General features: G+C 37.5%; 5 protein-coding genes across 6 annotated transcripts; 2 read left to right on the forward strand and 3 right to left on the reverse strand.

The window, feature by feature from the left end:
- Positions 1-12,954: 12,954 nt before the first annotated feature.
- On the forward strand, positions 12,955-32,971 carry fshr (follicle stimulating hormone receptor). Its single transcript, XM_073828987.1, has 10 exons — positions 12,955-13,130; positions 17,465-17,536; positions 20,387-20,461; positions 20,620-20,691; positions 20,981-21,052; positions 22,670-22,750; positions 22,932-23,000; positions 23,090-23,164; positions 23,353-23,538; positions 31,849-32,971. Exons 1-10 carry the CDS (start codon positions 12,955-12,957, stop codon positions 32,969-32,971), a joined length of 2,001 nt encoding a protein of 666 aa, XP_073685088.1.
- A 7,957-nt stretch (positions 32,972-40,928) lies between these two features.
- On the reverse strand, positions 40,929-79,013 carry foxn2b (forkhead box N2b). 2 transcript variants are annotated; one of them, XM_073828281.1, is made up of 6 exons: positions 78,735-79,010; positions 54,550-55,130; positions 53,185-53,309; positions 48,210-48,265; positions 47,778-47,846; positions 40,929-43,229 (listed from the first exon to the last, which is right to left on the reverse strand). In XM_073828281.1, exons 1-6 carry the CDS (start codon positions 78,742-78,744, stop codon positions 42,865-42,867), a joined length of 1,206 nt encoding a protein of 401 aa, XP_073684382.1. In that variant the 5' UTR covers positions 78,745-79,010; the 3' UTR covers positions 40,929-42,864. The 2 variants fall into 2 exon arrangements, with proteins under 2 accessions (XP_073684382.1, XP_073684383.1); XM_073828282.1 differs by lacking the exon at positions 47,778-47,846 and having other exon boundaries at positions 78,735-79,013.
- Positions 79,014-85,993: 6,980 nt separating this feature from the next.
- Positions 85,994-101,705, reverse strand: fbxo11b (F-box protein 11b). Its single transcript, XM_073828276.1, has 22 exons — positions 101,419-101,705; positions 99,332-99,459; positions 99,128-99,209; positions 98,845-98,989; positions 98,223-98,352; positions 97,926-98,009; positions 97,684-97,816; positions 97,488-97,594; positions 96,610-96,721; positions 96,005-96,111; positions 94,161-94,298; positions 93,850-94,067; positions 93,470-93,650; positions 93,230-93,352; positions 93,067-93,152; positions 92,842-92,918; positions 92,567-92,710; positions 92,186-92,296; positions 89,540-89,647; positions 89,331-89,439; positions 89,141-89,239; positions 85,994-87,812 (listed from the first exon to the last, which is right to left on the reverse strand). The coding sequence occupies exons 1-22, from the start codon at positions 101,504-101,506 to the stop codon at positions 87,683-87,685; spliced, it is 2,640 nt and encodes an 879-aa protein (XP_073684377.1). The 5' UTR covers positions 101,507-101,705; the 3' UTR covers positions 85,994-87,682.
- Positions 101,706-102,833: 1,128 nt separating this feature from the next.
- Positions 102,834-114,459, reverse strand: msh2 (mutS homolog 2 (E. coli)). The gene is made up of 16 exons (XM_073828031.1): positions 114,076-114,459; positions 113,687-113,835; positions 113,313-113,600; positions 110,843-110,989; positions 110,610-110,759; positions 110,385-110,518; positions 108,409-108,608; positions 107,944-108,053; positions 107,714-107,837; positions 107,486-107,636; positions 107,305-107,402; positions 105,257-105,502; positions 104,940-105,144; positions 103,601-103,848; positions 103,353-103,522; positions 102,834-103,262 (listed from the first exon to the last, which is right to left on the reverse strand). The coding sequence occupies exons 1-16, from the start codon at positions 114,281-114,283 to the stop codon at positions 103,080-103,082; spliced, it is 2,811 nt and encodes a 936-aa protein (XP_073684132.1). The 5' UTR covers positions 114,284-114,459; the 3' UTR covers positions 102,834-103,079.
- Positions 114,460-132,055: 17,596 nt separating this feature from the next.
- On the forward strand, positions 132,056-136,030 carry calm2b (calmodulin 2b, (phosphorylase kinase, delta)). The gene is made up of 6 exons (XM_073828014.1): positions 132,056-132,141; positions 133,239-133,269; positions 134,645-134,788; positions 134,955-135,061; positions 135,146-135,281; positions 135,366-136,030. The coding sequence occupies exons 1-6, from the start codon at positions 132,139-132,141 to the stop codon at positions 135,392-135,394; spliced, it is 450 nt and encodes a 149-aa protein (XP_073684115.1). The 5' UTR covers positions 132,056-132,138; the 3' UTR covers positions 135,395-136,030.
- Positions 136,031-144,179: the final 8,149 nt, after the last annotated feature.

Genomic DNA, 144,179 nt, shown 5'->3' on the forward strand with positions numbered 1-144,179 from the left:
TGAAGTCTTTCTTGACGACGTCAAAAGGCTTGAGCATACCGGCTCTGAAAGCGAAAGTCTGTTTGAGTGATGCGCGCCGCCATCTTATATACCCGTATGTACGGGGGAGTGGCCGGCGCGCACGTCCACTCGCCAATTTGCAATTGGCCTTTTTTATATAAGGCTCAGAGATGATCGGTCTCTCAGGTGAGATCCCATGTAACGTCGAAGTGATTCGACTGAAGGGGAACTGTTTTCAATATTGATAATAAATCAGCATATTAGGATCATTTCTGAAGGATAATGTGACATTAAAGACTGGAGTAGTGATGCTGAAAATGTAGCTTTATATCACAGGAATAAATTACATTTTAAAATATATTCACATAGAAAACAATATTACAGTTTTTTCAGTATTTTTAATCAAATAAATGCAGCCTTGATGAACATACGAAAAGTCTTTAAAAATCATCATTCAAATCTGGTGGAGTGGTAGTGGAGAGAGAGAATATTACAAAAATATAAAATATATATAAAAATGGAAATATTAAATTAACATTAATATTAAAAACATTTAACAAACTGCTTTATGATGTCATTAAAAAACTACAAATTATATTTGTAGTTTAAATACAAATATTACAAATTATAATATTATATTAGATTATTTTATACACATTGTATTTGTTATATTTAACTAAAAATTTTCTATGTAAATATAACAAATTATTATATTATATTATATTATATTTATTATATTATTATTAGACAAAAGTGTAGATGAATTTCATAATTGAAATATTTGGTATATATGTATATATGGACTAGTCTGGCATATATTGCATAACTTGCATTACATTATATTACAAAAATAAAATACAATTAAAAAACAAAATGTAATTAAAAATCTAATCAAAATTTGAAATAAAACATTTTAATAAACCTTTTTATTATTTAATTTAAAAACTACAAATTGTATTTACATTATATTATATTATATTATAATATATTATATTATATTATAGTACAGTATAGTAACACTACACAATAAAGTGTAATGGATTAGTTAATGTTTTAGCTAACATGACCAAACAATGAACAATACATTTATTTCATTACTTTCTAGTATATCTTTGTTTATGTTAGTTAATAAAAATACAGTTGTTCAAAATGTTAGTTCACAGTGCATTAACTAATGTTAACAAACACAACTTGTGACTTTTAATAATGTATTGCTAAATGTTGAAATTAACATTAACTAAGATGAATAAATGCCATTGAAGTGTTGTTGTTTTGTTGAAGTGTTCCCTATATTACATTATCTTATATTATATTTAAGCAATAAGGTACGAGAGGCCGTGCTGTTCCACAGAAGAGAGCTGCACCAACACTCTGACTTGACAAAATGTCAATGTGTTTTCCTCAGGAGAGCACGCTACTTTGTCCTCTCTTCTCAAAGCTGAACGCTTGGTTTGCTCCTGGATGTGGAATGTTAATGAGGTTGATGGGTTTGATTGAGGTGAGCTGGGAGAGAGAGGAAAAAGAGGGACAGAGAAAGAGAAGACTGCCAGAGCGTGAAGGAGTATGTCGCTCATAAGAATTTACCGCTCCCTCCTTTCATAATACAATAATAGACTCCAGGAAAAAAGAACTGGCTTTGTTTGACTTCACCAGTCCAAGACATAACATGTTTTGCTGCATGTCATCTGCTGATGTCAACAACTGCCGAAACAACCATTGTTAGAAAGTTTTATTCCACGGATCCAATTTTCCTGTGCTTCTTGACTGCTAGCGAATGCAAATACACACAACAGCATCCCTACCTGTTAAAGTACGACACTTTTAGATAAGCAACCTTGTGTTTTGAGTCACAGCCTGGATGACATCACAGTCACTATTTTTATTTTATTCATTTATTTTATAAAACAATATATACAAGCAAATTATTAATTATTATTAATCACCTCCAAATGGTGCTGTAATTTGTCCTCAGAACAGAAAATATTTGTATCAGCAGCAAAAAATGTCATTGATATAAATTGTAAACATTTCTGGACCTAGCCTGATCCCTGCGGTACACCACAAGTTATGTTCATATATGTGACCCTGAACCACAAAACGTACATCTGCACGTAAATCTAGTAAATCTAATTAAGTAAGCTTTTTATTGATGTATGGTTTGTTAGGATACAACAATATTTGGCAGAGATACAACTATTTGAAAATCTGGAATCTGAGGATTCAAAAAAACCTAAATACTGAAAAATGCATTATGCAATGCATATTACTACTCAAAAATTAAGTTTTGAGATATTTAAAGTAGAAAGTTTGCAAAATATCTTCATGGAACATGATCTTTAATTAATATCCTAATGATTTTTGGAATAAAAGAAAAAACGATCATTTTGACCCATACAATGTATTGTTGGCAATTGCTAAAAATATACCAGTGCCTTCATTTTTCCACATTTGTTGCTTTCTTATGTTAAACTGTTTTAAATTAGTTTTCCCCCTCATCAATCTACACCCCATACACCATAATGGCTTTTTAACATCTGTGCAAATTTATGTTTCCATTGCATAAGTATTCATACCCTTATCTGGGACAGTTGAAATTTAGCTCAAGAGCATTCATATTGCTTGTAAATGTTACAACACTTCGAGTGGAAATAGCCTTTGTTAAATTCAGTTGAATGGTTTGATTTGGAAAGATCTAACAGCTGAAAATGAAAATGCATATCAGAGCAAAAACCAAGCCTTGAGGAAAAAGCCCTAATTTAAAACAGTTTAACATAAGGCAGTAACAAAACATGAAAAAATGAAGGGGTGTGAATACTTTCGCAAAGCACTATACCCGTGTTATATAAGGTCCAGCTACACATATGAAGATTTATGTTCACCAATTTCTACAAATTGTAGAATTGTATTTCTTAAATAACTACTCACCCAGTTAAATCCAACCCCTCTAATACCATGCATCTCTGGAATGAAATGTTACGATTTATAGTGTCAAATGCTTTCTTTAAGCCTTTGATAATTCCCACTACATGTTTGTTCTATACCTATCTACACCATTTGTAATTTTCTCAGTAAGTTCCACTAGAGCCAAAGATTAGCCATTTATTAGTTCAAAAACCATAGAATGTTGTAAATTGTCAAGTCTTTCTGTAAAAAGTTTTCAAGGATTTGTGAAATGGTGTTTTTATTATTTTCATTTTAAAAAGATACTTCACTGAGCTAATTTCACATACTTGCAATGTCAAGTACCATTAAATTAAAGGAGCAGTTCACCCAAATATGACAGGCCTTTCAAGACATAGATGAATTTGTTTCTTTATTTGAACAGACTTGAAGAAGCATTACATCACTTATTCACCAATGGATCCTCTGCAGTGAATGGGTGCCGTCAGAATGAGAGTCCAAATGGCTGAATAAAACACCATGATAATCCACATGACTCCAGTCTTGGGCTGTCACTAATGATTATTTTGGTAATCAAGTAACCGGTCGATTATTATGATGATTAATCAAAGTAATCAGATAATTATATATAGTTATAATAATTATACATATTTTTAAATAAAGATAGACCAAAGCTAACAACAGCCTGTAAAATTACTCAAAATACATAGGCTATAAAAGCAATGAGGCAATCATAATTGGTTCAAAAAAAGTATCAAAAGCATGTAATCACATGGTTTTACTGAACAAAACCGATACATAAACAATAGAACTAATGTACATTACCTATTATAACAAATGACTTGCAGAGTGCGCCAATGGCCTGACGATTGTTTTTACACTTTACAGCATGATCTAATCCTTATTTAATATTGAGTAAACAACATTTAATTCAAATGTCCACCTAATGTTTAATATTTGGCAATTTCTTTATGACAGAAATGCTACAGCCACTGTCATTACTTGAATATGTGGACATCAAATTGTGTTAAACTTTTATTTTGAAATCGCGATGAACTGTTAGCATAATTAGGAATACATTGATGTAGCCTATGCTCATGTGTTTGCATAGGTTTACCTTACAAATCTGATGAAATGGCACACGTTGTGTTCTCAGATGAACATTATAATAAACCCAAACTCACAGCAATATGCAGAGATGGAGTTTGAGATGCTCCAGAAAACAGTTAGTGTGGAGCAGGATTGATTGTGAATGGAGCAGCACATATGTTACACACATGTAAATAATTAAAGCACATATAATAAACCTGCATATATTTATTTAATTAAATCATAGCGTTTGTGAATTTACAATAGCTTTATGCTTTATTATGGTTTTTAAATGGGTTTAATATATCATACAGCCTTAGAAAACAGTCTAATAATCCATTTCATGGATTCTCGTCCATGGAATGTGCCACTTCCAATATTTCGACACAGTCAATTTGCAGTCTTTTTTTTTTTTTTAAATCAAGTACTCGAATTGAACTGAGAAATTTTGACAAAACTACTCCAGTCCATCAAATAACATCTTGTGAAGTAAGAAGCTACATATGTGTAAACAAATCCATCATTATGACAATTTAACTTTAAACCATCACTTCTGGACAAAATATGAGTCCATAATATATAATAGTGCTTCTTCCAAATGAAAAAGTCAACCCCCCGTTGTCTTCTCACATCAAAATCCACCAACATATTTGTTTACAACTGTTTTGTTATGCATATTGCTTTCCTAATTCAAACAAGACAACTTTTTCACTTAAGAACCACACTGTAAAAAGTTTTCACCAGTTCCAACTTAAAAACTTAAGTTTAGCAGCTGCATTAAAGTTTTAGGTTGAATCAACTTTAAAGTACAAGTAATTTCAACTCATACGTTAATTCAACTTAAAAGTACAAGTCGTTTTAACTCATTTTATTGTCATGAGTTGAAATGAATTTTAAGGCAGCTGCTGAACTTACATTTTTAAGTTTAAGTTTAAGTAACTGGTAAAAACTTTTTACAGTGCAATAATATGGATAGAGGACTCTTATTTTATCAGGAAATGATCATTTTGGATAAAGTAGTTTAATCAGGGGGTTGTTTCTTACAAACATGCAGCTTTTCACTTCACAACATGTTAATTAATGGACTGGAGTCGCATGGTGTTTTTATTAGCTGTTTGCACTCTCATTCTGACGGCACCCATTCACTGCTGAAATCAATTGACCCTAAGCAAAAACCCGCCTTCCTTAGTTACTGTTGCTATGTCTGACAAACAATGCCACTCTCACACTACACATCATGTTCTCACACAGTAAAAAATACACTGCAGAACAAAAAGGAAACTGACAACACACCAGCAGACAAGAGCAAGATACTTCTGGTATGAAACAAGGTCTCAGCTTTAAAGAAATTCAAACAATAAATTCTGTTTTGTGGCTCTTTAATGTGGTGAGACCTTATTAGATCAAGTGGCACATGCACCAATCGTCTTTTACTTAAAGGGATAGTTCACCCAAAAATGAAAATTTGATGTTTATCTGCTTACCCCCATGGGCATCCAAGATGTAGGTGACTTTGTTTCATCAGAAGAACACAAACGAAGATTTTTAACAAAAACCGGTGCAGTCTGCCAGCCAAATAATGGAAGTGGACGTGCACCAGACCTTTAAAAGTAAACAAAAACATGCACAGACAAATCCATATTACACCCTGCGACTCGTGACGATACATTGATGTCCTAAGACACGAAACGATCGTTTTTTGCGAGAAAATGAACAGTATTTATATCATTTTTTACCTTTGATACACAGCCACGTCCATCTGTCCTGAGCACGAGTTTAGCATCCGGTTCGTTACATGTGCACGCGCTCTGGCGTAGTATACGCAAACGCCGTAAGGGGAAATCGGTGAAAAGTCCCGGATGAGTTTGCGCAAGCAAACGTAATCTTTTAGCTTTGAATCGGTTTGAACAATCAGGATAAGCGCAAGTAATTACCATTTTGAATAGCCGCTATACCCACAATCTCTGTGCACTGTGGAAACAATGAGTGTTGTATACATGCGACAGATCGCTTCCGGCGTTTGCGTATACTACGCCAGAGCGCGTACACATGTAACGTGCCTAATGCTAAACTCGTGCTCATGACAGATGGACGTGGCTGTGTATCAAAGGTAAAAATGATATAAATAGTGTTCAGTTTCTCACAAAAAAACGATCGTTTCATGTCTTAGGACATCAATGTATCGTCACAAGCTGCAGGGTGTAATTTGGATTTGTCTGTGCGTGTTTTTGTTTACTTTTAAAGGTCTGGTGCCCATCCACTTACATTATTTGGCTGACAGACTGCACCGGTTTTCGTTAAAAATCTTCGTTTGTGTTCTGCTGAGGAAACAAAGTCACCTACATCTTGGATGCCCTGGGGGTAAGCAGATAAACATCAAATTTTCATTTTTTGGGTGAACTATCCCTTTAAGTAAATGAAATAAACATTAATGAACATCAGAAAGTATTTTATTTTAACCATGGAAAGACGTCAATACGCACAATTTTTCAAGTTTAAGTCCACTAAAGTTAATGTACTCTCCTGCCTGATTTGTTTGTCAGACAAAATGGCGGATTCTGCATTATGGTCAGATCGCCTGTCAATCAAGCTGTTTGCGAAAGGGTCAATTGATGATGTAATGCTAAATTTCTTCAAATCTGTTGCCATGAAGAAACAAATTCATCATTTTCAACAATCCACACTAAGTGAACTATTTTTTTAATTAAAAATACAGATGACTCTGCAGTATACTGTTACTAACAGACCCCTCCTCCAAATTGAAAAAGCCAACAGATACAGCAGTACATTACCATGCTGCTTTTTGGACAAGATCCACTATGTTCAGACATGCTTGAGGGGGAAAAAGTTATAAAATCCTTCATTATTCCAAAGCCCCCGTACACCTGAGCCCTTGGCGCTTTTTTGCTCCTGCCAATGAAAGAGTGTGAAGAGAATCAGGTAGCTGTCAGAGCGTATCTTATCATGTCTCCACAGAAAGACACAATATGTCTCTGCTGATGGTCTTGAAAACAGAATGAGATCTGTGAGCTTTTTCTTCCTTCAACCACAGAGCAGTCCGGACGAGTTCAGAGGATGCATATGTGCGCTCATGAATTAAATCACTCCCATTTTTCTAATATACACTCATTAACATTTATCCCCTACACCGTTGCTCCAAGCAGATGTTTTTATGCCGAAATATGGTCTTTTTTCAACCCCATTATCAGATGCTACATCATTTGGGGCTACTGTATCCACGGAAGCGAGAACAAAATTGAAGATCTCATCAGCAAGGGAGCACATCACTAGGAATGCAGAATGCCGTAGCCTACGCTGTGTGTAGGCAGATAGCACAAGGCTTCAGGCGGACAGGCATCAGGCTATGAACATCCAGATCACAGCTTGCAGCTGGCTCAAAGCTAAACACAACATCCAGAGGTGACTGTCTGAGAGGGCAAACGCTCAAAGGTTGTTTCGTTTCAAAGATATAGATGGTTTAGAGTTCATTTCCCCACACTAAACATATATACTTAGCATAAACATAGCAAAATGAAATTTTACTCTGCTCAACAAAACACTACGCAGGGTTTGGATTGTAAGCAAACATGAACAGTTGCACAAATGTAGGTTGACGTGAATAGGTTACAACAGCATTGCCATGAGCTACTACACACAAGGGTGATGTTTTGGCCTGGTTAGACTCGTTTATGGCTCTCTCCTGCCCCCTGGTGACATTTTGTGTGTAATTACAATACAATGTCAAGTTCAATCTGCAGTGCTGATGATATGCAAATCATCATTTTTATTACTTTTTATTATTAATCAGTCTTTTCATCTTGTTTTTAGTAAAAATATAGTAATGTTTGTAAGATAATACAACTTTTCATTTCTTTTTTTCTAATTCTGTCTTTTTACATTTGTATGCAATCCAAGTAAATGTATCTTGCTTTAGGCTCTCTAAATAAATGCTAGGTTAAATACAACCTGGGAAACTGGGTTGTTTTGACCCAGATGTTGGGTTAAATGTTTTAAAAGAACCATTAAAATCAGACACATAATTACTAGAAACATCAGCAATAATCAAAAGGTGAGCATTTATTTATAAGCTATTTACAAAATGTGTATTATTTAATTATTCATTCATTTTGTTAATAAATATTCATTTTATTGAACATATTAATAAATAAATCACTCATTTAATCAAACATTTCATCCAACCGCTGGGCCAAAACAACCAAATCACTGGGTTTATCCATATTTCACCCAGCGCTGGGTTGTTTTTAACCCAGCATTTTTAGAAAGTGTTATATGTTATAAGATATTTATCAGGTATTTTTTAAAATACCTAAAAATACTTAATATTTGAAAAAAATGTTAAGTAGTTTACAGGGTTATTATCATTAACTAAAACTAGAACTAAAACCAAAACATTTTCGCTAATTAAAATAAATCTGAAATAAAATAAATATTAGATGATAAACTTAACGATTTTTCTTTTATGCCAAAAATCATTAGGATAATAAGATCATGTTTCATGAAGATATTTTGTAAATTTCCTACAGTAAATATATCAAAACTTAATTTTTGATTAGTATTATGCATTGCTAAGAACTTCATTTGGACAACTTTTGATTTTTGGGCACCCTCAGATTCCAAATTTTCAAATAGTTGCATCTCAGCCAAATATTGTCCTAAAACATCAATGGAAAACTTATTTATTCAGCTTTCAGATGATGTATAAATCTCAAAAAATTACCTTAGGATTGGTTTTGTGGTCCAGGGTCACATATTTCTAATTTCTCAATAGTTTAGCTAAAGCATTAAAATTACTCCCTGGAAATAAAATAAATAAAAATTAAGACTAAAATAAATAATACATAAAAAAATAGTAATATTTAGCAAAAAAAAAAAAAAAAAGTATGTAGCAAAACTATTAAATATGTAACTAAAATTAAAAATAAAATACAAATATGAATAATGTTGGTATTACTGTTATTATTATTATTATTATTATTATTATTATTATTATTATTATTATTATTATTACTCTAGCATAGGTATTCAAGTATGTCAGGTGTATCTGTTTGTGCCATTCATTTTCTGCTCACCTTCATTTTTATTACAGTAGCTGTTGTTTCCTGTGCACTGTGTTGTGTATTCACCTGGGCTTGATAAGACAGGAACAGTCCTCTGATTGCTTAACCCACCCAGCTATTTTTAGCATCTTCACCGTCCTTATCATCAAGGTAAAATAAGAATGTTGCTGAGAGGGCTTAATTACCTATTTCAAACAGATGCAGCGACACAAGTCTCATTTCCCCCGTTCCCTCATTCTTGCTTTTGGGACTCTGTTGTAATGAAACAGGAATTGACCTAAATATTCACTTTGCTTTACTATCGTTTCTAATTATTGCGGCATTACAAAACTCTATGCCTTCAAAAGCATCTAAAGCTTCAGTTGTATTGTGGGAATTACATCTTAAATTAAAATTTCATAGCCATAATTTAACTGGTGCTCAAAGGGAGCCGCATTCTAAAAAAAATCCAACATAAATGGCACAAACATGTTTTTCTTGAAGCCACTACAGTTGAATGCTACGCTCAGGTCAAAAGAATTTAACAATAATAGCAATAAAAACACTCTTCCTCTACTTACTACTCCTCAAGGTTATCCATTTATTCAGACTGTTTTATACAACCCACAGTTGAACAGCTCCCTGGCATGGCTGTATTCCAATCACAGCTCTCACAGCACTTTTTAACACAAGTACACACAGCTGCAGTGCACAGCAATTAAAACTCAAAATTGATTTTTTTTGTTTCCAATAGATTTTTTTAAATGGCAGCCAAGCAGGGGAAAAATCTATTGGAATTACCTATTAGACTTTTAGCAGAAAATACCAAGTAAAGATAATTATCACATTTACCACAATTTTAAATAGGAAAAGAGAGTGAAAGAGAGAGAGTAACACTATGTTAAAATTAGGGGTTTGTAGGTAGATATCATCTTTTCATTTACAGAGAAAATAAGTGTTTTTCTAAGTCTTTTTACTTACAACAATAAACCATAATTTCGATTTGGTTGGTATAATAACATTATATATTTTCAGTGTTATCGTAATGGTTACAAAATAGGAAGACATTCAAATCAGGCCAGGCTTCACAAAGGGCCTGTAAAACCCATCCTGAGCAAAAACATTAAACGTGACATATCATGAAAATCTAAGTTTTTCCATGTTTAAGTGCTATAATCCCCGGTGCATCTACCAACCCAGAAAACGTGAAAAAGAACAACCCAGTCATTTTTTTTTTTTTTGGTAAGCCTTTCTTTGCAAGCTTGTGCAAAAAGGAGCACCCACGTTTTCACCCAGGACACTGCAATTTTGTTTTCGCAAGCAACAATAGTGTACCAGTTTCAACGCCATGGTGAAAGTTTGAGCAAAGCAAGCAAGAACTGTTCTGTTGTTGACTGCACAGATGAGCACAGAACACTATTTAGAATCCCAGCCTCAGAGGAGACAAGAAAGCAGTGGATTTATTGATTTATTTACTGTATATTAAGCTGCTGCCACACAGATCTAACATAAACATGAGATTTCTTTCCCGGCTATTTACCTTCATAGACATAACCAACAATTTTAACATGAAATTGTGTGTATTTTGACAGTTTAAGCACAATAAGACATGAAAGAGAACTTAGTTTAGTACTAACATGTTGTGTGACAAGCACTTTTTGTATGCGTGTCTACGATGTGTGCACTCAGAAAGCCCTATATTAGAAGTTTAAACTAATATGGTTTAAAATGCATGATTTCAGTGCGATAGACATGATGATCAAAACCAAATAGATGTTTGTTTACCAGAATAGAATATCTGAGGTACAAGCTGGAAAAGGAGGTAGAGAGCAGCAGTTCATAAAGAGATATGCACGAAAACAGTAAGTTTCTGATTCCACTTAAAATAGGCATTTTCAAAATGCTAAAATGAATTATCTTAACATAAAATTGTGCGTATTTTGACAGTTTAAGTGCAATAAGACATAAAAGAGGGCTTAGTTTAGTACTCACATGCAGTGTGACAGCTGCTTTCTGTGTGTGTGCGCTCAGAAAACCCTATATTAGAAGTTTAAACTAATATGGTTTAAAACACACGGTTTCAGTGCGATACACATGATGATCAAAACCAAATAGATATTTCTTTTTACCAGAATATCTGAGGTACAAGCTGAAAAAGGGGGCAGCAAGCAGCAGTTAATTTGCATTTATAGAGGAATGCACGAAAACAGTGAGTTTCTGATTTCACTCAAAATAGGCATTTTCAAAATGATCAAATTAATGATCTTAACATAAAATTGTCAGTTTAAGTGCAATAAGACATAAAAGAGGGCTTAGTTTAGTAATCAAATGCAGTGTAACAGCTGCTTTCTGTGTGTGTGCGCTCAAAAAACCCTATATTAGAAGTGTAAACTAATATAGTTTAAAACGCATGATTTTAGTGCAATAGACATGATAATCAAAACTAAATAGATGTTTTTTACCAGAATATCTGAGGTACGAGCTGGAAAAGTAGGCATGAAGCAGCAGTTCATTTGCATTTAAAGAGTTATGCACAAAAACAGTGAGATTCTGATTTTATTCAAAATAGGCAATTTCTAAATGATAAAATCAATGATCTGTGGGGTATTTTGAGCTGAAATTTCTGGGGACACCTGAGACTTGTATTACATATTGTAAAAAGGGGCATAATAGGTCTCCTTTAATAGACACATACAGTGTAGCTGAAGCTAATTATACCTCTACTTACATTTTAAGATGTACTCTTGTAAACATGGTAGATAGTCTATGTTTCTGGCGAAGAACCGAACTAATCTTAATTTAATGCTTTATATTGAGCAGCAGGCGATGTTAAAGCCCCATAAGAGCGGCCACGGCCATTTGTACATTTTATGCTCATGGCTTCCAGTCTCATATGCGTCCAGGTATTTTTTATCTGTACAAAACAGCTTGTTTTGCTGCTTGATATTGCAAACTGGTGTGTTTTACAATATTATTTGAATGTAGTATCTTAATTATGAACACACTGGATTTTAGTGCAAACAGTTTTACCGTTTACTGCACGTTGTTATTCTTCTCATTATTTCCTGTAATGAACCAGAAATCTTGCCCATAGACTTTTGTGTGTTTATATGAGATATATACATGAGGAATAATGCATTGTTGGTCAGCCTATGTTGCTTTTTTCCACATCGTGCACAATTTGAAACAGACTTAAGAGTCCAATGACCCACCTGAATGTGTCCACTAATATTTTACAAGAGCTGTGACATTGTAACTTCACTAAAAATTGCTGAGAGTGAGCGCTAGTGTATCTGTTTGGTGTCAGTGTCTGAACACGTAGTACACTACTATCAAACTTACACATGTCAGACTCAAACAAAGTTTTTAAGACTAAACAGCTCAGGTCATTCCCTGAGTAAGACCAGCACTTACAAGCCAACTAGTGTCAAACTAAAGACACACATGACGACTTCAGAAAGGGAATTTGTACACAAGCACAATTGTGAAAAGGAAAACACATTTACCAAGTAGTTCACACTGTATGTAGTTTTTCTGGGACTTTCAGAGCTCAGTATAGATGGGGAGGATCGCATTCACTTTTTGAAGAAAGGATGAGGATTTGGAGGGGAGGAATGAACAAAACATTTGTTTGTTATCAGAGGACCTCTCTCCCAAGGTCTCCCTTGGCTGTAGAGCTTCTGACCAGAACGCCTCTTAGAAAGAGATCAGCCTCCTTGCGGCTTCACTAGGACAGACCACTACAAGCAGAAAACACAGCGCAAACAGACTCCTAACGAAGACTAACCTGAGCGGTCCAGCCCAGCCCTCACCTGAACATTGACAGAGCCCTGGAGCTGCTTCAGGACACTACATTAAAGGCCTCAGGTCACAAACACTGTAAAAACCCTTCCAACTGAAAGTGAAGATGATTAAGAGGATGGTCTTGTTGATGATGCTGTGCTTTAGTTTCGGCTGGTTTATGTCACACACAGAAGGCATGTCTCGTTTCTGCTCATTCAATGGTTCAAGTCGCTATTTGTTCTGCCGGGGAAACAAGGTCGATGAGATGCCAAGAGGTATACCGGAAAATACTACATTTGTGTGAGTATAAATACACACACATTAACTTTGCTATCTAAATGGGGACATTGCATAAACTTCTATTGTTTTTATTTACAGATAGTTATAGATTTTAGCTAATCCTAACCTAAATAAACCTACTCCTTACAGATAACTTTCGGCATTTTTACAAAAAACTTTGTTTACCTTATTTTTATACCAGTTTTACAAATGAGGATGTTTTGGAGATTTTGTCCGGTTTAGTTAAAATTTCATCAAAAAAGTACACACACACACACACATGTTGGGTTTACATGTTTTATGGGGACATTCCATAGGCGTAATGGTTTTTATACTGTACAAACCATATTTTCTATCGCCCTACACCTACCCTACACCTAAACCTAGCCCTCACAGGAGATTGTGCACACTTTTACTTCATCAAAAAAACTCATTGTGCATGATTTATAAGCCTGTTTCCTCATGGGGACATTTGGTCCCCACAACGTGATGAATACCAGTACACACACACACACACACACACACACACACACACACGCATATCTAGTTCAAGAATTAGAATCACATTAGAAACATCACTTAAAATATTTCGATGCTGCCTAGCTGTTGTGGATGTTGTAGCTACAGTATGTGTACTACCAGTCAAAAGTTTTTGAACAGTAAGATTTATTAATGTTTTTTTTTTTTTTTTTTTTTTAAAGTCTCCTCTGCTCACCAACCCTGCATCTAAAATGCAGCAAAACGTGAAATTTTGAAATATTTATACTATTTAGAGTAACTGTTTTCTATTTGAATATATTTTAAAATGTAATTTATTGCTGGGATCAAAGCTAATTTTTCAGCATCATTATTCTAGTGATATATATATATATATATATATAGAGAGAGAGAGAGAGAGAGAGAGAGAGAGAGAGAGAGAGAGAGAGAGAGAGAGAGAGAGAGAGAGAGAGAATTTATAGAAATTAATACTTTTATTTAGCAAGGATGCTTTAAATTGATCAAAAGTTGGGATAAAGACATTTATAATATTACAAAATAATTCTATTTCAGATAAATGCTGTTGTTCTGAACTTTCAATTCATCAAGAAACCTGACAAAATCCTACTCACCTGTTTTCAAAATAATAATAATTATTGTTTTATAAGTAGCTAATCAGCATATTAGAATGATTTCTGAAGGTCATGTGACACTGAAGACTGGAGTAATGATGCTAAAAATTCAGCTTTGAAATAGCTTTTTGTAAATAGTATAAATATTTCAACATTTGACTGTTTTTGCTGTACTCTGGATCAAATAAATGCAGGTTTGGTGAGCAGAAGAGACTTCTTTAAAAAAAACATAAGTCTGTGTTGTTATTATGAAGTAAAAAAATATTTTAAAAAAATTGTTTTCATTAATCGAAATTAAGCTGAAATAAAATCAAATAAATATTAGATGGAAATAGAAATGTTAGAAATTAGAAATACAAATAGAAATGTTGCTTTGGCAACTAACCAAAGTAAAACAAGAGCTAAAATTACTAAAATTACTAAACTACTAAAACTGTAATAAAATAAATAAAGCTAAATCAAATAAATAAAATTATAAAACCACAGAAACATAAAATCTTAAAATAACAGCTAATTCGAAATAATAATAAACACTATAATGTAAGTCAAATACATGGCAAAATACAAGCAGAAAATGAAGGTGCATAAATCAGTGAATTTTCATGAAAAATCTATGATTTGTAATACAAAACAACCTAAACTATATTATATTCTTTAATCATATTTTTAATGAAATTGATTATAGTGATTTATGTGCCACTTTTCCTACATTTATTTTCAATAAAATGAATTTGAATGAAACCTGTATAATAATGAAAGCAAACAACATTCAAAAAGCTTGACAGTCTAATTAAAAGACTGAGATTCTCAAAGACATTGTTATTGTTCCAGAGCTTGTTATTGTGGTTTCGAGAGAATGTAATTGACAAGAAATACATGTTTCTTTTGTGAGACCCAGAATATTTTTTGTAATCTCAAGGCTATCGTCCCTCAACTTCTCAAGCCTGACACGGGGGAGTGTGTTTTTTTCATATCATGTTTTTCATGTATTGCATGAAGTCATTTGTTATTTCAGCCAGTCAAAGAAAGTGAAGTAAACATGAAGATGAAATAAAACCATCTTTGACTCCTCAAGCAGGTGAATCGTAGATTCAATTTCTGTTTTGAACCGACCGCCAGTCAGTTTGGATAAGGTTTCCCAGCTCAATCTATCTGAAGATGCCCAGCTGGATCACACATTTCAACCTGACAGGGGCCTTTGTGCTCTGAGAGGTTCATTACTTTAGGCTTCTTTACTTTTCCATTTTAGAAAAAGCATCAAGAGCTTTTCAGCTTGTGTGTCCCAGCGTGTCAGACTTTCTACTCGGCACTGCAAGAACGAACAGTCCTGATAGGAAACGTTCATGCTGCAGATGTTTTCTGTCTTTATAACTGTAAATATTAAGGCTGCACCACTAACAACATCAAAAATAAAAATAAAGCTCGCTTTCAAACACTTCCTCCATCAGCCATTTAGATAACCCTACCCAAAACTCTTTACAAATAAGTAAAAATAACAAGGATATAGTGATTTTTCTAATCTTTAATATCTGTATTTTTTTGTTCCAGCATGATTTACTTTACCGCAAGCTTTACACGGATTTTTGTCCAGAGTGCTTTGTGTAATTGTGCTGTCTGCGTTTTTGAGGGATTACAGGAATGAATATCCACAGGGAGAACACACAGACACTAATGACAGCGTGCTATAAGAATTACACCAAAAATCTTGACAGTAAATAGATTATTTGCAGTCTGTAAATAGGCTACTGGTAATTGTGTTTCCATTTCTCATAACATTTCGCATCTTGAATGACCTAGTTTCTGCTATGACTCATTCTGCTCATACTAACTTTCATGAGAACCTATTAGATTCCTGAAGTGGAAGACTGGTGTAAGCTCACAAATATACTTGGAAAGAGTTTTTTAGAACGCGCACACACACACAGAGACAGAAGTACTCTAAATTTAAACCAGCCTGATCTCATGAGAAAATGACACTTGTATGTTTGAGAGGATGGATTTTTGAAATAAGATTTGTACGGAAACATAAGATTTTTACAAATCTGGATTCATTAGCCAACATGTGAAACACGATTGTTTTGAGGGACTCATATGCAACCATTACAGAAGATTAAAACGCTCACTGATGCTCCAGAAGGAAAAATGATGCATTAAGAGCTGGGGGTGTAAACTTTTGAACATAATGAAGATTTTGGGGTTTTTTTGCATTAAGTACTGCTCCTCAGAAGCTACAGAAGTTACTTATATGTTTCCCAGAAGACAAACTAAGTTAAATTTGCCCTGATCTTCAAATTTCAAAATTTTCACCCCCAGCATTTAATGCATTGCTTTCTTTCTTCTGGAGCATCAGTGAGCGTTTGAACCTTCTGTAATAGTTGCATATGAGTCCCTCAGTTGTCCTCAGTGTGAATAGATGGATCTCAAAATCATACAGTCATTGTTGGAAAATGGTTCAAATACACAAAAATGCTGAAAAACCTAAGAATTTGTGGGACCTAAAGGATTTTTCTGAAGAACAGCGGACAAACAAAGAATCCATGAACTATGACTAAAAAAACACACCTACAGCTGTGGATCATTCAGGAAACAGCACAGTATTAAGAATCAAGTGTATGTAAATGTTTGAACAGGGTCATTTTTATAAATTCAACTTTTTTTTTCTTTTGTGGACTATGTGTAAACGTCTTTATGTGAAATATCTTATTCAGGTCAGTAATAAAGACTAAATAACATGCATTTTCTATGATCCCGCTTATTTTGGTAAAAAAAAAAACAATTAACATTTTGTAGATTCTGCAAGGTGTAAACTTTTGACCTCAACTGTACATTATTTTAATAAAGTAACTGAAATAGTTACACTACTTATTACATTTTAATTAGGGTAACTTGTAATCTGTAACCTATTACATTTCCAAAGTAACCTTCCCAACACTGCGGACTACTCATTTAAAATTTAATAGGAGAATTTGTAGCATACTTGTCTTCATTCAAGTAAAGATTGGTTGTGTGCTTATTACCATAGAAAACAGCTGCCAAGAGGTCTGCCCAAAAGTGATTGGTGATCTGGTGAAAGCAAATAAATAAATAAATAAACCAAAATAGCTGAAATAGCCATGCCAGCTTTTATAGGATTGCTCATAATACCACATTCACCTCTGAATAAACTGTGCTATTTATAATTGTAACACACTGATGGTAATGAATTGTTGGATGGTGAATCACATCTTTCTCTCTCATTTTGAGCAGGGAGATCAAACTGACTCAGATCAGCGTGTTACACCGAGCAGCCCTGTCGGAACTACATGAGCTGAAGAGAATGTGAGTGCAAAGAGTGAAGGACACCATGATGTTTACTATTAAACCATGGAAGTGTATATTCAGCAAGAATCCACATTGAGATTAGAAAGCGTTTAATTAAACATTTAAAACCCAGAATTACTACTGAATGCTTACAACTCTTGTTTTGGCTTAGTTTTGACTTAATGCAAAACCGCATATAAACACATGATATTTAGTCTTGATTGAATATGTTTAGACTTTGATATGGAACATGATGTTTAACAGTGACCCAAACACTAGAGATATGTATCACAGTATTAAAATACTGCGAAAACCTAAGAGAGAAATTAACAAGTGTTTTTTCTCTCGTTTAAAGATAAAATAAAATTTTTTAATCTCAAAATGTATTTCATTTCTTAAATCAGTATTTGTATAGTGATTTGATTTCCCCAAATGCACTTAAAGAAATAGTTCATTATTGATGAATAAACAAAAACCAGGTCAGTAAATTCAATGCGTTTCTGTGAATAGTAACCCGCCAAAAAATACTATTTAAATATGGATCTACGTTCTGCGTGTCTCTGTGTGAATGAATGGCACAGACGCGAAATTTTGTTTATGACACACAAGCGCATGAGTCACACTTGCAGTGTTTTTAGGCTGCAGCCTCAATATGAGAAAATGGACACATAAACATAATCTCTAGAGTCACTTCATAAGAATTTTACCATTTCTTGTAAAAAAAAAAAAAAAAAAACTATCGTCATATCATATACAAACAGAAATCTTCACAGCAACCCATCAAAATAAAAGTTAGGTTTAACTTGAAGAAAGTGTGACAGAAATATATTACTTAATGTAATGATAGTACTATTACTAATAATACTATTATTATTAAAATGATTATTTTTAGGTAATATTTACCGGAATAGTTATTTACAAGGATTTATTTACCAGAAAAATGTAAATACATGAAACAGTATTTCTAAAAAAAAATAATAATAATAATAATAATAATAATAATAATAATAATATATAATAAATATAAAATAAATGAATAACAATAAATAGTTTTTCTAATAAAATCTATTAATTGGAGATTCTTTCGATTATTAAAATGTAATGAAAACATTAAAATACAATCCAAAACATTAAATGGAAAAGACAGAATTTGGTAATAATAAAACGTATTTCATTGGGCCTTAAAACTGTAAGTTTTGTTAAACTTTTAATAAATTGCTGTTAAATTGTGTATGTTTCATGATTTCAATTAATTAGACACTTTTTGATTAATATTTCTTAATTTAACTATTAAAACTGAGTCTAGAAAACTTAAAATGGGGAAAAAACAGAATCCAGAAAAATTAAAACTGTAAAAAACTATTGTCATATCATTTACAATCAGAAACTTTAAGGTCTTCAGAGCAATCCGTCAAAATAAAAGTTAGGTTTAACTTGAAGAAACTGTGACAGAAATATATTACTTAATGTAATGATAGCACTATTACTAATATTAAAATTATTATTAAAAATATTTTTAGGTAATATTTACCAGAATAGTTATTTACAAACATTTATTTACCAGAAAAATGTAAATACATAAAACTGTATTTTTTAAATAATAATAATAATAATAACAATAAAATAAATGAATAATAATAATAAAAATTATAAAACCTATTAATTGCTTACCTATTAATATGCTTTTGATTATTAAAATGTAAATTTAAACAGAAATATACTACTTAATGTAATGATAGTACTATTACTAATAATAAAATGATTATTAAAAAAAGTTTAAGTAATATTTACCAGAATAGTTATTTACAAGGATTTATTTACCAGAAAAATGTAAATACATAAAACAGTATTTCTAAAAAAAAAAAAATAATAATAATAAAATAAATGAATAATAATAAATATATATTTTTTAATAAAATCTATTAATTAGATATGCTTTTGATTATTAAAATGTAATTGTGACAAATATACTTAATGTAATGATAGTACTATTACTAATAATAAAATGATTATAAAAAAAATGTTTTTAAGTAATAAAAGGTTATTTACAAAAATGTATTTACCAGAAAATTGTAAATACATAAAACAGTATTTCTAAAAATAATAATAATAATAATAATAATAATAATAATAATAATAATGAATAAAAATAATATATTTTTTTTTAAAATAAAATATATTAATTAGATTATAAAAATTCAATGAAACCATTAAAATAAAAAAATTATTTCATAGGGCCTTAAAACAGTTTGTTTTGTTAAACTTTTAATAAAGTGCTGTTAAATTGTTTATGTTTCATGATTTCAATTAATTAGACAAATTTTTTGATTAATATTAATAACCATTAAAGTCTAGATAGTCTAGAAAACTTAAAAGGGGGGGGGGGGGTGTCCAGAAACATTAAAACGGTAAAAACAGGATTTGGATAAAAATTTGATTTCACAAGGCCCCAATTACTTCACTTGTTCACCAATGGATCCTCTGCAGTGAAATGGTGCTGATTCAGATAAGACAACTTTTCCTATGGAGAAGCAATATTATGGATAGAGGACTTGTATTTTAGCTGAAAGCAATGATTTGAAGTTCAAAATGCCTTAATAGTGGATTTGTTTCATGCCACTGTCTGCTTCACATCTGTCATGTGTGGTATGGATTACCTGTGAATTGTTGTAATGTTTTTATCAGCTGTTTGGTATCTCATTCTGACGGCACCCATTTACTGCAAAAGATCCATTGGTGAGCAAGTGATGTAATGCAAAATGTTTTCAATCCTGTTCTGATGAAGAAACAAGCTCATCTACATCTTGGATGACTTGAGAGTGAATACATTTTCAGCAAATTTTCATATATGATTATTGTCCTCCTCAGAGTGGTGTCCGAAAACGGTGTTCTTGAGCGAATTGAAGCCTTCGCATTCTCCAACCTGACAGAGCTACAGGAAATGTATGTTGCTGCACAACGCGTGAAAAATAACATCCAGATTCATGTCAAAACATTTTCATATAGCGGTTAAAAATTGTAGTTACAATTGGAATCAGATATTGTATTAAATATTATGTAAGACAATACAACTTTTTATCTTTCTATCATCTATCTGACAGAACTATTACAAAATCAAAAAACCTTGTGATGCACAAAGATGCCTTCTGGAGACTCCCAAAGCTACGGTATCTGTGAGTTCTTTTCTGTCTTCATTACTCTTGTCTAGTAAATTCTGAATCATCTCGGTCTCATGCTGCGGTTTAGCAATTTAAAGGGAGTATATTCCCACAAGAGTTTCAGTCTGTCATTGAATTATGTTAAAAGTCCTGAAAGACCTCAATAAAAGCAGAATGACCTAAATGCAGGTCAATATCCATTTCAAATGTTTCTCACAGGCTGGAGATACAAAGACAAAATACAAACATCTCCCTGATGTATTAGATTCATTAATCTTGTCTGTATGCGTGTGTGCTTCTTTAGGACTATATCAAACACTGGTCTTAAAGTCCTGCCTGATTTCTCCAAGATCAACTCTGCTCTTGATTTTCTATTGTAAGTCCCTACTCATGCTGACACTGTCTTAATCTATATTTTTACTTGGTTCGGATGGATTCCAATTGAAAAAACATACAGTTTGTAAATATATTGGTGTGAAAAAGTGTTGGCCCCCTTCCTGATTTTTTATTTTTTTTTTGCATGTTTGTCACACTTTAATGTTTCAGATCATCAAACAAATTTAAATATTAATCAAAGATAACACAAGCAAACACAACATGCAGTTTTTAAATGAAGGGTTTTTTTATATAAAGGGGAAAAAAATCCAAACCCACATGGCCCTGTGTGAAAAAGTGTTTGTGTGACGTAAGTGAAGTAGACCAAAAGATCCTCAAAAGCTACACATCATGCTGAGATCCAAAGAAATTCAGGAACAAATGAGAAAGAAAGTAATTGAGATCTGGAAAAGGTTATAAAGCCATTTCTAAAGCTTTGGGACTCCAGCGAACCACAGTGAGAGCCATTATCCACAAATAGTGAAAACATGGAACAGTGGTGAACCTTCCCAGGAGTGGCCGGCCGACCAAAATTACCCCAAGAGCACAGCGACGACTCATCCAAGAGGTCACAAAAGGCCCCACAACAACATCTAAAGAACTGCAGGCCTATCTTGCCTCAGTTAAGGTCAGTGTTCATGACTCCACCATAAGAAAGAGACTGAGCAAAAATGGCCTGCATGGCAGAGTTCCAAGACAAAAACCGCTGCTGAGCAAAAAGAACATAAAGGCTCATCTCAGTTTTTCCAGAAAACATCTTGATGATCCACAAGACTTTTGGGAAAATACTCTGTGGACTGACGAGACAAAAGTTGAACTTTTTGGAAGGTGTGTGTCCCATAACATCTGGCGTAAAGGTAACAAAGCATTTCGGAAAAAGAACATCATACCAACAGTAAAATATGATGGTGGTAGAGTGATGGTCTGGGGCTGTTTTGCTGCTTCTGGACCTGGAAGACTTGCTGTGATAAATGTAACCATGAATTCTGCATCCTGAAGGACAATGTTCGGCCATCTGTTCGTGACCTCAAGCTGAAGCGAACTTGGGTTCTGCAGCAGGACAATGATCCAAAACACACCAGCAAATCCACCTCTGAATGGCTGAAGAAAAACGATATGAAGACTTTGGAGTGGCCTAGTCAAAGTCCTGACCTGAATCCTATAGAGATGCTGTGGCATGACCTTAAAAAGGCGGTTCATGCTCGAAAACCCTCCAATTACAACATTTCTGCCAAGATGAGTGGGCCAAAATTCCTGCACAGTGCTGTAACAGACTTATTGCAAGTTATCGTAAATTGCAGTTGTTCCTGCTAAGGGTGGCCCAACAAGTTATTAAGTTTAGGGGGCAAACACTTTTTCACACAGGGCCATGTGGGTTTGGATTTTGTCTTCCATTCATAATAAAAAACTTCATTCAAAAACTGCATGTTGTGTTTACTTGTATTATCTTTGATTAATATTTAAATTTGTTTGATGATCTGAAACATTAAAGTGTGACAAACGTGCAAAAAAATAAAAAATCAGGAAGGAGGCCAACACTTTTTCACACCACTATATTTACAGAGAATTTATCAGCTGATCTATGTTAAATCTATGCTATATCAAACCTACGTTACAGTGATCTACAAGATAACATGCACATAGAAAGGATTCCTAGCAACGCTTTCCTTGGATTGACCAGTGCCACCATAACTGAACTGTAAGTGTGCAACTACACAAAATCAGCATATTAGAATGATTTCTGAAGGATCATGTGACACTAAAGACTAAAATAATGGCTGCTGAAAATTCATTGTAAAACATATTAAAAGTTATTTCATGACTTTTTAAAACAAACTTTTGAAAACTTTCGGAGTCTATAACTCAATGTACTCTTGCAGGAGATTAACAAAGAATGGAATCCGTGCGATAGACAGCTATGCATTCAATGGTACCAAAATTGAAAAACTGTGAGTTCAGTTACATCCTTTATATATATATTCATAAATTAGCATCTCACATAAAAACTCTAATCTTTCATCTAATCCCTTTCTCCCAGCTTTCTCATGGGAAACCAGCAGCTGAGTCATATCCACACATTCGCCTTTATAGGAGCTGAAGGCCCCATCGTTCTGTAAGCATGAACAGCTCTGACTTTCAACAACAATACAACTCACCAGCTGGAGCACCACACACCCACTCTAGTCTCTCACAGCAATGCCCGTTTCACTCACACTAACCTCTGTTACCTGGTTTAGTTCAACAACAAGCTAAGTACACTCCGTCCTGCGTTGGACACTGAAATGGCTGCTGTCATTGCAGGGACATCTCACGTACCGCTATCCACGCGCTGCCAGAAAGCATGCTGAGGACTCTTAAGCTTCTGACGGCCATCTCTGTCTACTCGCTAAGAAAGCTTCCCAGCCTGGAGCTGTTCACTGAGCTCACGCAAGCCAACCTGACCTACCCCAGCCACTGCTGTGCCTTCAAAAACTTCAAGAAGCACAAGTCAGTTACACAATTTATGACAAATGTCATAATTTACTCATCCTTATCCTATTCCAAACTGAATATTTAGTGAGAAATTTGATACGATAAACATTTTGATCTAAATGAGCAGCTGTTCCATCTGTTAAAGGGATAGTTCACCCAAAAATGAAAATTCTGACATTAATTATTCATTCTCATGTCATTCCAAACCCGTAAGACCTTTGTTCATCTTCAGAACATAATTTAAGATATTTTTGATGAAATCTGAGAGCTGTCTGACCCTGCATAGACAACAACACAACTGACACGTTCAAGGTCCAGAAAGGTAGTAAGAACATTGATAAAATAGTCCATGTGACATCAGTGGTTCAACCGTAATGTTATGAAGCTCTGAGAATATTTTTTGTGCGCAAAGAGAACAAAAAATTTAAATTTTATTTAATAATTTCTTAAATTCTGTGTCAGTCTGTGATGTGTGTTTGTGGTACTGATTCAGACTAATTTATATAAACACTAAATAGACTATTTTAACAGTGTCCTTGCTACATTTCTCGGCCTTGAACATGGTAGTTCCGTTGCTGTCTATAGACATCTATATTTGCAGGGTATGAAAGCTCTCAGATTTATTAAAAAATATATTAATATGTAGTAATTAAGTAATGACAGAATTTTCATTTTTGGGTGAACTGTCCCTTTAGGACACAAATATATGGCTTTATGGAGAAAGCTTCTAATTTTTTTCTGTCACACTCCAAATAAAGCTGGTTAACCAATAAGATTAGCACTTTTAGTCAGATGCCCTGAGCCACTGCTGTTACATAAAACTAAGATTTGGTGAAACTCACAAACTAAGTATTTTCCTAAGCAACTTTGAAACTGGAACCAGCTCTCTAGTCTCTGCACTCCTGTATTTGATAATGGAAAAATCTGAACAGCACTCTGCGTATCATACTAATTTCTGCTTTTATTAAGTGCCACCTACTGTCAAGGAGCGAATTTGCAGTTTCATTCATCCAGTCTCATGTTTTTATGCTTTTAAAAATTGGTGTAAAACATTCCAATTCAATCTCATGGCAATTCGTAAATATTTAACCTTTTGACAAATAGACAAGATAGATAAGGTAGATAATTCATACGAATTTGTTCAATCTACATACATTTTCATATGATCTGCTTTTGCACCACTTAGGGTTGGGGTGTACCTTCTAGTTTGTTTTTCTAAAAATCGTACATTTCCATACAAATCCTATTGTACAATTTCATACAAAATTGCAACCTTATAAAGTAGTAACGCTCTGAATTTTCAAAAATTATAAGAGACCAAAGGTTTGTACTGGATTGCTTTTATGATGGTTTTTTTTGGCATTTTAAAGGGAACCTTCGGTATTAAGACTGGATTTATATAATGTAAATAATGTAAATATGTAGTAGAACACCAAATGAAAGATTTACATTATTTAAAAAAAAAAACATAATTTTACTGCAACACAACTCGAAAAAAGCAACTATGATGCTACATTGTGTGCCTTTTGGTTGTAATTTTCATTTGAAGGGCAATAAGAGAAACTATGTAAATCTTCACTGCCTTTCTAGCGATAAGAAGAGGAGAAAACAATGGGAAAATGTCTGTGGATGAATAAAACTTCCTAAAGACCCACGTCTTTGTTCTCTCCACTTCAGCCTTGATACCTTTGAGGCTTTTAGTAGACCCCAGCTACTGAAAGAGCTTACAAATGGCAAAGACAAAATATGGTAGATGCCATCCTGGCAAGATGTTAAAATGCCAACCCTTGTCATGACACCACAGCCACTGAAGGAGTTTCTCAGTGCGGATTTCACTCAATATCCAGGGGCGTTTAGACTTCTTGTGGGAAAAAAAATCGATGGTACGACATTTGCACAGTTGTGTTGTGGTAAAAAAATAACAACAGGTTGCACCAGTAGCTCAGAGTGCAACTATTGTACATCATCGAAATAATGGTGCCCCCCATAGTCCAAAATATTTATAAAACGATGTGGAAAAAATAACATACACCTCTCATGTGTTTTCTATTACATATTTCAGTAAGAGACAACATTTAAGTTATATTAAGCCATATAAGTCTTAAAGGGATAGTTCACCCAAAAATGAAAATTTGATGTTTTTCTGCTTACCCCCAATGCATCCAAGATGTAGGTTACTTTGTTTCCTCAGAAAAACACAAACGAAGATTTTTAACGAAAACCGGTGCAGTCTGCCAGCCTTATCATGGTAGTGGATGGGCACCAGACCTTTAAAAGTAAACAAAAACATGCACAGACAAATCCAAATTACACCCTATGGCTCGTGATGATACATTGATGTCCTAAGACACGAAACGATCGGTTTTTGTGAGAAACTGAACAGTATTTATATCATTTTTTACCTTTGATACACAGCCACGTCCATCTGTCATGTGCATCAGTCACGTCACATTAGCACGCGCTCTAGCGTAGAATACGCAAACGTCGTAAGGGGAAATCAGTGAAAGTCCCGGATGAGTTTGCGCAAACTAACGTAATCTTTTAGCTTTAAATCGGTTTAAACAATCAGGATACGCGCAAGTAATTACCATTTTGAATAGCCGCTATACACACAATCTCTGTGCACTGTGTAAACAATTAGTGTCGTATACATGCGACAGATCGCTTCCGGCGTTTGCGTATTCTACGCTAGAGCGCCTGCTCATTTGACGTGACTGATGCCAAACTCGTGCACATGACAGATGGACGTGGTTGTGTATCAAAGGTAAAAAATGATATAAATACTGTTCAGTTTCTCACAAAAACCGATCGTTTCGTGTCTTAGGACATCAATGTATCATCACGAGCCGCGGGGTGTAATTTGGATTTGTCTGTGCATGTTTTTGTTTACTTTTAAAGGTCTGGTGCCCATCCAGGTCAATGATAAGGCTGGCAGACTGCACCGGTTTTCGTTAAAAATCTTCGTTTGTGTTTTTATGAGGTGTGGCCGGGCGGGGAACAGCACGACAAGACAAGACTTTTAGTTGAGCCCCGGAGGGTGAGTTTATTGAACAGACTTAAGTGAAACGGTGAAGTGGCAGGTGAATGTGCGTCGGTGCTCCGTGAGAGGTGAAGTCCTTGTCGTGCAGAATTCCCCAGGAAGGTGCAAGCAAACGGGTAGGTGCTTGAAGGTGAGTTCGCGGTGGTGGCGGTGTCCAGAAGTGACGGTGGCCAATCGTTCACGGCGAATCTGTAGGGGGAAATGAGAGCAGAGAGCAGGTAAGCTTCAACCTCATCGGAGATAGTTTCTCAGTGATCTGTGGTGAGCAACCGGCTTTTGTAGGGGCGGCGTCCGTGAACGATTGGTCCGTGGTGATGAGGTCCAGGTGTTTGGCGTGAGTTGCCAGGGCGACGCTGATTGTGCCTCGGGACTCCCGCCACACTCCCCCCCCCAAGCGACGTCCTGGTCCTGGTGGCAGAAACAAAAGGGGAGACAGGGGGTGGGAGGGGAATGACCCCTGACAGACCTGCATACGCTGCCCAAGACCGAGAGAGTCCGTCAGCGTTGGAGTTGCTGGATCCGGCCCGGTGGCGCACATCGAAGTGGAAGTCCTGGAGCGAGAGGAACCACCTCGTGACCCGGGCGTTAGTGTCTTTGGCCCGGGCCATCCACTGTAGCGGTGCATGATCTGTAAACAGTGTAAAATGTCGACCTAATAAATAGTACCTCAGCTCCAGGACTGCCCACTTGATGGCGAGAGCTTCTTTCTCTACCGCGGCGTAGTTGCGCTCGGCCTTGGACAGCTTCCGGCTGATGTACACAATCGGATGCTCCTCTCCCTCCTGGACCTGGGAGAGCACGGCCCCCAATCCCGTGTCGGAGGCATCCGTTTGGAGCAGGAAGGGACAGTTGAAGTCTGGGGCACGCAGGACGGGCTCGGTGGTCAGGGCCTCCTTGATGCGCCGGAAGGCCTCCTCGGTTTCCCCAGACCAACGGATCCGCTCTGGCTGTCCCTTCCTGGTCAGGTCTGTCAGAGGGGCGGCTATAGAGGAAAAGCCGGGGATAAAGCACCGATAATAACCCGCCAACCCCAAGAAGGCACGTACCTGCGACTTGGTGGATGGCTTAGGGGCATCCATAATGGCTTTGACCTTGTCCTCCTGAGGCCGGATGAGTCCTCTTCCCACTTTGAAGCCGAGGTACCTGCCTTCGTTCATGGCTAGGTGGCATTTGCGGGGGTTGGCGGTTAGTCCAGCCCGGCGAAGCTCCAACAGCACCCTGCGCAGCCGCTCCAGGTGGTCTTCCCACGCCTCCGAGTGGATGACCACGTCGTCGAGGTACGCTGCGGCATAGGCCTGATGGGGACGGAGGATTACATCCATTAGTCGTTGAAAGGTGGCGGGGGCCCCATGCAGGCCAAAGGGGAGAACCCGGTACTGCCAGTGCCCCGAGGGCGTCGAGAAGGCCGTTTTGGGCTTGGCGTCGGCCGAGAGGGGGACTTGCCAGTAGCCTTTGGTGAGGTCGAGTGTTGTGATGTACCGAGCCCTCCCCAACCGTTCCAGGAGCTCATCCACTCGGGGCATGGGGTAGCTGTCAAAGTCGGAGATGTCGTTTAGGCGTCGGTAGTCATTACAGAACCTCAGGGTGCCGTCGGGCTTCGGGACCAGGACAATCGGGCTGGACCACGGGCTCCGTGATGGTTCTATTACCCCCAGCTTGAGCATCTTTTGGACTTCCGCCTCTATAGCCTGCCGGCGGGCCTCTGGGACTCGGTAGGGCCGTTGCCGGACGAGGACGCCCGGAGGGGTGCAGATGTCGTGGCTTAGGACATTAGTCTGGCCGGGGCTGTCGGAGAAGACGTCCAGGAACTGACCGACCAGGTGCCGCAGCTCCGTCTTCTGTGTGGCTGACAGGTTGGGATTGACATCTACAACCGCGGGATCTTGGGAGGCGAGGGCGGCGAGCTGGTCCCGGTCCCCGATCCACTTCTTCAACAGGTTAACGTGATATAATTGGTTTACTCTTCTTCGGCCGGGTTGTCTTACCCGGTAGTTAACTGGGCCCACTCGCTCCTCAACCGTGTAGGGCCCCTGCCACTGGGCCAAGAACTTGCAGGCTGCGTTGGGGACCAGGACCATCACCCTATCTCCAGGTTGGAACTCCCGCGGTTGGGCCGCCCGGTTGTAGAGACGTTGCTGGGCCTGTTGGGATTTCACCAGGTGTTCCCGGACTAACGGCATGACCCGGTCGATCTTCTCCCGCATGTCTCGGACGTGCTCGACGACGGTCCGGTAGACTGCCGGCTGCTGCTCCCAGGCTTCTCGGGCTACGTCGAGGAGGCCACGGGGTTGCCGGCCGAAGAGGAGTTCGAAGGGAGTGAACCCTGTGGAGGCCTGTGGTACCTCCCGGATGCCGAACAGCACATAAGGCAAGAGCAGATCCCAGTCCTTTTTGTCTTCGGCGGCCACCCGTCGCAACATCTGTTTTAAGGTTTGGTTGAACCTCTCGACGAGCCCGTCGGTCTGGGGGTGGTAGACCGAGGTCCTCACTTGCTTTACCTTCAGCAGCCGGCAGAGGTCAGCCATTAGCCGGGACATAAAGGGGGTTCCCTGGTCGGTCAGTATCTCCGACGGTAGACCCACCCGGCTGGAGAGCAGGAATAGCTCGCGAGCGATGGCTTTGGCGGTGGCTTGGCGGAGGGGGACTGCTTCTGGGTACCGGGTGGCGTAGTCCACGATAACGAGGATGTGCTCGTGTCCCCGGCCAGACCTCGGCAACGGCCCCACGATGTCCATCCCGATTCGCTCAAAGGGCACCCCGATGATGGGTAATGGAATCAGCGGGCTGGGGGGAGGTTTTCTGGGTGACGTGCGCTGGCACGTAGGGCAGGCCTGGCAAAACCTCCTGACCTCGGCCTCCAGGCCGGGCCAGTGGAATCGATCCCGAATCCGTTGCGTCGTGTTTTGGGCTCCCAGGTGACCAGCCATGGGGTGCGAATGTGCCAACTCTAGGACCAGCTCCGTCTTGGTCTTTGGGACGACCAGCAGGTGTTTGACCTCCCCCCGTCGCTCCGCGACGCAGTATAGCAGACCGTTCTGGACGACGAAATATGGGAGAGGGTGAGGTGCCGGGAGGACTTCCTTTCCCTCCAGGATGCGGACCTGTCGCCAACAGTGCTTCAGCCGGTCGTCCTCCTTCTGGGCGCGGCCAAAGTCTCCCCCGCCCGTAACCTGCCGGAAGACATCATGGAAGAGGTTAGTATTACGGGAGGGGGACTCACCATCTCTCCCACTGTCGGTTGTCAACAGGTTGGTATGGCCTCGAGATCCCCGCGACGGCGGCCGATGCTGGTGGTGCCGAGGACGAGGGGACCGGGCAGCTTCGGCGAGGGCAGCCTCCAACCCCGGCCAGTCGCGCCCCAACAGCAATGGGACCGGCAGGTCGCTTACGACTCCGACTTCCAGGGTCCAGGCTTTTCCATCCCTACGAAAGGTAAGTAGACTTGTAGGTACCTGACGGGTGTCACCGTGGACACACGTGATAGGCATCGTTGACTTGGGGGCTGGCCGGGGTTCTAGGGGTCCGGGCCTGGCGAGGGAGACTGAACTTCCGGAGTCGAGGAGGGCCCGATACCGTCGTCCTCGAATCATGACGAAGGTCGTGGGGGCTCCTGGTGGCGTTTCCCGGTGCACCACGCAGCCGGTCATCCAGGCTTTGGGGGTCGGTGATGGTGGATCGGTGGGCATTGGCTCGTCGCGGGGACTGGGCGGTCTGTATACTGCGCGGGGGTGCGCCTCTGGCGTGCGTCGCTCCTGGTTCACCCTCCGGGGGAAAGGCGGCGCTCGCTCCCCGGCCTCCCGGTGGAAGGCTGCGTCCGCCAGCTCCACGGCGTCAACCAGCTCGGCTAGAGTTCTTGGACCCTTCATCCCGGCCGCCTGCTTCATTGAACGCGGTAGCGCTCTCAGCACCCGGTCGACTACTACTTTCTCGACTACCTGGGCCGGAGATGGCGAGTTCTCTAGTAACCAATGCTCTGCTAACCGCATCAGATCGGCTATTTGAGCGCGAATTGGCAACCGTGCTTTAAACTCCCAGTCATGAAAACGCTGTGCAGCCGCAACGGCTGAAAGCCCCAAACGCCCTAAAATTTCTCTCTTTAATTCACTATAGTTATTTTGTGCTGCTGCTGGCAATGAAAAATACGCCCGTTGGGCCTCACCAGAAAGCAGCGGTGCCAATATCTCCGCCCAAATTCCTCTCGCCCAACCCTCTGTGCGAGCGACAGACTCAAACATTTTGAGGTAAGCCTCAATATCATCATCTGCGGTCAGTTTAGGTAGTAGTCGAGCGGCGGCGGCGCGGGGGTCCGGCAGCGGGACGGTGTGAGCAGCCGGGGCACGTAGTTCTGCCAAATATCCTTGAATCTGTCCATGTTGCTCCGTCAACAGTTCAAAGCATTGCTGCTGGCGGACGCTAACCTCGGTGAGTTGTTTGACCAGTTCTTCCATGATCTCGGGGAGCGGCGCGCCCTGAAAAAAACAGAACCGGAAGTGAATGGGGGCAAGATGGCGGTGTAAACAAACAGTGAGTCTTGCTCGTCGGTGTTCTCAGGCCCGGAAACTTGCCCGCATTCTCCACCACCTTGTGGCCGGGCGGGGAACAGCACGACAAGACAAGACTTTTAGTTGAGCCCCGGAGGGTGAGTTTATTGAACAGACTTAAGTGAAACGGTGAAGTGGCAGGTGAATGTGCGTCGGTGCTCCGTGAGAGGTGAAGTCCTTGTCGTGCAGAATTCCCCAGGAAGGTGCAAGCAAACGGGTAGGTGCTTGAAGGTGAGTTCGCGGTGGTGGCGGTGTCCAGAAGTGACGGTGGCCAATCGTTCACGGCGAATCTGTAGGGGGAAATGAGAGCAGAGAGCAGGTAAGCTTCAACCTCATCGGAGATAGTTTCTCAGTGATCTGTGGTGAGCAACCGGCTTTTGTAGGGGCGGCGTCCGTGAACGATTGGTCCGTGGTGATGAGGTCCAGGTGTTTGGCGTGAGTTGCCAGGGCGACGCTGATTGTGCCTCGGGACTCCCGCCACAGAGGAAACAAAGTAACCTACATCTTGGATGCATTGGGGGTAAGCAGATAAACATCAAATTTTCATTTTTGGGTGAACTATCCCTTTAATACCCAGAATTCCCTTTAGAGAACTGGTCACCATTGACTTTTACTGTTTGGAAAGGAGCAGCTTGAACATTCCACTAAACATGTCCTCTATGGTTCCACAGAAGAAAAAGAAAAAAAAGAGGTTTAAAACAACATGAGGACATGTGCATTCATATATTATTTCTGTTCACACAGGTCTGTGAAGAATCAAATGTGTAACGATTCTGGTGCCCTCCTCCTGGAGCCGCAATTTTTTGAAGACCACTGTAAGGATGTGATAGAAGTGACCTGCTACCCCACACCAGATGCGTTCAACCCCTGTGAGGACATCATGGGTTTTACATTCCTCCGAGTTCTGATCTGGTTCATCAGCATACTGGCCATTGTGGGCAACTGCACTGTCCTCCTGGTGCTTCTTACGAGCCGCTACAAACTGACTGTTCCCAGGTTTTTAATGTGCCACCTGGCTTTTGCAGACCTTTGCATGGGCCTTTACCTGTTGATCATCGCTGGCAAGGACATTCAGACACAGTCCCACTACTACAACTATGGCATCGACTGGCAGACGGGAGCTGGGTGCCATGCGGCAGGCTTCCTTACTGTGTTTTCCAGCGAGCTGTCTGTTTATACTCTCACTGCCATTACCCTGGAGCGCTGGCACACCATCACTTACGCCATGCAGCGGGAACGCCAGTTGCGCCTGCGCCATGCCTGCGTAATAATGGTGGCTGGGTGGCTTTTCGCCCTGGTGATTGCTCTGATGCCCATTTGGGGAGTGAGCAGCTACAGGAAGACCAGCATCTGCCTGCCAATGGATGTAGAAACAGTGATTTCACAAGGTTACGTGGTCCTGTTGCTCATACTCAACGTAGCTGCTTTTCTAACCGTATGTGTTTGTTATATGCGCATCTACCTGACCGTTCGCAATCCCGCCTTCGTTCCTGCCAATGCGGACATGCGTATAGCAAAGCGCATGGCTGTGCTCATCTTCACTGACTTCCTGTGCATGGCTCCCATCTCGTTTTTTGCCATCTCCGCAGCCTTGAAACTACCGCTGATCACCGTCTCTCACGCCAAGGTCTTGCTGGTGCTTTTTTACCCTATAAATTCCTGCTCGAACCCATTTCTCTACGCCTTCTTCACCCAAACCTTCAAGAGGGACTTTTTCATTCTGACTAGCCACTTCGGCTGCTTTAAAACACGTGCGCACGTTTACCGCACAGAGATTTCTTCAGGGCAAAACGGAGCCATGGTGCCTTCACCAAAGACTAGTGATGAAACACTGTATTCCCTGAGTCACATCGCCCAAGTGCACTGACCACTAACTCAGTCCACCAAAATATGCAACCAGGTCTCATGACGAAAACGTACCTGTGGGAACGTTTTCACGAGACGTGAAATACGTAGCAATAAGTACATATCACTGCAGTTTCCAACAGAAATGTCTACTGAGTGGCGCTAAAAGAATGTTCGTTTGTTTTCCCCGGATGAACGTACATATGGTACTTGTCACCGCAGTTCTGAGTTGAAATCTCCATTGAGTGGCGCTATAATGCTCCGTGACGTTTTAAAATAACATACCATCTGCACTACACCTAAACCCACCCCATAGTATAAACAAAAGCGAATGTGATGTAAAAACGCAAATGCAAGCATGCCGTTTTACGATCTCTCGTTTTTCTGTCCTTTTATCGCGAGTCATTTTTTTCATGGGATTCGTACCTAAGGATTCCACATCCTAAGTCCAATTCCATGCTGACCGAGCTAAGAAAGCTTGTTACATCCAGGAAAGCGAAACATATGGAGCTGTGTACGAAAAGGATTACAAGTGCTCGCTGTTTTACCACCTCTAGTGGACATTTTTGTTGGAAACTGCAGTGATACATACTTATTGGGACGTATTTCGCATCTTGCAAAAATGTTCCTACAGGTACGTTTTCGTCATGGGATCAGGTAGAAAATATGCTGCTTGGATGCTGAAATGTTAATAAATAAGGAAAGACTTGGAATCTGGATATGAAATTCTGGAAGGTTTCGACGACATGAAATAGGGTAAAGACATCTCATTTTGACTGTGTACTTACATTGCTTGACCTCTCTGGTCAAATGATTCAGAATGTCTTTAGAAGTACATACTCCATTCACAAGATGCTGCTTGATTGAACTTTGACATACCTTGTATGCATTAGTGTACAAAAATTGAGATTAGGTGATATCTTTAGTATGAATCATGTCTGATTACATCTTTAAACCATTATGCAGCATTACATATTGTCAAATTAATTAATACTTCTGAAGTGTTTTAGTGGAAAGGTTGTCAAATTTAATTATGCATCCAATTTAATTATGCATCCAATTTATTTATTTATTTTTTCTGCAGAAAAGATGATGCTTTGATTGTTTTTATCTCATACAGTGAAAGTCACTGGGGTCCACTGTTGTTTTGGATCACACTGACTTTCATTATTTAATCGGACTAACTTTTGTGACCCTGGACCACAAAACCAGTCTTAAAGGGTTAGTTCACCCAAAAATGAAAATTAGACAATAATTTACTCACCCTTCAGGCATCCTAGATGTATATTACTTCCTTCTTTCAGACGAATCCAATCAGAGTTATTTTAAAATTATCCTGGCATTTCCAAGCTTTAGAATTGCATGGGCAGGTGTTTCTCTTCATCAGTCCAAAACAAGTCTAATAAAACACATCCATTCATAATAAAAAAGCGCATCACACAGCTCTGGGTGGTGAATATAGGCCTCCTGTAGCGAATCATTTATAAGAAAAATATCCATATTTAAAATGTAATAATCACTTTAATCAAACTTGCCCCAACTGGTCGTAAATGGAAGCAGTTCCGGGCGGATGATGTAGGACGTCAGCGGTGCGCATGAAGTGAGGAACGCACCACGAAGAGATCAAAACGAAACAACGGTCACAAATTAGATGTGCAAAACAAGGATTTGTAAAGAAAAATGTTGGAGGATTTCAATATAAGCCAAGACGAGACTGGTTTTATTGCTAAAGTAAGGAAACTTTTCTTCCTTTGCTCCTGTAAACAAATGTCGGTTTGTGCGAGACTCACATCCTTTGTCATCCGCCCAGAAGGGCTTCCGTGTACGCAAACTAGATTAAAGTTATTATTACATTTTAAATATGGATATTTTTCTCACAAAAATGCATCAATTCCCTACAGGAGGCCTTTATTCACACTCCAGAGCCATGCGAGACATTTTTTATTATGGATGGATGCACTTTATTTGACTTGTTTTGGACTGATGAAAAGAAACACCCACCCAAGCAATTCTAAAGCTTGGAAAGCTTGCATTCGTCTGAAAAAAGGAAGTTATAAACACCTAGGATGCCTGGAGGGTGAGTAAATTGTGGACTAATTTGAATTTTTGGGTGAACTAGCCCATTAAGTAGCAATATATTTGTATCAATATCCAAAAATAAATTTTTGTATGGATCAAAATTAAGGATAAAGATAATCAAAGTAAATATCATGTTCCATTAAGATATTTTGTAAATTTCCTACCATAAATATATCAAAAATTATTTTTTTAATTGGCACTATGCAATACTAAGAACTTTATTTAGACAACTAAATACTCTTTTGCACTCTCAGATTCCAGATTTTTTAATGGTTTTATCTCTGCTAAATTCATACATCAATGGAAAGCTTATTTATTCAGCTTTCAGATGATGTATAAATCTCAATTTAAAAAAAAAAACTGACCCTTATTGCTGGTTTTGTGGTCCAGGGTCACATTTGGATAAATTATGACACATTTATTTTTTTGAAACTGTCCCTTTAAGGCTTGCTAAAACTAGTGGCAAAGTTCACCATCCCAAAAAAAAAATATATATATATAATGATAATAATAAAATTAAAACAATTGTAAACCACGATGAGTGTGTTTTGTATAATTATTCATTTTTAATAACCAAAAATAAAATAATTACACTATATAAAAACCTCCAGTTTCATTCAGATAGTTTTGTTTTCTGTATCATTTAAGTTCCCATGAGTTCTAAAACTAAAAAGACATTTATAGCCCTTGCCATCACCCCTTCTTATCACAAATATTTCAGTCCTTTGGCACTGGAAGGATTTGTTCAAGGTCACTATAACCTCGCAGGCCAACCGCAGTATGAGAGAGGATGTCTGAGCTCTGAGAGACTGAGAGTTTTAAGTTGAATGGACTCATGGTATATCTAATAAATCCTTCACTGGACATCCACAACAAAGTACAGCAGATTCTGCATCTGCTTTACATGAACTGAGGCACAATATAAAATACAAGTTAGGAGTGAGTTTCTCTCTGTCCAAGTCTTGCCTCTGTTCTTATCTTTGCACCTGCAATAATGTTTAAGCTCTGAGACAGAGAGCTGTTGTTCTGCTTTTTTTTTTTGGCAGCAATGTTTGCCTCAGTGTTGCAGTGGAGTGATGGGAGTGTGTGGCAGTTACAGCAGCTGTGAAATACAGCACCCTGAATTCAAACCTCAAATGGGCTGAGGAAGTCCACAAAAAAAAAGAGGAATCTGTTATGAAGATACGGCTCATGTATCAAGGCCAGGGGTTCAATGCCGCAAGTCAAGGAAACAGTGGACAGCGAGAAAGCCACACACAGAGAAGGCAGAGAGCAGTTTTGCAAACTTTAAATCATTCTTTAAATCAGTTTTTTTATGTCTGTGGCCCACTTCACATTTTAATTCTTTCATCCACAGTGAGAACCAAGATGATTATATTAATGTACCACTATGAATTAATCAGTACAATAAGAACATAATTCAAAAGTTTTCTGTGAATATCAACAGTCTATTGCTACAGCTAACCACTGGATGGCGCAGTAACCCAAGCATAAAGTAAGTCATGAAAAAATACTGTATATTTGCATATTACTTTTACTACAGAATGCATTGTATGTATACTGTGCACGGTATGCAAAGGTTCTGTATGCATAGATTACCCAAGATGACCAAAACTTGTGGAAGAACATCCCACAAGGCAATGTGCTTGACATGACCTTCCTGTTACAGTGTGATGAATGATCCTGAAAGAATATCAGCTGTGATTATCACCTCTTTCTTCCCTCATCGTTTGACTGGACTAACAAATGTTGACATTGCTAAACAAACTGGATCAAAAATGCAAGCCGTTTTCATTTTTTAGATTTAACTGGATGGAATTTGATATTAGAACTAAATATCCAACTTAACAAGGTAATCTGACAACAGTGTTGCACAGAACAGTTTGAAACGTTATCCTAGACTTACTTTCACTTACCGTTTTTCCAAAAATAGTAGTCAGCATGCAGTGTGTATTTCCGCAGTGTTCATTAAGCTAGGATTCCATATGGAACATAGCCTAAAGTCTTGTTCACACCAAGGACGATAACTATGCAATTTGAATAATCATTCTAATTCTATGAGAATAGGGAAGTCCACAACACGGCTAGAACGATAACCATACTATGGAGAGGAATGGCATCATTAGAATTACTTTCAAAACGATTTAAACATTGACAGCGAATCAGAATCCACAATGTCATAAGAGCTAGAGCATAACGATGTATATCTAAACCCAAAAAACGTGTGGAAGCTGCTATATCATATGGAGAAGGTCTTAGTAAGCAGGAAAGGGGCAATATTTTGACAAACTAAAGTTAATAGGTGACAAATATACGTACGAGGAGTATCAATCAAGATATTAGCCTAATCCTACCTGACCGGAAATTATAAATACAGACACGGATGTTGTGAAGATTCCTGCCCTGGAAATCCTGGTTCAGTTTGGCCAACCACAAACGCCTTTTGTTCCTCAGACAGTTTTTTGCACTTTTCTCCTTAATTAACTAGTCTATAGTACTCCAAATGTTTTTTTTCTCGGTCCAGCCGATTAGTACAGCCCCAAACATGACAATAATTTACAATTTTCAGCAGCAATAATAAGTAAAATATGCGAGTTTTGTTCAGTTCAATGGCACTGTTTACATTCAGTGCTGGCAATGTGGCCGATAGACAATGTGTTGTGAAAACTATGGGATTATTTTTGTGCCAATAAGACTGAACGTAACTTTATAAAACTGAACGTAACTTTCCAAGAAACGATCAAAAATATGCCACTGCAAAAGAAGAAAAACACAATGAAAATGAAAAAATGAACTCAGTCGCACGAATTTAACATGCTCTTCAAATATGCTTCATTCTTTGTTAATGGATTCTGAATGCGTTCCCACAGCTTTCGCTTACGCTTCGCAAATTTTCGTTTGCCGTTTTGGCACAAACCTTAACAGCGATCTACTCTGATTGGCTGATGAGCTTTTGATGGACAGTTGCTCTCTGACCTGGAAGCACAGACTGTGACGTCAGTGGCGCGCATATTGGAAAGTTGTTGCGGTGTGCAATACGTCGTGCTTTGTTTATATTAAGTATTAAAGTATGGCGAGTTTTTAATGCCTTTTCAGAAGAAGATGAAGGCGCCTAGCCTAAAGTTGATTTATTCTTCATAACAAATTTTTAGAAGAAGTTAAAAATTAAGGAATTAGCCTGTATTCAATAGATGGGGCAGTACGTTTTTTTTTACTTGTGTTAGACTGCCGATCGAAATAAAATAATACTTGATCATCTTTAAAAATGAGAGAATCACTGACATAGTTTAGGCTATTGACTGTATAAAAAAGAAACTATTTAAATTTGCAGCATAAACTTATGAATTGAAAAAGCCAAGAAATAAATTACAACAATAGGGATTTTTCCTATCAAGAAAAACGTTTGATAAAATTACAAAATTAATGCTGAATGATATATGACAGGGAACACTAGCTGCACTTGGTGTCAGTGACAAATATTAAATATTTAAAAAAATCTTTGTGAAAACTAATGGCAATGACTGGTTCTTGGATTCTAAGATTAGTATCTTTAGACACAGTCTGACACTTTTTTTTGCCATGAACAGACCCAGACCTACTGGGCACGATCCGTCGTCAAGACCAAATTCCATTCATGACAGTCCTGTAGCGTGTCGGCTTTAGTTTCACAAATTTATCATGTTTAGACGCTAATCAGTCATTTTAACTGAAAGATGAAGGCGGTGATATTAATGTTGTCCACTAGATAGAGCCACATGATAAGGAATCTAGGCCTAATATTTTTGAGTTCCCTTCGATCATTGGGACTGACAGCTCGACATCAATTTTTCCAAGTGAACTCATCTGGCCACAGCACACATGTCCACTGTCTCTTTGACTATCTGAGATGAGCTCTGGCCCAGTGAACCAGCAGCATCACTTGATATATATATAGCTTTCTGATGAGCCAAACCTGATAACCTTACCTATTACTAATTTACCCTGCTTACAAACTGTTCCAAAACAGCTTATTTGGATATTCAATAACCCTTTTTTATTTTGCCTCTGTCCCACCTTTTTTTTTAGTGTGGTGTAGCCATCAAAATCAAAATTTGTTTATATTTACAAAATATATTTAAGTTGGTCAGTGAAACTTTGAAAATCTTTTCTTTGTACTTTTGTCAATTAAATAAAAGTTAAAGAGAATTATCAAATTTACAGATTCCTGATTTGTATTGCAATTTACAATTTGTTATTAAATGATTAAACATTTATCTGAAACATTATGTATTGTTCTTGTGATTTTTATTCATGCTGGAAAATGTATTAATTATTGAAAAAACATTGTATCTATTTTGTATTTTTTTAGTCATCAAAATAATTGGATAATAATATGAAAGTGTACTTTGATTTTTATTCTTAAGATTTTTTTCTATTGATCTAGTATTCTGACAATTCAAAACTTATGATTTCATTCTTAGCTTTATTCCATGTGCAAGGAGAGTATGAACAGTGCCTTCAGGTGATGAGATTTTAAAAACAAAAACAATAACTTTTTATTGTTTCACAGCAGAAAGAAAATAACAATAGGACTGAAATGAAATTAAAATGATTAGCCTATAGTGATTACTTGGTTTTGAAGTTCTTGATTTTCGTTAACTATCCCTTTAAGTAAAATGCAAATACATTCCTTTAAATAAAATAAAACACAAGGCTATATATTTAAGATATTGTTTTTATTACTTATGTTACTTGATTTTAAATAAACATGTTCATCTTTGATTTTTATTGTATGAAACTGGGGAAATTACAGCTGTGCTGACAATGTATTACAAATTCAACAAATCTAACAGAGACTTATCCTGTGCTTCCAGGCCAGAGAGCAACTGTCCATCAAAAGCTCATTAGCCAATCAGAGTAGATCGCTGTTAAGCCCGCCCCCACGAGAGGTTTGTGCCAAAACAGCAAACGAAAATTTGCGAAGCATAAGCGAAAGCTGTGGCAACGCATTCAGAATCCATGATTCGCGAAAACGATTCTTTGAAAATCTTTAACAAAGAATGAAGCATATTTGAAGAGCATGTTAAATTCGTGCGACTGAGTTCATTTTTTCATTTTCATTGTTTTTCTTCTTTTGCAGTGGCATATTTTTGATCGTTTCTTGGAAATTTACGTTCACTTTTATAGTTACGTTCAGTCTTACTGGCACAAAAATAATCCCATAGAAAACACCCTTTAGTTCTTAATTCACCAAAAAAATTTAAATTCTGTCATTAATGACTTACCCTCATGTCAGTCCAAACCTGTAAGAACATCTTCGGAACACAAGATATTTTTGAAGAAATCCGAGAGCTTTCTGGCCCTGTATAGACAGCAAAAGAAACTACCACACGAATGCGTCTTGCCTTACTCTTGTGAATGCGGGTCGAAGACTGACACGGAAGAGAAGAAATTGTTGAATAAAGTCGTTATTTTTGTTTTCTCTGCACACAAAAAGTATTCTTGTAGCTTCATAAAATTATGGTTGAACCATTGAACCACATGGACTGTTTTAACAGCCATTGGTCTCTGCATATTTACCACAGTAAAATAATTGAATAATAAATGTATGAATTCTGAACATAATGTTTAAAGAATGTTTTAGTCTAAAAATATTGATAGTTCTCATTTAGATACTTAAAAGGGTTCATTTTAACACAAAAATAGGTTTATTTAAATCATTTTAAGTAAAAGTTAAAATGTTAAATGCAACCAAAGCTCAAATTTGATTTGAAAATTATGCATATAGACATAAACAGTACTCCAGTACATATCTCCACTGAAAATGATTGACTTCATGTCTGTTGTTTGTCAGAGATGGTGAAAAAGTGGCTTTATGCTCTAATTGACTTACAATATAGTGAACAACACCACTAAGTCAGTAAAAGAAAAAACTCTTTTATTCTTTAATACCATATATAATGCAACAATTGCATATCTTTGGCAAAAATAAACTTTATAAACCTTTTATTAACAGAGGTTAGCTTACAAAATCAAAAATCAGGTTCAGACTGCCACATGTACGGCAGAAGAACATGACAAAACTGATGGGGAAGTGGCAACTCAGTTCAGTTAGTGGACCTTATCTTAATTATATTAACAATAATAATAATAGTAATATAATAATTAATAGGCAGCTGTTTTCAGAATTGGCCTCAAATTCTAAAACTACTGCTTGGCTCCCCTCCCTGCATTAATACTTGCATTTTGTATTAGCACTATGTACAGCTAGGAGGGGACGAATTGGCAGCCATGGTTAAAGTGACAGGCAAAGAGCTTCACAAGGATAGGCAGTTTTAAAGTAATCGACTCGAACAGAAACTTCTGGTTTGCCAGTGTAAAAGGGGCAAGTGGCAGTCATCGCTCACAATTTCACATGCTTGGGTATATAAAATCCTAATGTAGCCTCAAACAAACACTTAAAAACCCAATCAGAAACAAACAAACTAATGTATTGGGAACACACAGCCAGGCAAATTTCGTGAGCAGCAACTTTGGCGATCTCAAAGGGGTCTCAAAAAAACTGGGTTAAACATGGCCGGGAGTCCAGAGAGTTCTTAGTGGCACAGTTCTCAGTTCACATCCAGTTGGCTCTCCCATCACCATCAAGCTCTTCAAATACACTGTCCACTCTCACGTCCTGTGATCAGCACCATCCGTGAGCTGCAGTGATGGGAGAATGTCTTTGTCTCTGCTTGCAGGCGCATTTATTGTGCAGTTCACATTGTCTCTGGTTTCTTCTGAAGCCCTGGGAACTCTCTGGAGGTCTGGAGCAGGACAGCACCAGCTCAAAAGCAGCAATGGAGAGTGTTGTTTCACAGAGCTCCCCCTACTGGAGGCTTCGTCACACAGCTTAAACCAAGAAAGGCCTGATTTAGGGAGAAGTGACACTCACGCCAACAAAAAGTCAAGGAGGAGGAAAAGGGAGAGAGTGGTTTGAATCTTATAGCAGAGGTAAAGAGGTTCTTGTTTTGATTGGCCGCTCCAAAAGCAAGCAGAATGCGCATGGGCAATGATTTAATCAAGTCAATGCATGTGGAATAGCACAACACCTGATTATACAGATCGCTAGCGTCTGAGAAACACTGAGGCTGATGTGCATGCAACGAAAATGGTTTCCTTCAAGCTGTTCTCCAGTCATAGTGGTCAGAATGGGGATGCAAAACTGATCCAATCAGGACGCAGGGAGGAGTCACATGGCTTTGACATCATAACTGCACCAGCAAAAGGCTCCCAGGGGCATGCCGTCACCACCACACAAGATATAAACCAGCAGTACAAAAATAAAATAGCTACAGGTATTTAGGTCAACTAATTATTGCATTTCGTCTTTTGTATCATGTTTATATTATGATCCAAAAATCAATGGCACTTTCAAATTTCTTCTTTTTTTTTAAGCTTTTTTTTCCTCTTCATAGTTAAGAAGCGTGAGAGGTCTTGGGAGCTTGTAAAATCCATGCATTCATTTTCCATATAAATAAGTTTGTGTTGATTTAGAGGTGGAAGCATGCAAATCTTGAAGATTTTTTTTTTAACAGTGTCTCTTATCTTTTTTTTTTTTTTACGTCTTCAAACTCTCTTACAATTAAACTCAAATGATGTGGGAATTGGTTTCTTTTTCTGTATATAAAGCATGTCAGTATGGCTTTTCTCTCCTGTGTTTGTATTGCCATGTTTGATGAGTGGACCGGATGTGATCCCAGTTTAAAAAGACCAAAAGGAAAGAAAACACCCCAACATTTACAAACAAGACGGAAGATACACCAAACCAGAAGAGTGAGGTTGGGCAGGCCACGGGATGGAGTTCCAGAATTGGGTTCATTTCCTACTGAGTTTCCTGCTTTTGCGTCTTGAGGCGACTAAACTGGTGCGAATACCGGCCAGGTGTAGAAGTGAGCCGGCCGCCTCCTTGAGCTCCTCGTCCACGTCTGGACGAGAATCTCTTCTACTCCTCTTTGCTAAAAGTGGACTCTGCAGCGGGCTGCGTGGCCATCGGGACCGGCCTCCTCTTTCCTGATCATGGTGCAGAGCCAGGCTGAAGTTGACTGGCTGTGAAAGAGGCATCTGGCGTGGACAGGGCGGGACAGGGGTGCTGCTGTAGTTGTGATCCTGCTTTGGATCTCGACTCACAACCACCAAGTCCCTTCGGGAGAGATCTATGGGTCCTTCTTGGTCATCGGGGTCTGAGAAATCATAAGAAGTGACTATTATGAATAACTGTATGACCAAAATCGCTCATCAAGGCTGCAATTATTTGAATTTAGAGGTGGGCAATACGACCAGAATCTTTTTTTTATTTCACGGTAACGATATACACTACCAATTCAAACAGTAGAGTTGGGGTACTCGGACTTGTACTCGGACTTGAGTCCGGTCTCGAGTTCAATTTTTAGCGGACTCAGACTTGTCACGGACTCGGATGCATTTTGACTCGGACTCAAGCTTTTCGGACTTGGGAATAATTGCCGAGTCCAGGGACAGTTGACAGAAATTTTACTGACTCGATGCATTATTACGAAAGTGACATTCAGTATTCGCACATGTTTAAAAGTCTTGCCAGAACTTGAAAGCCTGCTGGTTTCTTTGCAATGCATACACAAACACCCAAAGCGTGCTCACCGAAAGCGCCTCTCAGTCAGCGTGCAAATGCTGAATAAAGTTTTTCTTTGCATGTTATTGCTACACACTTACATGAAAAGTTATGTCAAAATGCACCGTTTTGGAAAACATTAATGCAAATGCAGTCGGTTTCGTCTTGAGTGAATTTAAACAGTTGGGAGAAATACAGATGTGTCACAATGTATGATCTGTGCATCCGGTCTTAAAGCGACAGTAAACCTGCTGCAGCAGACGGCGTCATATTAAATTTGCCTATTTTATCTCACAAATCTGATTTTTTTTTTTATATGTTGTTTGTATTTTGGACTTTATTACTCAAATTAACTCAGAGTTTTCTGAGGGGAAAAATGTCAGAAGTGTGGGATTTAAACTCATGATTTTGAGCTGAGGGGGAAAGGGAGAATGTCATTTCTTATCAAAATTGTGAGATATAATCTCGGAATTGTGAAAATAAAGTCAGAATTTTGAAATATAAACTCAAATTTATTTATTTTTTACTCTTTTATTCCATGGCCTCCATAGACTGCTACTTAAAAACTCATTTTCACAGCCTCATTTTCATCCAAGAAAAAAAATCTAAATGCCATCTACCCCGTCTAAGGTCTTACCATTCGTCATATAAAACCCAAAATCAGAGATAAGAGGTGAATTTTCTGCTCCTCAGGTCTCATTCACTAATCTTCCTACCCACCCCGTTGAATTTATACATTGACTATATAACAGCAAATAAAGTCAAGTCCTGTCCTAGAATTTTTCACATTCTAAAAGCTGTTTCACTCTGAAATATGTCACAATACATAAGTTATAACTTCTGTTACATGACTTTAAAGTTTGTTGAGCAGGACACTAATTATGAGATGGTGTGAAATCAAAAATCCAAATTGCAATATGCAATAGCGGTTTGCTTTTTTATATTTAAATTGTCATTGCCTTATTCTAGTTGTAAAGGTTAAAACAAGGTTAAGATACTGAAAAACAGTAGTGTTTAGTTGGACTCGGACTCGCCCCATTTGGACTCGGACTCGACTCGGACTCGACTCGGACTCGACTTAGGTGGACTCGACCCAACACTATCAAACAGTAAGATTTTGATTGTTTTTTTAAAGAAGTCTCTTTTGCTCACAAAGCCTGCATTTATTTTATCCAAAGTACAGCAAAAACAGTAAAATGTTTAAATATTTTTACTATTTTAAATGTTTTCTATTTGAATATATTTTAAAATGTAGTTTATTCCTGTTATTTCAAAGCTGAATTTTAAGCATTATTACTCCAGTCTTCAGTGTCACATGATCCTTCAGAAATCATTTTAATATGCTGATTTGCTGTTTAAGAAACATTTTATATTATTATTATCAATATTTAAAACAGTTGAGTACATTTTAGGTTACATGCACATTTTTAGTTACATTTCACCAGAGGCGAACAGTAGAGAAGTATTTGTAGTCTGCTGTAAAAGTACTTTTCAAGTGTCTGTACTTTATCAGTTTTTCTTTAAAAGACTTTACTTCACAACATTCCAAAGCATAATATTGTACTTTTTACTACATTGTTTCATATTAAATATAATGTAATACTTAACTACATCAGAAATCTTTTACTTTCTTACTTTTACTCAAGTAAAAGTAATTCAAACATTTACCTGAGTACAAGAAAGTACTACATTTTTAATGTTCTTAAGTATTAAAGGTTAAACAAACAACTTTTATTTAGGAAATATAGTGCATTAAAAATTATGAAGTTATGCTTTGGAATGTAGTCAAGTAAAGTTTTCTAAAGAAAAACACTCTGATAAACTACAGATACTTTTTAAATTTACTTGATTAAATTAAAAATACTTCACTACTGCGGTCCGCCTCTGCATTTCAGGATTCTTTGGTGAATAGAAAGATCCAAAGACCAGCATTTATCTGAAATAAAAAGCTTTTGTAACATTATACACTATATCATTCAAAAGGCTTGAAGTCAGTATCTTTTTGGGTGGAGGGGAGAAAGAAATTATAGAAATGAATACTTTTTCTATTCTATTTTATTTTTTAGTGGCAAATCAGAATATTTGAATGATTTCTGAAGGATCATGTGACTGGAGTAATGACACTAAAATTCAGCTTTGAAATCACAGGAATAAATGACATTTAAAAAACATTTAAATTGAAAACAGTCATTTTAAATAGTAAAAATATTTCAACATTTTACTGTTTTTGCTCTTCTTGGATCAAATAAATGCAGGCTTAGTGAGCAGAAGAGACTTCTTAAAAAAAAAACATTTAAAATCATACTGTTCAAAAACTTTTGACTGGTAGTTTAATACGAAATAGTTATTTTTGCTTCAAATATGGTCCTTATGATATCAAAATGTAGTAAAAGTAGTAGTAAACAGTCTTTAAAACAGATTAAATAATAAACTAATTACAAGCAATAGAAAAAAAACTAAAGTAGAACAAATAAGAAATGTAAAAACACTGCATATTCTTTACTGTGTAAATTAAACATTTCTTCTTATTAAAGTTACAAAAGTGATTTAGTCAAGAGCAGTGAGAAACTGTCTCTTCTTTTGTTGTTTGATTAACATGAATAACAAACAGCAGGAATATCAGACTGCTGTCACTTTAAGAGCTGCACAGATCCAATATACTGTTACACATGTGTTTAATATCTCAGCAGTTTGCTTTCACTTAAGACCTAAATTACTGTGTTCACGAGGATACTTGCAAAGACGGGCATTTTGACACTTCTATGTGTGTGTATTTAACCATTCAATGCCAGTAAAGTGGCAAAAAATAAGTGTTCAATACTCCCACACTCTATGAACACCGCCTTCACATGTGCACGCCTCTTTAACAGCGCTCAGAAACCGTTTCTCAGACAGAACGCGCATATAGCAAAAGAGTTATTTTGCTGCTGACTGCGCTTCAAGGTTTAAAATAACTTGTTGCAAACAGTGTTGTTTTTGACAACCATCTTAGATTTAGTCTTAGTCTTAGTCTTTTGGACTAAAATGCTTCTTAGTTTTAGTCAAATTTTAGTCACTTCTATATGTGATAGTTTTAGTCCAATTTTAGTCGACGAAAAGTCAAAAAGGTTTTAGTCTAGTTTTAGTCAAAAAAAGGGAAAAAAGTAGTCTTTTAACAAATTAATGTAGGTCAGTAAGTATTTTGCTGTCGGGTAGTGTCACTTGTAAGTTCTGAAAATAGCAGATCTATAGTTCAACACAATGTGAGCTTCTGGATCGACTATTTTCACCAATAATTAAAATAATGAAGGAATGTTTTAGAACATAAAAGACAAACAAGGATGGAATGCTAAAACGGCTTGCCATACTAGTATAGCAAAGAGTATTTAATGCTAAAACGGCTTGCCATAGCGTCAGATACTTTTTAAGTTTTAATTGGCATGCACAATAAGCGGAAATGTCATGCATTTTAAACGTCTGACGGACCACCCACTAACATTTTCGTCTATTCTCGTCTCGTCAACGAAAACTGACACACGTCTCGTCATGTTTTAGTCATCAACGAGCCATTTTTATCTCGTCATTGTCTCGTTATCGTCATGAAAAAAAAGTGGCGTCAACGAAATGATTTCGTCATCGTCATCGTTGACGAAAACAACACTGGTTGCAAACCACAATGCTTAAAAACGCGTGTAAACGAGCGTGTAACCGCAATAGAGACATTAGTCCAAAATCTCTACCGGGCGACAAATTTCTACCAGGTAATCGTGTCTACTGGTAAATCACCCACCTTTAATTGTGAAATATTTTTCCATTTAAAATGGCTATTTTCTATTTAAATAAATTTTAAAATGTAATTTACTGAATTTGAACATATTTGATTTGTTACTATAAATGTAAAAAAATAGAAACAAAACAGTAGAAGAGGAAGTCAATACAAATATTTGTAACATTATAAATCAATTTTAAATGGATCCCTGATTAAAGCCATTTACAGAACAGCCAATATAGACATATGCATGATTGCTATGATTATATGAACAAGTACCTAGATGCATGTCTTGACTAAAATAAACCTGATGTAAAACATGAATAAAAAAAGAAACCAACAAAATAAAAGGGCAAAAATGAGGTGTTGGTGTATGTGATGGTGTTTTCTTACATGAGTCAATGTTCTGCTCAGAGGCAGACTTTAACAGCATCATGGCAGTGGCAGCATCAAAATCACATTCTGTAAAGAGAAAGAAATGTTTGATGCACACAAGTATTGACTATGTGATGTGTGTGTGTGTGTGTGTGTGTGTGTGTGTGTGTGTGTGTGTGTGTGTGTGTTTAAGTGAATGAGTCACTTCCACCCAGGAGCGAAACAGTCGCTCTCTAATTTCAAAGTACCAGTGCCTTGGTTGTCAAGGTTACCAAATACAGGAAAGAGATGGCATCTATGTGCAGCGTGTAGAAGCAGCAAGTACGGGGTGAGTGGAACAAAAAGAGTTGAGATGAGTGATAGGCTTCAATGTCTGATGATACGTCTGATAATGGTGTGTAAAACGTGAGCAGGTAATGAATTTTCTAAACAGACCTGAGGTCTACTAACCTTTTAGGGCACAGCCCTGCTCTGATGTGAAAAGGTGATGAGGAGGAGACGAGGCACTACAGAAAAGAGAGAAAGAGTAAGATGTTGTTAAACAAACCTGTTAGATGTTTTCTAGACCAAAGTCTTATATCATAATCTGTTATATAATAAGCGCCAGAAGCAACCATAGGTAATATCTGTCCTAGGGCTGGGCCAATAAACGATATCATATCGAATCGCGATAAAATTTATGTTAATAACGATGATAAGCTCTAGACATTTTTTCCTCGATATGGATTAATCTAAGAGCCAATCACACAGCAGAAATATGCGACAGCGGCCAATCAGCGTGCAGCGTGCGTGTGCACGTCAAAGTACAAAGTTCATTTCCTACAGCACTTTGCCAAGCAACCCTACACCAGGACGACAAAAAAAGAGAGAGTGGAAGCAGCGACGAAAGAGAAACTAACCTCGAGTTATTATCCAAAGATGTTGAAGTTGTCGACAAAAAAAAGGTAACACGAATTCCGTAAGTGGTTTGAATATCTGAAAAGTGACTCTCAGCTCAGCTGAGAGTTTGGCGCGATTGTTAAAACTGAAACCGAAAGCAAAAAACGCACGCGCATTCAAAAGCAATTTTAATCCCCTTTGTTTAGAGAGTGACTCCGCAATGCGCGCAAATTAGGCTACATGACATATCTAGGCTGTTATCAGAATGTAGACTATAATAGGTTGTGTATGTCTATAGCTCTGTATCATGCTTGAAATATTCCGTCTCTATTTGCACTTTGAATAATGAGAGAGTAGCCTACTTTGATTATGGCTGAATTGTCTGCACTTAATACGATTAAGAAAGAGCTGTGTCGTAATTTTTTGATATTTATACTGTAGATTGTTTCAAAATGCAGTGGTTGCCTCTAATTTAAATAGCTCAACCTATAATAGAGAAAATAAACAATTGTGTTTATAATAATAAATAATAAATAAATAAATAAATGTGTTACAAATTATGTTTTTACAATAATTTTATGTTTACATTTTGTACATTTACTCTCATTTACCATACTCTGTCACAACTTTTATTTATTTTTTTCATTTATTTTATTATTATTATTAATTTATTTTAAGTTAAGGCCAAATCTGTAATCTGCTTTTGTTAATAAACTATACTTAAAAATGTAATTTAATGAATCCTTTAATTTTTGTGGCTTTAGTCATTGTTGGGATACTATTTTAAAGCTGGCAACATTAACAGCTTATATCGAAATATATATCGTCATCGTTCCATATGGGAAAAAATTATCGAGATTACATTTTTGCCATATCGCCCAGCCCTAATCTGTCCCATAACATATAAGACAGATTGTCACTAAAGCTGTGGTCCTCGAATCTGATTGGCTCGGAGGAGTGCGATATTCTAGTGATAACAGCACTCCAAACATTTTCTCACAGTGAGTGTCACAGCGGACGCCCAAATATAATTTAAAAAATAAAAGTCATGGAATGTAGTTTTAAGAGGTTTTCAGGCAAGAATGTTCTTGCTTATAGTTCAAATATGCAGTATAATGTCTGTTTTTTTAAGATTTGTGTTGACGTATTCGGAGATGTGAGCTCCAGAGCGTCAGCGGCCATTCAGCGCACATTAACCCACTGAGAGCAGCCTCACCTCAACCAGATCTTCTGGAATTTTCAGCTGGTTCTAATGTCTCTATAGAGGTTAAACATGAGATATAATTCATTTTGGGTAAATCTAACAGGCAGACTTTGGTCTCATTAATCTATTATTTTGGTCTCATTAAACTATTATTTGTTCCAGAGCAGATAGTTTTGGCTGAGGACAACATTTCATCACATTATATTTTATGTATATTTAGTGCTGTATATCAGAGCGCTGCCTTTGTACTTTTGATTGAATTTCCTAGCAACTTTTATGATGGCTGTTCTTGTTGTTTATTTAATATTATTCAATAAATAATTAGCTACAAGTTTTAAAGTGATGTCTTCAAATTAGTAATGGAGGTTATTAAACTGTCAAACTGCTATTTAAATCTGTGGCGAAAGGATGTACTTCTGCACAAAAGAGGGTTTTTAAAGACACTCTATTGTTATTCTCTGTTGTTATACACTTATGCCGTCAAACTGTTGTACAAGCGCAATATCACACACTAGGGTTGGGTCGATAGACGATGCCATCGTCCATCACCAATGGCCGATAGACATCACAATGCTGAGCCAGCATCGCGAAACTCCGCCCCGCCCCCGCTGCGAAAAACACACTTAATCACACTATATAGCCAAATGAAATGCATGCTTTAAATTTCCGCATATTTACTTATTTTATTATTATTATTATTATGAGGAAATAATAACAAGGAAGTTGTTAGCGATCACAATACAAATTACAGTGAACTCCAAACGAATTACACGCATACAAAAACAGCAGAAAAAAATCTAAATAATTTTTATTAAATTAGATTAAATAAACTACACCAAATATGCCTTTTTCATGGTTTTACCATAACGAACAGAGCTTGGAACAAAAAAAACAAAAACAAGAGAATACATTTTTTTCCATCGAAATACGAACGTACAGTACAAAGCCTAGTATACATTATAAATAACAGTTTATCATTCAAATACATTGGGAATATGGAAACACTTGGATTTGTGCCGAATTACAGAGTTACGTGAGCCCAACGCCTGGTATTTTTAGTGTCGCTTTGTTTTGGTTTCTTAACTTTATATATTTTGTTTCATTCCTGTTCTGTTCTGAATACCGTTACATTTAAATGATTCATTTTGAAGTCAGGGTAACTAACTTATAGCCATGTTTATAGTGTTTATAATGTTAATACATAACAATATTTCGCTTGATTTGGTATTATTTCTGATATTACACTTTCTCTTTAAACATTCCGCTGCTCATTAAATGCATTTGGAGAGAGTGGGTTAAGCAGTAAGCAATCAATGAGAGCGATTTCGAACTTAAAAAAGCTGATTGGTCGAAAATATGTTAAGGACCAACATATATCCTCCAAATACATCTACATAAACCCGCGCTTGCTCTGTCTCGTATGCACGCACGCACCGTCACGATCTAATGCACTTGTTAATGCCGGATCTTTAAAAACAAATACCGCAACGCAAAAATCCAAAATCTGACATTTTCCGGAACAGGATCCAGCAGGATCCGTCTCAAATTAAGCACTGGTGGAAACGGTGGGCTACAATTAATTAATTCGTTATGAATTAATTATTTAACAACAACCATCCCTCACCCCCGCCCCCCGGCGACGATGCCATCGTCCATCGCGATGTTTCACATTAGACATCGTACGATGCCAAATTGGTCGACATCGCCCAACCCATCACACACGTAGCCATGCCATATGGCTGTATATCAGCATGCTGTGATTACGTATATCCGAATAACCGTATATATATATAAGCAATATCACACGAGCAGCACTTTCATATGCTAAGGATGATTTCTGATGACAGCACTGCTCAGTGCATTTGTTAGCTGCGTCACGCTGCTGTTGAAAGTAAAAATAATTTCTGTTTGTAACAGCGTTCATTTCTCAATCTAAAAGTCTTTACTGCTGTCTTGTAAAAACAGTCTCTTGTTGCCATCTAATGGCCAAACAATGTCTCTAAAATCATCATCACGAACACATGCAGCGTTTATCAATACTAAACACTATTATTAAATACTACTATTATATATATATATATATATATATATATATATATATAATTTATAATAATTTATTGAATAATAATAATAATAATAATAATACTTAATAAACAACACCAGTTTTCATAAAGGTTGCTGGGCAATTCAGTCAAAAGTACACAGGCAGCATTGAATTTAAATAAACATGAGATTTTGCCAAAACTATTTGCTTTGGAACAAATAATAGATTAACGAGACCAAAGACTGCCCGTTAGATTTACCCAAAACAAATTACATCTCATGTTTAAACACTATAGAGACACCAGAAATTCCAGATAATCTTGCAAAAATTAGGCTTCTCTCGACAGGTTCATGAGTGCCAAACAGTAACATATAATAATAAAACAGTAATATTTTTAAAAATGGCGTCATGGCATCCGCCATGACACTCGCTGTGAGAAGTACCGCAACCGGAGTGATACAGTTACAAACGTTATTTTGAATGCATTAAATTAAATAAATTGTGTATCAAATTGTTCTGAATCAGCAAAAAATTCACTTCCAGAACAAAAATGTACAAATAATGTAACCCCCCCCACACCCCCTTGTCATCCAAGATGTTCATGTCTTTCTTTCAAAGTGTTCAAAGTGAACATGCAAAGAAGATCAAACACTCTTAATAGGATGATTTTGAAGTTGAGGGAGAAAATGAGATTTTTTTTTTCAACATAACTATCTTGAACCGGAAATAACTGAGTTCAGGCAGAGCAAGACAAGATGAGCGTTTGAGGTTAAAAAGTATATAAATTCTTTTTTTTTTTTTTTAAATATCCAGTCATTTCGCTAGATAAGACACTTCTTCCTCGGCTGGGATCATTACAACTGCATTTGGGATCACCTGAAGCTGCATTTAAACTGCATTTGGGAAGTTCAAACTCGTGGGCACCAGAGAAGTCCTAAAATTGTTTCATTACAACTGAAGAAAGAAAGAAATGAACATCTTGGATGACAAGGGGGTGAGTAAATATTTGTTCTGAAAGTGAACTTCTCCTTTAATGCACCAAGCAGCACCATTTTTCATAACAACCTATATTAAACATAATGGTCTACACTAGACATTAGTGGAGCATCATGACACATCAAAACTAAATCACTCCCACAATATTCAACAAAGCTGTCTACACTGAAAGTGTTTGTCTATGACACAAAGTAAATCTCTGAAATCCTAATAAGCAGCATACAAGCCTTGTTTACACTGACTGAAGACTTCATAAATGTCAGAATTATCCATTTGTTATATAATTAGGCCAGTGTTGATACCTAGGAGGGGAGGCAGGAGGAGTGCAGAAGGCATGTGCATTCGGGAAGTGCTGTTTCTTCAGGGCTTGCATCAGCATGGGCCGGAACTCGGGGTGAACGCACCACAGAGAGCCTTTTCCATTGGTCTAGAAGGAACAGAGAGGGGAGGAGTCAAAACCATAAGAAGCGAGTATGATATCAGCATGCTGGTGTGAGGAGAAAGCTCAGGTTAAATGACAACAGGACCATCTGTCTCTCTGTACGTACACTGTACATTCATAAGCACATCATACTTTAGCTGCAGAATCATTTTAAACCATAATGACCACATGGGAAGCATGTGGAAGGGTGGCTCCTATTGTGTTTCCATGGGGGTATTTGTATGTGAGAATAAAGGACTCATCACCCTTTGTCTGAGGTGTGGTCCTGCAGGGGAATATGACCTTGACTCACTTCACTAGCCGTGTTCATAAACAGGAAAGAGGAAACATTGCCATGGCAACAGACACCAGGCTGAGACATATGAAACCCACAGATTCACACACACAATGTCACACGTTAATGAAACATACCGTCCTCACCGTTCCATAAATCATTTTGCCATCTACGGTTCACGCAGAAGAAATGAAAACATCTGCCTCACTTCATTTAACTGGCTGCGTGCCCTGCTTCGAACACATCGCTTTTCAAAAAGCCCTAAACCAATATCCCTCTTGACAACCCTGTTAGCACACTGCAGTCAGCCGTGCACTACTTTATACACTGACCCATTTAGTTAAGCGTCTGAGCGAGTGCTCTGCAGCAATGTTGTGTGAAGCGCTCCTCAGAAAAAGATGCTATTCTAATTTATTACAAGGCTCTCTGGAATGCTTGATTCTGATTGGTCAGTCGCAGCATTCTGAGGTCAAATGTTTTTTTCTGTAATGGCCACTAAACTGCATTTGAGCGTTGTCCCTGGCAACCAGTCTCACTGTGCTAGTTCCATGTCTCTTGTAGCACTATGCGGTCACACATAATAATAATAATAATTTCAAACCATCATTAATATTTCAAGTCCATTTATAGATTTTGGAGATAATGTACAATGAGATAATGTACAGCAAGTCATTAATGCAAAAAAAAAAAACCTTCATAATAGGGATGTACCAATATTAAACACCATTTTATCAATTATTGCCAAAACCATTTCAAATATTAAAATCATATACTGTTTTATCTAATATATATATATATATATATATATATATATATATATATATATATATATATATATATATACCATTACGTTTCTGATATATTGTGCATCCCAACATGATAATATACCATCTATATGTTAATTTCTGGCTGAATGTACATTATCAATGTCCATTTTTCTTGCATTCTTACCTTTCCTATGCTTCGCTCTACTTTGCGGAAGCACTTATTGAGAGACAGGTTGTGACGCACTGAGTTCTTCCAGCCAGTAGGGGCGCTGGAGAAATATGGAAAATGCTTGAGGATCCAGCCGTAGATGTCCTTTACTGGGAGAGATTTGCTGGGCGACTGTTCGATAGCCATGTATATCAGTAAGGAGAAAGAGAAAGGAGGCTTTGACTTGTATGGATCTCTTTCACTTCCCGCAGAGACAGAGGAGGTGGACGAGGCGGTGTTGCTGTGCGGCGACCCACCGCCTCCCTCGATGTCAAACAACGGACTGTTGATGGGTTGTGCCTCGCCTCCGAGCGTGAAGTTCTGCAGCAAGTTCTCATGAAGCCAGTTCAGGTTTGTTAGTTCATCATCTTCAGATTCACCTGCTACCACACTCAATGCTCCAGCCCGACCAATCTGGTCTAGACTGGTAGCCATGGGACTGGAAGCACTTTCTGCTTCAGGTAAAGTCCCAGCTCCACACACTCCCTGCGCTCCAGGAGATTCGGCTTTCTTATCTGGAGACATCCCGATTATCGGACCCATCAAACCAGGAGGGTCTGTGGAAGTGAAGAGTATTGGAGAGAACTGGTTATTACAACTATCAAATCACAAATAAATACAGGTGTATTTATTTACAGAAATGCAGAAACTGAAAATAATGTTTCGTAAATTCAATTTGGGTAATAGATCTCTTAGTGCTGTTTAGAAAGTCATGTTTTTAGTAGGGCTGCCCCTTAATCATTGACTAGTCTCAGCTCAGACGTCACGCCCACGGAACGTTAGCTGATCCACATGGTACACTTAACAGGAAACACTTCAGGAATGTCGAAGTCATCATCTGATTAGTTGAATTTGATCGGATTTCTGTGAGACGCAACTGTCGCGTTTATTTTCGGTCCGCCGGGAAACAAAGCTCCAACTGATTTACTCGGCGTTTTGCTAAAATGTGCTTATGCAGACACCATTGTTGTTATACACATTTGCGACGTTCGCGAACAAATTACTGACTTACTGCTTGTTCTCCCTCTTCTTATTTAACTTTCAATGCTGGTTATTTCAATGACTGACTTGTTGCACGCCAGTCTGTTGTTGTGGGGGCATTTCCACGCACCGAAACGTGACGCTGAACGAAACGAACTGTGATTGGTTTTTTGACATGTCGGTCAAACGGCCTTATGGGCAGGCCTTGGCCAATGAAAGCTGCCATGAATTCCAGACCTTCAGCCATCAGTCTGAAGGTCTGGCTACGCGAGACTAATAGTTGACTAACCGATAATCGATGAGAAGATTTTATTAAAATTGTATTAGTCCCAAAAAATTCCACGAGAAAGTGGTGAAGTCACACAGTCTGTGACGGACAGATCATTAACAGCTGGTCTATGTGGTAATATAGTACATAGGCAAGGAAATTCAAACTCTCACCTATCATTCATCAACCTCAAATATGGCATTTCATCTGAAAGATGTATGTAGTAGCAACTTGGCCGCTCTTAAAATCACTTGCTCTAAAAATACTATCATACAAATGAAAGTAATACATCTTTCGAATCTGTAAAGACTACATTTTTTTGTGTGCACTCATAATAACAACGAAACATTGCACTTTTGTAAAATAATGAAAGCGCTTTCTGCTGTCTCGTTCTCTGTAAACTTGCCCTAAAGACATTAAAAAATATATCTATAGAGAGTGTAGGGCGGGGCGGTATGACGGTATATATCGTTACCGCGGAATGAAATGTGTACCGTAAAAAAAAAAAAAATTCCATGTATACCACAAAATGTAAATACATTCAGTGTACGTACTCACAAAACTAATTTGCACGCATTATACCGCCCTTAAAATTATAATATTCCAGCGATTTCATTCCATCCATCCATAAGAACACACCAAGAGCTAAATTCAGCTGTTTGTGAGCTGTTTTATTCAAAACCAAAAGCAGATCCTTCACCGCGTACATTCTGTGTACGTGCCCACAAACTACATCATTTGCATGAATTTGACCGCCTTTAAAATGTAAATATTCCAGCGGTTTCAGTCCATCCACCCATTAGAACACATCAACAGCTACATTCAGGTGTTTGCTAGCTGCTTTATGTAACACTTAAAGTCTCGTGTTGGCTTTCATGAGAACGTGAGCTGACGGCTCGCGCTCTGGAATGCTGTGAAATGTTACTGTGGTTCATAATGCTAATGTTGTCCACAAGAGGGGGCCACAGGATAACAGATCTCAATTCAAAGACTTTTTTTTTTTTACAGTGTTTCATTTAGAAGCCAGAACTCGGACACACAAGTGCTCTGGTTCTTGTGCCCCAAGGCTGCCCAGGTCGGCTCTCCAAGCCAACATTTAAAGTTTGTTATCGAACTTTAGCTTCTAGTTTATTATATAAAGCCCTTTTGTACATTTTCTGGAATAACTACCTATATAAAAAACTATATCGTGAAAGATATCGTTACTGTGAAATAAAATTTCTCATACCGTGAAATAAAATTTTGGTCATACCGCCCAGCCCTAAGAGAGTGAAATGTCTACTATCAAACAAACCAATTTAAATAGAAAACAAATATTCTCAGATTATGTAATCCCTATGAAACATACAGGGGCATCACTACTGCAGAGATGACGAATCAGTGTGGTTTAGGGATGCACCGAATATTCGGCCACCGAAAATCTTCGGCCGAAAATGGCTCAAAAAATTTTCGGTTTTCGGCCGAAAGATAATTATCACCGAAACAACACGGCCGAAACAGTATGTTGACGCAAATAGAAACCGCAGCCTGCACGTGCTTGTCTAGCAACACGTCTGCGGTGTGGACGTATTTCAGTATATCTGAGAAAGACCCACGGATAGCGATTTGCAAAACTTGTAATGCAGAAATTTCAAGAGGGGGTGTGTCTGCAGTCGTGAGTGCAGCCAGTGATGAGAGCAGAGATCGAGACAGATGTAGCTTTCAGTGAGTGAAAAACAATGGCTTTACGTTGGTGTTACGTCACAATACTTTAAAGATATGTCTTTTCTATATACTGTATTTTTATCAATATTTATGTTTTACACCATGGAGGTGAGCCAATGGATATCACATAAGCAACGGGAGAACTGTGCAATATGTGAAAGCGAAAGTAAAAACTGACAGTAGGGCTGGGCGATAATTCGATAACGATAATTATCACGATATAATTTTTTTTTTCGATAAAACGATAATGACAGTTCGATAAGCGCTCGATAATGTTTACGCACTATGCGTAACGCTGCGCAGGCATTTTGCAGCCTGCACTTCCGGATGCCGCACGCAGTATTTAGTTTACAGCCACAGGGCTCTACAGTGCGAACATTTCACTCGCATTTGCGACTAAAAAGTAGTACGTGTGACTGTAAAAAAACATTTAGGAGCACCATGTGCGACTGACCCGATCAGCATATTAGTGTTTGCGCTCAGCGGAGCTTCAAAAGTTTCTACGTGTTTTTGCAATGTTGAGTAATGTATCACAGACATATCTCACCAATGCTTTCATAAATAAAATGTAGAGAGAGAGTGTAAAATAAGAGACTGTACAATAAAGAGAGCGTCTTTTTTTAATAATAGAGCTTTGTGATATCGCGAACTAAGATGAGTGACAGCTTTTAATCATTTTTAAGGGAGTTTGTAAATGAGATACTGATCTAATACAGCAGTTAAATAAACAAGAAGTTATTATTAAGTGACTTACATTGACTGACTACAACACTTTTCCTGATTTTGTTCTATTTCCTCGTCAAAAGTAATCTGAAACAAGTCACAGCTGCGCGCATCTCCATTCAAACACAGCGGTGTTTCAAATTTATGAATGAGACGTGCGTTTTTAAACGAATCTAGCGAAATGATTCACTTTCCCATTCATAAAGACTGTACTTGCTTTATTCCCGAATGAACCATCCGTTCAAACGAATCAAATGGATGAAATGATTCAGTAATTAAATCAGTGTCTTGCCGCCATCTGCTGGCAGATCTGTTCAGTTATTTAAATCTTTAATATTTCTGTAGTCATGATTTAATTAAAAACATTAATCTCAACATGAATTTATGATTTTGATTGCATTCATTTCACCTCTGAGCCTCATTAAACACATGAAAGGTAAAAACAAAGGTAAAAAACAAAATTCCCCTGTAAATCAATTTGAGGAGTCAAATATCAACTCATAATAGGAAGGCAATTTTTTTTTATCAGTTTTGATTATTGTTTAGAATGTGCTCCTAAAAATTTGACTGTGCTCCTAAATTCTTTAACTTAGGAGCACAAGTGCTCCTAGCAAGAAAAGAAGGCATTGAGCCCTGAGCCATTATTTTTTTATTTATATTGTCAGACAGCTAAAACATTTTACAAAATGTGTTAAATCAGCTGCACAAAGGGATTGGCATGCTGAAAAGATTTGTCTATTCTTATTTTTGTTGAATGATAAATATACTTAAAAAATCACTTTAACTCTGCATTTACAGTTAGAGCCACGTTACAAGTGTTGTATCATATTACAGTTCTTATTTTTTTATAAAAAAAACTTTTGATATATTCTATTAATATTAATAATATTGTATTCTATTGATGTTGATTTTACTAGTAATATTCTAATCTGTATTCTACCTCAATTGATCATTGTTTGGAAAGTATTTGTCATGTTCTGACAATAAACCATAAATAATAATTAACTATGTGGTTTTTCTTTCATTCAGGAGTAAAAACCTGCCTTTAATATTGGTAGATATAAAGATTTGACATTTATCATGATAATTATCGATATCGACTGATATGAAAAAAATTATTGTGATAAATTTTTTTTGCCATATCGCCCAGCCCTAACTGACAGTGATTTTAGCATCTGACGTGCACATTCTCTCAGAGACAATGAGAGACGGTTATACTATGCTGATATTAATTTAGTCCCCTTATATTTTCCTTGTGCTCCGAACATGGTGGAAAAAAAATAAAAAGAAACATATTTTGTGTAAGGTTTGTTTTTGAAAGTCTGTTCTTGAAATAAAGCTCTCAATTTTCATTGATGACTGCAGTGTTATTAGGGGTTAAGAAAGTCTTAATTATGATTTCAGGTGGTCTTAAATGTGGAGACTGAAAGACAAGAATTGCGATGAAACTTCAAAAGGCTATCCATTGAATAAATATGAGCGCTGCACGTTTCAAAGTCATTTGCTGCACTGCTTTGCCTGCTGGAAGAGAAACATGTAGAGTTGTAAATGTGAACTGATGGATCCACAAGATAATGTGTTATAAAAATGTAAACAATTTAAACAAAGGCAGTAAAATACATGTATTTGCTAATTAAATATAATACTTGATTGATAATTATTGTTTAAATTAATATAATTGATTTATTCTTTGAAACTTTAATATTAATATATGCAATTGCAATGCCTTGATTTTAGTAAGATTAGTACACAGTCATAGCCATAAATGCAATGGTACTAATAATTGGCATAATTCTTTCGGTGATTCGGTTTTCGGCCTTGGTTTCCTATTTTTCGGTTTTCGGTGTCGGCCAAGAATTTTCATTTCGGTGCATCCCTAGTGTCGTTGACTTCATCTCATTAGCCGAAAACAAAAAAGCACTAGTTTATTAATAAATTATTAAAACGTTAATGCAGTCTCCTTGCTGTTTTTCTCTGACACATTCATAATTATTATATCTGCCGGTGCACTTTGGCAAGCTTTTCTGTGTGCACTTGAGTGATTATTAGGCTATGTAGGCAATTAAAGGCTCATTATTGTGATTTATATGGTTTATTAATAAACATCCGACTAATAGTCAACTAATGCTTAAAATTAACAACTACTAGTTGACCAGAAAAAAAACTTTAGTCAAGGGCAGCCTTGTTTTGAGGTGATAAATTAAACCAGTCATGGTAAACCCACAATTATTTAAAAAAAAAAATTGAAGTTATTTGATTGAACTGATTTGCTGTTTGCAAAAAGGGATAGTTCACCAGAAAAATTAAAATTACCCCATTATTTACTCACCCTCAAGCCATCCTAGGTGTATATGACTTTTTTCTTTCAGGCAAATACTTAATTGAAAAAATACCCTGGCTCTTTCAAGCCTTATAATGGCAGTGATTGTGTGCTGAGATTTTAAAGCCCCAGAAAAGTCCATCCATCATAAAAAAGTGCTCCACACATCTCCAGGGGGTTAATAAAGACCTCCTGAAGTGAATTGAAGCTTTGTATAAAAAAAATGTCCATATTTAAACTTCATAAAACAATCACTAGTTTCCACTAACCGTAGTATGCGCATTAACGGGAGAGTGGTGTTCCAGGGAATGACGAACGAAAAGCAAAACACCGGTCACGTATTAGAAGTATTTGTAAAGAAAAATGTCGGAGGATTTCGATATAAGCCAAGAAGAGACTGGTTTTCCTTTGCTGTAAAACTTGGTTCTTGCAAGAGTAGCATATTCTCACTGGAGCTTACACTATGCCTACATCCTACGTCATCTGCTGGAACGCCACTTTCTTGTGTAGACAGTTAGAAGCTAGAGATTACGGTTTATAAAGTTAAAATATAGATATTTTTCGTACACAAACGCATCGATTCACTTCAGAAGGCCTTTATTAACCCCCGCTAGGGTTGTGCCGATAGACGATAGTATTGTGTATCGACGATAGTCAGAGATATCGCCTGTTGCTGATGCCTTTGACCAGGGGTCCCCAAACTAAGGCCCGGGGGCCGGATGCGGCCCGCCCCCACATTTGGACTGGCCCTCTGAACAATGCCAGAGACATATTTCGAAAATGTAATTTTAAATATGTTTTACTTATATCATGTTGGTATTTGATAAAAAATTTGGCTTTCAAACTAAAATTTCCCTTAGTTATTAACATAGCCTAATTATTTGTTAAATTCACCAACAGAATGGTACATTCAACGTAATGTGTCATCGCAATCGAACAGGTGATGCACGAGGCAGCTAGAAAATTCAGAGCGATGACAAAATGACTCAATAGCATTTGAGGAATTTGACGTGTGATTAAAAAAAACACAGTGGACCAACACCAGCAGATGACATTACACCCCAAATCATGACAGACTGTGGAAAATTAACACTGGACTTCAAGCAACTTGGGCTATGAGCTTCTCCACCCTTCCTCCAACAATCCATTTCTTCTTCTTCTTAGCCCAGGTATGATGCTTCTGACGCTGTCTGTGGTTCAGGAGTGGCTTAACAAGAGGAATACGACAACTGTAGCCAAATTCCTTCACATGTCTGTGTGTGGTGGCTCTTGATGCCTTGACCCCAGCCTCAGTCCATTCCTTGTGAAGTTCACCCGAATTCTTGAATCGATTTTGCTTGACAAGCCTCTCAAGGCTGAGGTTCTCTCGGTTGGAGTTTTTCTTCTACACTTTTTCCTTCCACTCAAATTTCTGTTAACATGCTTGAATACAGAACTCTTCTTTGGCAATGAATGTTTGTGGCTTACCCTCTTTGTGAAGGGAGTCAATGATTGTCTTCTGGACAACTGTCAGAACAGCAGTCTTCCCCATGATTGTGTAGCCTAGTGAACCAAACTGAGAAACCATTTTGACAGCTTGACGGAAACCTTTGCAGGTGTTTTGAGTTGACTAGCTGATTGGAATGTCACCATATTCTAATTTGTTGAGATAGCGAATTGGTGGGTTTTTGTTAAATGTGAGCCAAATCATCAAAATTAAAAGAACCAAAGACTTAAACTACTTCACTCTGTGTGCATTAAATTTAATACACAAGTTTCACAATTTGAGTTGAATTACTGAAATAAATGAACTTTTCCATGACATTCTAATTTGAGATGCACCTGTATATCTTTTGAAAAAAAAAAAGATAATTTGTATGTGTGGTGCTTAACAAAATAAACTATTCTAGCATTAAAAAGGTATAAAAAATACAGGCAAAATCATAATAAAATAATAATAATAATAATAATAATAGTAGCCAGTCCGGCCCATGGAATTTTCTTTTAGAAACCGACCCGGCCCCCCATTAAAGAAAAGAAAATTATATGGCCCGCTCAGAAAAAAGTTTGGGGACCCCTGCCTTTGACGATAGTAGAGGTCGACCGATATATCGTCAGGCCGATATCCGTGTTTAGTAGCGCCGATTTAAAGTCAGGCACGTCTGCGGGCAGCCCCGTGTTTTTGGTGCGGTATATTGCGCTGCTGTGAAGGACCCCAAGCCTAAACTTTTGTAAGATTCAATAACATTTCTGAGAGATCAAGGTAAGGATTAAAATCTGTTATTTCAAAGTCCCATGGCCATATATGTACTATATATTACTAGTAAACTATGAAGTTTTGCTTTCACTTAGTGAAAGAAAGCATAGAACCGTCGGTAACTGGCATAATGCTACAGCTGGTTAAAGCTTTGCTTACTTGCAGTTAAGTTTAAAGACTGTAGTCTAAAACGATCAGCAGCTTGTTTGCTAACATATTAGCCCCAATGTTATAAGTTCTGTTTTATTTTTCCTGTATTGGAGTCAGAGAATTTCACTCTGCGCGGGGTGGAGAACGCGGCGGCGGCTCTCACAAACAATGCAGCGTTGCGATTACTCCCCCTGGCTCAGAGACAGTGATGCACGGAAGGAGGTTATATCCGCGGGTTGGGTCGGGTAATAAAAAAATGCATTCGTATAACTTGTGGGTGGGTCGCGCGTGGATGAGATAAATCAACAATGATGTAAACATTAACTACATTTTCTAAAATCTGAACCTGAGTTGTGTGGTCAGGACCGTGGCGCCAGCTTCCTTTTAAATATATTTTGATGATTGCACCTGACCGCGCCGTCCTCTCCGTCACCTCAGATACTGCGAGTTTATAACTATGGTCACGTTCAGATGTAAGTAAAAGTTATTTTTTTCAGCACGGATTTGGCTTAAAAGCACGAGTGATTAAGCCTATATATACTGTAAGTCTGCAGCGATGTGAAGATCAGCTGTTAAAATGAACCATCCATTCATCATATCAGCATGCAAAACTAAGAATTAGAATAATTGTAATAGGAAGATCACGTGCGGTTTGCTAAATCTGAGAAAAATATAAGTGCGGGTGGGTGGCAGGCGGATTACACTATTGCCTGATTTTGCTTTATTTCATCGTGAAAAATAAGATTTTGCTCTCTTTTGTCGTCAAAAGTATTCTGAAACAAGTCACAACTGAGCCGCTGTGCATCTCCATTTAAACAGCGGTGTTTCGTTTATGAATGAACGTGCGTTTTTAAACGAATCTAGTGAAATGATTCAATTTCTCATTCATAAAGAGAGTCATTTGCTTTATTCAGGAATGAATCAGCTGTTCAAACGAATCAAATGAATGATATGATTCACTAATAAAATCAGTGTCTTGCCGCCATCTGCTGGCAGGTCCTCTCAGTTACGTATATAAATCATTTAAAGTTTAACATTAATCTCAGCTCTTAAACTTTTATGTAAATTGACAGTTTTTATATTATCTGTTTTATATATTTAATACTTGGTCAGTTTGATTTGTTTGGTTAACTTTGGTTAAATCTTTTATAATAATACTGTGCAGTGCACAAAATCAAGATGGTTCATTGTGTTCATTGTTCATGATTTAAAGTTTAGAAATGATGTGCATCCTTTTTAGATTGACATTTTAGCATGCAAATAAAGGGGAGAACTTCAAGATATCGGCCCTAAAAATCGGCCCTAAAAATCGGCAGCACATATCGGCCATCGGCTGACCCTGACCTCTAAACATCGGCATCGGTTATAGAAATCCCCATATCGGTCGATCTCTAGACGATAGTAAGACGATTATTATCATTATCCGTCAAAAAGGCACCTAACTTTAGCGATGCAGCGCGGAGAGTCGGTTCTAGGATGCCTCAGGAACTTGCCACGGTATAAACACACGCATAGAGTAGATAGCGCCGCAGATGTGTACAGTGAAAATGGGTAAGAGATTTATTCATCATACAGTGTACATAGATTAAGTGTAGACAGTCATTAGGATAACAGAGGTAGTAAAATGTGGTTTAAGCTGAAATAAATATGATATATGAGAATCTGTCTGTATATAGTAAACATAAATATTCACCTCAGTAACATCTGTATGCGTTAACTAGAATTACGATGCGATAAAATGGCGCTAAACATATGCACGTAAATTACACGCACATCGCTTCTCCACATCAATATGAACTGAACTACAACATGAACTGATGACAAAGATCAGACATACAGCGGTAGCATTATCGCAATATGACGGGTAAAGAAAGATACATTCATTTACATTCAGGCACGCACATTTACCGCTCCCTGAAGATAGCAGAGAATGAAACCGAAAGTAAACGTGAACAGAACTACCGTCAGCGTGTCACAAGTCACATGCACTACCCTTACAAAACGAATAAGAAATTTATTACATATTGACACATTTACATATTATTAAATAAATTAGCACGATAGTATCGTGTATCGGTGATCTCAGAGGCTGACGATAGGACGATATGAAAATTGAGCATATCGCCCAACACTAACCCCCGCAGCTGCTTGAAGCACTTATAATGGATGGATGCATTTTTTTTGGCTTCTAAATCCTAACACCCATTCACTGCCATTCTAAAGCTTGGAGGAACCAGGACATTTTAATATAACTCTGATTGTATTCAGCTGAAAGAAGAAAGTCATATACACCTAAAACTACGGTGGCCGAGAGAGGCCAACGCGCTGCAAACAAGAAAACACACGCAAACAGAAAAAACGACAACAAATTAAGAAAACATCTTCATCAGTTTGACAACACAGGCGCTGCAAATCCTCGCAACACAAACACAAATACGGAAACACGCTGCAAATTCTCACAACACAACCAAACTCAGAAACGCGCTGCGAACACACGAACGCGCTGCAAACACACGAACGCGCTGCATATAGCACGGTCCACAACGGAAATGTTTCAGGGGGACCTCAAAAAGTGACGAACCCATCTGGGACCTGATTATTTTTTCAGTGGCTGTTGGTCAGAGCAGAGGTGTTATCGGTGAACTATCGCCTTTTAGTGATAGTATAGTATCACTTAAAGGTGATAGTGATATAAATAATCAGGTAATATAGTGATATAAATAATCAGGTCCCAGATGAGTTCGTCACTTTTTGAGGTCCCCCTGAAACATTTCCGTTGTGGACCGTGCTATATGCAGCGCGTTTGTTAGTTTGCAGCGCCCTCGTGTGTTCGCAGCGCGTTTCTGAGTTTGGTTGTGTTGTGAGAATTTGCAGCGTGTTTCCGTATTTGTGTTTGCGTTGCGAGGATTTGCAGCGCTTGTGTTGTCAAACTGATGAAGATGTTTTCTTAATTTGTTGTCGTTTTTTTCTGTTTGCATGTGTTTTCTTGTTTGCAGCGCGTTGGCCTCTCTCGGCCACCGTATAAAACGGTTTCAGGGTGTAAAAAAAATCATGAGGTAATGTTAAATTTCAGGTGAACTATTCCTTTAAGGATTTACACCACTATATTATAAATACTTTCTAAACACTGGATTATTTTGGTCACATCCACAATGACATGTTTGTAACTTAGTCAACATTATGTGCACAAAATATGCTGATACAGTCAAAATGCTTCATCAGAGAAACGCTGTTTTAGTCAATGACTAAAAAAGCCTAACGTTTCGTCCGAAACTAATATTTTGGGCTGCTAGAATTTAGGGCTGCAACGATTCGTCGACGTTGTCGACAAAAATCGATAATAGAAATAGTCGACAATGAATTTCATTGTCGATGTTGTCGCCAGACATGTTTTCTCTGACCGAGTGAGGCATCTCTCTGCCGAGAGTCGCACATAGGCATTAGCTTCTATGCTGAGCGATAACATACAGAAATGGCGGCGTCCAATGCACTGAATGCAGCAGCTGCGCGTACCAAAACACGCCCGTTTCACACATACTCCGTCTAAAGTGCGTATTTTTTTTCCACACCCATGTTAACGGATTACAACGTTCACAATGTACGGACTGTAAACGCGTTCTGTGTGAGCGCAAAACGAGTCCGTGCTGCTTCTGCACCGCATACGTAACGCACACGGACTGTAGACGCAATGCAGACTGAGTATGTGTGAAACAGGCATAAAGTTTGGGAGCATTTTAGCCTGCTACGGCGAATAAAAAGATTACCTGCATGGTTTGTAAAGCAGTCCTTGTGCATCACGGCAGCACCTCTGTGATGCGCGAACATTTAAAGAGAAAGCACGTCGGACAGTTAAATGAAACCAGTTTGGCTGGCCTCGGTAAGATTTAAATAACATGGAAGCCAATACGTTTTGTTTTGGATATACATGTTTGTTTACGGTATTATTGCTGCTGATGTGCCTGCCCCTGGTTTACAGGAAGAAAATGTTTACTTGATTTTAATTTATTTTTTCTTATAAAACAAATGTGCCTGTCCTTTAAAAAGATTATAGAGTTTCTTAATTTATGCATTTATGTCTGTACTGACCGATTACTGTGCCTAAATGGTTTTAGACAGGGCATTTTTATTTACTTTTAGTATGAATTGGCCTATCAGCAGCAAAGTTCAATGAAATATGCATTTTTCATTGAAGTACCCCCTTCTTTCTTGTATTTACTATAATTTTCCACATAATTAAAGCAATCTCATGCTGAATTTAAGAAAAATTGAATAATTATCCGATTAGTCGACTAATCGTTTCAATAGTCGGTGACTAGTCGACTATTAAAATAGTCGTTAGTTGCAGCCCTACTAGAATTTCAGTGCAAGAGTATGATCACTAAACATAACAGAAGATGCAATAAAAATTTAATTTTGGGTCAAATTTATAATATTCATCATAATACATGTACATGTTTTCCCATTTCTTTTTAGTATTGTAATCTCTGTGCCTGCACCATTTCTCTTGAGGGAATTAAGAGGCCCTTTAGGACAGAGTTAAGGGCCTCTTAGGTGTTTACTGAAGTGTCTGAGAGAACCATGAGCCTCATCTTCAAGATGATACCACACCAGAACAACTAAAGTGTGTACTCTAGGGTTCTTAGACAACCATTGAAGACGTGCAAGTCTGTTATCAGCTCCATGTAATAAGACAGACAGGGATGGAGAGGATAAGTGATGGTGGCCCCATCCAGCTCGCACAAGCTCACAGAGATCAATTAGAAATCTACCTGCCACAGACTAAGCGACTGGCTTTAATGGACAGCCATGGAAAGCACACAGAATATTTATAAATAAATCATCAGCTCAAGTAAAAGAGGGCTGAGTGCCTAGGAGAGTGAATGTTTCTCTGCCCACTATTATACCCACTGCCATGGAAACCATACAGCACATCAATAAATAAATAATCACATAAAGTGCTGCTCTGAATCATTCTTTCTCCCACTCTGGAGAATAGAGTGGAGGGCACAGGGAGGGGGTTCCACTTCCTCTTCAGACCGTTCAAAACACCCCAGACACAAATAAACATCTTCCTCTTCACATGAGTACTGTAATAAAAGGTGTCAACAAAAAAACAGCTTTTCCAAAGTTAAAGAGACCGACCACTCCAAAATGACAATTACGTCATCAATTATTAATGTCTGTATGGTTCCATGACTTTCTTTTATCTGTGAAACACAAAGAAGATGCTTTAAAGGGGTTAGTTCACCCAAAAATGAAAACTGTGTCATTAATGACTCACCCTCATGGTATTCCAAACCCATAAGACCTTCTTTTTATCTTCAGATCACAAATTAAAATATTTGTGATTAAATTCAAGAGCTCTCTGGCCCTCCAAACACAACAAGGGTCCTTTCACATTCAAGGCCTAGAAAGGTACCAAAAACACCTTCCTGGACCTTGAATGTGAAAGGACCCTTGCTGTCTACGAAGGGTCAGAGAGCTCTTGGATTTCATCAAAAATATTTTAATTTCTGTTCCAAAGACGAATTGAAGGTCTTACGGGTTTGGAACAACATGAGGGTGATTAATTTTTGGGTGAACTAACCCTTTAAAGAATGTTCACCATGAAACATAGCCATTATAAATGCTGAGCTATATAGCCAAATGATAGCCTTGTGTGAGGTATAGGCCATTATTCACAGAAAATTTACATTTGTGGTCACTATTCACTTTTAAGGGGTTTCATAAAAGTACAAAAGCCATAGGCTATGTGTTTTGAAAGTCACAAATTTCTTGGTAAACTATGTTATTTATTTTTTTCTAAGGAGCTTTCTTGATTAAATGTACAGTATGATTTTTAATGTATTTTAAAGAAGTTTCTTATGCTCATAAAGGGTGTGTTTATTTGATATAAAATACAGAAAAAAATTATATTGTGAATTATTATGATGATGTAAAATAATATACATTAAAAATCTAATTTATTTCTGTGATCAAAGCTGATATTTTTGCATCATTACTCCAGTATTCAGCGTCACATGATCCTTCAGAACGTTTCTGGAACCTGTTATACTTTTTTTTCAGAAATCTCTGATGAATGAAAAGTTCAAAAGAACAGCATTTATTCACAATAGAAATCTTTTCCAACAATATACACTACTGTTCGAAAGTTTGGGGTCAGTAAATGTTTATTAGTTCTTTTTTTGAAAGAAATTATATAATAATATTAGTGTTGCAATTTTACAGTTGTACTTAATTACTTGATTTTTTATTTTATAGCAGAGCAGTATTACTGCAATACATTTCTTCTTTAACCCTAAAAAGATGGTTTGAACTAAAAAAAAAAAAAAAAGGCTAATAAATAATAATTTTTTCAGCTTTTTAAAAATATTTGTATTCTTTATAGACCATTCCAGAACATTTAAAGGGGAAAAAAAAAAAATCACTTTTATACTTTTAGCAGTGTGTGGACACAACCACCCTACAATGATAAAAATCCATTCACTTCTTTTTTTCCGCAAAAGATCCCCAAAAAAACTAAACCGTATAAGCTGTTTTGATTTTCTGAGCATTATAATGTCATATTGCTCAGGCTCCGCCCACAACCACTGACGGACTGTCCAGTATTACATGGATTACTATATATCCTATATATCCACTATACTATATATCCACCCTCAGCCAACATAAGAGTCTTCATTTTCTCCTGACATCAGAGCCACTAAGAATGCATTGGATTTGTTTTGTTTTTGATGAGAACGCACCACTGAATGCACAAAAAAGGAAAAAGAGGGGTGGAGTGAGAAGTAGCTCATTATCATTTAAAGAGACATGCATCGAAATGGCTCGCTGTGAACAGAGCTGTTTTGACAAGGTAAAAAGGTGTTGTTGAATTTTAAATATAGCTATTCAAATCATCTGGTGATAATTTCCTATATTTTTTATATCGCAATATATATAGCAAGAAAAAAAAATCTAAATGCAATTTTTTTCCAATATGCATCCACATGCCGTTTCATTTTTGAAATAGCATTCTCTTTGGATGTCTTTCTTTATGGGCACTCAAGGGCAGGTACGACAGCAGTACGTCCTTCATAGGACATTTAGTGCTGTCTGCTTCCCATCCTGATCCCTGGCACTCATTAGCAAGACAAATCTACAACCCTCCAACGAGCTCATCACCTCGCCCTCCATCCACACAGACAGACAATGCTAATGCTGACACTCTACCACTCTTAAGTACTTCAAACAGAAATACGCCCAAACAAATAGACTATGAGCAAACTTTGGTCAATGGGAGGGGCAGCTTTGAAATACAACTAATTACCCTTTTAATTCCCTAGGCCCTCTGGGAAACCTATGGCATTTATTTAATGTCACTGACAATTACCCAGAATGGTTTATGTAGACTTGACGTTAAAGTTGCAAGAAATCAAAGTAACGTCAGATCGTTCTAGATCCTAAGCAGCATATTTTCCTCAAAAACAGAGTGAAAAGATCTAAAGGACTTTATAAAGAACAACCTGTTTTTCCTCTTTCATCCCCACCATTCACAAACTAATTTCCATCAAAATTTAAAGGAGGATTTATTCAGTATTGAACTGCTGATGTTTGCAGAACAGAGCTCTGGGAAGAGCATGTGCATTTGTAATAAAACAGTTGGAGATGGAGATCAAGGGGTCTTCTACGTGTTTAGGCATGCTTAAACAGTTTGAACTGGAGCCTTCTGCTGAAAACCAAGCCTAGAGCTGATTCCTGTAGCGGTTGGTATTGGTCTGTCAAGTATCAGTCCTGACTCAAGGGCTCCCAACGCATCTTTGTCGCTTTGTGAGAGCTGATCTAACACCCCAGCAGGGAGGTCACCTAACCCTATTAGAAAACTGCTGGAGATTAACTGCTTTTTTATTTTTCTGTATAATCCAAAATTCAGGTAGTCTCCTTGATGTCACAGTAAGATCTAAAAAAATTTTTAAACAAATCATATAGTACAAAGAGCCTGTTGTTGTTATTTAGTTCGGGGCTAGTTTTCTCCACAATTCTGAATCACGTTTCAAAGCTAAAGCTTCTTAAACACATTCATATGCTGCAATGGTTCTGGAAGCTTGAAAGCCATAATCCACAGTGGTAAAGACACCACGTGAGCAATGCCTGAGTTTGTTTTTGTATCACTTTACAGGATTAGTTCACTGCTGAATTAAAATTTCCTGATAATTTACTCACCCCCATGTCATACGAGATGTTCATGTCCTTCTTTCTTCAGTTGAAACGAAATTAAGGTTTTTGAGGAAAACATTGCAGGATTTTTCTCCATATAGTGGACTTGAATAGGGATCAATGGGTTGAAGGTCCAAACTGCAGCTTCAAAGCACGATAAGGTTCTTATTTAGTAAAGCGATCAGTCATTTTGTGTATATAAAAAAAGGATATATTGTATATTTAACAACAAATGCTCGTCAACTAGCTCTACAACTTGTCTACAACAATCACATTGGAAAGGCCACACACGGTTAGTTCTTTGCTGTGTACTTCAGTTCAAAAAGGTAGAGTAGGACAAAAACTCCATTTCATTTTCTTGTAAAGGTGGTTTGACTTTCTTTGCATGTTCCCTTTGTAAGTACTTCGGCCTACGTCACGCGTGACCTTTCCAATGTGACTACATAATGCATGTCGCGGACACAGAGCTAGTGCAAGATGAGCATTTGTGGTTAAAAAGTATACATATATATATATTTTTTTTAGAAAATCACAGATTAATTCGCTAGATAAGACCCTTACTCCTCAGCTGGGATCGTGTCGAGCCCTTTGAAGCTGCACTGAAACTGCAATTTGAACCTTCAAACTGTTGGCCACCATTGAAGTCCACTATATGAAGAAAAATCCTGGAATGTTTTCCTGCAGAAAGAAAGACATGAACATCTAGGATGACACTGTATTAAACATTGGAGTAAATTTAATTCTGGAGTGAACTAATCCTTTAAATCAGAAAAATGTTTTCAATTTCCTGATCAGTGTAGTCAAAGTCCATTTAAACATGCAAATTTTACATACAAATGCATTCCTAAATTACAAAAATGCTTCCAACTTTATATAATTTGTCTGCAGAGCCTCTAATTCATCTCAAATTGAATGCAGCGGTTTAGAAACAAGTAAATGTGGCGTAAAATTGTCTTGTTTTTTTTTTCATTCAGGCTTTCAACGTTTTGGTGCTTTCATGACAAGATTTGGTTGCTAAATGGAACACAGTTTAAACTCTGTTGGCAATATTTGCATATATTCACTATTATTAGGAGAAACATTACTTCATTTTCTGACTTAATCTGCGAATGAACACTACACCAATTAAATGTTGTTAATGCAAGCTGTGCAATGTGGAATTTTTGTTTTTATTGTATACTATATGATTTTATAAGTGTCTTAACTGTCACTTTTGAGTTTATACTATAAAAGTATACTATAAATAAATTTAAAAATAATAATAATAACTGACCCTAAACTTTTGGTAATGTATGCTAGTTGATAAAAACAGGAGTATATATTTAGTATTTGTCATTTATCATTGCTCCAAATGCTCTCAGTGTAGATGCATATTACAACTGATTCTCGGCCGCTATGATTTTCACGATGTGGAAAACGCGGACGGAATCGTGGAATCCAGTCATAAAAACTGAATTTACTGTATAACACGGAATGTCACAGAATTTGCCAAATTTTGGATAAATAAATCAAAAGTAGGTTAGTACATTTCAATAATAATTTTATACAATTTAAATATGAATCCTGCATGTTTTGTGTCTCTGTGCGAATGAATGAATTACTAAACACATACTAAAGTCTCTCCCTCCTCAATATATGAGTAGATGAGCACATAAACAATCTCTAGAACTGCTCTGAGAGTCACTTCATGAGCATTTTACAATTTCTTTTGAGAAAAACTGTCAAAAAAAGGTCTTCACAGCAACCTGTCAAAATAAAGGTTCAGTTTAACTTGAAGAAACTGTGACAGAAATATATTACTTAATATAATGCTAGTGGTACTACTAATAAAATATTAAACATTACTTTTAGGAAATGTTTACCAGAAAATAATTAATTCAAAATTTTAAAATTAAATAAATAAATAAATAAATATATAGAGAGAGAAAAAAAAAAAGACAAACGGATTTCATACGGCCTTAAAAATTTCATTTTTGTTAAACTTTTAATAAATTGCTGTTCAACAATTTAAAAGTTTCATGATTTCAATTAATAAGACTAGAAAAATTTAAATGGAATAAATTAATTTGGAAAAATTCAATGAATTAGACTTGTTTTTGATTATTACAATTTAATGAAACCATTAAAATGGAATTCAAGAAAACAGAATTTGGTAAAAATAAAATACAACTGAATTTGAGAAGAAGAAAAAAAGACGAACGGATTTCATACGGACATAATTTCATTTTTGTTAAACGTTTAATAAATTGCTGTTCAACTGTTTAAAAATTTCATGATTTCAATTAATTAAGACATGCTTTTTGACAAATATTTGTTTTATTTAACCATTAGAACAGAGTCTAGAAAAATTTAAACTGAAAAAAAAATGAATTTGGAAAAATTAAATTAATCAAACTTGTTTTTGATTATTACAATTTAACGAAACCATTAAAATGGAATTCAGAAAGCACAGAATTTGGTTAAAAAAAATAAAAATACAACTGAATTTGAGAAAAAAAAAAACCAAATGGATAGCATACAGCCTGAAAAATGTCATTTTTGTTAAACGTTTAATAAATTGCTGTTCAACTGTTTAAAAGTTTCACGATTTCAATTAATTAAGACATGCTTTTTGACAAATATTTTTTTTTTATTTAACCATTAGAACAGAGTCTAGAAAAATTTAAATGGAAAAAATTTAAAAAGATTTCATAGGGCCCTAAATTGAATCTCTCTCTCTTGTAGTGTGGACAGACTTTATAAAAAAAAAGAGAATTCTGATTTGTTGCATCCCTCACATGCAATGCAGATACAGAAGCAACAAAACTGTAGTCCTATAGTCTGCATCACTTTGGTAATGAAAGTGAAAAACATAAATAACCAGAAGTGTTAATAAAAAGCGCTGTAAATAGCTGTAACTTTTGGCAAGATATGTTCATATAGGCCTGAAACAAACACCCACCAATAAATAAGATATCAGCAGGGTTTCCATTTCTTAGAGCTTTACATGGTAGTGGCATACAGGCATTCAGACATACAAGCCGGCACACAATCTTCACAGCGTGCTGTCTGGACTTCGTCCCGTGTCATTGTCACACCCTACAGTCTCAATTAAACACACCCTGTTTATTCACACAGGAGTGACCAACACAATGGCAGCTATTGTGACCAGAATGACACTGGCTATGGTACTGGGGGGGGGGGGGGGGAGCTCTCCTCATCAAGGCACTGCCTGACATTAGCATCACTGTCAATGGACAGAGAGGGGCCCTAACTGCCCGCCGGCTGCTCTACGGACTTAAATCTTTCAGAAAGGAGCCGAAGGTTACTAAACGAGTAGGAGTGTGACAGACCAAGCCTAAGAACACAAGGTTGAGTTGGGGGTTGGGGTGGGCATGAGGTCTGACACGGTCCAGGCAAATGAAGGGAAAAAAAGCACACATTTGCAACTGAAATCCAAAGTAGTCGCCTATATTTGATTACCACGCCCCGGTGTCACCATGTAGCCATGGCAACCACAGCGTTATAGCCTCCTGGGGATGTGAGTTGCGCCTCCTGGTCTAACGTTGAGGGCATCGAGGAACAAAAAGAGGCTAACAGCAGATGAGAAATATGTGCAGCTGGAGGTATAATGAGAGGATGGAAGGAGGAGGGGTCAACGAACAAAGGCATTGTCGTTACAGCTTGGATATAAGTTTGATTTGCTTTTCAATTGAGTTTGGAAATGCTGATGAGTTTTAGTAAAAAAGAAAACACTGCAGTGAGCATTCGGCTTGTATAACAAAACATGCTCGACTGTCTTTGGAGGAAAGCAACTGCATGTTCGTTTACATGTTATGCCACTCAACCAGGAAAGGTTGCCAAACGTAAATTTGTGGTTTTGAGACGAAACTTGGTGTTTTTTTAAACCCCTCTTGCAGTGAAAATAAAGACTCCACTCTGTGGAGTCTGTGGTGCAAAAGTGCATCTTTCTTAGGCTGAAAGCCAGTTTTTGTCTATTGATTAAACTATTGTTGACTGCTTAACACTTTTTTTTTTTTTCATTGCCATGCACTCAAAATACTTTGTTTGTAAACTAGGGTTAAAGCTTGATGGCAGTTGTAAATTAATAAAATAATGAAAAAATATATTTAAAATCTATACATGTTCCTTCTTTATTTTTATTATATTTTTGGCTGCAAGGTTCAACCAGGTTTGGATGCCTTGATAAATTAAATAATAAACAATAAATGTATAAATTAAATATATTTAATTCCTTTATTTTTATTTTATTTTAAACAAAAAAATAAAACTTGCAATTTGGCTGCAAGGTTCAACCAGGTTTGGATGTCTTTATAAATAAAATAAAATAAAATAAAATAAAATAAAATAAAATAAGGTTAAACCAGGTTTGGATGCCTTGATAAATAAGATAAAAACAATAAATGTATATAATGAAATAAATATATCTATATTTAATTAATTCAAAACGACAATAAAATGTGTTTTGGCTGCAAGGTTCAACCAGGTTTGGATGTTTCTTATAAATAAAATAATCAATAAAAAATGTATAAAATAAAATATTTTTAATTCCTTTATTTTTAATTGATTAAAAATTACAATAAATGTGTGTTTTGCCTGCAAGGTTTAACCCGGTTTGGATGTTTTTATAAATAAAATTATCAATAAAATAAAATCAGTCTTTGGCTGCAAGGTTCAACCAAGTTTGAATGTCTTGATATATAAAATAATAAACAATAAAGGTATTAAATAAAACTAATACATTTAATTCCTATATTTTATTGTATTCAAAATGACAATAAAATGTGTGTTTTGGCTGCAAGGTTCAACCAGGTTTGGATCTTTTTATAAATAAAATAATGAATGGAAAAAAAAATTGTCTTTGGCTGCAAGGTTCAAACTGATTTGGATTTTTTGATAAAACAATAAACAATAAATGTATAAAATAAAATATTTAATTCCTTAATATTCCTTAATAATTCCTTTTATTGAAAACAACAATAAAATGTGCGTTTTGGCTGCAAGGTTCAACCTGGTTTGGATGTCATGATAAAATGAGCATTAAATGCATAAAATAAAATATTTAATACCTTTATTTTATTTTATTGAAAACGACAATAAAATGTGCGTTTTGGCTGCAAGATTCAACCAGGTTTGAAAGTCTTTATGAATAAAATAATCAATAAAATAAAATAAAATCAGTCTTTGGCTGCAAGGTTCAACCAGGTTCAGATGTCTTGATAAATAAAATAATAAACACATAAAATAAATTTCTTTAATGCCTTTTTATTTTATTCAATACAACAATAACATTTGCATTTTGGCTGCAAAATTCAACCAGGTTTGACTGTCTTGATAAATAAAATAGACAATAAATGTTAAAAAAAATTAACATATTAAATTCTTATATTTTATTTTATTCAAAACGACAATAAAATGTGCGTTTTGGCTGCAAGATTCAACCAGGTTTGGAAGTCTTTATGAATAAAATAATCAATAAATGTAAAAAAAATTAACATATTTAATTCTTATATTTTATTGTATTCAAAACGACAATAAAATGTTTGTTTTGGCTGCAAGGTTCAACCAGGTTTGGATCTTTTTATAAATAAAATAATGAATAAAAAAAACAGTCTTTGGCTGCAAGGTTCAACCTGGTTTGGATGTCTTGATAAAATAAACATTAAATGTATAAAATAAAATATTTAATTCCTTTATTTTTATTTTATTGAAAACAACAATAAAATGTGCGTTTTGGCTGCAAGATTCAACCAGGTTTGGAAGACTTTATGAATAAAATAATCAATAAAATAAAACCAGCCTTTGGCTGCAAGGTTCAACCAGGTTCGGATGTCTTGATAAATAAAATAATAAATATATAATTTTTTTTTTTTTTTTTTTTTTCAAAACGACAATAAAATTTGCATTTTGGCAGCATGGTTCAACCAGGTTTGGGTGTCTTGATTAATAAAATAATAAAATATAAATGTATACAATAAAACAAATCTTTCTCTCTCCCTGTATATATATATATATATATATGTGTGTGTGTGTGTGTGTGTGTGTGTGTGTGTGTGTGTGTGTGTGTGTGTGTGTGTTGTACCTTGCAGAGTGAGAGTTTAAATAATTTTAGCTGCATTTCTCATTTCTTCAGCTTTTGTGGGACAGCAACTGCATACAGCCAAGAGCCAGATCTTATCTATCATTGTGAGAGTCATAATGAGACTAATTAATTTCCCGTTTAATGCCAGGAGAGAAGCAATAAGCAAGGGATCATTTGCTGTGTCCTACAAAAGCCCTCCAGAGAAAACAGCACTGCACAGACACTATTGCCATTCACTACATTAGCGCAGGATTCGCTACTAATGAAGTCTCTTTAGGCACTTGTGCCCTTTCAGATGCAGCTAGCTATGCATCTGAATTCTGTACACTGTGGATGCAGCTAATGTGGCCATACTGCAAATAAAAGCAAATACATGACAACCCTGTTAACAACACAGACACCCTTTTCACTGCCTACGCAACCTGACCTGAATGAGTCTACAGTCTAAAGTGCAAAAGTAGACAGCAGAACTAAATAATGTGCTCATGTGACACGCTGCTCAGAGTTGTGTACTCGTCCCTAAGCACAGCTATGCGTTCACTCGGACCACGTGTCAATGTCACTCAGACGTTATCTACCGCCGGAAATAATGAGTGCACGTCCGCGTCAGAACATCCCATTTCATCAACAAGTCACGAGCAAAACTACCAGTCCTTTGCTTTCGTTCTCAACGAATGCTTATGTACAACCACAACAAGTAACAAGGCAAAACAAAACACTAGAAAATAACAGCCCCCACCCTCACATCTCGTGTTACATAGTTGCCCTAGATTCTCACTACTCGCCACAAACTGAATATATATATATTTGTAACCTTCAACTGTAACCTTTAGCATTACTCTGTTGTTATAGGCGACTATCGCGCATTCGATTAACGTTCTATTCGAATGTTGTTTTTATTTGGCGCTTTCGATTTTAAAGGCACTTTCGCGCCGGCTGACGTTTAAATTCGAATTGTATTTAAAATATGTTTTATGACAGCATATCTGTCGTGCGTTCTGAAACTTCCGCAGATAATGTCACAAGAACGCTGGCCAGTCTTTAGAACGAGGATCTTCAGTTAGCGTCAAGCTAATGCGTGGCTTTAAAGCAAAGCTTCGCGGTGAGAATCTGCACAGCTAGCGAAATAAAACAGCCAAGAAAAAGTCGCTGGATATGTTTTGGGGTTGAAGTATTCATTCAGAAAAAGTGTACGGATACGACTGGAATGTGCTTGGTTTAATGTCTCGTGTCAGCTCGACGGCAAACGCATGCATTTTACTCAACTAAGTTAGCTAGCAAGATCACATGGTGTAAAATGTTCATAAATGTATTCTATCAATAAAACAGACGGGTGTATATTTAAATACGAAAGATGAATCAAAGAAATATTCGTTTAAAAAACGTAAACACCAAAAGTAGGGAGGTCAAGAGACACGTTTTATACTTGTCATCTGGTTAATAACGCGCTGACATATAAGATTTCCCCTCAAATGAATAACACCGAAAAGCGTTTACTTACATTCGTGCATTCTACTGTCGCGTCCGACGACAAAAGCTCCCGTGCTTTCATGCAGTAGCCTTTCGCTTGCGCTGTGTCAAAAGATCAGCAGCTGCTTCCTCCATCCACGCAGCGCGGAGATCACGCCGCACGGCAACGCTTCCGTACCCCCCCTACCGTCGCCAAGGCAACAGGGCCACTTCAGCCAATCACACCCCCTCCTCTCCGATATCCCCCTGACAACTGCCGCATCGCAGTAGCACTTTTTTAGCAAACCTAAGCAATTGCGTTCAGCATGCGCTCCGCGTTGCACCACGTTATTCATTCGTTCGTGAGAGGTTTGTGACGAAAAAAATGGGTGGTATTTCAAAGGCTTTCGCTTAAACCAGTCAGTGTAGAGTCAGACATTTTGACGTCATATTCTCATTGAGAATTTGCTTCATATTTAATGGCTTTAGTAACTTAGACGGCGTTTGACCACCAACCAGCTTACGCTGGAAACGAGGTCAGATGCTGTTGCGTCATTAGCGGGGGAGTCCTGGAGGCTCGTCGTCCAATCGTAAGCTACTTCGCGGTGTGAAGTAGAGGTACTTAAAAGTTACCAACTTATATAAGTATTGTCCTCCAATGAGATTTTAAACTCGCTGGAAAGTCATAAAGTACTATACTTTTTATATTTTCTCTTTTTTCATCTATTAAAAATTCAACCCTTTCAGACTGAAATATTTAACCCTTTCTTGGTTCATTTCAATTCCTAATGCAGTCTTAAAGGCATAGTTTACCAAAAAATGAAAATGACCCCATGATTTACTCACCCTCAAACTATCTTGGGTGTATATGACTTTCATATTTCAGATGAATACAATTGGAGTTATATTAAAAAATGTCCCGGCTCTTCCAATCTTTTTAATCGCAGTGAATGGGTGTTAAGATTTTGAAGTCCAGAAAACTGCATCCATCCGTTATAAAAAGTGCCCCAAGCTGCTCTGGTGGGTTAATAAAGGCCTTCTGAAGTAAATTAATGCATTTGTGTAAAAAAAAAAAATATTTAAAACTTTATAAACTGTAATCTATAGCTTTTGCTAAATGTTGTACGTGTGTTTATGAGAAAGTGGCATTCCAGCAAATGACAAAGGACGTAGGTAAGAATATGTTAGTCTTGTGAAAACCAGGTTTTGTTTACAAAGGAAAACCAGTCTACTCTTGGCTTATATCGAAATCCTCAGGCATTTTTCTTCACAAATCCTTGATTTGTACTTCTAATTCATGACCGTTATTTGTTTTGCTTTTTTCTCTGTGCTTCCGCGTTCGTCACATGTTCGTCTTTGTCCTATGTCGTATGCTGGAGCGCCGCTCTCTTGTAACCACGTGTATGACAATAAGTGGAAGCTAGAGATTGTGGTTTATAATGTTTTAAATATGGACATTTTTCTTGGACAAACACATTAATTCGCTTTAGAAGGCCTTTATTAACGACCTGAAGCGTGTGGAGTACTTTTATGATGGATAGACGCACTTTATTGGACTTCAGAATCTCAACAGCCATTCACTGCCATTATAAAGCTTGGAAGAGCTTTTTTAATATAACTCCAATTGTATTTGTGTGAAAGTGGTGATTTGCATTTTTGGGTGAACTATCCCTAATAATCAGTGAATAAACAAAATAGTGATGTTTTAGTTATTTCTAATTTGCATTGTACATTATAGTTTATAATACCCATTACATCTAGTAGTTTTGTAGTAGCAAAGAGTAAATATCGTTAAATCTAAAAGGATTAATTGTAAGCCCTAAATGCAGGTTACCAGGCCTGCATTATCTAATTAAATAATTAGAAAGAAGTAAAAGTGTATTAACTGTAGCCTCATTACAGGAGATGTTTATGCAACCAATCTATTCATGTTGCTTTCCAATCACATGATTGATTTATGGCACTGAGGTGGACTGAAGGAGGGTCTGTCAGCGTCTTCAGCAGAGGACAGTGAGGACTAAGTTGAGACCAGATACAACACGCTAACTTCATTCCCAAGGATCTTAAGGTATTGATTTTAAGTATTTGTTTATTTATTTCTAATTTTAACATTATGTCAAGCACATTTCATAGAAGACACTGGGCTGTTCACTGCAAATCATGAATTTTCCAATAATTTTATCAAATGTTAAAGGAATAGTTTAACTAAAAATGAAAAATGGTTGAGAATTTACTCACTCTCGGGCCATTCAAGATGTAGATGAGTTTGTTGCTTCAGCACAACAGATTTGGAGAAGTGTATCATTTATCACTTGCTCACTGATGAATCCTCTGCAGTGAATGGGTGCCGTCAGAATGAGAGTTTAAATAGCTGATAAAAACATCACAGAAATCCACAAGTAATCTTTTTGACTCCAGTCCACCAATTATTGCATTGTGAAGCTGCATGTTTGTAAAAAACAAATCAATAATTAAGATGTGTTACTGTGAACCATTGCTTCTGGCAAAAATACCAGTCCATAATCAATAACACTTTCTCCAGTGAAAAAGTCTATAACCTGTTATCTTCTCACATCAGAATTTGTTTGTAACTGTTTTGTCTGTTTTAGCTTTTAAGATGTGATTGTTCTGTGCATATTTCTCTCCTGATTCAGACAAGATGATTTTTCACTGAAAAAAAGCAATATTATTGATATAACTGAATAATAAAAATGCCTCAATCATGTGTTAACACAAAGTTTTGGTTCACAAGACATTAATTGATGGATTGGAGTCCATGTGGACTACATGCAGATTATTGTGATGTTTTTATCAGCTGTTTGGACTCTCATTCTGACGGCACCCATTCACTGCAGAGAATCTATTGGTGAGCAAGTGATGCTACATTTCTTAAAATCTATTTTGATGAAGAAACAAACTCATCTACATCTTGGATGGCCTGAGGGTGAGTACATTTTCAGCCAATTTTTCATTTTTGGGTAAACTATTCCTTAAATGTGTTTGCATATGCAAATGCGTCACTTTTTCACCCCAAAGTGAAAAAACATGTGCCATGTTTTTCCACATCATAATTACAACTCTATTTTAAAAAAAGCAAGGCTTTTAAGGAATGCTTTTCGTTTTGTAATGCGTCCAATGTGTCAGTGTGTCAGTGTGGTGTTACTTTATTGCACGTATAATCACGTGTTAATTCCAGATAAGGACGTAACCACACATTCCAAACTGAGGGTAGACAAATGTAAAAGTTGAAGCCATTGAAAACCCTAATTGATATGTACCCATCAGTGTCTATGGCTGGGGTTATAGCTTGGTGAAATGTGTAATTTATTTCCCTCATATCACTTAGTTTTATAAGATGTAGGTGTGGGTCACGTCAGTTAGACTTTAGTTGTGGCCTACTTGTTTTTTCTGTGTCAGAACAGGTCATCCAGTTTAATATACAATCCAGTTCCACACATTTCCCTAGATAAGCAGTTCAAGGCTGTAAGTATGTGTAAACACTACGCACTTCTATTTATTTGGCTTTAAACGTCTGAACTGCCTACCAGTCATGTGTCTAAAATACTTTTTATTAATTTCAGTTTTTAGTTATGAATAATGTAAGCACAATTTTGTGTGTATTATTAGTACTGGTAGAATAGTAGTGACCTGAACAAAAGTGTGGGATACTACAGACGTGGCCAAAAGTTTTGAGAATTACATAAATATTGGAAATTGGAAAAGTTGCAGCTTAAGTTTTTATAATAGCAATTTGCATATACTCCAGAATGTTATGAAGAGTGATCAGATGAATTGCATAGTCCTTCTTTGCCATGAAAATGAACTTAATCCCGAAAAAACTTTCCACTGCATTTCATTGCTGTCATTAAAGGACCTGCTGAGATCATTTCAGTAATCGTCTTGTTAACTCAGGTGAGAATGTTGACGAGCACAAGGCTGGAGATCATTATGTCAGGCTGATTGGGTTAGAATGGCAGACTTGACATGTTAAAAGGAGGGTGATGCTTGAAATCATTGTTCTTCCATTGTTAACCTGCAAAGAAACGCATGCAGCCATCATTGCGTTGCATAAAAATGGCTTCACAGGCAAGGATATTGTGGCTACTAAGATTGCACCTAAATCAACAATTTATAGGATCATCAAGAACTTCAAGGAAAGAGGTTCAATTCTTGTTAAGAAGGCTTCAGGGCGTCCAAGAAAGTCCAGCAAGCGCCAGGATCGTCTCCTAAAGAGGATTCAGCTGCAGTGCAGAGCTTGCTCAGGAATGGCAGCAGGCAGGTGTGAGCGCATCTGCACGCACAGTGAGGCCAAGACTTTTGGAAGATGGCCTGGTGTCAAGAAGGGCAACAAAGAAGCCACTTCTCTCCAAAAAAAACATCAGGGACAGATTGATCTTCTGCAAAAAGTATGGCGAATGGACTGCTGAGGACTGGGGCAAAGTCATATTCTCCGATGAAGCCTCTTTCCGATTGTTTGGGGCATCTGGAAAAAGGCTTGTCCGGAGAAGAAAAGGTGAGCGCTACCATCAGTCCTGTGTCATGCCAACAGTAAAGCATCCTGAGACCATTCATGTGTGGGGTTGCTTCTCATCCAAGGGAGTGGGCTCACTCACAATTTTGCCCAAAAACACAGCCATGAATAAAGAATGGTACCAAAACACCCTCCAACAGCAACTTCTTCCAGCAATCCAACAACAGTTTGGTGAAGAACAATGCATTTTCCAGCACGATGGAGCACCGTGCCATAAGGCAAAAGTGATAACTAAGTGGCTCGAGGACCAAAACGTTGAAATTTTGGGTCCATGGCCTGGAAACTCCCCAGATCTTAAAACTTGTGGTCAATCCTCAAGAGGCGGGTGGACAAACAAAAACCCACTAATTCTGACAAACTCCAAGAAGTGATTATGAAAGAATGGGTTGCTATCAGTCAGGATTTGGCCCAGAAGTTGATTGAGAGCATGCCCACTCGGTCCTGAAAAAGAAGGGCCAACACTGCAAATATTGACTCTTTGCATAAATGTCATGTAATTGTCGATAAAAGCCTTTGAAACGTATGAAGTGCTTGTAATTATATTTCAGTACATCACAGAAACAACTGAAACAAAGATCTAAAAGCAGTTTGGCAACAAACTTTGTGAAAACTAATATTTGTGTCATTCTCAAAACTTTTGGCCACGACTGTAGATACAGATATCCTGCTGATTTTGTATGTTTGCCGACTAACAAAGAAAAGATCAGTCTATCATTTTAATGGTAGGTTCATTTTAACAGTGAGAGACAGAATAACAATAAGACAAATATATTTCAAAAAAGTTATAAATTGATTTACATTTTAATGAGTGAAATAAGTATTTGATCCCTTATCGATCAGCAAGATTTCTGGCTCCCATGTGTCTGTTATACAGGTAACAAGGTGAGATTAGGAGCACTCTCTTAAAGGAGTACTCCTAATCTCAGTTTGTTACCTGTATAAAAGACACCTGTCCACAGAAGCAATCAATCAGATGCCAAACTCTCCACCATGGCCAAGACCAAAGAGCTGTCCAAGGATGTCAGGGACAAGATTGTAGACCTACACAAGGCTCGAATGGGCTACAAGACCATCATCAAGCAGCTTGGTGAGAAGGTGACAACAGTTGGAAGAAACACAAAATAACTGTCAGTCTCTCTCGGTCTGGTGCTCCATGCAAGATCTCACCTCGTGGAGTTTCAAAGATCATAAGAACGGTGAGGAATCAGCCCAGAACTACACTGGAGGATCTTGTCAATGAGCTCAAGGCAGCTGGGACCATAGTCACCAAGAAAACAATTAGTAACACTCTACGCCGTGAAGGACAGAAATCCTGCAGTGCCCGCAAGGTCCCCCTGATCAAGAAAGCACATCTACAGGCCTGACTGAAGTTTGCAAACAAACATCTGAATGATTCAGAGGAGAACTGGGTGAAAGTGTTGTGGTCAGATGAGACCAAAATCAAGCTCTTTGGCATGAACTCAACTCGAATGCTGCCTGTGACCCCAAGAACACCATCCCCAGTCAAACATGGAGGTGGAAACATGCTTTGGGGGTGTTTTTCTGCTAAGAGGAGGGGACAACTGCAACGCATCAAAGAGACGATGGACAGGTCATGTATTGTCAAATCTTGGGTGAGAACCTCCTTCCCTCAGCCAGGGCATTGAAAATGAGTCGTGGATGGTTATTCCAGCATGACAATGACCCAAAACACACCAAGGCAACAAAGGAGTGGCCCAAGAAGAAGCACATTAAGGTCCTAGATTGGCCTAGCCAGTCTCCAGACTTTAATCCCATAGAAAATCTGTGGAGGGAGCTGAAGGTTTGAGTTGCCAAACATCAGCCTTAAATCCTTAATGACTTGGAGAGGATCTGCAAAGAGGAGTGGGACCAAATCCCTCCTGAGATGTGTGCAAACCTGTGGCCAACCACAAGAAACGCCTGACCTCTGTGATTGCCAACAAGGGTTTTGCCACCAACTACTAAGTCATGTTTAGCGAAGGGGTCAAATACTTATTTAACTTATTAAAATGCTGATCAATTTATAACTTTTTGAAATGTGCTTTTTTAGATTGTTTTGTTATTCTCTCACTGTTCAAATAAGCCTACCATTAAAATTATAGACTGATTATTTCTTTGTCAGTGGGCAAATGTACAAAATCACCAAAGGATCAGGTTTTTTTTAAACCTCTGATCTAAAAACAAATCTAATAGATTTAGGCCACATACAACCTTTGAACACAGATGATCTATTATCTCATCTAAAACAAAAACATGCAAAATAAAGAACACACATTAAATACTTGAAACCTGAGTGCGTCAACATGCCACAAAATATCTAAAAATCAATGCAGTTGAGCAGATTTCCAACTCTGAAAGGTTTTAGGTTGTTTGCCTATAGATGGCGCATATTTACCCAGGAATTGTGGAAAGCACAGGGTTCATGAATTCAGTCAATAACGACTTATTCTTATCAGACTAGATAAAGCACACAGCTGTAAAAGTCTCCTATAGCACAAGGTGCTTCTTCGAGCACCTTGCCTACGGTATTTGCTCAAGTCGAGTATCTGCATTAGGTTATTACAGGAAGGCGACACCTGCAATCAGGGTGGCTTTGTCTTATAATAACTGTAATCGAATCATGTTGAACAAGCTCTTGAAGGTAGTATACTATACTGTTCAACTACAGTGACAGATGTTAGGGGTTTTATCAGAAGGTAGTGCAAACTATAAAGCAGGTGATTAAAACAGCAAACTTCCTGTCAAAGGTATCATCAGGACAAAACCAAGCACAACCAGTGTTGATCTAATAAAGTTTATTTTCTTAAAAATGACCAGTTTCTGTTCTTTTCTAGGAAATTAAACCCTTTTTAAATTCATACTAGCATCTACATAATGGTTATTGAAGACTTCACAATATATTAAGTCTAGATGTTATGGTACACATGCATAAAATTCAGGCTGCATGAGAAGCCACAGTCACCACATTACACATAGATGAAGTTTGAGGGGCAAAAAGACAATGGGGCTGTAGAGATACTTGTCTCAGCTTCGAAGAGGCCAGAGGCCTCCGATATAACCAACTCTAGCAAGGCTTTTCAAATGCTATTGGACTTAAAACAGGCACAAGTCAGGCCACGGGCCCAAAAGAATGCAATAAAAATGCTTTTAAAAGTCAACAGGCATTTTCAGGATGCTATGACCACATGGACAAAAAATTAACTGAATGAAAATGCTCTGGAATTGTTTTTAATAGAAAATTCTCTTTACATTCTGTGTAAGATTAACCAACATGTTTCAGAATTCTTTGGGCCCTTGGTTAACACTTCAAACCGCTTGGAGATTAAAGCTCCAAATATTTAGAAAGGGAACTTGAGAAGGAGAAAGATAAATACAACAGGCAAAAATAACCCTTTTTCTAATTATGGCAGCAAAAAAAGGTGATGCTAACATTTTTGAACCTGCACAACCGTAAGTTCCACACTTCAATCGCTCATATAAACTTAAGTCACCTCATAAAAAAAATAAAAAAAAAATGCTGGAGGACAATTTAGTGTTAGTTTTCTGATCGTTTCTTTGTTATTCCTCTTTCACAGAAAGAACTTATATGCTGAGACATGAGTATGATTACAGCAAGCCTAATGTGTGCTAACAAAAATATTAATAACAATAATAATAATAATAATATATAATAAAATAAAAGACATTCAAATACAGTAAGATTTTTTTTTTGCCTGAAAATACAAAACTACATGAGAAAGCATTAAAATCATATTTGTAGATCAGAAACACATATTAACATATTAAAAAAAAAGCAAGTGCTAATCACATTGTTTTTTTTTTTTCTTTTGTTAATTTTTTATATCATACATATATTTCAGCACATCTGCTGTCAAAAAACAGTCGCCGGAAGCCATAATGCCATGGCTCTGCCTCTAATCCGAGAAACCACGATCTGTAGCTCCTAGTGGCTCGGGTCGCGGTCTGATCTGTACAAAAACTGCAGCAGAACTCGTCTTGAATCTCCACGTAGCACTGAAGTTGCACAGGGCAGGGCGCACGGCATTGGATTTTGCGATTGGAAGGACCAAAGAAAGTCTACTCCCCTCCCGAACTCAACACCGCTGTGGCGCCCACCTCCATAATCTCCAGAATCCTGAGTCAACATATTGCTTCACAATATTTCACTCTTCCAAATCACCCATCACGCTCCCAACCAGAAGTGAAGAGAACTCCTTGCATCCAAACATCTTCTCAGTTAGCAATATACAAGAGAGTCTGCACCAGCTTTACACGGCTTCGGAGTTCTGCGTTTCACCTTTCCAAAGATAGTTTCTCTTAAAATGATTAATTTCAAAGTCTGACAGTTTTAGTTTTCCACACACACGTCGCACACCAGGTCTCTCTCTGGCCCAGAAATGGCAGGCGCTCTGGATTTGTAGGCAGGTAAGATAAAGGCCAGGGTGCTGTGATGGAGGTTGAGCTTGATCTCAGTTGTGCTGTAATGTGTTGGATTCTATGGGAGGTGCAGAGTCATACAGAGTGTCCGTGTCATGGGTCGGCTCTCCGGCCAATGTGCAAGGATTGGACAATGTACCCGCGCCACAGTCACAAAAAAACCTGGATAGGACAGATTACAAAAGGGATTAGAACAGATTAATCCATGCATCCACTAAATCCTAAAGAAACATTTTAATTCTGCAATTCACCCGGAACTATAGCTATTCCTGTGAGCTATAGCTTTTTCTTAAAAATGTATCAGTTTTGCAAAAATATTAAGCAGCACAACTGTTTTCTATAAAAGCTTGTTTCAATCAATCAATAAATAAAGTGGTTTCCCATTAAAAAAAAAGCAATTGTGACTTTTTCTCTCAAAGTTTTCTCACAATTCTGAGAAAAAGTCAGAAATGTGAGAAAGCGCAATTGTCTTTTTATTTTTATTCTATAGTGGATACAAGAAACAATTTAGAAATGTAAGTTCAGAATTGTGAGATGTAAATTCGTAATTTCAAAAAGAAAAATATAATAATAAATTAATAGTTAATAAAATTAACTTTTTATCCCAATGACTTTTCTATGGAAGCCTGTTCTCGCCACTGAATGAAAAAATGACAAGTAATTGCGTTTTTTGCAATTCAGACTTTTTTTTTCTCAGAATTGCGAGATATAAATTAGCAGTTTTTACATTTTATCTCTCACAAATATTAGAAAAAAAAGTCAGAATGGCAAGAAAAAAAGTCTGAATTGTGAAATATAAACTCGCTCCCCGGGCGCCGCAGCAATGGCTGCCCACTGCTCCGGGTGTGTGTGTGTTCACTACTGTGTGTGCGCACTTGGATGGGTTAAATGCAGAGCACAAATTCCTAGTATGGGTCACCAAACTTGGCCTCACGTCACCACCTTTCCTTTTCCTCCTTTCCTTGAATTGTAAGATATAAACTCGCATTTGCAACAAAAAAAGTCAGAATTGCGTTGTTTTTATCCTGTAATTCTGACTTTATTTCTTGCAATTGCGAGTTTATATCCCACTATTCTTGACTTTATAACTTACAATTGTAATTTTGTATCACGGATTTCTGATGAAAAAAAAAAAAGTCAGAATTACGAGATATAAACTCGCAACTGCAAGAAAAAAGTTGGGAGTTGTGAGGTAAAAACTTCACCACCTTTGGTGAAGTTTTTTTTATTTATTATTCTGTGGCGCAAACTGCTTCCATATTTTCCATCAGTGAAAAAAAAAAGTTTTGTGCACCAAATCAGCATATTAGAATGATTTCTATGTGGCACTGATGACTGAGGTAATGGCTGCTGAAAAGTGAGCTCTGCCACACATTATATTACTGATTAAATAAAGAGATTTCTTTCAAAAATATATATAAACCCCCCCCCCCCAAACTTTTGAACAGCAGTGTATACATATTGCACTGCATACAAGATTTTGCACTTACCTATCATGCCGTATAAACTCCACATCATGCCCTTGGTGGCACTTCTTAATACAATTCACACAAATTGCATTCCGGTCTGTTGTGTTACAGGTGTGACACCTAATACAAGAGAATAGAAAAAGGTGAATACTACAACCAATTCTGTTGGTTTCCAAAGCAGACGGCTTCAAGTTGCCTGCCTTCTGATTACCTGTAGAAATCGTGCATGGGGTAGCTGGTGTAACTGGAAATCTTGTACAGGCACTGACCTCTGCTCACCGCCTTTTCTATGGCATCCTGATTGTTCATGATTTTGTTATCTACAAAGTTACAAAAACATTTATATTAACATACATATATATCATTGAGGTGAAGTGAGAAAGATAATCAGCTATGGGTTTCAATAATAATAATGTTTACCTTTCATTGTAACATTGACACCAGAGGCTAGAAACAAGCCTCCAAATCGGTTGTTGAATATTTGATTGCCTTCCAGAGTCGCTGTGGCATGGTTTGTGATTTCAATGCCTAAAGCGAGGATGACAGACAGCGTTATTTGGACGACTGAATAGAAAACTTACTACACAACCATGATGACACAGACATTTTTATTATTCTACAACTTACCATTAAGATGACAAAAAAAAAAAAACATTATTTGTGACCCTGGACCACAAAACCAGTCATAAGTAGCACATATTTTTGTAGCAATAGTCAACAATACATTGTATGGGTAAAAACTATAATTTTTTTTTTATGCCAAAAATCATTAAGATAAAGTAAAGCTCATGTTCCATGAAGATATATTTCTAAATTTCCTATCGTAAATATATCAAAACTTCATTTTGATTAGTAATATGCATTCATTTGGACAACTTTAAAAATGCTTTTCTCAAAGTTTTTATTTATAATTTTTTTTTTTAGTCATAATCTTATTTTTTGCAATTCTGACTTTTTTTCCCCACAATTCTGACCTTTTGTGTCACAAATGCAGGTGTCCCGCAATTCTGGGCCCGTATCCTTAAAGATTCTGAGAATCCTCTCAGAGAGCTCCTAACTTAACCTAAAAATTCCTTGCCAGGAGTTTTAGCTTAGAAGTGATTCCAGAACATTTTCAGTGAACTCTGAGCAAGGAATGGATGGAAAATCCTATCTTAGTGAGGAGGTGTGGTTGACCCCGTTGCTAGGTATGAGTCATCATTTCAAAAGCCGTGATTGGTTGATCCTACAAGTTTGATGAAAATTAACTTTTGGTGATAATGAGCAAAGGATGTACCCTCAAATCAATAAACATAATTATACACTCGAATCTTATGCAGACTGTAATTGTAAATAATATTTCACATTCAAGAAAATGGAAAATGAATAGTAAGCTGTAGGGGTTATAGCCTAACATTAGAATCTAAAATATGTGAAAACTTAAGCTCATTACACCCTGTTCAAATAATGATTTGTGTCTTATTTGCTCATATTAATATCCTAGCTGGCATATTTTGTACTTTCACTCCCATATGGACCCCATTGAAAACAAGATGGCCTATCTCAAGGGGCTGTCCTTAATGAAGTAGAAATTGCAACGTTACAACTCAGTGTGGTCTTAACGAGGGTAACACGGCTCAGCTTTTATCAATGTCTGTGATTACTTTCTTCTCCGGTGTAATAGCGTTGTGGCGTCGAGTTGAAGTAATTGCATCTCTAAGGAGATCCACCACAAACATGATTCCTGCACGATCCAATCTGTAGCGTCTCAATAATTCCCTGTCATCCAGTGTTTGCAGGACATCTCTCCTGCCTCCTCTGTTGGCCATTTTGTGCAGCTGCTTAGGGGAACTCCTAAGCCACTAAAAGTCCTCTTCCCTGCTCTTAGCAGATCTCGCCTTAGGAGCCCTTTTAAGCGCTAGGAATCTTGAGGAATAGCTTTTATATTAACTGGGATTTTCATGTCACTTTTAGGGGAAATTCTAAGAAAACGTCATGACTCTGAGAATTTTCTTAGAATTTGGCCGCTAGGAGCCACTTTTTGCACAAAAATTCTTTAGGGATACGGGCCCTGACGTTTTATTTCTTGCAATTTTTTCTCAGAATTGAGATATAAACTTATGCATTCATTTGGACAACTTTAAAGGCACTTTAAAAGTTTAAATTTTGTTGTACCCTCAGATTCCAAATTTTCAAATAGTTTTATCTTGGCCAAATGTTGTCCTAAATGTTGTCTCAATTTCAAAACAATTAACTGCAAAATTTCCAGCCAAAGTATCTAAACATTCTTGAATCAAGAAGGATTTTCTAGACAAGTAAAAAATATTTTCTTGTTTTCAGAAAAAACAAGTCAAAATTAAGTTGAGTTTTTGCTTAGAACAAGCAAAATAATCTGCCAACAGGGTAAGCAAAAAAAATCTGATTTCAAACAGAAAACAAGATTATTTTTCTTACCCCATTGGCAGATTATTTTGCTTGTTTCAAGCAAAAATGCACTTAATTTAGTTTTTTCTAAAAGCAAGACAATCATTTTTTTTTTTAGAAAATCCTTCTGGAATTTTTAGATATTTTTTGCCTGGAAACAGGACAAAAAAAATCTAAGTAAGAAAAGCATTTTTTGCAGTGTTCACCTTAACGACTGATTTTGTGGTCCAGGGTCACATATGGTAAAGGAACAGTTTACCCAAAAATGACAATTTGCTGAAAATTTACTCGGCCTCAGACCATCCAAGATATAGATGAGTTTGTTTCTTCATCGAAACAGATTTTGAGAAATTTAGTATTACATCACTTTCTCACCAAATAAGCCCTCTGCAGTGAATTTCACTGGAGGAAGCATTATTGTGGATCATGGACTGGTATTTTGGATTAAAACAACAGTTTGACACAAACAGCTTTTTACTTCACAGGACATTAATTGAGTGGAATCATTACTTGGATTACTGTGCTGATGAGCAAATTATTTCTCTGAATCTGTTCCGATTAAAAAAAAAAAAATCAGCAAATTTTCATTTTTGGCAGAACTATTCCTTTTAGACCACCACAGTGGCAGCATGTACTCATTTCTGACCTAAACCTTTTACTGACCTGCAGCAAAGCCGTCAAATATCCGGTTCTTCCGCAGCACCGGGTGGCTGTTTGTGCTGATGAGAACACCAGCCTGTGCGTTCCTGAAGATATCATTCTCTTCCAACAACCCTGAACATGCATATGAAGACACGGCTATTAGTTTTCATCATAAAGATCAGACATGGTACATCCATTATATTATTTCGCCAGCTTGTTGACTCAGATTAAGCTTAGTGTTGAACCACAAGGGTTTTTATTGGAGGATTAATCCTTAGTTGTGTGATTTAGCTCAAGACAACCATTGATCCATGTCTAGGAGTCTGTTTTTACTACTTCAAGTCACCCTCAGCTGGCGTAGCATTTCCTGCACTAGTAAGAAATTTCCCAATCCAATCTTACCCCTCCCGCCGTTGAATATGCAAATGCCCCCATCCCGTCCATCATGGATTTTATTCCTGCGCAGCGTGGGGTTGCTGTCCGTCTTAATCCACACCCCCGCCATGGCATTATCAAAGATCTCATTGTCCTCAATAAAACCCAGCCCTAGGAACAGACCATCAAATGATGTTAAACAAGAACACAAGAAAACAGAAACCTTTCGTCTGAAACAAAAAAACTTAATTAACAAGCTTCATAAGGATTGAAAAGACAGAGACAGTGGATGAAGAACTTACCAGAATTGTAAACAAGGATACCTCCATTTTGTCCACCCCAAATTTTGTTTCTTCTGATTTTTGGATTGCTTCCAGTTCTTTGTTTAAAAAAACAAAACAAAGATAAAACATCAATCCTGTGCAAAGCATTCCAAAAAATGAATCCAACATAAAATGCTAGTCCCTTGAAAACCAATTTGTAGTCCTGATACTTCCTGAAGAAGCAGAAATTCAATTACATCCTACCTGATCTGGACTCCAGAGTACATGTGATTGTAGATATCATTATCTTCCAGTACTCCATGTCCATTGTCATAAAAATACACTCCAACCTTTTCAGAGAAATAACAAAATTAGCAGGGAAGAATGAAGGCTAGATCATACCGAACTAAATTTTGAATTTCCAAACCTGTTTTCCGCTGTGTATCCTGTTCCTCCTGAGTACTGGCGTGCTTCCTGTGGTCACCCACACTCCGGCCAGAGTATTGCTGTATACCTCATTTTCCTCTATTACACCCTGGCCCTTTTCATGCTACAAATAGAAACAAACAGAACACCGAGAGTTACTCTATGACCACTGCATATTGTGCACACTTTTTTGTTCTGTCAGCAGCTTGAAATGTATTAGTCAGTTCATGTTCATGCTCACCACATAGATTCCTCCATGCTGCCCGTCATGGATCTTGTTGTGCCTTACTATAGGACAGCTGTTCGTTCTGATCTGAATGCCAGCCAGGGCATTTCCATAAATATCATTTCCCTCAATGAGGCCCCTCCCATCTCCAAATATGTAAACACCTCCTTGGTTTCCATTGAAGATGGCATTTCCCCTAGATTAAGAGCAGATGGTTTATTTTATAGATAATCAACAAGATGGAACAATCAATTCCCAGAGTGTTTAGTGAGCTAATCGATATCCAAAATAAGGAAAAGAGTGAATAATTATATTCAAGTCTAATAATAACTACTGATTTATAGTAATATGACACTGCTAATTTAATTTCCACAGTGAGGACAATGGAGACTCACCTTATAGTTGGGTCGCTGTTAGAGGTGATCCACACACCAGCAAAGTTATTAGCATAGATTTTGTTTTCTATGAACTGGCCTCGGCCTTTCTCATGTACATAGATGCCCCCCGTTTGGCCGTGGTGGATCTCACAGCGTACTACAGTTGGATTCGCGTATGCTTTCACCTCAAATCCTGCAATTCTGTTCCTATGGATATTACAGCTTTCAAAGTAGCCCTGCAGAGGGAGACAAAGAGACAGAAATCAGCTCACTGGCTAGTCCCCAGAACAGATAAAGTCTCAGACTGAATAAATATTAGATGTAATTACCATGCCATGGTCAAAGGTAAACACTCCTACATCTCTGCCATGGTGGATATGGTTACGTCTGATGATAGGATTGCCATGGTTTTTTACCCAGATACCCGCAAGCGCATTATTTGAGATTTCATTATCTTCATAAATACCCTGTAACACAACAGTTCACAAGTAAATACTTTAGCAAGATGTTTTTTTTAAAAGATCTTGAATCTTTAATCTTAAAAGAACATATTATATACATACATATATGTATATTAGGGATGTAACAGTATTATCAATATCGTGGTATCGCAATAGCACAACTGTCTCGATAGTTTCGTGTTCACATGGCGATATGAAACGATTGGTCTTCCGGGCAAAAATAATTATTCAAACATATAAGGTCTTTTAAGCTCCATTTTGGGGCATTATGCTTAATTAAAACCGAAAGCACAATATGGCTTGATTCCTTCATCAAGCCTGTTTTTGCTGCACGTTTCAAAGCGAAGCACGCACTTATTTTAGGCAATCAGCTTGTGGTCCAGTGTTTTCTGCACCTCAGAACGTCTCCATTCACAGTGAACATGCGTTTAATGTATGTGATAAGAGTTTAGTGCGCATATGGGAACACAGCAGCCACCACTTATGCTTTATTTTCGCAGCAGATGATAACAGCATTTCACTAGATTTGTAATGAGATGCATTTTTGTAAGCCTGTTTTCACTGAAGCTGGTGTTTTATATCAAAATAAAAGCTTTACTGCTGTTTCCGTCAAAATAAAAGCTTTACTGCTGTTTCCGTCAAAATAAAAGCTTAAAAGTGCAGTATGAATTGTTGACAACTAACAATTTAAATGGGTAACGTTACTGCAGTCCAAATTTAAAATATCTCTTTCAAGTGTAGAAATTAGGTAAAAAGTACTGTAGTGTAGAGCAAAAATAATATGAAATAATCATTTTCATTTATTTTACAGTGCAAATAAATAAACCGATATTACTGTCATAGGAATAAATTGTTGTTACCACTATTATTATTATTATATATAATATTCTAATTTGTTTGACTTCCTAAAACACCAGTGTGAATGCAATTTAGACTGAGACAGTATAACTAAAAAGAGGGTTGAGTCCGCTTTAAAGTTGAATTCACTTACTTTTTTCTGACTTAAGTTTTCTTAGTTAAGAACATGGGTTGGAGCTTTTCATTTTGAACTGCTCCAAGTGCATTGAAGTGCATTAGATAGAATCATTTTAACTTCAAAATGTACAGTATTTCATTTTTTTCCCCAAGTCTTCATTTGTCTTTTTTTTTTAATATTGCAAAATATCATATTGTGAGATTTTTATATTGCTACATCCCTAATGTACATATACACAAACACGCATATATATATATATACACATAAACACATATGCATGTGTTCTATTATAAACAATAATATTAGCATGCAATAGTCTTTGTCTGCAACTGTATAATCTACACTTTATGACTAAAAGTGTCAACACTGAGATGAAGTAGATAATCAAAATGCAACATTTTTACTACATGATTTGAACAGGAAATGATGGTAAAATAAACAATTTGGGAACAAGTTACACTAAACTTTGTATATTAACCATTAATAAATATTGATTAATGGAATAGTTTAGAAGATTTGAAATACAGTGCAAAAAGTCATATGAATCGCTTTTTTTAAGGAGCTTTTGATGTGTTTTTTCCTGTTTAGTGCTTGACTGAAAGGTCAATATGATCCTATTTTATGGTAAACATTTGCATGAAGAAAAGCAAAACCAAGCAGCATAAAATCTTAATAATGACAATTTCCATTGTGAACAGTTCCTTCAATGCACAAAATAGACACTAAAGAATCCTACCTGTGCATGATCAGTGATGTAGAGTCCTACATTTTCACAATCGCTGATGTTACAGTGTTTGATGGTAGGTCCGGCACCCTGACCACTTACACACACCGCTGATCCCACTGCACACAAAGATAGAGAGATACTGCCATCTTAAAACCACCCGAGAACAAATTACTGCATTTCAGCTAATAAAATATGGCGCTAACAGCAAGGTCATGCATTCAGTTCCCACACATACTATTAAGTATACTTTGTGCACTGTCAAGTCAGATGAATGATGCATTAAATTGATCAAAAGTGACAGTAAAGACATTTATAATATAATGCTACAAAATATTTTTAATTTTCTATTCAATAGCGTATCCAGAACTGTTTTCATTAGTATGCGATTATGGTATGCGATTATACCAATTTTCTGAAGAATCATGTGACACTGAAGACCAAAGTAATAATTGCTGACAATTAAATCACTGTATTTTTGATTAACAGCAGCCTTTGCAAGCATAAGAAACATCTTCCAAAAACATTTTAAAAAAAGCATACAAAGCTTACACTTTTAAATTTGAGTGTATTATGCTAGAGAACCAGATGGTTGTCTAAAAAAGAATGAAACATACCTGTGCAGGTACTGCGGATAACGCAGTGGTCGATGTTGGGGCTGCAGTTAACTGTGATCTCCAAACAGTGGTGAGCATTATGGTGCTGTGCTGACTTATCATCAGGGTTGAACTGTGGGTAAAAGAGCAATATTACACACTCAAAAACACGATTTGCTGCAACCTCTACAAAAAAAGAAACTTGGATGATTTAGAAAATAGCTAGTCATATTATCTAAAAGACATCATGCAATGATTCACAAATGCAACCAGTTTAAACGGATAGTTCACCAAAAAATGAAAACTCTGTCATTAATTACTCACCCTCATGTTGTTCCAAACCTGTAAGACTTTCGTTCATTTTTGGAACATAAAATTAAGGTTGAACCACTGCTGTGGTATGGACTATTTTATTAAGGTCCTTACTACCTTTCTGGGCCTTCAACTGTCTTTACAGGGTCAAGGTCTTACGCATTTGGAACATCATGAGAGTGAGTAATTACTGACAGAATTTTCATTTCTGGGTGCACTAACCCTGGGCAGCCGTGGCCTAATGGTTAGAGAGTCGGACTTGTAACCTAAAGGTTGCAGGTTCAAATCTCAGGTCCGGCAGGGATTGTAGGCGGGGGGAGTGAATTACCAGCACTCTCTCCACCCACAATACCACGACTGAGGTGAGTCCCTTGAGCAAGGCACCGAACTGCTCCCCGGGCGCCGCAGCAATGGCTGCCCACTGCTCTGTGTGTGTTCACTACTGTTTGTGTGCACTTGGATGGGTTAATTGCAGAGCACAAATTCCAAGTATGGGTCACTATACTTGGCCTCAAATCACCTCCTTTCCTTTCCTTAATAAGATAATTGACCGAAGAAAAAAAAGCTGGAAAAGCTGTTGGACTCACCCTGATGGTCATGTAGCCCACATATGCGTCTTCAGATCCCTCCATAAACACAAACGTTGAATCTCTAGTGTTTTCAATGACAACCTTGTCAGCTACCTTCCCTGAGGCTGAAAGGAAAGAAAACGGGGTTAAGTGACTTTTGTCTAAGTTTGAAAAATTACATCTTAGGTAATGAAAACAAGGTCATCAGGTTCACCTGCGCCAATCATTGTAATGGGGGATTCAATGTAGATCCATTCATCTGTGTAAATGCCAGAATGCACGAATATCAAGCCATCAAAATGGGCCTCCTGCACGCCTCCCAATGCATCCTCAATGGTGTCATAATACTGCAAATCAGGGAAAAACACAGCAATTACTAAGAAGCTGAAAATTCCTCAGTGCATTTAATGAACCGTCTTCAAAAAAATTGAAACTGCTGAAGCCAAAGATCCATACCAACATATTCTCTCTGCCTTTGTATCTGGCTGGATTACTATAAAAGTGTTCTGCAAAACCAGGCTTTACATGTGCTCCTTTATACTGTGAAAAAGAAGAAAAAACAAAAGCAGACTTGTATTAACCATTTTTGATTGGTTCAGTTAACATTCATGACCTTTCAAACAGTGAACAGCATTATTAGTCTAACAAACTACAAAAGGCCTCAAACTGGAAAAATCATCTATGGATTCACATCCACCCTGATGTGAGAAGATAGATTGTTATTTACAAACTGACTTATCAAGGACAACATACCAACTGCTGAAAGCTCTCTTTCCACGGGTTTGGTTGCTCATACTCTTCCGAGTTGATCTGGTAGAACTTCCCCGGCTCTGGATGCATCATGGGCCGTGTATACTCAAACACCTCCATGTATAGTCTCTTCCTATAAATTGCACAACAGACAAAACAATCACTAATATAAACTTGAATCTGTAACGTGAAGCGCATGCGTTGTTGAACCCCCTGTTGAACATTCGTCGTGGAAGAGAACTGTTGAATAAAGTCGTTATTTTTGTTATTATGTTTTTTATTCTTTGTGTACAAAAAGCATTGTCGTAACTTGAAACACTGGCATCACACACAATTTTACCAATGTCTTAAATATGGTAGTTGTATTGCTGTCTACGCAGGGTCAGAAAGCTCTCCGATTTCATTAAAAATATTTTAACTTGTGTTCCGAAGATGAACGAAGGTCTTACAGGTTTGGAACAACACGAGTGTCAGTAATTAATGACAGAATTCTATTCTCTTTAAATCATTAGCAACCCACTTACACCATGACATTGCCTTTAATATTCTCCTCCATACTTCTACAATTGAAGAGATGAATGTGCTTCTGCAAATCAATCTATTGTCAGTATGTAAAAAGTCTCACCAGAGAATGGGGTCATTTGCAAGCTCACTGAATCGCTTGCATACGCAGGCAGCCTGGCACAGATCCTGCTCCAGCAGGTAGGAGAAGATCTTCAGAACGACTTCATCCGGAAGCTTCTCTTGGAGATACTGCTCTGCAGGAGCAGCTGAAATAAAGACAACAGGAGATGAAATCTAAACCAAATTGCTTTCAGGGCACACTTAATTAAAACCCCATTGATACGAAGCAAAACATTGAATAACGTAACCGCAATTGAATGACCAAAACCACACTCTGCACTCACCTGGCAAGTCCTGGGATTTTCCCGACACTCTTGCACGTTTAGCTCTGTGACCAAAATTTTCTGTGGCTGAAGTGGAGGCTCCCTGCATCACACAAATCAAACATTGACTTTTAAACTAGTCAGTTTAGATTAAAAAGACATCAGGATAGAAGTGCAAAATTAACAGGGATATTAGTCTGAATCTCAAAAGCGCGAAGTCTTTACCTCCATACTGTTTTTTGTGGGGCACACTGTTCTTTTAGGCAACAGGGACTTTCTACGGAGTTGGTATGGACTGTTTTGAGCTCCTGGACCAGATTCTTCTGCAACCATATCTGCAGGGATGTCCTCATCTACAGAGAGCATGGGGGGGGGGGGGGGAAGAAAAAGAAAAGAAAAAAAAAACAAAAACACAATCCATTCAGCAAAACATATCTCAACCTGCCCAGCACAGGCTCAGACCCCAAGTTCCACCGCAAACGCCTGATTTCCATGTGTGCACATTGCAAACTGTGCCTGCTATAACAAAACAGATCCATTCTTGCAATGAAAACAGTCAAAAAGAATTCTTTTTGTTGGCCTTCTCCAAAAGCATACCAGCGCAGACAATACTTCCACCCATTTGCTTCAAGACAACTTGATTTTCGACATCTTGCTTTTTATATATAAGAAAGCTATGGCTAGATTCATTTCGATCCAGGTAAGATGCGACAAATGCTGTTCTTCAATCAGCTACAAATGTCTTTTAGTTCCCTACCTGTTCAGCTCTGTTTGTGTGTGCAAGTTCCCTACCTACCTGTCAATACCTGGTGTACTGATCACCTGAGAGCCTTACAGTCTGTCCTTCCCTACAGCACATTTGGTACCTGGAGACAACATCCAAAAATGAAAGATGAGAATAGCAGCTAAAGCTTGGCTCTGAACTGTCACGAATTTTATTGCAACTCACAGCTGACTGATCCATTGCTAACAAAGACTACAGACAACAAGACAGCAATGGAAAAAGAGTACATCAGGGCAAAATATCAAGACAACACCTGCTTATTAAATCCTTATCTGATCAGCTGTGACTCTTCTCACTTTTTCCTGTCTGTCTGCCTAGAAAAAGGTGCAAAAACAAAGCAGCTTGGAGAAAACGCTCTTCCTTTTCACCTAAAACACAGACCTGGAGCATAACATTACCAGTCTAATGCAAATACACTTTCTAAAAGCCAGATTACTCTAGGAAGTTAATACCATAGCACCACTATGGTGAACGTCCAAAACAAATCAATTTGAGTAATTAAGTGTACAGGTTATAAAACATGATATTAACTTACTGCACACTCATGTCAACGCATTTCTTACGCTGATTTTCTTAATGAAATCGACTACAACTGCAACGTTTCTCATCACGTCAAATGTAAACAGTAAGGTAGTCAAACTCGACTAATCTAAAATGAATCAATAAGTCCTAATAAATGCTTGAAGAGCATGCAAACCTAATGCTTTAACATTTTATCATTGGAAAGCCTGTCAGTGGGGGGTCTGTGTAACCAAGCTAAACGTGGAAACAAAGGTTTCTGATTGATCATCGCAGATGCACCTCCACAAGCAGAACCCAGGGCCTTGTGCATATCACCTACAAACCTGCAACAATAACCAGTCATGTGATAAACGTCCCATTATGCACATACCCTCAACAAAACAGCAAAGGGAGCCTTTATCCAACCCTGTTTGCTCGCTGTGAGCTCAACTGCGCAGCTACTTGCATTAGCTTGCGTGCTAAATAGCAGTGTGTAAACACAGTTAACTTCACAGCTACTGCATTCAAAACTAACCAAAAACCGACCAAACATAATGCTGTTGAAGGTACCAATGCGGTGCAGGAAGCACTTGTGTGTTAGTGTTTAGCATAAATGGACAGTGTTATGTATCAATGGCAGCCCATACTGGATAACGTTACTAGCTGCTACGCAGCGGAGATTTTCTAGCCTAAATCCACTTCTCACGTCTGTCTTCCACTTATAACGCTTGAGATGTGGCTTATAGAAAAGATAAACAAACATTTACCTTGTCACCTTGTTTCTGGGGTTAAAACCAACCCGGAAAGGTGGTGAGTGTGTTAAAAGCTAGCCGTTTACGGTTCTGGCTTGTGAAGCCCAAACAAAGCGCGGCCTGGCCTGTATATATGCGCCTCGACGCTCTGCACACAAACCCGTTTATTCAGGCCGTGCGGCTTCGGAGTGGCCGTGTCGTTTCGCATAGATAAAGTACCGTACACGACACGACACAACATTAAAGTGTTGTTAATTTAAAAGTCTCCCTCTCACCTCTTTCTGCGTTGTTTCTTTCCGGCTGCACCGGGCGCGGCCTCGACACTCGCCTGGGTCTCCTGCTGCTCGCTCTGACGGAGTTCATTTGGCGAGGTGACTTTACCAAGAAAAAATACGCTTCCCTCGAACCTTATCCTGTTGTTCTTAGCATTTACACAAATCTCTGGTCTGAAACAAGTCAAATCACCCGTCTACGCCGAAAAAGGACACCAACCCGGGGCAGTTTTTCTTATTCGGGGTGTTGTTGGTGTGTTTTTTTCGGACAGCTCCCCCCTGTGCTGAGCTCCGTGTCTCTCTCTCCCTCTCTCTCTAGCAGGAGGAGCCATTAACATGGACATGGAGAACATGCACAAGGGGGCACCACTGATATTCAGTAAGAGTAACATGAAAAGTGTCACTGCTTTTAGATATTGAGCTTCCAACCTTGAATAAAATTAGTTTTGAAGTGTAACCTTGGTGCCTTGTAAAGCAGGGTTATGAATGGCAATACAATAGCCTAAACTGGTATCCTAGCCTGGTCAAGGTAGCAAGAGGTCAGTTAAGCTAGACCGGCTGAGAGACCAGCTAGGACAAGACTATCTTAGGCTGGTTTAAGATGTTTTGGTTAGACAACAAACTTACTTGGCCAAACCTGACCAATTGTAAAAATAAAGCACTTTCTTAAAACTCAGTGAAAGATGCTCTGTTCTTCTTGGTTTTATTCACCTGGTAAACTCTCACAGGGATTTTCAATGCCACAGACCTTAAAATATGTTACCCTGGACCACAAAACCAGTCATAATGGTCAATTTTTTTACCCTGAATAAATAAACTTTACACTGACGTATAGTTTGTTAGGAATTTGAAGGCACAAAACAAAATCAAAATATTGAGAAAATGGCCCTGCTAAAGAACTTAATCCAAATGATCCTAAAATTTAAAAGCCAGCTCATGTATCTATTTAAATGTTTAAAAACCCAATTTATACTGTGAAAAAAAAAGCAAAATATTTTTCTTTTTATACTATACTTACTGTATAGTTAAATGCACCCATTTAAATATTTTTTTATTATTATTTAATCATTAATTTTTTTTCCCCAATTTTTCTTTAATTCAGTTTAATCCTTTTTTCCCCATTTACTTTAACTTTTTTTCTCTCCAGACCTAGCAATCCACTGTGGCATCCTGGTGTATTTAGTACCTTTATAAAATATTGTATTGTTTATAAATCTAAATGGAAATTTAAAAGGGTACAAATAAGGTCCAACTGAACTAAACCTGTTTGTAATTATAATATTAAAACATTAACTTTGAAAATATGTAAAAATACAATTGAAAAATTAAACATTTCCAAATGTATCCATTAGATGGCGACATTGTCTCTAACCAAAACTGTAGTTGTGATTTTAACTGACAATATACATACAAAAAACATTTTTAGAAATTTTTTACTTAGAGAAGATTTATGACAGAATGCTTAAGAATGTAGCAACAATTTGCAAAATAACAGTTGAAAAGAAAAGGATAGTGCTAGTTTGCAAAATAACAGTTGAAAAGAAAAAGGATAGTGCTAAAATGGAACATTTTTCTAATCTACTATAGATTATATCCATTTCCATTATACATAAACAACTTTACAGAACTGTTGGACTTTTATACACTAAGCCAAAGCTTAGCCCTCAGGCTGAGGTCAGTTTAACTTTGGCAGAATGTGATACTATCTCATTGACAAAGTTATTGTTTTGTCTGATGACCTCTGCTTTGAGTTTGCGCAGCTCCTCTTTGACAGCCTCATCAGACATGCCATCAACAGGCATTGATTTAACCTTAGCCAGGAAAGCCTCGATGATCTTCTCCCCCTCCTGTGGGTAGAATTACAGCACATCAGTTTATTAAGTGTAGAAGTTAAAAACACTGAGATGCAGAGCAAATGCAAACATTTTTCACCTCACCTGTTTCTCCAAGCAGCGTTTCTTGGCTTCGGGTCCAGCTTCCTCCCCAGCTCTAGAGATATCCTGGAACTCCTCAAGCTCCAAAGCTTTCTCCTTTGCATTAGCAATCACATGCTTGGGGAAGTTAGCAAGCTCTGCCACATGAATCCCAAAGCTCTGGTCACAAACGCCTAAGTCAAATAAATAATTATTATAGACAATAAAAATACATAAAACAGTTTTTAGAAAATGTTTTAAGAGACACTTACCCTTTTTCACCTTGTAGAGCATGGTGAGAGTGCTGTCTGTGGTCAGGGCAGTGACGTGGAGGTTCCGGACAGTGGAAACCTGCTGTGCAAGTGCCGTCAGCTCATGGAAGTGAGTGGCAAACAGGCAGAAGGACTTGAGGCGGGTGGCGATGTACTCTGAGATTGCCCAGGCCAGACCAAAGCCATCGTATGTGGATGTGCCTCGGCCCAATTCATCAATAATGATGAGAGAATCCTCTGTGGCTGATCTGAAAAGCCAAAATATAAAAAACATGATATATTATACACTACCAGTCAAATGTTTTTGAAGTTTCTTCTGCTCATCACGCTTGCATTTATTTGATCCAAAATACAGCGAAAGCAGTAATATTGTAAATTATTTTTTTACCATTACTGAATTCTATTTAAATATATTTCCTGTGAACAAAGCAAATTTTTTTTGCATCATTACTCCAGTCTTTAGGATCACGTGATCCTTCAGAAATCATTCTAATATGCGAATTTGCGGTTCAAAACAGTTGAGTAAATTTTTGTAGGGTTCCTTGATGAATGGAAAGATCCAAAGATTAGCATTTATATGAAATAAAAAAATAAAAAGCTTCTGTAACATTGTACACTACACTTTTCAAAAGTTTGGAGTCAGTATAATTTTTCAAATTATAGAAATACTTCAAGAATGCTTTAAACTGATCAAAAGTGACAAAAAAACATTTATAATGTTACAAGATTCATATTTCAGATAAATGCTGTTCTTTCTAAAAACAGTCTTAAACACTTTCTATTCAAAGAAACCTGGAAAAAAAAATCTACTTGGCTGTTTTCAACAAATGTTTTTTGAGCAGCAAATCAGAATATTAGAATGATTTCTAAAGGATTGTGTGACTGGAGTAATGATGCTAAAATTCAGCTTTGAAATTACATTTTAAAATATATTTAATTAGAAAACAGTTATTTTAAATAGTAAAAATATTTAAATATTTGCTGATCAAATAAATGCAGTATAGATTTGCAGGAGAAACTTCTTAAAATCTTACTGGCATGACATGCATGTAACTGTATAAATGTATCAAATGCATACAAATGTGAAAGTGTTTTAGGGTTTATTGATGCCCATACAATGGAAGTGAAAGGACAATTTTTGGAGGATTTAAAAGCTGAAGCATATTTTAGCACTTAGGGTGTATAGCGTTTTGTCATTTAAAAAAATGACAATATTGTAAAATTGGGTGAGTAAATGATAGAACTTTCAATTTTGGGTGAACTATCCCTTTAACTTGTACTGAACCCAGAATGTTCCTTTAAATATAATGTACAAAAAATGTCTCATTTGAGTTCTGACCGAAGAATAGCAGCCGTCTCCAGCATCTCAGCCATAAAGGTGGACACTCCTTTGATCTGGCTGTCCCCTGCACCCACTCGAGCGAGCACGCAGTCCACCACACTCAGCTCTGCCTCATCACATGGTACAAAACAGCCAATCTGTGCCATCAGCACGATCACACCCACTTGGCGGATGTATGTAGATTTACCACCCATATTTGGACCTAAACATATCAGAAACACATTGATTAATGCATTTATGCACATTAAACTTCTATTTATGCTAGTATTCTACTTAGAAGCTTATTTTCATAATTAATTTTTTAAAAAACCTACCTGTGATGATATGAAACATCTCCTCGCCCCTTCTAAAGGTGACATCATTGGGAATGAAAGCCACGTCATCTTGGGCTTCAACACAGGGATGTCTTGCCGCCTTCACAATGAGTCTCCCTGACCCTTTCTCTAGTATTGTAGGCCTCACGTAAGGCACTGGAGCAGCATGGGACACCACAGCAAAGCTCACCACTGCATCCAGCTGGGCTATCACCTCATTCAGAGTCTGTACTGGATCCACATAGCCTATGGTACAAACACAGGGTTATTAGAGGTTCAAGTGCATAGCGCTGAAACCCTATTGTAATTGTTAAAATGGTCATGGATAAGCAATCTCCAACTAAAACTTAGATGTAAGACGTAGAATGCACACCTCAGATTCAACCTTGACCTTTGCAAAATTTGAGCATCTCACATTTTTTGAAAAACCTACTTTTGCAAACTAGTCCTAGGTTTTTTTTTACCTGATCAAAACCAAACCAGTGCAGAAAGATTCTCTGGGGTAAATATAAATTATTATCAAAAAAAAGTTAAACTTTCCACTCACTGTCGCAAAGGGACGCCAAAACGTTCGAAAGGGACAGGGCCACTTTTAGTAAAATGCCTATAACTCCAGAACGGAATGAGATATCTTTGCCAAACTCAGAACACTTATGTAAGAGCTCAATCTGAGGTCACAGAGAAAAAAACTTGATGGTGCTATAAGAGGGAAAAAAACATAAAAATGGCTATAACTGCACAACCATTTGTCCTTTCAACATGAAATTAGGTGTGCATGGTCTTGGTCCAAAGTGTCCCAAGTGTCTATAAGGACTTTTGTGTATCTCAAAAAACATGTCTGCCATTGCCCGACAAATTTTTAGCACCAATTTTAACGGAGGCTGATCAGAACAAAACTCGATGGGTCTGTTTGAGTTATGGGCCCAAAGGAGAGAAATTCGAAAGAAATCAGCCACTGGGGGGCAATATCGCATTTTTCAAGGTAAACAATTGTACCTGGTTTTCCACACATACACACAATATTTGTATCATACGATAGACCTCCTCATTCCGGACAACTTTGCCTCTAGAACCACTGCTGTCAATCAAATCATTTGATGATTAACAATGATTGAGATGATGTCAAAAACCTACTTTTGCAAACTAGACCTAGTTTTTTTTGCTCAATCTGGAAAAAACACTGCAGTACAATTCTCTGGACTCTCAGGTTGATAACGGTCAATAAAAAAAGTTGAAATGCATCCTTTGGGAGGCTATAACGAACAGGGTCATTTAGAACAGGGGCCTGTCCAAATTTACCCCAAATCCTATAAAGCCTAAAGGAAAACTCAATTTCATGAAACCTGGTAAGAACATGAGACAGGTGATTATAAACAAGCATGCAAAGTTTTAAGGAGATCAGACCACAGTTGGCGCTATAACAGTCATAAACATAAAAAAAAAAAACATTTCTATGGCAAATTACCTGTATTTGCCAAAGATGTTTTTTTTTTTTCAATCATTGGTTTAGGTGGTTTCCATATTTGCTTAAATGCCTTAAAGCGCTTGAAGCCCGGTAATCGCTGCTTGCAGGTATATTTAAACCACTCAATTCTTAATGTACTAACAATACGATTAACTGAAAACAGCTTAATGTTAGTGACTAAAAAGGCTAATGGCTAACCACTGAACTCTCCTGAACGCATGGCTGAGGCTGGCTAGGAAGAGAAGAAACTGATGAATAAAGTCACTATTTTTGTTTTCTTTGCGCACAAAAATTATTCTCATTGCAGGATAAAATTACAGTTGAACCACTGATGTCACATGGACTATTTTAACGATGTCCTTACTACCTTTCTGGCCCTTGAACATGTCAGTTGTGTTGCTGTCTATGCAGGGTCAGAAAGCTCTCGGATTTCATCAAAAATATCGTAATTTGTTTTCCCTATATACAAAGTTCTTGCAGGTTTGGAACAACATGAGGTTGAGAATTTATTTTTGTGTGAACCATCCCTTTAATACTGAATCCAGAACATTCCTTAACTACAATCATAGAAAACTTGATTCACCTGCTGCTATGCTGATGATCTCTTTGACGATGGCGTTCTGAGCCTCCTCATACTCTTCTCTGCTTTTAGTGTACTCTTCATTCAAAGAGCTCAGCTTACTGTAAAAAAAGACAACCTCATTACTTACTAACAACTAACCATTAGCAGCAGCAGTATTTAAACATCTCATACAACATCTTGCCTGTTAGTAAATCGCACTCCGTTCTTTTGAACATCTAAAGTAGTGAATTTCTTGTTGTTGCGAAGACTCTTTTCTTCTTTGCAAGTGACTCGGAAAAAGTAACCGATCTGTGCGTTGGATTCCAGCTTCACAGTCTTCGCTGCTTCCAGCCCTAAAGCAAAACAAACAATTGATTGTTACTAGTTTAACACTAAAATGCATAATATGAAAAAAATACTGTCCACCTACCAAGTTCACGAGCTGCACTGTTCAAGGCAGCCTGCATGGATTTCTCCAAACGATCCATGTTCTCCCTGAGCTCACTCAAGGTGGGATCGAATGAGGGTTTCACCAGGAACTCATGATGTTCAACCTAGACAACAAAAACAAAAGTGTTATACATTTTAGGAACTCCAACCTTTAGCCAGAGCAACTTACAAACTGAACTTGAACACAGAGTGGTGGTGACAACAGCAGACCTGGTTCATGTCCAGTGTGGTTTCAATCATCTCCTGAAATTTGTTGAAGTCAGAGACGAGGTCGTTGAGGGGAGAGACGAATGCGGCGTGCAGGAGGACTTGATGTTTCCCTGATCAAAATACAGCTGTCACTCATTGTGTTGCTCCACAACAAACTTTGTTGTTCAAATGCAAATTAGAAGATTAAAGGGATAGTTCATCTAAGAATGAAAATTACCCCATGATTTACTCACTCTCAAGCCATCCTAGGTATACATGACTTTCTTCTTTAGATGAATACAATCTGAGTTATATTAAAAAAATGTCCTGGCTCTTCTAAGCTTTATAATAGCGATAAACAGTGGTCTAGAATTTGTCTGAAAGAAGAAAGTCATATACATCTTGAGTAGCTTGTGGGTGAGTAAATCATGGGGCAATTTTCATTTTTGGGTGAATCATCCCTTTAACAGGCAACATTTTGCTCACCACTATATCTCTCCAATGCCAGCACCAGACTCGGCAATTGCCCCACAGCTTGATAGACCCTGTAACAGTCTTGTAAATTAGAGCTGTGGCGCTGGAACTTCTTTGCCATTCGGTTAAGGTCTGGAAAACGGCGGAGAAGATCTTCTTGACAACTCTTCCTCAGCTCAGAGTCCTCCACAAAAGTCTCCACAAGATCCAGCCTGCACATCATGAACAAATTTGTAATGAAGTCAGAGGCAAAAAGAAATCCTCTACAATCACAACATACTTAAAGAAAACCAAGACAAAGAGCTGCTAAAGATGGTCAACTGATCAAACCATAGTTCAGTCTCATTATTTCAAATTCAAGTAATTATTACATTTATTCACCAAGGATGCATTAAACTGACCGAAATGACAGTCAAGACATTTAAAAAGTTACATAAGATTTCTTTTTCAGATTAAAGATGTCCTTTTGGACTTTCTGTTCAAAGAATCTTTAAAAAAGTACCAGTTTCCAGAGAAATATTTAGCAACACAACTGTTTTACAACATTGATACCAATAAATGTTTTTTGAGCACCAAATCAGCATATCAGAATGATTCTGGGGATCATGTGATACTGAAGATGCTAAATTGACTGCTGAAAAATTGGCTTTGCTATCATTGGAGTAAATTAAATTTAATATTATATTATATTCATTTTACAGAATATTAATATATTATATGTGACCCTGGACCACAAAACCAGTCTTAAGTCGCTGGGGTATATTTGTAGCAATAGCCAAAAATACATTGTATGGGTCAAAATTATTGATTTTTTTTATGCCAAAAATCATTAGGAAATTAAGTAAAGATCATGTTCCATGAAGATTTTTTGTAAAATTCCTACTATAAATATATCAAAATGTAATTTTTGATTAGTAATATGCATTGTTAAGAAGTTAATTTGGACAACTTTAAAGGTGATTTTCTCAGTATTTTGATTTTTTGCACCCTCAGATTCCAGATTTTCAAATAGATGTATCTCGGCCAAATATTGTCCTGTCCTAACAAACCATATATCAATAGAAAGCTTATTTATTGAGCTTTCATATGATGTATACATCTCAGTTTTGTAAAATTTAACCTTATGACTGGTTTTGTGGTCCAGGGTCACATATATGCTTGGTGATCATAAGAAAGATCATAAGAAATTTCTCAAAAATTCTACTATCTCTACACTTTTAAATAAGAATTATAGTCTCATTGCATGTTGCTTTGTATGATGGGAAAAACAACATCTTAAACAACTTAGACATCCAATAGTGTTTTCTCAAAACGTCATCGGCCGTATTGGCGGCACTGAACATAAACAATGCCACTGAACCGAACCAAACTCACATATTTTGCTGGTTATTGCTGCTGAAAATTGTCAATTATTGTCATGTTTTGGGCTGTACTAATCGGTCGGACAGGGAAAACATCTGGAGTACTAAAGACTGCGAAAAGTTATTACAAATCAAGGAGAAAAGTGCAAAAAACTGTCTGAGGAACAAAAGGCACTTGTGGTTGGCCAAACTGAACCAGGATTTCCAGGACAAGAATCTTGACAACATTCATGATTGTTCTTATTATCAGTCAGGTAGGTAAAATATTTGGATAATATCTTAATTAATACTGCTTGCATGTATCTTTATCACCCATTTACTTCAGTTTATCAAAATATTGCTCCCTTTCCTGCTTACTAAGTCCTTCTCTATATGATTTAGGAGCTTCCACATGTTTTTCCCGTGGTTTAGACAGCATAAATTAGCAGAACAACGTAATCAGTAGTACATCAACCATGCAAACCATGCTGGTTTGCACATCCGAGTATCCCCAATATGGCCGTGCATCCGGATAATTGACCAAATTGTGACGTAAGTGCAAACCCTCTGTACTATTCCACAAATATGTATCAGGTTGAATCAAAGAATGACATCAAGATTTAAAAGTATATGTAACAAAAGTCTCACCTTTCTTCTATCTTGTTTTTGTCGATGAGAGGCTGTTTGATCCACTGGTTGATCAACCGTTGTCCTTGTGGGGTACGACATTTGTTTAAAAGCCCTGCCAGAGAGTGTGTGCCTGTAGCATCATCAGATGAACCCTAAGAAACCACAGAGGAACAACAAATCAGAACTCACAAAAACCCTTCACTGAAGAAAATGCATATTTCTTGTTTTTGAATCACCCCTGACCTGGAAGAGATTCAGAGCCTGCACAGCAGCATTATCCAGACGCATGTACTGGTTGAGGTCAAAGGTGGTTATCTTAAAGGAACCAAAATTGGCCTCATCTGAGAGAAGCTCCAGGTATTTGATGACTGCTTGTAAACAAGACATTGCAATCTGGGGGAAAAAAATAACCAGGTTGTATCTCCTGGCTAAGCATCTGAAATTACGTATCTAAAATGTGTTGCATAGCCCCAAACCTGTTTCTCCATCTCTGGAAGTGCAGCACTGGACACAGTTTCTCCCTTACGGGCCTTCAGTAGCCGATTCAGATCCTGCACAATGTCTTTGGTAGAGAACTCTGATTTCTTTCTGTCTGTGAGCAGAATGCCACCACGCTGTACCACCTGAAATATGAACAACAACCAGCATGTAAGAAAAAACTATTATGCTTATGGTTATACAATCTTGTTCTAGGACTGCACCAAAATTCTAAATGCACGTAAAATTCTGCCTGATATGATAAGCTGCATTTTTTTTGCTTTTTCCATTTTATGTTTGACAACTATGAAATCCCATTTCCACCACTGAATAAAATATATATATATATTTTATCTCACAATTCTGACTTTTTGTCTTGCAGTTTTGACTTAATTTATCAGAATTGCAAGTTTATATTTCGCAAAACCAAAAAAATCAAGTCAAAATTGCAAGACAAACTCACAATTCTGACTTTTTCCCCCCCAGAGTTGCAAGTTTGCAATTGAGAAAAATAAAATCAAAATATCAGACATCTTATCTCAATCTGCATGTGTGTGTGTGTGGGTAAGTGTCTTTTTTTCTCAGGATTGCGAGTTTATTAAATCAGAATTGTGAGACAACTCTGAGAACATATCCCACCCCAAAATAGGACAATAACTCACAATTCTGAGAAAAAAGTCAGAATTCATATGAAGTTCATATATCATGTAATTCTGACTTTACAACTCACAATTGCGAGTTAATTTAGAAGAAAAAGTCAGAATTGCGAAATATAAACTCACATTTGCTAAATTAAAAAAAAGAGAATTGCAAGTTTATATCACGCAAATCTGAGAAAAAAGTCAAAAACACAAGTTTGTATCATGCTACTCTGAGGGGAAAAAAAAAATCACAAATTGTCAATTGTGAGACAAACTCACAATTGCAAAAAAAAAGTCAGAATTGCAAGTTTATCACGCAGAATTAAGAGTTTATATCATGCAATTCTGACTTATTGCAGTTGTGATTTTACATCCCGCAATTCTGAGAAAAAAAATTGCGAGATATAAACAATTGTGGAAAAAGTCTGAATTGCAAGTTTATATCACGCAATTCTGAAAAAAAGTCAGAATTGTGAGTTTGTATCATGCAACTCTGAGTTGCGAGTTATAGTTTATTAAAAAAAGTCAGAATTAATTTTTTGCATTTCTGAGTTTATATCACACAATTCTGACTATATCGCATGTATCATGAAACTCAGAGAAAAAAAGTAAAAACTGTGAGAAATAAACTCACAATTGGGGAAAAAGTCAGAATTGCAAGTTTATATGATGCAATTCTGAGAAAAAAGTCAGAAATTTGAGTTTATATCATGCAATTCTGAGAGAAAAAAGTTAGAATTTTGAGTTTGTATCATGCAACTATGAATTGCGAGTTATAGTTAAAAAAAAAGTCAGAATTACTTTATTGCATTTCTGAGTTTATATCATGCAATTCTGACTATATCGCATGTATCATGCAACTGAGAAAAAGTTAAAATTGTAAAATATAAACTCAATTGGGGAAAAGTCAGAATTCATATGAAGTTCATATGAAGCAATTCTGACTTTATTTCTTGCAATTTTGAGTTTATATCATGCAATTCTGACTTTATAACTCACAATTGCAAGTTTATATCACAAAATTCTGAGAAAAGTTCGTATCGCACTTCTGAGAAAGTCAAAATTAAAGTTCGTATCACACTACTCTGAGGAAAAAATATTTTATATATAGGTTTATATCATACAATTCTGACTTTTTTGTTGCAGTTGTTAGTTTACATCACGCAATTCTGAGAAAAAAAGTAAAAATTGCAGGATATTAACAATTGCGAAAAAAGTCAGAATCCAAGTTTATCACACAATTCTTAGAAAAAAGTAAAAAATGAGTTCGTATCACTCAATTCTGAGAAAAAAAGTCAGAATTGTGAGTTTGTATCATGCAACTCTGAGTTGCGAGTTATAGTTAAAAGTCAGAATTTATTTCTTGCAATTGAGTTTATATCACGCAATTCTGACTATATCGCATGTATCATGCAACTCTGAGAAAAAAAAGTCCAAACTGTGAGGAAAAAAGTTAGAATTGTGAGTTTGTATTACGCAATTCTGATAGAAAAAAAGTCAGAATTACAAGATATAAACTCACAACTATGAAAAGTGTCAGAATTTATTTCTCAAAGTCATGGTTTATATCATGCAATTCTAAGAAAAAAAGATATAAACTAAAAACAGAACTTTGATATAAAACCTCTATATTGTTTTTATTTTTATTCTTTGGCTAAAAACAAAATAAGAGATGTAAATGAGATGTAAACCCTTCAATTGTGAGATAAACTCAGAACTGCAACAAAAAGGGTCTGAATTCTGAACTTATATATCAATATTATTCCAATATATTGTCCATCTCCATCTTGTTTCATAACACACAATCTGGCACCTATAAGCAAAACACCTGTTTGAGTTTTCCAAGGTCTCCCCCTGCATCTCCCCCAGGAAGCACACACTCTTTAGGCCCGATCTGCACAAGAAGAGCCTCCAGATTGGAAAACTGATCGTTGTCTGGGAATTCACACACGCCGAGTTTCCGGAGGGTGCTGTCCACATAGCCAACACCGACAACACGCTGTCCATCGGCTCCGGTGCCAAGACGAACCCCGACGACACCGGCAGCTCCCTCCCCAGGCCCTCCTCCACTGCCAAATAAAATCTCCTCAAACTGGGTCAGGTTTCCTGGAGACGCCTAGGAAGCAAAACACCAACATGATAAAACTAGGTGAGGTGATACACTAAGAAAAAATGTATTGAACAGTGAACAATGCAAGATACCTTGTAAGATATTTGCCAGTCATGTTCTTTGCTACTCTTACTGGCATTCTTGTAAACTTCCACTCGGTACTGTCTGACCAGCAGCAGGTCCCTCACAAATGACTCAAAATTCATTTTACTGAGGACCACACTCTCCAACCTCTTATTACCTGCGGTTTTAAAATACAAAGCATCTTTATTAGACAAAATGATCGATTTAACAACACAAACATCATTTTGAAGTCGTTCACAAACTGATATTATACTGCAGTTACAGTAAGATATATATATATATATATATATATATATATATATATATATATATATCTGCACAACAAAACAAAACAAAGAATAAAATTTCTTTAATGAACGACTATTCTGTGAAATAATTTCATAAGTTAATAGCTAACCTGAGCCCAGGTTTTTGATGACTCCATTCGTCTTGAAAACCTCTTTGGCTGCAAAAGCCGCATCTTTCCCGTGCACCGTATAGTAATCGTTTCGATCAAATACTCTCACTGTGGTGTCTGGTTTCTCGGGCATAGAAAAATAAAAATTCAGAAATCCATGTTCAGATGCACTGTCCATGGACAGATTTTGTTTAGGTTGCACCGCCATGCTGGAATCTCCCGCCACAGCACAGGCGCGCGAGGAGGGTCAAAGGCAACGGAGGCGGAGTTAAAATTACGACAACTATCCACACTTCAAATAAAGAAGGGTTATTTTGTATTTTTCTAAACTATATGTTGGAAATGACTACTGTCACGTTCATTGGTTGTAAGATTAATGGCATTTTAAAAAAAAGGTTATTTTATAATAATTCTTTGTGAATTCTGTGGATTGGAAAAAACACCTCAGTTTACCATTATCTCTATTCAGCATTGTTCTAAAAGTATTTGGAGATTATATTGGGAAAACTGGACTTTGTGGTAAGGATTATTGTATTGTATGTGATATTATATTTTTATTTATTCATTTTTTCATATTCATTTATTCATAATTTAATTAATAATACACTACCAGTCAAAGTTTTTGAACAGTAAGGTTTTTAATGTTTTTAAGAAAGTCTTTTTTGCTCACCGACCTGCATTTATTTGCTGAAGTACAGCAAAAAAAAGTAACATTTTGTAATATTTTTACTATTTAAAATAACAGTTTTCTATCTGAATATATTTTAAAATGTAATTTATTCCTGTGATTTCAAAGCTGACTTTTTGCATCATTACTCCAGTCACATGATCCTTCAGAAATCATTTTAATATTCTGATTTGCTGCTCAAAAGACATTTGTTATTATTATTATGTTGAAAACAGCTGAATAGAATTTTTTTCAGGTCTCTTTGATGAGTAGGAAGTTTAGATGAACAGCATTCATCTGAAATAGAAATCTTTTGTAGCATTAAAAATGTCTTTATCATTGCTTTTGATCAACATGAAGCATCTTTGCTAAATAAAAGAATTAATGTATATATATATATATATATATATATATATATATATATATATATATATATATATATATATACATACATACATACATACATACATACATACATATATATATATATATACATACATATATATATATATATATATATATATATATATATATATATATACACTCACTCCAAGCTTTCTAATTATAGAGTGTATAACGTTACAAATCCTTTTTATTTCAGAGAAATGCTGATCTTTGGATGAACAGCAAATCAGCCTATTAGAATGTCTAAAGGATCATTTGACACTAAAGATAAAAGATGAGTAATGATGCTGAAAATGTAGCTTTGATCACAGGAAAAAAAATAATTTTTAAAATATATATTTAAATAGAAAACTGTTATTTTAAATAGTAAAAATATCTCAACATTTTACTGTTTTTGCTGTACTTTGGATCAAATAAATGCAGGCTTGGAGAGCAGAAGAGACTTCCTTAAAAACATTTAAATATTTCTGTTCAAAAACTTTTGACTGGTAGGGTATTTAATTATATACATAATTTCTTTAATAATACAATGGGTAAATACCATAAAAATGTACTTTGCACAACTAAATGCTAACATTTCATAAATTACCTAGAATCATGTTAAAATTCTAAAATAAATCTAAAAAATTCTAATAGGTAAACATATGATTTAACTGAAAACATGTCATAAAGGTATCAAAGTTTAAATCAAAAGTATTTTTTATCACTATATTATTGATGTTATTATTGTGACTGTGTATGAATAATTTTTGTGTTTTTGTAGGGAAAAAAATCCAACAAGGTGTGCACAAATTAAAGGATAACTATTGCCAAAATGCAACCTCACTTTCACTGTTTGCGTTTCCGCTCGCAGCCATCTTGCCAAGTCAAGAAGTGTCGATCTCCGAATACGAGGAGAGTAAAGTGAGTTCAGTCCTCAGACGAGAAAGAACGACGGCGCGTAAGTGTCTACTTTAATACTATTTCGATAGGCGATCGTTACTTAGAGTTGCAGCTAAAAGCACTTTGTCGTTTCTGTTTAATTACTTATTCCTAAGTATTAATTTTAAGCTGCTGTTCCCTTAAGCACTCTGTCGTTTCTATTTACTTACTTATTCGTTAATATTAATTTTGAGCTGCTTCTAAACAGCACTCTGTTGTTTCTATTTACTTACTTATTCGTTAATATTAATTTTGAGCTGCTTCTAAACGCACTCTGTCGTTTCTATTTTACTTACTTATTCGTTAATATTAATTTTGAGCTGCTTCTAAACGCACTCTGTTGTTTCTATTTACTTACTTATTCGTTAATATTAATTTTGAGCTGCTTCTAAACGCACTCTGTCGTTTCTATTTTACTTACTTATTCGTTAATATTAATTTTGAGCTGCTTTTTAAAGCACTCTGTTGTTCTATTTAGTTATTCGTTTGTTTTATTTACATCTATTCACTTTTAGAAAAGGAGTGTTTCTTCTGTTATTTGTCCTGCGATTGTTTTTGCTTTAAATTCTAGTTTTTATTGCAATCATTAAAATTGATAACTGAGCGTACGGCCAAGGGAAGCTTTTGTTATTTCATATCGTTCCCTTCTGGAGCTATTACAAGTGCGAAGCTGTTGCTTTTTGAGTTTCGATTGAGCCATTTTGCGTGCGGGCGATACATTTGCGGCTGACTGAGCCTAGGAGGCGTCCCTAGCTTTTATCAGTGAAGCACTGTTCGGTTGTCTATTTAACTGTGTCAGACCAGCTGACGCTGAAGCGCGACTTTAACCGAGCAACGACACCGACAACGCACTTAAGTACTCCTTTCCTTTATTTCACTCTTCTTTCTGTCCTCCTCTATCATGTGTTTCCAATTCATTCCGGTGGTCTCTACACACCGCACTAATATCACACACACACACACATCGACGCAATATTTCTAACCTGCGTCCTATCGACACCTCTTCCACTGAACCTTTCTCGTTCACGGTTGGACTCTGGAACTGTCAGTCAGCTGTCAACAAAGCTGACTTCATTTCAACATTTTCTGTGCAATCTGGTCTGAGCATTCTAGGTTTGACTGAGACCTGGATTCGTCCAGAAGACTCTGCAACCCCAGCTGCTCTTTCTAATAACTTTTCCTTCTCTCACACCCCTCGTCACACTGGAAGGGGCGGGGGTACGGGACTTCTTATTTCTAACAACTGGAAATACTCAACCCATTCTCCTCTATGCAATTATAGTTCATTCGAATCTCATACAATCACTGTAACATCTCCTATCGAACTCCACATTGTGGTAATCTACCGCCCTCCTACTCAACTTGGCATCTTCTTAGAAGAGCTGGATGGGCTGCTGTCCTCTTTTCCAGAGGATGGCAGCCCACTTCTAGTCTTTGGGGACCTCAACATTCACCTTGACAAACCCTATGCTGCTGACTTCCATTCACTTCTAGCTTCATTTGATCTACAACGGGTTATCACTACATACACTCATAAGTCTGGCAACCAACTTGATCTCATTTACATGCGAAATTGTATTTCAGACAACATTGCGGTCAAACCCCTACACATCTCTGACCACTTCTTCATTACATTTGACCTACATCTTGCTACTTGTGCACCCCCAACCCCTCTACCTGTTACTTTTAGAAGAAACCTACGCTCTCTCTCACCCTCCCATCTTTCTTCTTTAGTATCCTCCTCCCTTCCCTCTCCTACTCACTTCTCATCCCTGGACACTAATGCAGCAACTGACACCTTATGCTCCACTCTTACCTCCTGTCTAGATGTTATATGAGTGTGTGCGACGAACAACCGTATAAGTCCAAAAAAACAAAAAATGAGATAACCACGTGGCATTAATTGTATGTGTGAACTTTGTATACAGAAACAGTTTGGAGATATTTTCGCGCGACCAAGAGCCCGCATTTTAAACGTTAAAATAGCATCACGCGGAAAAACCGTCTATGTCCACAAAGAAGAATGGAGATGCCGCTTGCTGTCATGTCTGCTTCGGACATTAAAAGGCAAACCTCGGCAAAAAAAAAGAGAGCCGACATGACCAAATGGAAGGACAGAGTAAGGAAGGCTTTGAGGGATACTGGAAAACCATATTTGACTCGAAGAGGAGAACAAAAACCAGGGAAAAATCCACCGAAAGATGTGAGTGGAAGAACCGTATATGTGATGTGATCTCTCTCTCTCTCTCTCTCTCTCTGAACGTGCTGAGGAGCGCTAAACACCGCATAAACAGTTAACCTATCAAAATAAACCACATACCATATATAATAAAGCTGTATTCATTCATATTTCCCGCCAGTCCTGTGTAAAGTACGGCAAGCAGAGTTTATTTGTTTATATATTTATTTATATTGTGAGATGGCGGAGCGCGAGAACAGTTTGAAGTTGTATATACACAGGTGCGCTGCGCCAGCTTTTCTAAAAAAACGACAAGGTGCACTATTGGAGCTATCTAAACATACATTGTATAACATTTAGCTATGATGTATGTCTGCATTGTATTTATTTATTTATTTATTAATTTATATATTGTTTTTGTTAATAATTCATTGTTATTGTCTGTACTGTAAGAGGGTCTATGTATTGTACATTGTTCATACTGTATTTTCTGTTTTTAAATAATAATAACAATAAGCTTGAAATAAATGCTTAAAATTAACCTGAAGTTTCTGTTACTGTATTAAAACTAAGATAAAGGAATCAGATCTTTAGTGGTTTAAAGTGATATAATGAACTGGAGTTATACTGTTATTCCACACTAACTGGACATATACCGTTCTTCCACATTTCAGAAATATAAATCACAATAACTTTTGATTTTTAATACTGACACTGAAAAATGTTATCTCCTTAGAATTGAGAAGCTTTTGTTGTCTATTTTCAAGTAAAATAAAAATATATAATATAATGTTCACAATCCAAATGAAAAAAATCTTATTACTCAAAATTTAAAAATATGGACTTGTATGGTTCTTCGTCTCAAGGCCTCATATGCCCTCTCTCCTCCAGGCCAGCACGAGCTGCTCCGACAACCCCTTGGTTATCCGATGTTCTTCGTGAGCATCGCTCCAAACTTAGGGCAGCCGAGAGAAAATGGCACAAATCTAAGGATCCATCCGACCTCAGTATGTATCGGTCTATGCTCTCATCTTTCGCTACCCAAGTACATACAGCCAAATCTTCATACTTCCACAACAGGATCAACAATTCTCCAGACGCACGCAACCTTTTCAAAACATTTAATACACTGCTTTGTCCCCCTCCACCACCTCCCACAACTTCTATAACAGCTGATGACTTCGCCACATTTTTTACAGACAAAACTACATCGATCAATAATAAGTTCCACACATACAGGAACTAAAATTGACCACACTCACGGCTGGAACTCCCCTCTTCTCCTTCTGTCCTTACTCGGAGGCAGAAGTAACCAAACTTTTCCTCTCCAGCCATCCGACGACATGTCCTTTAGATCCTATCCCCTCACACCTTCTCCAAGCAATCTCTCCTACAATCCTACCGGCGCTCACACACATCATCAACACATCTCTTCTCACAGGCACTTTTCCCACTACATTTAAGCAGGCCCGGGTAACCCCACTGCTCAAAAAACCTACACTTAACTCTTCACTCATTGACAACTACAGACCTGTCTCTCTCCTTCCATTCATAGCAAAAACACTGGAACGGGCTGTTTTCAACCAGCTATCCTTATTCCTCTCACAGAACAATCTACTGGACTCTAACCAATCAGGGTTCAGAAGCGGCCATTCAACTGAGACTGCGCTACTGTCTGTCACTGAATCCTTGCGGACGGCAAAAGCTGAGTCCAAATCATCTGTACTCATCTTGCTGGACCTATCTGCAGCTTTTGACACTGTGAATCACCAGATCCTCCTGTCCACCCTCTCAACGCTTGGGCATCACAGGGACTTCACTTCGCTGGTTCAAATCCTACCTCTCTGGTAGGTCTTTCAGAGTGGCCTGGGGAGGGGAGGTATCCAAAACTCATCAACTGGTCACTGGGGTTCCTCAGGGATCAGTTCTTGGACCTCTCCTCTTCTCCATATACACTACATCTCTGGGCCCCATCATACAGGCACATGGCTTCTCCTACCATTGCTATGCTGATGACACACAACTCTATCTTTCATTCAAACCAGACGATCCATCGGTAGCTGCACGGATCTCAGGTTGCCTGGCGGATATCTCTGCATGGATGAAGGAACACCATCTACAGCTCAATCTAGCAAAGACGGAACTCCTTATCTTTCCTGCCACTCCATCTCTACAGCATGACTTCTCCATCCAGTTAGGTTCATCAACAATTACCCCATCGACTTCAGCCAGAAATCTGGGTGTAATCTTTGACGACCAACTGACTTTTAAAGACCACATAGCTAAAACTGCTCGATCTTGCAGGTTTGCACTGTACAACATCAGAAAGATCAGGCCCTTCCTAACAGAGCATGCTACACAACTCCTCGTCCAGGCCCTGGTCATTTCCAGGCTGGACTACTGCAATGCTCTTTTAGCTGGTCTTCCAGCATGTACAATCAAGCCTCTACAAATGATTCAGAATGCAGCAGCACGACTGGTCTTCAATGAGCCCAAAAAGGCCCATGTCACACCTCTCTTCATATCACTGCACTGGCTACCGGTTACAGCACGCATCAAATTCAAGACACTGATGCTGGCATATAGGACAGCCACCGGATCATCACCTGCCTACCTCCATTCACTACTACACATCTACACTCCTTCCAGAAGACTGAGATCCTCTAGTGAAAGACGCCTCATTGTACCACCACAGAGAGGTATTAAATCACTGTCCAGAACATTCTCGTTCAATGTCCCTGCCTGGTGGAATGATCTTCCCACCCCTATCCGGAATGCACACTCCTTAACAGCTTTCAAACGACTGCTGAAAACCCGTCTTTTTCGACACTATGTGACTCAAAAAAAAAAAAAAAAATTCTCCTCTCTTTATGATCCTCCCTTCTAGCCTGTTTTTCCTCTCTTTCTTGATCTTCTCCTTCTAGCCTGCACTCTTCTAACAACGCCTGATATATGGTATTTTTAAGCACTTCCTATGTTGATCTGCCTCCTTAGGATGAATCACTTGTTGTATTCCCAATTGTAAGTCGCTTTGGATAAAAGCGTCGGCTAAATGAATAAATGTAAAATGTAAATGTAAAGATGGATAGCTCCTAAAGCATATTTCCATATAAATGCACGGCTAAAATCTTTGTTTTGTCGAAAGTGAAAAACAATATTAACCTTTTAGTTGTAAAAAGAGCCTCATCTAAGCCTAATATTTCGTCCTATGGAGTCCATTCATTCGCATTCGGAGATCGACACTTCTTGACTGGCAAGACGGCCGCGAGCGGAAACTCAAACAGTGAAAGTGAGTTGTTCAAAACATTTCTTTTTAGTAAACTCTGTGTACACAAACAATGTTCTCAATGCTCGAGTTCATGTGTAGAGACCTAGGCGATACGTCGAGCAAAGTGTCATGATGTGTCGAGCCTTCTTAGTGTTGTAAAAATATCGATTTTGATGCGCTCAAAGTTATGCCCCTAGAACTCCCATTCACCGGCCATTTACCCCAAAACGAAATCACGGTCAATCTCAAAAACGGCTCGTTAGTGGTAATTATGCTTTTAGATATAAGTTTGTCTCGTTTACAGTAAAAAAAACAGCCTAGGTTGCATTTTGGCAATAGTTATCCTTTAATGTTGTTTTGTGTGTGTGTGAACTTGATTGAAGGAGTCACAAAAAATGATTATAAATTCACCATTTTATTAAAAGAGAACTAAGAAAAACATAATATACTATGAGAAAGTTCTTGTTACAGGTATATACGGACTATAACACAAATATATCTGCCACAATCAACTGAATATGCCTGAATCACAGCTAAAACTGATTGAAAATAGTTGTTTTGCATGTGTGGGGTTAATCACAGATCAGCGAGATCACATTTAATGACGGTTATTTGTTTCATTCCCTGGGACAAGATAACCATCCATTCTGTATGAAGCTGTAATTAAAGGCCTGATCATTTGAACCCTCACTCTGAGCTTCACTCAAACAAATGGGCTAGTACAAAGCTATGGCAAATTACTGAAAAACAATAGTACATTCAGTTTGCTTCCAGTGTTTAACAAGTGAACTATCCCTTTAAGGCAAGCCGGTTTGGTTTGGAACCCAAACAGAAGTGAAGAAGTTGCAATAGCAGGTAAGTGTCACTTGGTGTCAGAACTGAGCTGGTAAGGCCAAAATGAAAAGTGATCCATCTCTGCAGGGAATCTACAGTACATGAAAGACTGCTTACATAACAGCCACTTCAGCTGTGTGCCTCCCTAAAGTACCTTCACTTCATTTACTGAATGAACAGACCTGGGAATCAGCTGTGGTAAACATTTGATCTGCATTGTATCCTACAAAGCACTATTTGCGTGTGTACATAAACATAAGTGCTGTGTATATATGCATACATATTTACACACACGCAACCTTGTTCCACTAAAACCTAATCGACTTTCCAAACTTGAGAAAACAGGTTGAAGAGGCACTGCTATATCTGTTTTATCATTTCTCTCATTTTATTCATATGTATGTGTTTTTACGCATCTGTATACAGTTGTGTCCTATTCAAGAAATTATTCACCCAATAATTAAAATTCTTCATTATGTTCTAGATCTGTAGGACTACTACTGTGGAACACAGAAGATAATTGACAAAGATAAATTAAATGTATTTTTGGATACAACGAAAGTCACAATAGTAACCAAAAGTTACCAAAATATCTTCTTTTATGTTCCACAGAAGTAAGAAAGTTGTATGTCTGCAACAACATACACTACCGTTCAAAAGTTTGGGGTCAGTAAGACTTGTAATAGTCTTTAAAGAAGTCTCTTATGCTCATCAAGGCTGCATTTATTTGATTAAAAATACAGAAAAAAACAGTAATATTGCAAAATGTTTTGTTTTAACATACTTTAAAATAGAATTTATTCCTGTGATGAAAAGCTGAATTTTATCGGCTGTTATTCCCGTCTTAAATGTCACATGATCCTTCAGAAATCATTCTAATATGCTGTTTTATTATTAGAATGATCAATGTTGGATAATATCAACAGTTGTGCTGCCAAATATTTTTTGGAACCTGTGATTTTTTTTTTCAGGATTCTTTCATGAATAACAAGTTTAAAAAGTACAGTGTTTATTCAAAATATACATTTTTTATAACAATGTAAATTATTTATTATTAACTTTTAATAAACTGTTAATTATTAACTTAATACATCCTTGGTGAATAAAAGTATTAATTTCTTTAAAAAAAGAAAAAACAAATAGAAAAAACAATAAAAATGTACTAAAGTCTAAGTAAATTTTATGTTTTGGTTGAACTATCCCTTTTAGATGACACTTTCGTTGCTTGCTTTTTGTTTCAATCAAAATTCGAACAGAAAATCACTTCTTCTGCAAAATGAGTGGGCTATTACTCACTAAATTTAAAGGAATAGTTCACCCAAAAAAGAAAACCGACTAACTGGAGTAAGCAATAATATTGATGAAGGATTCATATTTTAGCCAGAAGCAAGTGTTTAAAGTTAAAATCAACATAATGATGAATTTGTTCATTACAAACTCACAGATTTTCACTTCACATGATGTTAATAGATGGATTGGAGACATGTGGATTAGGCTACTTGTGGATTCTGACGGCATCCATTCACTGGTGAGCATTTCTCCAAGTCCATTCTGATTAAGAAACAATTTCATCTACATCTTGGATGCCCTGAGAGTGAGTACATTTTCAAAATATATTCATTTTTACACGAACTCTTCCTTTAAGTCTTTACCTTAGAAACAATTTCATCAGGTTGATAAATACAATTGTTTGGTTAAGTATGTTTACAAATGAATATACTGTATACACAGGGACTGCCACAAAGTCTGTACTTTCCAAAATTATGTATGTAAACAACCTGTATCTGTTGCAGTCCTGTTCATGTTAGAGGTATTTATTCTCTGATGAATTCCTATGGGCCGAGCGAGAGTGTGTTTGTTCTCTGCAGTGGCCTTTCGTGGTGGGATGGCCTGCTTTAATGGGGGTGGCATCCTGCTGCAGCGCTCTGGACTGTGGCCAGATGCAATGGTTGGACTGTTACTGCTGTGACAGGGCAGAACTGGGAGCACTGCAGAGGATTAAATCATCAGGACGTAGACAGAGAGATTTTAAATCACCCTCTGTTGCATTGCGATATTTGTCATTATTTCAAGTTCAAATAATGGAAATTAGTACACAATGTCAAACTTTTGAAATGCACGGATAATGCAAGCACTGTGTCAGTTTATGTGCTTAATTATTTGTTGGGTTTGTTAATTCGAAATATAAGGTCCAATGTGTATATATATGGATCAGGGGCATTTCCTCCGAGAGGGCAAGGGAGGCAGTGTCTCCTCAAAAATTTTGGATGAGAAAAAAAATGTAGTGTAAAAATAGAGTGTTTTTATGACACGCCATTAATCGTCCATATTGGTGGTACTGAATGTAAAAAATGCCACCTAATTAAATGAAACATGCATATTTTGCTGATTATTGCCGCTGAAAAGGTCAATTGTTGTCATGTTTTGGGCTGTACTAATCGGTTAGATCAGGAAAAACGTTTGGAGTAGACTGCCAAAAGTTCTAACAAATCAAGGAGAGTGCAAAAAAACAAAAAAACAAAAGCCGTTTATGGGCGGCCAAATTGAACTAGGATTTCCAGGGCAAGAATCAATTAAGTTTGTTCTAATCATTTCCAGTCAGGTAGGTGAAATGTTAGGCTAATATTTTAATTCATACTGCTTGTACGTGTCTTTACCACCTATTTACTTGAGTTCTATAATATTGTAATATTGGCATTGTTTTACTCTCTATAAAACAATGCCAATACTACAAAATATAACATTAAAAAGTGTATAAATCAGTTGTTTTTCTAAAGAAACATTGTCCAACAGCAACACCAGCAGGTAAAATTACAGAGGGAGTCCATGTGTTACTCACCTCCCCTGAGCACAGTGAGTTTTAACAGACCCGCTAAAGCATGCAGTGAGTTTTGTGGGGTGTATTTAAAAATGAATGGGGGAAAGTCATTTGAGAGAAGGCAATGCCTTCATCACGGTATGATTGGATATGGCTGGTTATGATCTGGTTATTTTGCGTTCGCAAAATCAGTCTGAATGAACAATATAATGGCGTTAATGGGAAGACTACTTTAAAAAAGTATGTAAACAACTCACCGATTTAGATATAGCCAATTTGTTACATCAAAATAAGACTTAAAATGGCATGAAAATGATCTGTGGGAGTTTTTTATGAGTAATAAGCTTGGTGAAGTTTAAAGTAAATATTTGTGCCTGTGACCAATATTTACAGAGGTTTGATGATTGATCACCCAAAAAATCCCAAAATAGTTAAAAGTGACTTATTAAAAACAATAGCTGAACATACAGTGAGGGAAAAATATATTTGATCCCTTGCTGATTTTGTAAGTTTGCCCACTGACAAAGAAATGATCAGTCTATAATTTTAATGGTAGGTTTATTGCAACAGTGAGAGACAGAATAACAGTAAATAAAATCCAGAAAAATGCATTTCAAAAAAGTTATAAGTTGATTTGCATTTTAATGAGTGAAATAAGTATTTGATCCCCTACCAATCAGCAAGATTTCTGGCTCCCAGGTGTCTTTTATACAGGTAACCAGCTGAGCCTTTAAGGGAGTGCTCCTAATTTCAGTTACCTGTATAAAAGACACCGGTCCACAGAAGCAAGCAATCAATCAGATGCCAAACTCTCCACCATGGCCAAGATCAAAGAGCTGTCCAAGGATGTCAGAGACAAGATTGTAGACCTACACAAGGCTGGAATGGGCTACAAGACTATCGTCAAGAAGCTTGCTGAGAAGGTGACAACATTTGGTGCGATTATTCACAAATGGAAGAAGCACAAAATAACTGTCAATCTCCCTTGGTCTGGTGCTCCATGCAAGATCTCACCTCATGAAATTTCAATGATCATGAGAACAGTGAGGAATCAGCCCAGAACTACATGGGAGGATCTTGTCAGTGATCTCAAGGCAGCTGGGACCATAGTCAACAACAAAAAAAAAGAATTGGTAACATACTACGCCGTGAAGGACTGAAATCCTGCAGCACCCGCAAGGTCCCCTGCTCAAGAAAGCACATGTACAGGCCCGTCTGAAGTTTGCCAATAATGAAAATGCACGTGTTTGGAGGAGGAGGAATGCTGCCTATGACCGAAAGAACACCATCCCCACCATCAAACATAGAGGTGGAAACATGCTTTGGGCCTGTTTTTCTGCTAAGGGGACAGGACAACTGCACCACATCAAAGGGACAATGGACGGGGCCATGTACCGTCAAAACTTGGGTGAGAACCTCCTTCCCTCAGCAAGGGCATTGAAAATGGGTTTTCGATGGGTATTCCAGCATGACCCAAAACACATGGCCAAGGCAACAAAAGAGTGGCTCAAGAAGAAGCACACTAAGGTCCTAGAGTGGCCTAGCCAGTCTCCAGACCTTAATCCCATAGGAAATCTGTGGAGGGAGCTGAAGGTTTAAGTTTCCAAATGTCAGCCCCAAAACCTTACTGACTTAGAGAGGATCTGCAAAGAGGAGTGGGAAAAATCCCTCCTGAGATGTGTGCAAACCTAGTGGCCAACTACAAGAAATGTCTGACCTCTGTGATTGCCAAAAAGGGTTTTGCCACCAAGAACTCAGTCATAATTTTCGATGATTTTCAAATACTTATTTCACTCATTAAAATGCAAAGCAATTTATAACTTTTTTTAAATGTGTTTTTCTGGATTTGTTGTTGTTGTTCTGTCTCTCATTGTTTTCACAACGCATAATCAATCAGCCAAATTGGCGGCACTGAACATAAACATTGCTACTGAACCAAAACGAAATACGCATAATTTGATGATTATTGCTGGTGAAAATGGTCAATTATTGTCATGGTTTTGTTACAGTCTATAGTACTCCAAATGTTTTTCCTGGGCTGACTGATTAGTACAGCCCAGGAAAAACATTTGGAGTACTATAGACTGCCAAAAATTATAACAAATCAAAGAGAAGAGTGCAAAAACTGTCTGAGAAAAGGCATTTATGGTTGACCAAACTAAACCAGGATTTCCAGGGCAGGAATCTTGACAGCATTCATGTTTGTTCTTATCATTTCCAATCAGGTAGGAGAAATATTAGACTTATATCTTGTTTAATATTTCTTGTACGTATCTTTACCACCTATTAACTTAAGTTTGTCAAAATATTGCACCCTTTCCTGATTACTAAGTCCTTCTCTATATGATTTAGCAGCTTCCACACATTTTTCTGTGGTTTATACAGCATAAATTAGCAGAACAACGTATTCAGTCGTACATTAATAGTGTTGTTACATCTGAGTATTGCCAATATGGCTGTGTATGCGGGTAACCAAAATCCAAGGCAGGACCAAATCGTGACGTAAGTGAAAACCCCTTATAAGCAATTACACTGCTGTCAATTCCCATAAGTAAACAGTACAGTAGTACAAAAGGCAACAAGGAGCAATAAAATGATTTCTGGAAGAACACAAGACAAAGACCAGCCAAAAAAAAAAAAAAAGCTCATCAGTTGTTACTTCATTCGGTCATATGTTGGTAATTGCCCTTGTCAGCATAATGGATGTGCATATTAGTGTGTGTGCTCGTTGTTATCTGCTAAATGGCATCTCAGTAACTTGGCCATCAGTAAGTACTGAACACAGTGTCTGTGTGTGAGAACGGCCAAGTCTTGCATATCAAATGTCTAAAACTGGGCCGTCTGGAATAAGAGAGAGAGAGAGAGAGAGAGAGAGAGAGAGAGAGGTTAAATATAATGTGGAATTCATCTTTAAGATGTATACATTGCATGTGTATTTTTCTATCGTGTTAATGAAAATGCATATCCATCCTATTATTCGAGTAGAATAAATACACAGTTTGTTCGGTCCATATAAAGCGCCTTTTTAAAAGTGTGTTAATTATCTGGAGCGTTCTGTGATGTCAAATACATCTCACTTAATACATGGTTAAATATTAATGCTGTACTGTATGTGAAACCGAAGCCTCTGCTGTACTTGAATTACAGGTAGCATTTTACAATGTCTGAGAAACACAACAACGCTAATCAAGAATGTTTGGGAATAATATTGCCTATCATAGCATAGTAAATAGCTTAACAGTTAGCAGTTGTTTCCTTTATCAAGCCATGTTCTAAAGTGACTGCTTTTCAACCTTTAAGTTTAAGTAATCCTTGTTGCAATATCAGTTGTACTTTACCCTATACTGTTTTAAGCATTTTATTTGCAGCAATTAAAGCTACCTTTGAGGTTTATGTGAACCATGCTGCTCTGCTGCATATCTGCAAAGGGTCATAAAGAGAGATTTAAGAGACATAATTTATATCCATTGTAGACAAGAAAATAGATGCTTCTAAATCGAATCCTATTCAGTGCTGTTTTCTTTGAATCTTATTGTTGAATGTATTTTGTTTACACAAAGGCTATCGTGTATTTGCATTTAGACAGTGTATTATATCGCCTCCTTTATGTCAACATGAAGAACAATGTGGACTTTTTTGCATTATCAAATAACATTACATATAATCGTTTCAATTATGAAGGTAGCCAAAGCTCTCTGAACACTAAGCATCAAAACCATTTATAACTGCTTTTTTATATCACTGATCTGTTAAAGCTCCTGATGTTAGCCACAAAATACTCCTTTTCTGTCCATTTAGTTCTAATTTATTGTTCTTATTGAGAAATCTGACAGAGGTGGTAGATTATGTAAATATAAATCCTCTTTTTCAATCGGCTTGAAGATCCAGAGCTTGTCTGTTATGAGTCAAGATTCTAGCCATTGTGAATTCCTTTGTGAATTCTGAATTTAATTTACGAGAATTGAATTTGAAACATCCTCCATCTATTCCCGACAGACAGCTGATGTCAGTTTAGTATTAGTCTCAACCGTAATTACTAGCTTTCACATTTTTGTGAAGTTTGCCTAACATTGACGACTGCTGCTTTCAACTACACGATTTTTGGCGGTCATTCAAAAAAAGAGAGGGAAACAGATGGATACTCAGAAAGGGAAAGACAATCTCAGTCACGCTCTTTTTCCTTTATGTACAACACAACCACACAGACACACGTGTACGCAGCCACACAAGGGTCTGTGTTGGGAAACCGGAGCCTGGTGTTAAAGTCTGCCAGTGTTTGGTACAAAGCCTCAATGTGCATTAAGAATGAATAGGTCTTCAGTTTCATGGCCCTCACTCTGAGTAAACACCTGAGTGGTCAGGGGCTCTTTATACCAGTGATTATCAACCATCTGTGTCTCACATGGCTTTTTATGTCCTCAATTACCAATTCACAGACACTGGCATCTTATTACCAAAGTTCTTGGCATAGTTAAAGGCAATACCAGGCTATATGGTTTAGCTGGACTCATTTTACTAGATTAAAATACTCAGTACATGAATTAAGTTATAATTCTTCAGTACCACATTTATATTGTGACATATTTATTTTTCTTTACCGTAATATTAATCAACATGATATTTTATGACACTGCAATTTGTCCACATGACACTGCTATTGCAAGGCCATAATAAAAATATAAAACAATTATTAAAATATAATCTTTTTCTCTATAGCAACACACACAACACACACACACACACACACACACACACACACACACACACACACACACACACACACACACACACACACACACACACACACACACACACACACACACATGTTGGGTTTACATGTTTTATGGGGACATTCCATAGGCGTAATGGTTTTTATACTGTACAAACCGTACTTTCTATCGCCCTACACCTACCCTATACCTAAACCTAGCCCTCACAGGAGATTGTGCACACTTTTACTTCCTCAAAAAAACTCATTGTGCATGATTTATAAGCCTGTTTCCTCATGGGGACCTGAGAAATGTCCCCACAAGGTCAAAATCTACTGGTATTCCTATCCTTGTGAGGACATTTGGTCAGGGTTTGGACATGGGTTTAGAATGGCCATGAAAACACTTTTTTGTTGACTCCTAGGCAAAGTATTGCACAGTAGCAATAGCATTGCATAAAAAAAATTAACTTTTATGTTGTGAAGGCATAAGAAGACAGATTAAAATCTAACAGGAATTACATTGTTTTAAGACACCAGACATCTCTTTATGCATCCAGACGGTGCGGAAACTTTTAGGTAACCTGAAAGAGGCATTAAGCACACATGTTGCATGTGTTGTGGGTATCAACCACTGCATGATTCACTCTTTCCCTTGGTTTTACAAGCTCTGGAAAGGCATGCATGCAGGAACCACCCAAGATTTTAGAAGTAACTGTTTTCTTAAAAGGAAGTTTGATTCAGTCATCTCCTTTTTGGAGGAGTGGTGGTTAGAGGTGAGGGGGTGCAGAGTCATGGAAAACATCTGGGGTAAATAATGAACCCTATGATCCAACAGCACCTAAGAAGAATACAATGCAAATGCATCACATTAACAATACTGAGGGCGGCTTAATCAACTGATAATCTCAGTTGCTCCTGCTGGTCTTTTGGTATGAAAATGCCTCAACCCCCATCAGCAACAGTCTGTCTTCTCAGCCCTTCAATATCCAACAGACCTGGGACATGGCCAGAGACAGGTGGCCTGCAAGGAGGGAGCTAAGGCAGTCAAGCATTGAGAAACTCGCTAGTTTGAGTAGGCCTTGATAAACAAGGCAAGATCTGGTTGATGGCATCACTATATCTGGTACTATTGTTATAGTCATTTTCTGAAATCGTATTAATAAATCTCCTTACGATATAGGTCTATATTGATTTGCGTTTCCTATTGTTTTGTTCGTTCAATGATAAAAAGCAAATACAGTATGTTCTTTGAATGACCATTCAACAATACAACATTAATTAGATATTTCGTTAGGAGCTTGTTATGCTGAAACCAAGGGTGGAATATCTTGAAAGAAAGGCCATTGTTTTAATAATCATTAATAATAACATTTTAATAATCATTCTAATTCTATGAGAATAGGAAAGTTCACACCATGATTATAAGGATAACAGCATCCACCCAACTTTAAAGAAACAAACACATAAATGCTCTGAATGTAGGCCAAGTTTTCGTTATAGGTGTGAACGTGTCTTAGTTGTGGATTACACTTACACTTAAGTTGCACAACTTTCCTTTGTTTACACATTTAATGCTCATTCTGAAAAAGGTTTGAATGTAAAAATTGCACAATATGTGTATAAACATACAATTAAGCTTCTATGGAAAACATACATGTTTTCTTATCTGTGTGAACAAGCGTTAAATATTAGGACCATACTAAGAAATTTGGATATATTTTACATCAAATCTGGGTGTTATATAATTAAAGAAAAATTTTAACATTTACCCAGAATATAATTTTGGCCCCCTAAGGGTGGAATTCACAATGGCTCAGGTGATTCCCTATTTCAGCTCTAAATTACATGGCATTTATGACCGGGCAAATTCTACAGTGTGTGACCAGGGAGTGACGCATTGCAGGTACAAACGAACCAATCAGAGGCATCCGCACAACCGAAACACGTTCAGTATTCTTCCGCCCTCAGATAGTCCGCCTGCATTTGCGCCTCAAGATCAGCCTTTAGCACAATACAATATCGTATCATTTTTGAAGAAGGACATATATCACGTTTCCTCAAGGTAAGTTTAGTTTCGTAAGTAAATATCGCGGCATTTCCGACGCACCGCTAGTCAGAATGCAGTGCGGTTGGCGGATGGATACAGGAAGATGGGAGGTGTTTATGTACGACCGTTAAGGCGGGTCTATACCAATATTCCGACCACCATTTGTGAATCTCTCACGGAGAAGGAGGGAGACAGACAGAGGAAAAAGAAAAAATGGTAAGTGCACATCTATATTTCTAATAAATGATGGATATGCGTTAATTAAAAGGTATATGCTGCTAATATATATTTCCGCGGAAGCAAATAAGTCAGAAAATGGATAAAGAGTTTTCTTCAATCGTTTATAGAAATATGCCGCCAAATTTGCGACTACAGTGGATGGACTGAATGAAGGAATATAACATTAGCCACTGCATCGCATCTCCTATTCCTTCGGGTTTTAACGTTGCTCTTAAGTTTTTGTCATATTCGCTTCTGTTTTTATCACAGGCTTAAGCGAAGAAATTTAGGAAGTACTAAACTTCAGACTAGGTCTAGTGGAACCCATTCACTTTCAGTTTTCGTATTGGGATCGTACTGTTCAATAAACTTTGTTAAAAGGATTCAATAAGAACAGGTTATACAGAATTCTTTCTGTTTAAGCTCTGTTTGAACCGAAAGTATCCTGGTTGCATTAATAGTTAGTTAAGTTAACTGGACAGCATCACATGTGAGCCAACCTTAGTTATCATGCCATAACAGGCTTCAATAAAAAAGTAAGTTAGCTTGTTAAACCTAGAAAAAAAGCTGTTATATATTGTGTGTTTTTTTTTTTCGCTTAGAGTCGTGAATGGTACATTTGCTCTAATTTTTGAATAATCTTAAAATATTAATGTTCGCTATCGCAGCTGTTTTCCTCATACCCGTTTATTTGAATGTGCATGTGCATGTTAAAACGTAACGTTAGTGATAATAGCCTGCAGTGCTCTTATTAGGTTACTCGAGCATTGTGGCACTGAGCTACTATTACAATAAAAAGTTATTTTACGATCTAAAATGACTGTATAGTGCCACAAGGGAATAGTTCACCGGGAATCAGGTGGGTGGATGAACTACTGTTGTTAGGAGTGTCTAAATACCGTCGCTATGGTGGGACTTTATTCTCTCCAGCTGGTGTCGTAACATTTGGAGGGAGGGAATCTGAGGTCTCTGTTTGGTCTCGCACGGGTTGCTAGACATTGATGTCAGAGAACCAAAACACTATGAATTCTTACTGAGTCTGTTCTCCACACCATTTAGTAATATGCTTGTTTGTTATCTCTTTCTTTCCCCAGGCTGATCAACTCACAGAGGAGCAAATAGCTGGTAAGGACATGCAACTTGGCTTTGCTTACACACCCCTTCTGAGTTTCTGCACTGGATTATGGCGTTTTGCGATAGCCTGCCTGTTCTGGTTTTTCCATAATTGCTCAATTGTTGCCTTTTAAGGTTGTAACTTAGTCAGATCTGTGTGAATGCATGGGTTATTGCTTCCTTGAGTGTGCAGGCTTGTAACTTTTTACAGCCTGTAACAAACTATAACAGATACTGTACAGATAAGTGTAACATGTAACTTTATTTGCTTAGACTTTTTTTTTCCACAAAAGTAGGTTATTATAGTTAACTGATTATATATATATATAATATAAAATTACAAAAAAGTTACTAAAAAACTAAAATTTAAAATGTATCCAAAATATTCATAAACAGTCTAATAGTGTTTATTAGTGGAGTTATTATAATTATTTTAACTGGAAACTAGGTGGGAAAGTTGTAATTGTTCTGTATTTTGTGTTGTTTCTTTAAAAAAAATACAGTTAAATTAATAAGTGAGCCCAGTGCATTTTCTTAAGCTCCAGTATTTGCATGTTTAAGTAAAACATTTTGAACAGGCCCGTGTTTTGTGTAATCGAAAATCTGGTTGTCCATCTGTAATATCACTGTAATGACATTATATCAAAGAAGGCATCAAATAGTCTCTACTCGATGGGCATTGTTGGCAACTTGGCACAGAGAAGAGTTTGCATTGCCTTTTAGTGCTTAGACCTCTAGGCAAATGCATGCACTGGCGAAATGCAGTCTCACTTGTCACTTTAGCTTTGTCCCGACTATGCCTGCAAGGATCAATTCTCCTCATTTACACTGATCAGTGCCAGTGCTGACTCTTACTGGACTTTTACAAAATGTTGTCTTCTGAAAATGAATCTAAAAGGCACTTGAGGCATCTAGGCAAAGTGATTCATTTTGCATGTTGTCTGTGCATGTAACTAATGGTGCTCTGCGGGTTGAACTGCCTTCGCTCGAAGGCCTTAAACTAGTACTAGTGGTGAGGTGTTACCATGGCTCTGGGGTGTTGGTGTGTCTTCGACAGCATCCTGTCACCTTAGACATTTATCTATGGAGGCGTTTGTTGTTACTGAACTCAACAGCAGACAACTATCTAATGCTACTTTTAGGTTTGCGAACTTGATGTGAAGTTTAAACCTGGCCTTTTTAAGATTAGGTACATGGTTTAGGATCTACAAAATGCCCATGTGGAATTACAAAGCCCACAAGTAATGAATTATTCACATGAAGTACTTCACCCTGTTAATTTTGTTTATTGCTAAAATGGAAAAGCAGTTGTACTCTAAAGGAGGGTTTATGAATACGTGGTTATGTGGCTCAAACACTGATCTGTCTTCCTTGGTAATCCTTCCAGAGTTCAAAGAGGCGTTCTCGCTATTTGACAAAGATGGGGATGGCACCATCACCACGAAAGAGCTGGGCACTGTCATGCGCTCCCTTGGCCAGAACCCTACAGAGGCGGAGCTGCAGGATATGATCAATGAGGTGGATGCAGATGGTGAGGACACGTTTTTGCTGCTACATTAGCCATCAGCATGATGTTAACGCTTGCAAGACTTCTAGAGTCGAATTTGCATATGACATGAAACTGTTTTATCATGATTAAAACATTATCATCACTCATGCTGTGTCACTTATCTGACTGTACTTTAAACTTTAATCAGGTAATGGAACAATAGACTTCCCCGAGTTCCTGACCATGATGGCAAGAAAGATGAAGGACACCGACAGCGAGGAGGAGATCAGAGAAGCTTTCCGTGTCTTTGATAAGGTAAGGCTTCTGAAGAAGTCTTTCTGGTAACATTCCTAGATGAATGCTTCATAATTTGGATGGATTGTTGTTCTTGTTGTTCAGGATGGGAACGGATATATCAGTGCTGCTGAGCTGCGCCATGTGATGACAAACTTGGGAGAGAAATTAACAGATGAGGAGGTGGATGAAATGATTAGAGAAGCAGACATTGATGGAGATGGTCAGGTCAATTATGAAGGTGAGTGTTTGAGTTTGAGTTGCATTTTGTGTTTTTTTTTTTTTGTATGTGATGCCTAATTCTTCTTTTTCTCTCTCTTTGCAGAATTTGTACAGATGATGACAGCGAAGTGAAGGCCTTGTACAGAATTTCTTGTATAAAATTATCTGCCTTTTCTTGTTTTTAATTTCTGTAAAATGTTTAATTTTAATTTCTCCCCATCCTCTCCTGCTGTCCAAAGGATCTGCATGTATACTATAAGATTTGAGTGCTCATGCCTTCCCCCAACTCCTAGTCATCGTAAACAATCTGTTAGAAGGAGCAGTTATGGGACCAGGTGATACGTATAGGCGCAGATACTGACTACGCACAGGCCCCTTTTTCCCCTTTTTTGCTCTGTCTGCCTGCCCACCTGACGAGCGGTGACATCAAGGGTCCAGCTGACTCATTTCAACAATTTTTGGCATGATTCTATTTTTTCTTCTCTTTTGATTTTATGTGGAGGTGCAACTCTGCATGGACAATGGACTGAGTATAAATAGAAATGGGAAAAGTCCTCAGCATTGCACTATTGCGACATCATTGAATTGAATACTAACGGGTTTATCGCCAGGTACTCATACACTCTAATCTTTTTGTATTTGTTCTGTTCTTACTATGCTTTTTAATTAGTCACTTTTCTTTTGTAACTGCTTATGGCACAGCCATGCCTCAGAATCCATTCCAAGTTGTATATTTGTTTTCCAATAAAATTAACAATTGACCCAAAACTGCTTCCCCTGCTTTCATTTGACTTCTCGGGTGGAATCCAAAAGAGGATTTTGACAGTACTTTGGTTGGTTAGCATTAACTATTAGCTGCATTTACAATTGTTAGTCCACTCTCCACTTTGGAGTGACATTGCATGATTATAATCAGTGTAATTAGCTGTAATTAGGTACTTTAGTTGTTCATGAGTTCCTTGTTTATCCTGAACAGTATAACTGCCCACTGTTCTTCAAGAAAATCCTACAGGTCCATCAAATTCTTTGTTTTTTCACCATATTTGAACCCTTTCCAATAAGGACTGTATGATTAAAGAGATCTATCTTTTCACACTGAGGACAACTGAGGGACTCATATTCAACTATTACAGAAGATTCAAACGCTCACAGATGCTTCAGAAGTAAAAACTAAGCATTAAGAGCCAGGGGTGTAAACTTTTGAACAGAATGAATATGTGTACATTTTTATTATTTTGCCTAAATGTTGTATTTTTTATTTTATTTAGTACTGCCCTTCAGAAGCTACAGAAGATACTTACATATTTCCTAGAAGACGAAATTAGTTACATTTACCCTGACCTTCAAATAAAAAAAAAAATCATCCCTGGCTTAATGCATCGTGTTTCCTTCTGAAGCATCAGTGAGCGTTTAAACCTTATGTAATAGTTGCATGAGTCCCTCAGTGTGAAAAGATGGATCTCAAAATTATACAGTCATTGTTGGAAAGGGTTCAAATACACAAAAATTTTGAAAAACCAAAGAATTTGTAATGAGGGACTTATGAACAACCATAACTAAACAAAAAACACAGCTGTGGCTCATTCAGGTAACACTGTTAAAAATCAAGTGTATGTAAACTTTTGAACGACATTTTACAAATTCAACTATTATTTTCTCTTGTGGACTATATGTAAACGTCTTTTATGTGAAATATCTTATTCAGGTCAATACTAAATAAAAAATAACATGCATTTTGTAGGATCCCACTTATTTTGGTAAAATAATCAACATTTTGCAGATTCTGCAAGGTGTATGTAAACTTTTGACCTCAACTGTATGAGTAAAACGTTCAAATTGAGGTTGCTTAGCTATTCAAAAGCTTCTGACTGATCCTCCTAAAAAAGTGCTCTAGGACTTGTGGCAGGTTAATTCTGTTCCACATTATTCTAGTAAACCTGTTCCACTGAACCACTACAGTCTCCTTAAAAGGTATTGTTGAAATAGCGCCAGAGTTCCTCATGTTGGATACACAACAGATTTTGTAGCTGCAAGGCTGAAATACAAACACTGCCCGAGTGTTTCATTGTTAACAAGCTGTGCACAAATGGCGATGTGCCTTTGAAGTAATCACGTGTAGGTAACTGCAAGTTTGAGGAATGAGCGAGGGCTCATTCACAATGCGAACAAATGTGAAGCGATGGTGATGGAGGCCAATGAGGCATAAGCGGCTCACTGTATCGAGGGAGATATGTGTGCATCTCATCTCTGGGAACTTTTTACCACCGTGCTGAGCTTTCTGACGTGTGATATTCATGTTCCATCACGTTTCCTAGCAACCGTGAATTCCAGTCTCACGGGTAGCTGCTCTTTCCCTTTTCCAGTAGGCTCTGAAGGATCATCGGGAGTTGAGCAGTGCTCCCATGTTCACGTCATGTAACTATGCGACTGACTGACGATGGAGACGTGGCGCTCGGCGGAGGTAGAGTAAATAAAAGACAAGGCCAGACTTTGTATTTGTAAAGCCAGCCAATGGCATTACACGAGTAGGCTTTTATTAAATGAAGACTAGCAGAAGAAAGAATAATTTCTGCTCTTCTGGTTTGTTTAAAGATTCTGCCTGTGCACTGGCACAGCAGACGAAGTCCACAAGACAACCGAGTCATGGGACTTTGTGATATTACTGCCACCCAGTCTAACAATAGCTCTGACTCTTATTGTTATGATACCAGGCCACCACTCTATCACTGCACTGTAAAACCATCGCAAGTCCTCACCAGTTCTTATGGTGTTCATTTTAGTAATTTCTTCATTGTCATGGGAAAGAAGAACTGAAAATGAAATATGAGTTTTGGGAAGTGACAAAGCAAGTTCAAATCTATTTTAGAGTACAACCATTCCATTTTGTATGGAAGCTAATTATTGCCTCAGAGTGAGAGAGAAAAGTAATTACAGTTTTATTTCTTAAAACGACAACTTCATATTTCACAATTGTGAATGTTTATCTCACAATGTGATTTACAGCCCACAATTAAAGGGATAGTTTACTCAAAAATGTATAAATTTTTTTTTTACTCAAAAAAATTCTGTCATTAATTACTCACCCTCATGCCGTTGCAAACCTGTAAGTCCTTTGTTCATCTTCAGAACACAAATTAAGATATTTTTGAAAATCCAAAAGCTTTCTGACAGCAATGAACCTCAAGGCCCAGAAAACAGGGTTGCCAGGTTTTCACAAAAAAACCCCGCCCAATTGCTATTTAAAACTAGCCCAATTGCAGTAAAATCACATTCCATGGGGTAAAATACACATTTTGTGGTGATGTTCCTCTAGTTAAAATTAGCATTCCAAGAGCTAAATATTACGTTATTAGGGTCGCTTATTTGCGTATTTCATTTTATTTCATTCTGTAAACTATTTGTTCTACGGATCTGTGCACTAGTGTTAAATGCAATAACTTGTCCATATGCTTTTTTGATTACTGTTTAAGTTTAAGTGCCGGCAACACAGTGTTGCCAGATATTGCTATAAAAACAAATAAAAAAGAAAGAAATATTTTTGCAATTAAGATAAGGATATCACTAACACTAAACTGCAACTTTCCACTTAATTATCTTTGTAAATTGTCAAATTAAATGGAAAACCAAAACGCTTATAATAACTGGATCTGGCAACATGGAGGCTGCGCCCATGCCCTCAAGACTGGTTCACTCCGCCAGCACCTCACAGCAATCATTTTTATATATGGACGCTAAACATTCTTGCAAACTGTCTAAACTGAAGTATACATGCAGATACCTGACTATGGTCTTGCTTATATTACTACAAGTGTCTCTCTCTCGCTCAAGTGGCACTCTTTCCTCTTGCTCGTTCTCTCCCTTGCCTCAACGATTTCCAGGATATTGTATCTAATGCTGCTCTGCAGGCAGGTTTTTGAGCCCGTAAATCACGACTTCAAACCATGACTCACGACTTTTTAGTGTTGCAGGCAAGTCACGCCAAACTGCCTGAGCGCATTTATTTTTATTATAATATTATTAATTTGATTGCAACGTTATATCTATTCTATTCGATCTAGTATGAGTTCACGGGAGGGAAGTCACAGGTTTGACTCCCTGAGCTTCCGGGAGAGATGTGATGTCTGTATAGTGTTCTGTCACACGTCAATAGCCTAATCAAAGGTAACTAATCAAAGGTCATCGCACATCACTCCCAGATAATCGAAAATAGGTAAAGAGGCGGGATGTGGGTGAAGCTGGTTTCTGAAACCACACCAAACTGGAGCAACAGCGGTGACAGCAGCGGCAATCCCCCGTCACTCAAGTGGCCACGCCCTTAAAGGAGAAGTCCGGTGTGATATTGACCTAGAGTGTGAACTTACCTTTCATAGCTCATCTTGGCTTGTCACCATGCACTCCGAAATCTGGCGCTAGTTAGCCGATGCTAACAACAGGTTGTCGTTGAGGGTTGAGACAGTACCTTCAGGAAATTTACCGTTCGCCGCCATCTTGAATTTAGTCACGATAAGTCAAGTGACGAGCAGGAAGGAAACTAAACTACTACTTCATAAAACTCAGTAGCTTCATCGTCCGACATCCTTGCAATTGCTGTCTGCACTAACTCCAGTCCAAAAGTAACGCGAGTACTCACGTGACTTATCAGGTTGTAGTTTCCTTCCTGCTCGTCACTCGACTTATCGTGACTAAATTCAAGATGGCGGCGAACGGTAAATTTCCTAAAGGTACTGTCTGTATAAATCTTGTAAATAAACTACCAGTGCTTTTTCAAAGTTCTCAATGTCTCGTTTTAAATGAAGTGTGGAGCTACTTTTTGCCTCGTAAATGGTGTAAAACAGTGATTTATTTACATGGCTAGTCCAATGCCCGAGGCACCCTCAACGACAACCTGTTGTTAGCATCGGCTAACTAGCGCCAGATTTCGGAGTGCAGGGGACAAGCCGAGATGAGCTATGAAAGGTAAGTTCACACTCGGTATCATGATTCATTACACTTTAGGTCAATATTACACCGGAATTCTCCTTTAATTATGCAGAATTTTAAGGCTTAATATAACTGACATGAAGGGCGAAATTAGCTATATAAACTAAAACTATTTTTTGTACCAGGCTGTAATTTTTTTTCTGCTGTAAAGGAGTCTATGGGATTGACTCCCTTTTGCAGCCAGTCTCTAGCGGCCAGTCGATGAATTGGAGTTTATGTCACTTCCATGTTGGTTTCAAAAGAGAAAGGGGGAGAAAGGTTGCCGCTTGGTAAAAACTAGATATGTGTCAGTATACATCCATGTGTTCTGTTTTAAAGGGACAGCAGACCAATTTAATACCTGTCTGTAATTTATGTTAATAAATCAAAAAAAGATGCTACATAAATGTATGCATGTTAAATAAGCATACTGTATTTGAAAAACTAGTTTAACTATAGTTGCATTGCTGTCTATGCAGGGTCAGAAAGCTCTCAGATTTTATGAAAAATATCATACAGGTTTCGAACATCATGAGGGTGAGTAATTAATTACAGAATTTTCATTTTTGGATGAACTATCCCTTTAACTAGCACTCTGGTGTCAGGTGAGTGAGGCATTTCTTGTCAAATATCCATCTCCGTCTTGTTTTGGGAAAAGTTGCTCATCTGGCCCTCGTGTTGTTGCCATCCTTATGATTATTGCTATCACTCAGCAAGGACACAATGCCAGCCATTCCCAGAATGTGTCAGCCGCCTCACGTACAGCCTTCCGTACCACATTGACACTTAATAAGATCATCTTTCTCCCCGGGTCCTGGCTGTCCACCCTCTCTGTGCGTGGTTTGGCAATCGCTGTGGCCATTATCACATGTTGCTGATGGATACGTGTGTGTGTGTGTGCGTGTGAGCGTGAGCACACAGCTGCTCCTGTTGTTGTGCCATGATAAATGGGAAAGGGGTGTTTAATGGGCCCCTGTGCACTCTTGTGGTTATTTTTCAATCCTGGGTTCAGGGATGGCTCAGGGCGTCGGACCCCCTGGGCCCAGTTTGTACCAAAAAACAAGCCAAAAACAGAAATCACAGGAGGGCGGCAATGAGAACAAACAGTTATTTCATATAAACGCTGTAGTGTTGGTCAGTTCAAAAGCCTTTTCCTCAGAGACAAAATTATAGCTCTAATTTAAAGGAACAAGATAGGTCCAGTTGCCTAGAAGCTCGGGGTTTGATTAGCCTCCTTGTATGGCAGCCAAATCCAATTCAGATCTCAGCCAGGTTGGCAACTGCTCATAAAGAAGGAATTTTAATGGGGTTAGCGCTTGGCAGCCTCTCGGTCGCAACAGGTCTCCATAGTCAAGGTTTGGATGGGACGGTTTTTACGACGTGCGCCAAAATTAACACCTCCTCCTGAGTCTCTCTGCCCCTCTGAAGGGATTGAGTGACTCCTGCCTCGGGAGTCCGATGACATGTAATGTCGGTGTAACCGGATTACCAGGTTTGATTTAACCACACAAAAACACAAGTGCTCAATGTCCTCGTCGTTGCTTAGCCGAAATCCAATGAATTAAAAAACACAGGCGATCTGTTTCCAATGCAGAATGATCTTTTGGAAACCCAGCGGATGAGATTGAGTCATAGGAGGCCTGATGCGGACAAAATTGGGTCATAAAACTAATCTGTTTTCATTAATGGTGGCTCATTTTTCTGTCTAGAAAGGCACACTGTAGATACAAGCAACATGCGCTATTTCTGCCCACCTTCAAAGGCCAGGGAGGGGGTGGTGAGAGAGAGAGAGTGAGAGAGAGATCGAGGGTGGGAGGTGGAAGTTGCTGAAAATAGTGGAAAGCAATTAGAATATCACAAAGTTCAACCCCGGGGGGAAAAAACTGGTGAGATTTTTGAAACAAAAGAGCTGTGTTCTCAGACGAGCAAGAAACTGAAGAGGGAAGCAAGACTGAGATAGCGAGTTAAATGGGGGAGGGGAAGCGTAATGCTAGCGTAATGTAACTCGCAAGGATCTGACGCCGGGAGGAGTGGTTCATTTCTGGCACAATGCCACAAAGAACTCTTTTCAGGGGAAAAAAAAAGATGTCGGAGACTGAGATTATGTCAAGAGCCACTCAAAATAATTCTAAAGGTGAAGCCAGGCGTGCTGGAAACAGAGTTTGGAGGTCATATAACTCAACCTGAAGAGGAAAAGGACAGTTTAAGTCCTAGCATGGTTTTTTTGGGTTGCAGTTTGTCTTTGTAATCACTTTTTCCAAGGGCTAGGACGACATTGCTGTGCTACCTTTCTCTAATACTCATGTGTTTTTGCCGGCTTAGGGGAATGAATTAAAATGTCACCTAAATTCTTCCTCATGCTGTTGTTAACCCAGACCACACTTAATCTGTCTACGCAAGGTGCCCTGAGGCCCATCCTTTCTTTTTACTACTGTATATATATACTGCAAGACTAGATTTAGTCAGTGAAGGCAAGACATTTGCCATTCAAACTAATCCCTGGTGAACTGCTTCTAGAAAAGATTTATTTCCATGTTTTAAATACAGAGGTCTATTTACCTTAAAGGGATAGTTCACACAAAAATGAAAATTCTGTTATTAATTACTCACCTCATGTCGTTCTAAACCCTCAAGGCCTTTGTTTATCTTCGGAACACAAATTACGATTTTTTTGATGAAATCCAAGAAAACAAAAATATCAACTTTGTTCAACAAATTTTTCTGTTCTGTGTCAGTCTTCGACGTGCATTCATAAGAGTACTACAACGTGTTACTTTTTGTTTTCTTTGCGCACAAAAAGTATTCTCTTAGCTTCATAAAATTAAGGTTGAACCGCTGATGCCACATGAACTATTTTAACAATGTTCTTACTCTGGGCCTTGAACGTGGTAGTTGCGTTGCTGTCTATGCAGGGTCAGAAAGCTCTCGGATTTCATCAGCTGGGATTCGAACTCGGGACAGCCATTGCGCAACAGCTATATATATCACTTTATCGTAAGGCTATCAGTGCTAACCATCAAAAATATCTTAATTTGTGTTCTGAAGTTCTGTTTCTTTTATTTTTGGGTGAAATGTCCAAGCTGGTCTCATGACGAAAATGTACCTCTGGAACTTTTTCGTAAGACAACGAAATACGTACTGCCGTGTACGTTTTGTGACATATTCAATGCAAAATGTCCACTGGGTGGTGCCAAAACTCACTTTAACATGTTGTTTGAACATTAATGTGTGTTGGCAGTTTGTGTAGACAACCACCCTACAATGATAAAAATCCACCCAGTGGTATTTTTTATTCTTTAAAGTAATATCCCCTTTTTAAAATCAGGTCATTCTCAGCTTCTTGTCGGTGTGTAGAGGCCGGTCCCACGATAGTTGATTGACATGAGCGTCTTACCTTAGACCCGCCCTCACCGAGCTGAAACAGTCCGACTCCGATCGCCATTGTGTCGACTCAGGTGCAGGGGAAGACAAGAATGTCTCTGATTGAGCGACTGAGGTGTTCTGTTGTTGGAATAATGAACATAGCAGTCATCATTTACTCCCGACATCTGAAGCACTAAAGAAGCAGAGGATTAACGTTACTTTCATTTATGAAAGGAAAGCGCCAATCCCGATCTACATATGCATCTAGTTTGTGTGAATCATTTGTGATGCAGCTTCACCCACAGCAGAAGTGAGTATAAGGGATTTTTATGCATCTTTGCAAATGGCCTTATTTAATAATGTGCTAGTTAGCAGGTTTTGCAGCTAAACACGGCTAAAGTAAACATTACGGCTGGTCATCCCACGGCAGAGAGGGGCGGGGCGAACAGAACTCATTAGCATTTAAAGGAACATGCAACAGAATAGCTTGCTCTAAGGGCTGATTTTGACAAGGTAAAAAAAGTGTTTTTTTACACTACCATTGAGAAATTTTAACCAAAGTATGTTATAGACTTCTCATTAAGACCCTAAAGAA

This window comes from Garra rufa, chromosome 22 (assembly GCF_049309525.1).
Source record: "Garra rufa chromosome 22, GarRuf1.0, whole genome shotgun sequence".
NCBI classification, from domain to species: Eukaryota; Metazoa; Chordata; class Actinopteri; order Cypriniformes; family Cyprinidae; genus Garra; species Garra rufa.

Bases quoted from the DNA above. Each gene is read 5' to 3' on its own strand.
- fshr (XM_073828987.1), top strand. From the start codon at position 12,955: ATGATTAAGAGGATGGTCTTGTTGATGATGCTGTGCTTTAGTTTCGGC. The intron at 22,751-22,931 runs GTAAGTGTGCAA...GTACTCTTGCAG, and splicing joins AGTGCCACCATAACTGAACT to GAGATTAACAAAGAATGGAA. The intron at 23,165-23,352 runs GTAAGCATGAAC...CTGTCATTGCAG, and splicing joins GCTGAAGGCCCCATCGTTCT to GGACATCTCACGTACCGCTA.
- foxn2b (XM_073828281.1), bottom strand. The intron at 48,266-53,184 runs GTATCAACACTG...TCTTTTCTGTAG, and splicing joins CCTCCTGCCTCCCCTCCTAG to TGCCTCGTCTCCTCCTCATC. The intron at 47,847-48,209 runs GTTAGTAGACCT...TTCTCTTTACAG, and splicing joins GCAGGGCTGTGCCCTAAAAG to AATGTGATTTTGATGCTGCC.
- fbxo11b (XM_073828276.1), bottom strand. From the start codon at position 101,506: ATGAACTCCGTCAGAGCGAGCAGCAGGAGACCCAGGCGAGTGTCGAGG. The intron at 89,648-92,185 runs GTCAGTAAAAGG...TCCTCGCTTTAG, and splicing joins ATTTGACGGCTTTGCTGCAG to GCATTGAAATCACAAACCAT. The intron at 89,240-89,330 runs GTAATCAGAAGG...CTCTTGTATTAG, and splicing joins CCCATGCACGATTTCTACAG to GTGTCACACCTGTAACACAA.
- msh2 (XM_073828031.1), bottom strand. From the start codon at position 114,283: ATGGCGGTGCAACCTAAACAAAATCTGTCCATGGACAGTGCATCTGAA. The intron at 107,403-107,485 runs GCAAGATGTTGT...CTTTTTTTACAG, and splicing joins GGAGTGCGATTTACTAACAG to TAAGCTGAGCTCTTTGAATG. The intron at 103,849-104,939 runs GTCAGAACTCAA...TTGGCTTTTCAG, and splicing joins GAGACGGCTGCTATTCTTCG to ATCAGCCACAGAGGATTCTC.
- calm2b (XM_073828014.1), top strand. The intron at 134,789-134,954 runs GTGAGGACACGT...AACTTTAATCAG, and splicing joins CAATGAGGTGGATGCAGATG to GTAATGGAACAATAGACTTC. The intron at 135,062-135,145 runs GTAAGGCTTCTG...CTTGTTGTTCAG, and splicing joins CTTTCCGTGTCTTTGATAAG to GATGGGAACGGATATATCAG.